Source organism: Pomacea canaliculata, linkage group LG13, assembly GCF_003073045.1.
Source record: "Pomacea canaliculata isolate SZHN2017 linkage group LG13, ASM307304v1, whole genome shotgun sequence".
Taxonomy (NCBI): domain Eukaryota; kingdom Metazoa; phylum Mollusca; class Gastropoda; order Architaenioglossa; family Ampullariidae; genus Pomacea; species Pomacea canaliculata.
In genome coordinates, this window is record NC_037602.1 from 14,880,885 (window position 1) to 14,994,285 (window position 113,401).

Sequence of the window (113,401 nt, forward strand, 5' to 3'; positions counted from 1 at the left end):
TCGTAGCCCTCTACCTTTTGTCTGCCTTTTATCAGGCAGTCATTAATATTCTACCTTCGATTGCAAGTTTTTAGGGAATCAAACCTCAGGTGAAAGACGGGCCTTCTGATGTAAAATCCTCGATGGGCGGCTCTGGTCACGAGCTTGTGAATGTGTTCAGTTTCTGAAAGACTTCGTTCATGCACGAAGTCACCTGATTAATCAAATACATCTAGGATATGATAATATATCTAGGTCTTAAAAATACATAAAAATGTTCATAAAAACCAATTGTTAACAAAGGAGAGAAAGAAAGATTTGCACTTTCAGAATGGCAATTCTATGACCTTTATACACTAGTCATTCCGCTTGCTAAATGCTTTCTTCACTTTGATTATTGGATTAAATGGCATAAAAAATCAACTCCTACATTTCTGCACTTGAGAACAGCATACCTTCTTCCGCGGGGCCGCAGACTTGACTGGTCATTAATGCCACTAATGAAAAGGTCAGACATCAGCTGCCTCGACTCCCATAATTAATGTCGCACTCGGTTCCTGCCGAACTCAGCTTGATGACAGAAATATATTATTAGGTCAGTTGTCAAGGGAAGTTCTTTCGCCTTCCTGTGCCCTATACCGCTTGCACCGAAAGAAAAAAACATGACTTTTGAGGACCACTCCTGTGATATGGAGTTGGAGGCAGGGAGTGGTCACGTGGCTTGTAGTGTTGTAACATCGTGCACTTGCCTACCTACATAAATAAGTCGGCTTTCCCAGTATCCGAGGTCAGCGATGAAAGGTTTGTCTACAGGCAGGCGGCAGGCACCTCGTCTCAACATTTGACCGAGGGTTCATTGGGTTAACTGGTTAAAAGCCAGTTCTGATGCCGTGAATTAATTTCTGCCTTTTGCCAGACTAAACCAGGGTTCATTGGTTAATGTTTAAGGACTTTGGTGTGTATCAGTTCCAGAAATGTTGCAACTTTGATGGAGGACATTTCGAGCATCTCTTTTTATACTCATCAAGAATCATAAAGTTAACGTTTAAGCACCAATTTTGAAGGTGTAACAGTTTTTCTTTATTTCTATTTTAGACGAGGGTTCATTGGGTTTAATGGTTAGCTGCCAGTTTCTACAATCAAAAAGCCTTTAGCAGGATATTAATTTTACTTCTGCAACATTTCTCAGTGTCTTTTACCGATTTGAAATGAATATTTCTGCTGAATTAAAATGTTATCAATCATCGTCTGAATGCAATCATTTGGTCATTAGTGGTACAAAGGTGGTAAATTAATGACCATATCGAACCTCAGCAAACTGGAGAAAGCAGGAAGCTGATTATGTAGAATCGTCAATTAAGAAATGTAATTGTTCAGGCGCAGAGAAACCTGATGGAGAGTGACCGGGTTTTTTTGTTGAATATTCAATCCCACACTCGATTTTTTCCTGAATGATTCATGGTTTTTCCAACGACCTCACTGATGCTGAAGCGAGAATCTCGAGGAAGTCCCTCATCTCCACCGAGCTTTGATGTTTTGTGTTCTCGGACCACTCGGTGTAGTTCAACTCCATTTGAGATGTTTGCCGACACTTACCGAGGTGACAAAGGACTCTAGCCATTGTCCTTCTGTTTGGGTACGGGTGGGAGCCTCAAAGACACTAATTTTCGTGTTTAACGGCGATGCAAACCATTTCAACGAACTTCTTTGTCAACATCGCTGGTGTAAATGACAACCACTCTGTTGTACAAGCATCTCTCGCGAGTGACTCATTAATGTGATGTACATCATACTCGGTGTGACTTCGCACTATCAGCTTACTTTTAGTGGCTGTCCCTCTGTTTTTATAGTATAGAAATAGTGGAAAAAGTGAAACCTATTACTGAAGAAGGTGTTATATCATCATCATCATATCAATACCAATAATTTTTTTATACAGCGGGTCACCTGACCATTAAAAATCATGGAGCCACACTATCCTCTTTGTTAAGTTTGCTTGAAGCTTAGAAAAAACACACAGAGAGGGAAATAGATAGGAGAGAGAGAGGGAAAAAGAAATTATTTCTCCTTTTGAAGCATGAGCGAAAAGCTCGAGCTTAGATGTCTCATGAGTTAAGGGAAAAAACCAAGCAACAATAACATAAACTGTTATAGCGGAAATTCGGTTTATTTCTCGCTGGGCTGACTTTTCTTTTTGCTTTGCACTTTCTGACATTTTTCGACCTCGCCAGCTAGTTCAAGGCCGAGCAAATAAAAAGGATGTGGAGGGCATTAGTGCGAGGAAGAAACTTGCGTTAAGACTTGCGTGACCTCCGTGCAGCCCTTCGCCGGGATGTGAACTCGCGCGTGCTTGCCATGTCGACCTCGGGGGTTACCGTGAGCGATATACATCCCCACCCCAACCCCCACCTCCAGCTTTTGCAAGAGCATGCAATCGGTGTGAAAGAAGCGTGCAGTTTGATATACCATCATGGTCTTGCCTTCAATGAAAGTGTTTGTCTAACTTGAAAGAACACTTTTGACTCGCAGCTACAATCCTTGTTTAAATTACTTTCTCGAGGTCCTCACTTGTACGAATATCTCCAGATTGAGATCCAACTCGTGCAGTTACGATTCGTTATAGATATGACTAATTAACATATATTACCAGCTCTCTCACTGGCTAAAGTCTTGGCAATGTAGATGTACCCGTCTACGATGATGCTTGTAGGCTTTTATCTTGAGAGGGGATTCTCACTCTGACTGCGAGAAATATATATTTTAATCAGCTATGCCCAATCATTAGTGCTCGTCGGAGAGTTTTAAGTCTTATTTTAAGTTTGAGTTTGCTGAGGGGTTAGGACGAACCCACAGAGGTAAAGTTGTGTGCTCACATTTACCAACAGTGAACTCGCTATCATGCATCGACTGTTAAGAGTTAAAGACATAATTTTCAACAGAAATTTAAAGAAGAACTGAAAACCTAAAACAAAGTTAGGTTTTTAAGCTAGATTCGACAAGGTTTTTCACAATTTAGACACAGCGCATGCGCAAACAAACCGGAAATGCTTGCTTTCTCGCGCCGTTGATCAAGTGACCCGCGTCCGCCGTCCATTTGAAACGTGAGTGCGTGGCATTTCCTTTGGGTTCTCAGTCCCAGAGAAAGTCTGGATACCTGGTCGTGGAGAGAGACCCAGGCCAAGCTCGGTGCCATGAATGCTGACTTCATGAAAGATCAGAGAGGTCGCCGACAGGTTATCGTCTGAACCAAAGGTCGTCGGAGCTCGTGGGGATCCACCTGGCGGTTCTCCGCGCGTTTGATGCGGGTCGTCACGTCTGCCCTTTCCTCTGGGTGTCCGTCGTCAGGGGCGATGGGTCACCAGCAGGAAGAAAGTCTTGAAAGTGCAGGACGTGCGAGGTCACACACACACCCTGCTTAGTTACCTGCCCTGGCTACATGTTGCTGACTCATCGCCATCCATCATTTTGAGCAACCGGATGATTTCTAGCTTAGAGAAAAATCAAAACCAAAAACCGTTTTACAAAATTGAGACTTAAGTCCCATTCAACGATCTATCAATCCACAGGTTTGTGACATTTCCGGGAATATTCAACGAAAATATTTACCTGGTGTTTTTTGTGAACCTTTGCAACGTCCTGTCACATCCTTCTTCACCTGTGAGAAAAGGAATGCCCCCGTGGCCTTCGATTTGACAGCTGCCTTCCGTCTATCACATCGCGACCGTTGTTATTCCCCAAAGAAAAGGACATAAAATTTTACACACACATATACGAACACACACACTCACTACTTTTTTCAGACCAGCCTTCAAAAATGAGGAATAAAATCGCCCACAAAATCGAATACACAAATTTCAGAAAACACAACAAATGTGCAGCTAAACCGTTGAAAGCAGTTTGAGAACAGTCCAGACCAGCAGTGAACAGTGGGAAAACCCACAAGTAAACCCATTTCACACACCTGGCTAGAAGACTGCTATTATTAGCTTCTGTTGCAGACAACAAGTGAGCCGTTGCCAGCAGCAACAAAAATACATTTCGTGCATTTGAGTGTTTCAGCGATTAACGGGCAATAAACCGGAAGTGAACAATACCCAACAACCACACAGCCCCAAAGGTTGAATGATAAAGAAGTTCGACTGTTAAAGAAAAAAAGAAAGTTAATAGAGTTGAGGGGAGGTATAATCACCAAGACAGAACTGATACCAAATCAGTTTTGTTATTGTTCGGATGGTGACCTTTCAGGCTGACCTTTAAAGTGCTTGTTCCGGATCTGTGTATACCTTGTCTTTACGGATCACCTACCTGTGTGGTAAGCTGTATTGTTTCTTTGTAAAGTGACCTGTGTGGTTTTGAGTCGACTTGAATCTCTTAATTGAACCCCACAGCCCCGGTACGTGAGTCACCTGTAAAGACATCTCGTCCTGCCACACGCACTTGTCCACCTGGACTGCTGGCTTCACACAGGTGTAAACGGTGTAAACGGACTCCGTGGGACGGGCTGGACCGCCTTGAAAATTGACCCCCCGAGTGAAAAGTGTTTTTTCAGGGGCGTTTGAACGTCAACGAGGGTTTCTAACAGGGTTTTGTGATCTATTATCTACGAAATAGCAAAGCATCGACCTCTGTTATCACTGACTGCGAGGGTCATGTGACTTACTTTCAAAATTTGTTGTTTTAACCTCATCTACTCTACAAGCACAAAACCGCCCTCAACAACAAGGACGGTATTAGACATGTTTCAGTACTTTTCTATAATGTAAAGAAAGAAGCACCTAAGGTAAATAAAATGGACATAAGAAAAGATACCCACATACCCACAAAAAGAAAGAGACTGAAAGAAAAAGTGAATGGGATTTTTTTGGAAAGAAAGAAGGGAAGAAAAAGAGGGACGGATGATGGATTGGTTGATGGCTGCACTACAACGAACAGACTCGGGACATTGTTTAAAAAAAATTGTTCAAAGAACTATTATCTAAAAGAGCAGATGACTCAGGTATGCAAGGAATTAGAGTTTTCTTACCTTGGAGTATGTTTGGTCCTGTGTTGGTGTGAAACATAGACTGGGGAGCCCCGTGGTGGCGGCCATCTGTTTAGGGTTGAACAAATATGGTATAGACAGATATCACACACAATACAGTGTGGTAGCATGTGTGGACTGACGATATCATCTCTTCATTATTGGTATGGCAACTTTATCTTTCTCCCCTTAGGGACTTAAGAGGATTCCAGGATTTATGGTGGGCGTGTACACCACACTGATTCTTACTCACAATCCTGCTATTGTTAAAAAGTGTGCATGTTGCGTATTTGTTCTTTGTTTGTTTGCTTATTTGAGCGAGTACACTCGCTCAAATAAGCAAACAAACAGAGAACAAATTACGGGTGTCTGTTTGTTTGTTTGTATGAGTCAGATTAATTGATTAATTCTTCATTGCTTCAAGACATAGTTCCAGACAGAGCGAGCATCTGGGTAACTATACATCTTAGAACTTCCCTAAATATAATCCACTTATTAACAAGATCAGATTCAATCGACTTCAATCAACAGATTACCAACAATTCTGCAGATAAACATACAAACACAGCATTAGGAATATACCCACTCGTACATACAAGACTCTACACTATTACCCTAACCCTCAGCACCACAGATGAATAATCATCACACCTTCAAGGGATTGTAAAGACAAAATAAGATTGCTCATTCGGTTTCATATCTGCAATAATCCCATATTTTCCTTCTCTGTCGACTGCTAGATCGCTAGTAGTAAAGAACAGAGCAAATCACACAAAAAACAAAGCATCGACTCTTCTTTATTTTTATTTTGAAGCTTCTCACCAGCCAGAGTTCCAATGAGAACATGTTGAACACGCTGGCCACGTGGTATGAGGCCAACATGGCTTCTAAGCAAAGTGTCGAACAGCTGAGCTTCCCCTGATTTGTCTTCTCGTCTCTAGGCACTTCGTCTTCCTCCTTCTTCCATCCTTTCTGTGTGTCGATGCTTGCCAAAACTGCCTCCTGTGACGACAGAGCATTTCTGCCATGTATCCGCGCTGCGTTTAGGATGCAAAATAATTTGTCTTTTTTTCTTGTTGGAGAATTCAGTTCTGGCGAAACACAATCCGAGCGTTTACAAACACGCGTGACGTCACGGCAATACATCAACTGGTCGTGGGTTTTTTTTTTTTCCCCCCTCGCATCTGCTTCGCTCAAACTTTCTGCTGCCCGTTAACGCCGAAATTAGCTCAAGTAAAAAGAAAATGTCTCAAATTTCCAAATATTAGGCGCAGGTTAGCAGAACATGATAAACCTGTCGGTAAGTATTACATGTGAACTGCATCTAGCGAGCTCTTGGGTAAATCTCTAATGTTTGTTTCTGATCATCTTTCTCTCTCTGTGTGTGAGTGTGGGCCCTCATGTAGACAGGAGTAGATGGGACGAATAAAGAAAAGGCACCAGACAGACAGGAAGCCATGCTGTATGTGAGATTGTGAGTAGGTACCCTCATAAACAATGTGCAGTTGTGTAGCTGTTTATGACAGATGTGCGAGATGTCAACATGTTATAAACGATGTAACGGTATTGTCGTCTGCTTCGTTTTTGTCCTGACGTCAAAGCTTGAAGCTCACCGAAGGGTAACATTCGGAATGAGTTCCCGGTTTACATGTTGTTCCTCTCTCCACACACACATATATAATATGCATTTTTTGTAAACATGGCATTTTGATATGCACAAGTCGCTTTACAGTTTAGGCACTATACACCTGAATACCTGACAATCAAATAGCAATCATACTGTTGGTAAGCTTCTAAGACAATGACCATAAGGTGTAAGTGCTTACCACAATTGCTGGTCACAGTTCTTGATTCGAAGGTTATAATTAAAATGAAAATAGGATAAGTTTATGCAAGAGTATCAAAATGTTTGAAAGATGATGTTTGAAACCTGTGTGATTCTCAGACAGGCGATAAGTATTCATGATTGTCCACATCCGCATATGCCACAACCAGAAATTGCACACTTCTTGCATGCATTTATGAATAACCAGCCTCGGACATTTTTGCTTGAAACTAAACTCTTATTATTAGCATCTTGCAAAGAGACTTCTGGAAAAGTGACGAAAGATTGTCTCATGTGACAAAAATAATTATCAATAAATCTCTATAATTTTTTTCGTTCTGTCTCTTCGACATTCAGAGGAGTTCGCCAGCAGTTTGGGAGGCTTCACCTTCACGATTCCTTCACGCGTGGATGCAGACGGTCAGTTTCTGTCTCATCATCTGCACGCCAAGCACGTGGTGGTCCGGCGGAGCGTGCCCAGCTACCAGGGAGACACAGGCGGAAGCGGAAATGCCAGCGGGTCAAGGGTGACAGCGCCGGAAGATGGCCGACGTGCGGAGAGCGTGGAGAGTGACTCTTCCTCTGGCCAGCGAGTCGGTGTGCACTATCGCATTCCCATCGAGCAGGGCAAGGAGGTGGTGGTGCAGGTGTACAAGAACAGCAAGCTGTTGTCGCCAGACGCGGTGGTGGAGAGGAAAGGGAACAAGTTCCGCAACGCCTCCGACTCGGAGTTCTCCCCCCTGCACCGCTGGACGGGGTGTCACTTCTCGGGTACAGTTCTGGGGGACGCTAATTCACGGGTGGCCCTTGCGGCTTGCGATGGGCTGGTGAGTACATAAGTATTTGTTGCTATGGATGCAAGCTCTTGCATGATGACATTTGTATCGATGTGAAAGTTGTACATAATGATGATGAAGTCAAGTAAATGTCACGGCCACTCATACATTTATAAAACAACAAATGATACTAACAAAACAATTACTCATACACTCATTGGACAACAAATAATGAAATAAATAAGTCATTCAGCGATTTACCAGAAAGACTCATCTTGCAGCTGAGAAGACACAATGGTCTACTTTGTTTATAATGAATGGACGAGAAATGATGCTGTTACTACAGTCATCAACATGTTAACCATTTTGGCCTCCTTCCAACAATTTAAATTATATTTTTAAAACTTATTACTGGCAAAGTCACCGGATATAAGTTTTCTTTCTCGAACATGTACTTTAAAAGTAAAGAAGCTGGGGAATTCTTATTTTTATGTGATCTTATATTTTTCTCTTCTTAAATCAGTGCAGACAATTTTTTGGCATTGACTTAGGTGTTACTTAGTCATATAAAAGTATACTTTAAGTATTAGATATCTAAAAAAATGGATTCCTGCATTTTTGTATCTTTGGATAAAATTTTTGTCAACTTAATATCTCAGGACAATGTACACACTTAGGTTTACCAAGTTAAACATACAGACCAGGTTAGCTTAATCTTTTTATTGCCCTCGACTGCTGTAGGTATGTCCGTGTGTTGTTTCAAAGTCAGCTGCCGAACCCCGCCCTCTGGTGTCGGGTCTGCTAAAAACTTCAGTTTTATTATTCGCACCGAGAGTGACTCTGGTGATGACGTCCGCGGTGTTTGGCTGTCTGGCTGACGTTTGGCCTGACACCCGATTCTACCCTCAACTGGGAGCTAAATAGTCCGACAGCTCGGGTACAGGCATGAACATCGAGCATCTCCCACCCCTAATCTCCTCCAGTCGCCTCTGTTTTTGCACTGAGCGGAGGGAAGAGGATTTGCACGCGCGCGTTGAACCGATGCCAGTGCCGACAGGATGTCTGAACAGGAAGGTTGGTGAGTTTAAAGGACTAGAAGGGTGAAAACAATTTTTAAAAAAAAAATTGGATAAGGCTCAGTGCGTGATAGCATTTTCCAAATTATGGCCGAGTACAACTCCTTCCGTTCTCGAGACACAGAAGTCAACAACAGATATGTCAGGGTTGTACTCGCATGTGTTTACTGGCGAGGGCTTCAGACCATGGAACCATATTTTACATTAGCATATTTGTGTACAAACGTGACCTCATGATCTTGTAGGCATGAAGTTATTATGTAGAGCTATTCATTCAGATTCTGGGAATAGCATCTTGAGTGTTAATCCGCAGAAAAAATTGCACCCCACTAGTCCTTTAAAGGCCAACCTGAGTTACACATGAAGCTCAAAATGCGCTGACATCTGAACAGATCATACACCTGGCTTTTTATTTACAAAGATACCTAGTAAAGTTTTAACGAATTCGCAGGTGTGGATTGGTGTAAATTATAACCTAAAGGTCTCGGCCAGCGCCGGAGTTTTCGAGAGTAAGTCGACCAGCGAGGGAGCCTACCTCTGTGGCGGAGCGAGTCTCGTTTGAAGAGCTTGGTGGGAACTGCATCCAGGGATTTCCATGAATTAAAATCATTTGGTTGAAAATACTTTCATTCTCGGGTTAGTCTTTAGTGTGCAACAACGACTTTTCATTCCCGTTGGGGCTGTCTGTCCGGTGGCCCATCGGTTAGCGCCTGTCACCAATACATTGAGGAGTGGCTGCCCTGGGTTCAAATCTCGTCTCGCGTACGCTGTTCTTTCTCTGCATGTGGCATCTGTTTGTTTTCTTTTTGTTCTTGTTTTGAGAAAGACTAAACAAGTGTTTTGAGGTTTATCTTACTCACATCAAAAAACCCGAACAAACAACAAATCTTAATTTTATTCTTGCGCCTGTGATTCTTTTTTTCGTATTCTAACGTTTAGAAATGTCAAGAGTGAATCAGATTGTTCAGAACATCAGGTATGATCTGCTTTATCTATTTTGATATTTTGCGAAGATGTTGATGAACGACTGGGTGAAGACCATGCGTGTTTCGGTCAATTCAAAGATAAAGATTAGAAAAGCAGCATCTGACCAAATGAACCTCATCAGCATGCTGGTTGTGTGACACGCCATCAACCATAATGAGTGGATGTAATAACAATATTTGGCGTCTGCAGCCACGAAATGTTCTTTCATCGGTCAGGTTTATCTCTCTCTTCATGTTCTCTCCATGGTGTTTTTGCCATTGCCTTTCTTCTCCCATCTGGAAGACCGTCCATCTACCAACCTCAGGGGCTGTAAAAGTTCGCGATGCTAATTTACAGAAGTTGCTTGCTTGTTTTCACGGATGTAGTTAGACACGAAGATAATGCATCAGCATTTGCCGAGATCCCGAGCGACCGAGTGAAAACGTTTCATCCCCTCCCACAGCCTAATGGCGGCGGTGTGATCCCCGCACCACAATCAGCTTTGTCGAGCTTCTGCAGGCAGCTTCCGATTAGTTTGTGCACCACATAGCCTTTGCTTATCTCGGCAAGTTGTTACCAGTAATGAGACGAGTTCAGTCTTGTTATTCCTTATCAAACTAAATTGTTCGGATTTCTGCGTCATTGGAAAGTTAACGGACGGTAAGGGATGAAGAGGTGAGGGAAGGAAAACCGGAAATGACGCCATTTTGCAAATACTTTCCACTATTGACTCATCGCTCAACCGCTGAAAGATCAACTTTGTTTCTTCACGGTAAATAACTAAATAAAATTTTTAATTAGTTATTTTGTTGAAAAAAATATTTAGGAGGATTACTCAAATCCAACACAATCACTGGCTTCAGAGAATGTTTAATTAAGTCCACATGGGTGAGGGCTTAATGAATTAATGTTCGCACGGCCCCACTGATACACTTGTCTCCTTTGTCTTCGTTGAACTGCTCTCAGCACTTAAATAGGGGCTGACATCACCCGGGTAGAAAATGATCAAGTGCGCAAGAAGCTTGTCGTAAGAGAGGCGGAAACAGACCTGGGGTCTGAATGCACGTCAGCAGGAGGCGACGGCGATGGAGCACGTGATTTTCTGGTGGTGGTGGTGGTGGTGGTGGAGGTGGTGGTGGTGGAGGTAGGGGGGGCTACACTCCCTGCAGTGCACTATTACATCTCCGATAAAAGAGTGTTGTATCCCTCCGCATCCCCTCCCTAACTCCCTCCCCTCTCCCCTCATCACTAAGCCTGTGAGACGAATGTCGGTGTAGAAGCAGGCTGTGTTCGACAGATAGTCCATCCTGCGAGCAGCTGCCGCGGTGTGATACCGCCTATCGCACCGCCGACTCACTGGAATCAAAGGGCGTGCTGGTCGTCAGCATCCGGGCGTCTGACGTGACCGACCTGACGTCATGCACGTGAGCGTCGCGCCCAGAAATCCCCTCGCTAGACCTGGGCTTCGACTTCTCTGTTCCTCCCAATTTTCGTGCGATGTCCTGACATAGTTCAGCCTGTGTCTCGGCATTCATTTCTCGTTATCTTAATTAGCGTATGAATAACTGATAGAGGGCTGATTACTTTGCATCTCGTGTTTCTTACCCCACTTCCTGTTGTCCGTAATTATTCACGAACGTTTCTGCTTCTTATCAAACCATGTTTCTTCATTATTTGAAATATTTATTTTTTGAAATAATAGGTTGTTTTTGTTTTAGTTTCGGTTTGGTATCGACCTGTCATTTCATTGTAATTCTTCGTCCTTTGGTGTCAGGCTTGAGTGTCATTCCTAGTAGCTATGTCATCTCAGTAGTTACTGTCAGAGAGGACTCTGGGTACAGGCTAAAAATAGCGGGATCAGGGTATGGTTTTTTCCTCTGCATTTTCGGAGTTTGATAAATCATCTTGGAATCAAGCTACAGATGATTGGCTGTCATTTCTGTCATTTAAAGACAATGAAATGTGATGTTGGCAATAAAAGGACAGCAAATGTCAGTGCAGCCATAGAGAGCTGTGGGATGAAACCCTTCGCCAAGCGAATGTTGGGTGGAATGAGGTTAACAGCTAAAGGGTGGGACATTTTTGAAATGCCGCCACTGGTCTCTCACGCAGACAAAACCTCACCTCACAGCAAACACGAGAGCAACACTAAAATACTGGCCATCTGTTTGTTTGGACCTTGTATTTTTATAGCTTGTTCTTTCGCTATAAACGCTCCTCCATTGGCCTATCAGTTGCCTTTTATCAGTCTATGACCAAACATGCTTACATCAGCAATGTTTTCCTTTAAAGAGAAAAAAAAAAGTTTGGATGGTTGAGACAACTTGCGGACAGGAACAAACAAAACACACCCTGTTGAACAGGAGGCTTGACATCTGCAAGGTGATTTATTACTGCAGGTGAGTGTCAGAAGCGTGAAGGCCACCAGCTAACCACTTTATTCCTTGTTCTTCACGTGCTCATAATTAACACAAGACAAAAATGTTTCAATTCTTTGAAAGCACAAGCCAAAACCATTGTTTAAAAACATTTTTTCCAAAAATTCTTGTCTCAGGCTTCCCGTAGTTTTCTTTCCACTACCTGGATTTTCTGTCCACAATGGTGAAGCTTTCAAATAGTTTCGAGGGTGGGGTGGTGATAAGCTTTTTTGGAGTAAATTTACAGATGTTGCAAGATATCAGAAGTCTCGAGTATTAAGGTGACTTTACACGAGATTGCGATATCAGACGGAAGAGCATGTCCTTCAGAATTTTGCAGGAAACTCGAACAATGATCGTGAAGATAGCAAAGGTAGTAAAAAATACAAAACACGAGAAATTAAAATTGTAAAACATGTTTGTGAAACATGTCCAGACATGTGCCATTCAAAAGGCATTCAACATAAGGTGTGAAGCACCCTTTAGAAGCTCCATCATGGCCTCGGCACACCTTGGCAAGGTGCAAAGACAGACTCAGAAGACGCTGCGTCATGTCTGCCTGCTGAGAGCCAGAGTAGCAGCCCCGGGCTGTGAGTTGGCACTGGCCAAACCCTTCACACAAGCTTATTAGACAGACCAAGTGTTCAACCAAGTGTCAGGCACTTGGCCTAGTTGACCTAGGGGTCGCTTATGTCCTTCGCTCCTTCGAAGTTTTCCGAACCGTTTGAGCAGTTTTTGTTTTTAGGGGTAAGAGGACTCGCCATAAACATGACAGTTTGGAATTTAACTCTATAATATCAGCACTCATTCTAAATTATCTGACCTAATCACGGATATCTGGATTAAAGGTAAAAAATACTAGACAAGACAGTCGTCCGATCCTCTGATATCTGTAGCCAGGTATGAAAAGTTTTTGTCCCACTAGCGACTAATTTGCATAAAATATCAACAGCCAAGATATCTATCAGCTTCGTTTATGCATCTGGATTTTTAAAATGCAGAAACTCAAGGAGGGCTTAAAGAAGTGAAATATTGTTCACAGCCGAGATCGTGCTTCTAGCAGCTGCATTAGTGATCCCTGTCGAGATGCACGTTTAAAGACAGCAATACCTGTCAGGTACGCGGTAGGTACAGTGATACCTGCTCAAAAGAGCATGTAGACATCATACAGGTAAAGCAAAGTTTCCACCACTTCTTGAGCATGGAGTACACATTCTCAGATTTAGAAAAACGTGAAGTTGATGAAAGGAAGACTTTAGGACAAAATGATTTATGCATTAGAAATATCAAAGCTGGACAAAACATTATTTAATAACAAAAAATTAATTAAAGACCAAGTAAGTTAGTTATAAGCAGCAAAGAAATTCATTATGTAAAGGCAGAACATTTTTGAGTACTTTAGTTAGTTTCGTCTCCCCGTTTCTCGCAGTGAACGCAAAACCCTGTTCCACCCGCCCTTAGACAGGTATCAGGAGAACAGACTTGTGGTTGCACACTTTCCTCTGGTGATAGGTGTGTGCGACTGGGCGAGTTGGCATATGATGCTTCTACTTTTAGCCCTGCTTCGACTAATTTGAGACTTGGCCGACCTCACCACATCTCTGTGTGTGTGTGTGGGACCGATGCAGTCTCTGTTAACCTTCTGTACATCATCTATGACGACAGCGATGCCTTACTTTTGTTACCAAACTGTATCCGACTACAAAGCCACCCTCATTTTGTAACAGATAAAAAAGCATATCTTAAGAAAACCATCCTGTTTGATACAAAAGAGGGCTGGCCACAAATAGACCCTACTTTTAGAATAGAAGGGAGGTAAGTCTGCGCACTCTGTCTCGCAGGAAGGAAGGAAGGGGCAGAGGGCGGAGGAAGTGATTTTTGACTTGTGTTAACATGTCGCACTGACAATACTACAACATCTCCATTGCCTAAACCCTCAGCATGATAAATGTTACCGGGGGGATTCGTTGTCTGGCAGGGGATCCGAGTGCACGACGCCTGGGTAGCATACCTGGAAAATGTATTTCTTATATGACGTCACGATTGAGTTAATCTGCTTCCAAGCATTCTGGGAAGGAAGCATGGCCGCAGCAGCTGCGGTATCTTTAACTCGTGATGTAGTAATATCTGTTTGAAAACCGTTTTCTTCTCTCCTCCCCCCAAACCACGACGTTTACACCTGTTGATTTCATTTGTGCAGAGCTTGCAGCAAAGGAAGGAAAGAGAGGGGAAGGGGAAAAAGAAAATCAAGAAAGAAAATAACAAGATGGTGAAGATAAAACATCTGTCTGTCAATCGGTGTATGTGTCTGGGTGTGTTTGCGTGTGTATGTATGTGGGTATGCGTGTGTATGGATGTGTGTGCGCATGCGTGTGTAAACAGTTTGCGTTCCTCTGTATCAACAGCTGTCATATGTTGACAATCCCACACAAATTCGATTGTAATCCAGGTGAAAACCCATCAGCTTTGTGTTTCTGTATCGCTGCCTACACCACAGCCAGACGCCATATGGCTCGGAACCTGCCTGGGCAGCGACGAGAAAAGCTCACAAGAAAAGTGCAGATTAAAAATAAGCATAGATGAAAGGAATGAAAACATCACTCAACCACCCTCACCCCCTACAACCTCCATCTTCTGCAAGTGGACGAGTTTGTGGGTAAGAGATTTGTGTATCCAAGCAACAAAGATCCAGAAAAATTACTGACATAACACATTGATAATTTAAACGATGCAAGCTGTGGGGAAAGGGGGGATGGGTCAGAACTCTGTGTTGTTCTTCCTTCCTTCCTTTTTTCCTTTCTGTTCTCCTTCCTAACACGTCGATCCTCGTTCTTTGACAATAGAAAGCAAACTAAAGCCATGAATAACAAGGCAGCTGTCGCCCCGACTATAAAGGAGCTGTAAAAGGAAAAGCAAAGAGTTTCGAAAGCCAAAGCAAACACATTCATCAGTTAGGAAACAGTGAAAGAGAGACGGTTACACTCTAAAAGGATTCCATAAATGCGTTGATGGTGGTGACTGTATGCACCCCCTTACACACACTATCATACTCCTCCACCCCGTATACACAATCTATTATACCCGGACGAGAATCAGTGAAGGGAATATACAAATGATGAGGGTGGTCTACAGACTGGGGTGCGGGAAATGACAGCTGTAATGGAATGACAGTTGTTGGGGATGACAGCCTCCTGCTGACGAGGGCGATCGCGTAGGTATGATTAGCAGCTGCAGACAACACTTTTGAGTTTTGATGACAGGTAGATGTGATCATCTTTGCAGTGAGCAACGCATGAACCGAACACAAAATGATGTGACACCTGCAGTCCGGTATTCCCTTCTAATGCCAGCTTTCCTTGATGTTGACAGTGATGCTTTTATCGCGATGACAAAGCGAGGATCACAGCTATGACCGCTGCTAGTTGCATCTTTCCTCACCCTCTTCCTCCCTCCTCCACCCAAAAAGAAATTCATGAACGACACGTGGCCCCTAGTTGGAGGACAACTGCAGTTGACTCTTAGCGAAATGCTATTTGGAAAACGAAATGGAGTTGACCTCAGAACCGCGCTGGTCACGTGGACTGTTTGCGGTCACAGTCATCAGGTGGGCGAGATTTTTGGGGCCGGTTGACAGGAAACACTTCAAGTCCTGCTTTGTTCACCGAGGGCTTTATACTCACTGAGTCCTGCAGGAGTCACGCGGCAAAGCGACCTCAGGGGCTCGCACAAATCCGCGAGCAAATGTCGCAGAGTGTACCCTGGCCCTTATGCACACATCGGTTTTGAAAGATGGCGCAGTCTTGAAAGGAAGACCGGACATAGAGACCCTGGGTACAAGTCGTTTTAAAGCAGGTTGTGAAAAAAAAAAGCTGATGGAAGGCATCTTATCTTTAGAGGTGTCGTCAACGTTGACATCATCATCGACACTGCTCGAAGAGTTCAAGACTTTGCTGCTTGAATTGACATCGACTTTTTATTTTGGCATTTAAAGTGGATCATGGCATCACTTGTTGACTGATTGATGTACTTTATAAAGCGTCTTCAGAGAGTGTCCCACCCCGATATAACTCTAGCTGAATGACAGTAATGGGACAGTAATGTTCATGGAGTGCTCCATCACGTGTTCGGTGCTGGTGCATTTATCCCCCTTGTACTCGCTGGTGTTTGCAAAGAATGGTGCCAGTCTTCATCCTCTAGGTGTTCCAGCCTGTAAGATTCTCTTTCTTCTACCCCTCACACCCGCTATGAAACGAAAGTTTCACGTCCAGACCCTTTTTTTGAGCCCACATACGAAAGCCCTCTCATGAACACGCTTTTATGGGAAAAAAAGTTCTCTTGCCTCCCCAAGACCCGCGTTTGGGGGCGCTGCTGGCAGATGACGTCAGATGTCGTCAGTTGAGAGCCGTTACCCGGGACCAGCACAACGCGCAGATGTGTCAAAGACACGAGGCCGGGTGTCGTGACGACGAGTGTCATGACTCACGGGCGCACACAACAGGCAGGTAACGAGATGAGGGCTGACATGAGGCTCGCATTATCCTGGGATGTGCCAGCATCCGTCATGCGAGGGCTGAGTGCTCTCCCCTTCCTCTCTCCACGCGCATGTCTGTGCGAACTGTAGACATGTTGCGCATATAGCCTGTCACGTATGGTAATGAACTGTTGGTAACAATATATGTGTGTATGTTATTGTTATGCAATGCATGTGACATAAAGTAAGGACTCAACATGTATGAAGGTGCGGGTACAGAGACACCTGTCATCACGCCCACCCTGTCCGCCATTATGAATGCTGTCAGCGTCAGCTTTGGCAGAGATCTACAAAATATAATAGGGCATTGCACTTGCGAAAGTAAATGTGCCTCGGTGATTTTTTTTAAACAGATAAGAAAAAAAAAAGAAAAAAGCTCTTAACACATTTATCTCAGAAGTGTCTTCTTCACACCACGCGTCGTCCCCCTGCCCCCCATTTTCCCCCTAGGTGCGCGCGCACACAGTGGATTGAAAGCAATCACACGTGCGAAACAACGAGATTGTGCTGACATCGATGATGATGAGTGACTGTCCTGACAGCCAGACCGGGGAAAGGGGGTTATGATACCAAAATTATGGCTTCCGTTGTGCAGGCCAAGGTCTCGCCGTGGGGTCATGCGACAGTCGGGCTTGTTAGCGAGCCTCGTTGTGAGACAGAGGCGGGGAGGGAGAGTGTCTATCGTTATGTAGACAACGGTGTTCGCTGGCAAGGTGTTGAGATTTGTCATACATGTACAATGTAAGACAACCGAAAGGTCAAACTTCTTTTTCGCAGATGTAGTGTATGCTTTTCTCTGGCGAGGTGTAGGTGTGCTGTTCTTTACTCAGGTGTGGGCGTGAGCTGCTCCTTTGCCAGGTGTAGGTGTATGCTGTTCTTTTCCCAGGTATATAAAATATAAAAATATAAAAGCACGTAGAAGTCCCAGAAGCCGTTCTCACCTAAATCAAAGTCTTATTTTATTTATGTTTTACATTTCTCTCTCAAGTGAAAGTTCTGCTTGAAAACGCCTGCCTCAAGGAGAATCAAAATACGTATATAAATAAAAATATGTCATACATCTAGATGGTGACAAACTGCTCAGTAGACGGTTGTTTTTTTTTTAAGGGTGAGGTACAGTTTTGTTGTCTATTTTTGCCACCGGAGGTGGAGAAAGATCAGACAAGTAACAGGTCATAGTGTACCTCCCTTCCCCCTCCACACAGCGTGACCTTGAACTGCAGCACCAATAAACACACCCACTTTATTAACCCCTTTGAAGAGACACCGTACACACGGATGTTTATGTTCGATTTCAGGAAAGTCAGACTGTGATGTCTAATCCTAGCCAATAACAGTAAAGATATAAATTTTCTGTGTCTATACACACTTTTTATTTTTGTATACTTCTGTATTTTGTCTGCTTTTTTTTTTAACCCGTGTCATGCATGTCTTGAATTGTCAAGTTCTACTTATTGCGGCAATTGGTGTGTGTGTGGTCAGTCTAGACCTCTTGCTTGAAAGTATATTATAGGTGGATGCATTTCATGCAAAGCAACAACCAACCAACCCACCCACCCACCAACCAACCTGACTGTTACTTAATATTTGATGAGAATGCTTGAAAGAAAACCTACAAGCCGCCAGGCACGCGCTGTAGATTGAGACGTTCTACCCGACACGTGCACGGAGATAGGCAAGTTCTAGTCGACTCCATTTCAAACTTCGTGCTGACATACTAAATCATAGGTCAGAGTTCACCCTTCCATGTCTGCCTCAAGGTTTCGGATTGCTGTGGCGCCGACGACAAATGTCTTTGGGTTCCGAGGTGAGCGGGAAATATTCACGGTGCTGCCTCCGGTCTCGCAATCACAACATCTCTGTAAGACGAGGAGCCTGCGCCGAGGTGTCGGCTTCATCATTGTAGCTGCTGGACTGCTGATTAAGGGTGGCAATTCCCATGAGGCCATGAATTCACGGAATCCATACAAAACTAATCAGGGGTATGATTAGGGCCTCTTGCACACGCCCATGTGGAAGCCTGGGTATTTGTTCTTCACTGGATCCTGACGGTGGGAATAGAAACATTCTCGAAGTCGGGTGTATGGATGGTGAAGATAAAATCACGGAGACATGTTCTGGTGAACTTTGGCTGTCATTTATGGGTGAAGAGTGTCAAACACACGGAACTCAGTTCAGGAATGCTGACTGGCGATAATATGTTCTTATTGTATGTAGCACAAGTTATCATCCTCACATCGAGAGAAAGATGAACAGATGGGAGGGGTGTGTGTGGGAAGGTAAGGGATGCATGAGAAAAAAAATTCAGAACGATAATATTTTGTTATTGTTGTAAACCTGTTTGGTCCTGCGACTAGTGAATGGTGCTACAGTGTGATAGCTACCGTCTGGTAGTAGTAGCATGGGGACTGACTTCAATACCACGTGACTGGACTTAGAAATGGACAAGAAACCAAACTGTGCGAATACTGTGTTGTTGTCGTTATCATCATCATCATCATCATCATCATCATCATCATCAGCAGCAGCAGCAGCAGCACTTTAATTAATGCGATGCCTAATTTCCCATATTGCATGTCACAGCCAGATCAGTTCTATCAGTTTTTTTGTGTTTTTGTTTTTGTTTTTTCTAATGACAGTGCACATGGGAACCATTTCCACCTCCTCACACTTCATGTTACAATCACAGCATCTCACGCCAACACGAGCAAGTGCGGACATATTTTACCGAAGGGTGGGATGGGGAAAGAGAGGGTTGGAGGAGAAGGAGGGAGAGAGTAACAGATGGAATCAAACCTGCTTCGCCGAGGTCTGCACGATGCTCGCGGACTGGAGGCTGCACCGCGTTTTATTTGTGTCTAAGGTTTCTTGATGGATACCCCGCAAACAGCTTCCGATGTTTGTTTAGATGAAGCGACCCCTGGGCTATGATAGTCTTGAGAAATTCTCGGAGGTGAGAGGCCGGGTGTAGACACGAGCAACACCAATGTCCCCGAGCTTCATTTTTCTTTGCTCTCTTCTTTACCAACAGTTTGGAAACCCATCAACATGTATGTACTAAACAAACAGAAAAACCGTTTTGCCTTTCAACATTATTTTCTCTTGTATGTCCGTTTTCTCTCTACGTATCTGTCTTCTCTTTCTTTGACTTGTTTCTCTCATTCTCTTTTTGGTCTCTTTCTCTCCCTTTCTCTGAGTGCGTGTGTGGTGTGGGTGAGTTCTTGAATAGCGTACCATCTGATAAAAGCCGCTGATTTACCGAGTAAACAACATGACATTTGAAGATGGATATTGTATTTTTTTTTAAAGTGCATCTTCAGTTCAGCAGTTCACTGTTTTTCCCATACACTTTGCCAGAGTTATCTGCGCCTGTCTCAGTTTTGTGTTGTAGTTATTGCAAACAGTTTGAGAAGACACATTTTATGGCTTTGGAAAGAAAAAGATTTTTTGAACAAACAAAGAAAAAATCTTTCTGACTGAGGCTATAACTTAACGACAAAAGTGTCATTCAGTACAGTAAGCAAACCATTAACTTAATTCTCACGCAGTCTTGATGATGATGATAATGATGATGATGATATTGGAAAACACAACAGAGAACATAATCTTGGTTGTAAAGACACAAAAATCACTCCAAAATATAGCATTGTATTGGAAGCTAATAATGTTTTTTAGATACACTTTGGCGGGTAGAAAAAAAGACAGATAAAGTTCCCTCTGACCCAGTAGATGTGAACTGTGAGTGGTTCACAATGGTTTACGACATTGCGTGTGTAACGAGGGCCCAACTCTCTCCTTCCGGATTTTTTTTTTTTACATCACTTGATAAATGAGGGACTGTCATCGGGAGAAGCTTACATACTTGTTAATCGTGTTAAAATTTATGTGTGATGTGATTTGCAGGTCGTGTTAATGTTTTACCAACACGTTGCCTAGAAACGTACGTTTATCAAACGTAAAAGTCTGGAGAAAAAGAAAAATAATATATGACCCCACTGAAAGTCGTTTCCTCCGACCCCATGAGGTTCGAGACTAACACGCCAACTGCGATTTCGACCATTTGAAAACGCTTTCTCACCCCACGAGCGCCTGTGGGTATTATTAACATTGAGGTCTACTTGCGCCAGCAGGTCTTACTTTTCTTTGTGATCTTTGGTGTCAGCACCGGGGCTTGCGCGAGAGAAAGAACCTGCCCCGGAAGTAGTGACCTTGCTGTGCCCGGAAGCAATCATACAATACATTATCGCGGCTTTCCAACACGCGACTCAAGCACATTTATTCTGTATTAGAAGTGGGCAATTTTTGGTACCCTCCTCCCACTACCACCTATCGAGGGCTTGCTGCCCTGAAACATTTGGTGAGCACGAAACGAGGGCCGTGTTCTACGTCACGGTTGTCATATGAGTCATGGAAATCAGCTCAGCAAAGATGGCCACGAAATGTCAGGTGTCGCTCTGTGTGACTGCTTATGTAATGTAAAACATTTTTATTATGTATGCATCACTTCATGTTTTTACTGTTTTCGGCGGACTTTGCCCATGACTTCTCGTCCATCTTTAAAAATTGTTTTTTTTCGGAGAAGCAGCCTTGCTTAACTCGTCGCTAATGAAGTTTGGAAGTAAAAGGCAGAATATCATCGCCATCATCTCGCTAATTTAAAAGCTGCCAGCTTTTTTTATTGTTTCCTTCTAAACATATTAAGACGATAATAACATTCTATGATGTTTTCTCTGCTTTCAATTACTTTATTAGCTGGTAGCGCTAAGTAGCAATTTTCCATCGCCCATTCCCATGATAGGGGCGATAACAAGGTAAGAATCAAGGATGTGTGTACATGCACGTGACCAGTTCACAACTTCCGGTCTTCACGTCTACCCAATCTTTGCAGAAAAAAAAAATAGCAAGAGAGACCGTTTGTTTCATGCATTCTCAAGACAGGCGAAGATAATTCTTCAGCGATCACCCCCCACATGATGGCGCTACCTGCGAAACTTTGTCTCTCTTTGTCTGATCCAACGAACTGTTAATATTGCGATCCTTGTGCGTTTTCACCACCAAAGAATTTACCTTCCTGTTGACCCTCGGAAGAACTCGTTGCGAGGGTAATTTTCTGCACGTGGAGTTATCTGCCCATGGCGTCACCTTGACACATTCTTTGTATTCAAAGCGTTTAATCGCATTGTCATTTTGTTCATTTTTTTCAGGACATACATGCAGAGGAACGTGTGAAGGCAAACATTATGTTAACAGGTGGCCTCTTGCATTTGTTTCTGACCAGCTGAGCGTATATCCGGTTTGGCGTTTTCCTCGTCAGTTTTCTCCCTTGCATTGTTGTCTGGAGGGAGGAAGCGATGCGAATAGAATGTTGGAGGTTGAGTACAGGGTTCGGTTTCTCTTTGCCGCATAGTTTCTTTTGTGCACAAAGGGCTGCTGCTCGGATCATGTCACGTAAGAGACATCACAGATGCAACATGAAGATAGAACAGGGAGGGATGCAGGAGATCGTGCTTGATAATCTCTCCAGGGAAAGGAAGGTTGAAGGAACAAAGCGTCTGAAAGGAGGTATGCAGTTCCGTATACAGTTTATTGTCATGGTGACAGGCTCAACGATGTCTGGATACCCAGAATTTTTGCTCTCCGGCCAAAAACCAAAAAAAATCCCCAAATACTAACTCTAAGCCTATGAAACTCCCATTACTCAGCTTAAACACTCACAAACATCTGTTTGGACGGAGAAAATAGTTCCATTCTTTCGCGGAGTTAACCGACTTTTGGAATTTTTTTTTCCTTCTCGATAGAGCTCTGTTTTCACTTACCACTGCTTTCTGTCTGGCGAAGATGACTGACATTTCAAAGGTTCATTATTGCCACTTTTCGTTTCACGTGTCTTGCGGAGGACCAAAGCAGGTTGTACTGACCTGATAGCCAGGTATGCGATCATTCACGCACTCGCACGACTCCAGTCTCACTTCCGGTCGAAATTAGTTCACAATACTAATGCAATTCAATCAGCAACCCTGGTGTGGCACTGAAGTGGCAGGGACTACATCTCAAACGAGGAAGTCCACAAGAGGGCCGGCTACGTCACAGGCGCCCATCCCGCTGCAGGAACAACAGCTACCCTGGCGACCACGTGCCGACAATAACGGAAACGCCGACGATTCTCGATTCTCTCCGGCGACGATGAGGCTGGTGACCGCTCCTTCATACCGTGCAATGGCGCCGGCTGAACAGGCGGACTTCGCTGGGGGAGCATTGGAGTCAGTGCAGTGGCAGAAAGTTGTGTCAAAACTGAGCAAAGGCAGGAAGAAATGGGAGACAAAGCAGTAAAGATGGAGAAAAAGAAAAGCACCAAACCTTTCACATGAGCTGCAGTCAGGAATTCCAAAGTTGATACTGTGTGAAGACACCTTAATCTTGGAGGACTTAGTTATATGTATGCATGTGGAGTTGTGACCCTGTAGCAGGGATTTATTTATAAGCAGAGATTATATTATTAGACGAGATAACTTTACTCGGGATTAACAATGGGCCGGATGCGTTGCGGGGTCCTATAATTGAAAAAGGTCAAAGCTCAACAGGTGAGCTGAGAATCTCGAGGTCCGCCATCTTAGATATGACTTAGATAGCTTGCACGTGCTGTAGGTATTTAGTGGTGGTAAAGCTAACCCGGATTCGTCTGTGTTCATGACTGCGTCCCACCTTTTGCCGAATTAGTGACTCTCCATGGCTTATGAGTAGAAACCACGAACTTGTTGTATCACTGGACTGCTGGCAGACGATTTTTTCCAGCTAACTACTAAAACGAGGCTGGTGTGTACAAAGCTTCCGGTTTAGTTACATTTATTGTTCAGGCTCGCCGAGACTAACAGCGGAGAACTTCGCAAGAAGCTAAGCGTTGGTCTCGGCAAACAGACAGCAGTTCACTGTCCACCTGTACACGTCCATGGTAGAAACTTTCTCTTGCCCACTCAGTCATGTGAACCCACTTTTATTATTAGAAGTAACAGGAGGTGGAAGGATAGAGTTGAGCCCTGCTTTCTTCAGACTTAGACATGATGAACCACCTACATCTCATTGCCCCGTGGGGACACTAGACTTTACAGGAATTTTGTTTACCACAGCACCACAACGCTTTTCACATAACTTTGTAAACTTATAAAACCCAAAAATAAGATATTTTTTCTTTTACGAACGTGGGCGATAAACGGTGCACCCCCCTGCAATTTTTTCAAAAATTTAGTAGTTGTCTTCTAAAATGCGTTAACTCATTGCTGTTTGCCGAGATATATTCTTGCCAAGATGAGGGTATCAGGGAGCCGACGACAGCATTCTGTAACTGCTAATATCTCGAGTACGAGAGTGCCCCTCGGTAGTACTCCAAACGTGCGATAAAACTGACCGGAGTATTCACATCCTTCTATCTATTAATCTTGACTGCCGCGCTTAAAGCGGATGTGAGTGGCTCGTCTGGTGCAGGCTGCTCCCACTGGCTGCACAAACACTGCGCGGACAATGAGATTCTGTTGAATGTACGGTGAGATACGCGGGTAGGTACCGGGGGTGAGTGAGGGTGGAGAGGGTGGGCTGCTGCTGGGTGGACTCGAGTGCGTTTTGTCGCAGATACTTCACTCCAGCTAACCGTTACACCGAAACACTTCAGCAGATAACGCGTTGAGATAACATCTGTTGGGTGACGTGAGCTGAGCTCATAGGTGTGAAGGGGAGGCAATAAAGTAATGATGATGGGACAGAGTATTCTTCCTTGAGGATGCTGTTGCTGTTGTCCTCTCTCGTCTTCCTAATCCTGTCAAGAAGAAGAAGAAGAAGAAGAAGAAGAAGAAGAAGAAGAAGAAGAACAACAACAACAACAACAACAACAACAACAACAACAACAGCAACAACACAGAAAATATATAAATATTATTGAAAACTACATTTCAGAACTGTTGAAGACTTTTCAAGTTACAGTTCTTGAGTCTGTTAGAAAAAGACGGTTGGTATGATTACTATTTGAAGATAGGATGACTTGGAAGAAACTAATATTATAAGTCATGGTTTCTTGTATGTAAGAATATATTTTAGTTTTGACAGTATTTTCACTTGAATTCCGAAACCGATGTCTTTTGAAATAAGACACGTCCAAGTAATGTTTCCACATCCTGGTGAGTTTTACACCAACAAACAGTTCACTGAAATCATTTCCTGTTCTCCAAGGGATTTCATATGTGAACGAATATTATAATATCCCTGTATGGTTTCGTCAAACAACTGGCGCTTAGTGTTAAGTTCCAAATCGATGGTTAAATAAATCTTGACTGTCGAAAGTGTTGTTCCCGACAGACATATGAGAAAGTAGACAGTCGTCTAATACGATAAGCATGAGACCAGTCGCAGATAAAAAGGGTTAAATCGAGCCGCAAACACCACAGGAGTGCGCACCCTGTCCTGCTGTCCCTACAGGGTCTGCAGCGTGTCCTGGGGGACTTACCTAAGCCCCTATTGGCGCTGCACACACTAGACAGTGTTTGTGTTCAGATTGTTTTAAGTTTACTTTGCAAGAGCTTCGTTTGCTTTTTGAGTAATTCTTTGCACAGAGTGCGAACATTTTTTGAGCTCCATTGAAGACCGTCAGACGCCCCTGCGATCCACGTGTTGACCTCTTTGGCCTACATTTTCATATTGCTTCGCAAACACTATTTTCAAGGCATTTTTCAGTGAACGAATATTTGATGAATCACTGTGTTTTTACTGACATGACGACTCCCTTCAGAGAGTGTATGAATGAAGGAAATTGCCATGTTTGCTTTCTTACTTCACACGTCCTTCTCAAGAGTAATATGCTTTGATTTTACTCCAATACACCATTGACATCCAAAACAGAAAAAAAAATTGCTTTGACATTTGTCTGCCAAGAAATAAATATATTTTGTCCAATTTGCAGTCCAGGATAATCAAAAAAAAACCTATGTCATAAAACATTAATAATAATAAGAATAACAATAAGAAGAAGACAAGAACTCTAGAAACAGTTTTCAGTAGACTGACTCCAAGTATCCTTTAAAGATCGCAATATTTTTATTGTTTCGCACACTAATCATCGTGCATATGCCAGCATCTCCGGGTCATTGACCGCCAGACGAGACTTGGCGTCGCCACAGTTATCAGACCTCCCTTTGCGGTCCACCTCCGACGGTCCCCGGAGGTCACCAGGTCAACACCTAGTGATGGAATGACTAGCGGCTAAAGTGATGGAAGTTCAGGTGACACTACAGTGTGTAATAGGTCATCATGTACAACGATGTTTTGACTGTGACAAGATGACAGCGGATTGAATGATTGATTGTATGATGTTTATTAGCTGACAAGTGTTGGAGGGCTTGACATATCTGAATCAGCTCAAGATGCTTGAAATAAAAAAAAAAAGGAAAGGAGGAGTGAGTCGAGCAAATAAAGATTATCAACCTGGCTATCCACGGGTTGTGGGGACTATTTCTGACTGGTATCATCTAATCTCAACCTCAGCAGCGCTGGGGGCGATGACCCCCAATTAGCAGGGCAGTTTCTGTGAGAGACAGTCTCAGCATCATTTTACAAGCTCACTCATCAGGAGCAAAACTCAGCAATGGATAGTTTTACCTGACAGACCTCCAAAGTCACGCAAATGAAATAAGAATCATCAGTAATAAGGATCAAGGTGTAATGGGGGTCAGAGGTTAATAAGTCTAGCGAGTAGCGGAGGTCAGCAGTAATAAGCATCGCGAGTAATTGGGGTCAAAAGCTCGTTCTGTGCGATCCTTTCCCAGCTTCCACAGAACGGATCTTATCATGGATCATACTGTGGTCCAGCACCTTTCGTTGTCTTATTCCGTTCATTTGATACTTTCAAAATATTTTTATTCCATGGCATATGTCTAGTGACAAACAGAAAGGCGCGCACGTAGCGAGTCAGGAACTAACAAGCATCGGCGAGAAAAATCAAGGCTGTGTAAAAAGGTGCTACCTGAAGACACACAAAAAGTGACCGAGACAAGATCTGAACCCAGGAAAGCTAATTCTCTATTGGTGACAATTGCTAACCGTTGCGCCACCGGACCGTCCAGAGAGAAAGAGAAAGCGCGTGCGAACTACAAATACCTTTTGTGCTGATCTGTCTCTCTCCTCTCCCCCTTTCTTTCTCTTGAACACAGGAAGAACAGAAAGGCACTTGATGCAGCAATTGAGGAGAAGAAAGCTACTCTGATTCTTCCGGTTTGTGAGAGGGTGCTTACAAGCACTTCCCAACACAATGGCCACAATGAACAGCTTTTATTGAAACATGTCGGCCTGGCGCTGCTGCAGCCTCCATCGAGATTTTTGCTGTTTCAGCTTTCAGTCCTCACCTCTTTAGTAATGAGCAAATAGTTATCCTCACCCTGCCTCCCTCCCCTAAAAAACAAAGAAATAATTACTCCACAATCGTTTAGCTACAGGAGAGGCAAGGAAGGGTTTCAATACAGTTTGAAGCTAGGGTCGAGCCTGAGAGGTGTGGAGGGTTGGGACAAATTCAAACACAATCGGAAGAACTGAAGAACGGAATGATAGAACGATCAGTGATAGAACGAGTACCTTAGTGCTGCTTTCAACATCGTCTGGAGTCTCTGAGCGCCACCTGCTGGCAGACCAAACACAACGGCGACGTTCAGATAGGGACTTTGAACACTGGACTTCTTTATTCTTCTGTCGAGGGCTAAATAATTGTTCTTCTGTCACTTTGACAGGAGTTCTTCGACGGAGAAGGCCAACTATCCAAGAAACGTCTTTCACTGGTGCATGTCTTGACGAATTTGTACTTATCTTCGTGCTGAATGGCATGATCGTTTGTTTATTTCTTGGCTGTATGCCTGTGTAAACTGACGGGATGCGTTCCGTTCGACCTCGGATACACAAAGACTGAATAGCTAACCGCCAGCTTCGCCGATCAGTCCTTACTGACAAGATGGTCAGCTATTTCCCTTTGTGGTGGATGTGATGCGTGATAGCAAGTCTAACATTCTAGAGTTAAATAAACAATTTTCCCGAAATACATTTTGCAGGAAGCGATGTATGCTGAAGATTGTATCGAGGATGGGCAGTCAGCCTTGCGCATGCCCAGAAAAAAACCGATACCTTTCACCTTTATTAGGAATAATGCTCAAGGAAGAGGTGTGTGTCGAGTGCACGTTTGATGGTTAAGAATGACCCATAAACTGTAATCATCCTCTCAGACCATGTCTAGAATTTCTGTTTTCCGAATTTTTTTAAACTTTTTAAAAAAAATTAAAATTAAAAAAAAATTTTTTTGGTCCTAACCCTAACTCCTCGTGTGACTATTGTTTTGTGGAAGTCAACTGCAGTTTCTTTCAGTTCCTCAAAAATTGTTCTTGATAAGGTTCCACATGGTTGGTAAATAAAACTAGCGGTCCCACGTGATGGCAAGAGAGTTGCACTCACAGTTCATGATATTTTCACGGGGAAAGCTGGCGAGAACCGTAGCGACACAGAACTACTTTTTCAATCACGACTGCGCGCTTATTCAGCGAAATCCGTGCTGGAAGATAGGCGAAGGTTTATGAGGCAAAGAAACCTCCCTCCAGTCACGTTCACAAAGCCCATGAGATTTCAAACTTCCATTTAAGTTGTTAAATTTGCTCAACGAAAGAGTTTTCAATTACCTCGCTGCAACTTTTTTTTCAGTTAACCTGGGGATTGGGGGTTAGCGACAGCAAGCCGGCCTGTGGGAGGTTTTGTTACGAAATCAGCTTGAAGACGGTTCAAAGAATGCCAAGGATTTACTCCTGTTGGCGGCCGTTGCGTGGGCAATGGTGGTCCTGTCAATAAATTGCTGCAGGGACCAGGAGTTCACAATGGATTCTGTTGGCTGCAAACACACGGCGCGGTGTTTTATCTCGTGACTCATCGGCACTGACAGGTGGCACTGGGGCCGACACCTTCACACACCTACTACCTGTTGATGGTAGCTCCTTCTCTCTTGTCGTCTGTCTGGGACACGAGGCCAGACAGGTAGCAGTTAATTCTGCTTGTAATCTCAAGCTGTTCTTGTTGTGGTGTACAGGTGTTTCCATGAGCAATGGACAAAGTGTAATTTATGTAGTATTGTAAATGCTTCCACAAATGAGGGACGTAGTTTCAGTAGGTTTTTGTCCTTTAAAAAAAAATTAAAAATGTAACCTGTACAAATAAATTTGTTAATAATTGTAGTTCTCTTAAAAAGCGACATGAGGTTGTTTTGGTCAACCTGTTCATTGACGATCGCTTTATGCACACACAATGTTCTCATGTTATCTGGTGCATTGCTGTAATATTAAGCTCATATATATCAGAGATAATATTTTTGTCTCAATGGCTCTTTTTTAAAGGGTCGAAGTAGCGATAGCTTTTAAACTGTTAGCCTCCACCCTGTTCACGCCGTTATGTCCATGGCTTATATTTTTAATATTAAAAATACTAGCAGTTAAACTAGAGAAAGGATAACAGGTACACAATATAGTAAATTCTAGGATTAAATAATAAGCCGACATAATTGTTTCCTAGCGCAGTCATCAGGCCAGGAACGTTAACCACAAGATGTTTCTTTTTTAAATATTGAAAATCTTACTTAAATTTTAAAAGAAACCAGAGAATAATCAGAAGATCACTTTGCTTCTTCTTTTCTGCACTAATTTTCATGCACTGCCAATTCCTCCTCCCCCGCCTTAAGTCTCCAGATCACGTGACTTCATTATTCCAAATAACAACAGATGATCAACACATGGAGACGTGGTTCTGGAGTGGTGGCACTCCAGTGTGGGATTATTTCCCTTAGTTCGACAAAATTTCGATTGAAAATCTCCAACTACCACCTCAATGAATCCTTCGAAAACTCAAACTCCTGCCCCCTATCCACAGCACCAATAAATCCGTTGCAATGTTTAATTTTATGTCTATTGTTTGTTGATGTTTACCTGTGTAATGAAAGTTCTTGTGGTTCTTCAAAAACCTGAGAAAAAAGTCTTCATAAAATTTTATCTGTTGGTGGTGCGATTGTTGTTGGTGGTGCAGCAAAGAAGAAGGACGTGGGGGTGGCGAGGATCGACAAAGAGTTGCATTCAGAGACTCGCAAACAACTCGCAAACAACTCGCAAACAAGTGACAAGCAGTCTGCCGGTACCCCATGTCCCATGTACCCCATGTACCCCACACACCAATCAGACTTGGCGGTACTAAATGAACCCCACGTCCGGCATAAAGGCTGGATTCATACAAGTGGCCTGAAGTACATGCATTTGGTCTAATGGACTTGACCTTCTGCCTTTCGTCATCTGTCGTGACCCTGCTTTGCATACAAATGTCATGGAGACGATACACCTGTATGTCGCTACCTGGTGTTGTTTCTTCAGGTGCTGTGTGGCGAGACCCACGGGTAGTCAGTCAGTCCATTCATCTGTAATTCACTTTTTGCTCAGCAAAGGAAGTGAATAAATGAGATAAACATTTTTTTATAAAGCTATGTTTTGAAAGTCTGCCAGCAAAAGATCAGAATAAGTTAGTCCAGTGTTTGTTAATGTAGATTGTAGAACAGTAACGAGTGTATATCAAACCTGCCTCACCCTCCGTTCACGACCCTCGTTTTTGTCTTGCCTAATCTTTCAGGAGTCACACGCACACACAGTTCATGATGGTTTTGATTAACCCGCGGAGAGGTTAATGGTTTCGTGCTCGCTTTTAATATTTACATTTCCCAGCACCGAGATCCCTGGACATGACTTATCTTCCCACTTGGTCGGCTCGTTGATAAGATCCTCTACCCCCTGTGGTTCCGGCACATGCACCTTGTCCTCTTGTAATACTGCGTGCACCAACATGTTGTCTGATCATCCCTCCCCCCTAGTCTCATCCTCAAATGACCAGAGGACCAGACAACCATCGCCGCGTCCTGTCTCTACTCACTTTTCATCAAGAATATCAGTTATCATCATGAACAAAAAATTATGATTGATTCCACACTCACATGGGAATATTATTTGTAATCGTGGTTCTCACACGCGAACAGGAAGAGCTCTTTAAAAAAGGAGGAAAAATATAATGTCGAGGCGTTTAATTAAAGTTAATTAAAAACAGCGACATTAGCCATAAACGGTTGCTTGTACCTGAAGGCGATGGAACATTAACAGTGTCATTAGAAGAAGATGATGACTTGGCATTTCATTTTCATTTTGCGATTGCTTGCATAGCATGGCTGACCTTTGGCCTCTGCGGAAACTGTGACCGCCACATCATCTTGCGATGCTTATTAGGTCAGACAACTAATTAGTGATGGTCGTTCTTGTCACAAGTACCCTTCTGTTAGTTGTTGTCTTTTTTTTTTGGTCTCCACACGTTTATCAAAACCGAGTAGAACTAACCAGACTATGGTCTACGATATCTATTCGCTTCCTACTCGCATCCTCTACGTTCACGTCGTGCTACGCGGCTCATGGTGGTAAACAAAACCCAGCATCAGACTCAAATCCCATTTGAGTAACAATGGGACAAAAGCAGGCAGAAGGGGGCTGAACGACTGTGTGTGTGTGACCGTGTACCCTACTCCACCCGTTGACAATGTTTACCCTGGTTAGAGCAGTAGGTGGCGCAGTGTACTGTAAGCGTCACCATAGGGCACTGCGCCTATAGGGATGTAGATATAGGATAGGGTGCTGTGCCTACAGGGGATGTAGATATAGGATAGGGCACTGCGCCTATAGAGGATGTAGATATAGGATAGGGCACTGCACCTATAGAGGATGTAGATATAGGATAGGGCACTGCGCCTTAGAGGATGTAGATATAGGGTTAGGGTTAGGATGTAGATATAGGATAGGGAACAGCGCCTATAGAGGATGTAGATATAGGATAGGGCACTGCGCCTTAGAGGATGTAGATATAGGGTTAGGGTTAGGATGTAGATATAGGATAGGGTACTGCGCCTATAGAGGATGTAGATGTAGGATAGGGCACTGCAGATTCCCAGGCAAAGGAGGGAATGGGCTGGTGGGATGGCCGGAGTTTCTACTGGACCCACGTTGAATCACAGGACAACAGATGTACATTAGGTGTGTGAGGAGGGAGGGACAGGGGGGAAGAGGGACTGGTGACATTTGTTCATATCTTTCGGGGACATCGCTCGTTTGCCTGGGGTCATTAGGGGTCATTAGGGGGCGAGGGAAGATGCCTTCAAACCTCGGCGTTTCGCCTATACGTGGATAGCATATTAAACGACTTATCGCTGGGGTCATTTACAGTGACATTTGAGAGTCATCGTCTGTGATCCTGCATTGAAGACAAAGGAAATTTAGTAGGTCTGGCGCCAAGTAATTGCAGTGGATCAGTCTGTCTGTGGATCAGTCTATTGTGCTTTTGTGATGCTCCTGAAGAGACAGACGCATGTGACATTTTATAAATAAAAAGTATATTTATAATTGACCAGTCGCGACCGGTCAGTCTGGAATAACTGAAGCTGTAGTGTGATGAAAATGTGTAATAATCATTATTATTAAAGGTGAAAAGTTAGAGTTGTTCATTTTAGTTTTCAAACGAGGGCGTGGAGCTCATCAAAACATCGTTTTCCTAAACTCTGGATGAAAACATCACTTCATCTTCCCTTCATTCTCGAGTACAGGCACACAAACAGCATCATGCATTAGGGGCACCACGAAATCGAAATCCGCTAAATACTCTTCTGCCTGGTTTTAATTCTGTTGGCCGGTACACCAGCATGAGTCAGCAGGGTTAGGATGGTCCTTGAGAGGATAACAGGGTACCACGTGACTGAAACATCTGCGAACCGCTTCCACCTATCGCTATGCTGGTGTGGCTGGTGTCGACTGACCTCTGACCCCGAGTCGGCGAAACACATGGGTGCGCGTGCCTTCAGACTTGCAGTCTGGGCTTCTGCTGCCAAGTGAGCAGAGTTCACTGCCGCGCTTTTGATGTCGTCAAAGCCAGGCTTTTGATTCGGTTGTAATAACCGTGTCAGTTGGGGGAAAAACACTCCTCGCCGAGGTAACTGAGCGTTTCATGTATACCTTCCTCACTCCCCCATCTCACTCCCCCCACTGCTAGCAAGCTGTGGGTGCCCGAACTCTCCCTCCGTTCGCATCTGCTGAACACATCTGCAGACGATAGACTTCGTCGGGTGTCGAGTAGCGTGTTTATTGACTACCCTTACGGTGGTCGGTGCTAATGTACATGGTGTAACACCATGGAGGTGTCATAACGCGGTGCTTTGATCGTCTGTGAGCAGACCGGCACGCGCTCTGACAGGTAAAGGTAGTGTAAGGTAAAGGTAAAGGTAGTGCCGTGACCCTACCTTCATGCAGATGGCAGTAGAGCTTCATGCTTCTCCGAGTTGTTCACTTACATGTAAACTTTCAAACTAGTGCCAGACTCCTTTGTTTTTAATGGCAATGTGATGTGTCCAGATTATATTATATTTAATAATATTTGTGAAAAGCCAAAATGATTAGACATGGAGAAGTGGAATTGGGTGTAGACATTTTATGTTCTTTCATAGTCTATGACAATGTTTTATGTAAAGAGATATGCTGATATCATTCATATCAGCAGACAAATATTTTCTGGAAAGGATTAATACAGATGTATAAGTAGGTAGGTAAAACTTTTTCTCATATCTCGGCCAGATTTTGTTATGATCTGTTCCGATTTCTCACTCGATGTCTTACCTTCTGCTGAGTCGGGTACTCGCTCAACAGTTTGGTCAAACTGGGTGAAAGAGGACAGCGATGGAGTTCGGTGCATCACGAAGATGTAGAACCGACTTATTTGGATCCTGACGCCGTCGCTGTTAACGCTTTTAACGTTTTTAACTAACCTTTCCGCACGGGTACTGGCGGTTCTGTTGAGCGTAAAACTCGCGACGGGTACTTGATGACGCCTCGGGGGTTGTGGGTGTTGATTTCAACACCTGCCCGACTCGAGTGGGCATGACCCTAAAGGTGACGGCGTCTGTGGTTCATCTCTCACGCCGACACACGTTTTGCCCAGTCAAGCGTGACGCTATGATTAGTAACAGGTTCTCGCGGTGACGTCACTGTAGAGGAAGAAAGTGAAGAAGAGATAAGTGGAGCTGCTGTTATCGTCAGCTGCAACTACATCGGTGAGAGAGGTCGCTGTATGTGACGGGGTGGTGTGAAATGTATGAGTTGTGTGAGCTGTGTGTGACCACCCGTCCCACCCGGAATGTGCGAGCTGCCGCGTCTGTGGACAGTGTGAATCTGTATGTGAACGAAGTGTGATATGGAACCTGAGAGGAGAGAGTGGAGACTTGCATGTAAGGGGGGACATTGCCGAGTGTCTCTTAGCTGCCGGTCGGCAGCACTCTACCTGTCAGTCCCACCATCACCTCCAAACAGAACCTGGAATGCAATAAGCAGACCCCCACCAGGGTAGGCCACCCAGCGTTGTCTCGTGACTGATGACTCACTGCACCCTAGTGCAGCTTTTAATGAATTATACCCCTTGGTGTTAAGACCGACAGGAGCGCAGGATAATTTGTAGCCAGTCTAGGGAGTCACGTGACCAGACCTTGTGAGGCATCCTTGAAAGTTTGGAAGGAATTCACTTATCTCCTTTTTTTGTGACTATTTCATTTCGAAATACCTTTAAAAAAAAGCATGCTGCCATACATACTACAGGCCGGAAAACTTTCGGTTTCACAAGCCCACAACTTAAAAAAAAATAATGGCGACTATGTTACACTGTTATTGCTTTTTTGTGTTGTACCTTGTGTTGGGGAGTCTAACGTTTGAAAGAGTTAAGACCTGAAAAGAAATAAGGGCTGGGGGCGGGGAGGAGGATACAATGGACTGTATCATCGTTTGCAAATTCGTGGCTGTAAAAATCTTGAACAGAAGACAGGAAGCGCGTGGGAACGAGGAGTGCAATGACGGAGGACAGTAAAGGCCGCCGCACACGGCGAAACTAAAGTCGGGTGCGAACGTTGAATGAAAATTATTTTGGAGGTTGAGGTGGGGTGGTTTTCACGTTGATAGATGGATTTACAGATTTATAAACAGTTTGCTTGGAAGCCCTAAACTGTCGACAACCGTACCCGTTTACTTAGGAAGACAGACGATAAACAAATTGTTGTTATAGACATACACAGACATACATAGAGACTGTATTATGACATTTATAAGACATTTGTGTGTGTTCGTTTCGAGCGATTGTTTTGAATGTGTGTATATATTTCTTTGATTGTGTATCGCGCAAATCCACACTGTTAGTCCAATCAGAAGCACTCCTGTTGCCTACAGTAGGATCGTAGCCTATGTTTCTAATATTTACCTCCAGCAAAGCATGAATTTTATTAATTTTAGAATTTTATTATTATTATTTTGTCCATCATTATACGTGACTTGTGGTCTGGAACTTAAATACAATCTGCTGCTCAGTGTAAATGGTTCACAACAACCTCACATAGTAGTTTGTGAGAGAGTGAGAAGGGAGGACAAGTGCGGGGAGGTAACTGCATCACACCCTGTGGGTGACGTCCCGTTTCCTTCTCCCTCAGCCTTTGATCTGAGCAGCGCGCGCACTAAGCACTAACAGCCTGTCAGGGGAAGAGAAATTACCTGGGCAACACCGAGCGCCCTCACAGTGACTTACACACGCGTTTCCGAGGCATTCGAGGGCGGGGTAGTTTTTTAAATTTAGTTTTGTGGCAGCACTTGTGTCCTTGTACCCGACAATATTCAGGTCTTTGTGACATTCCGTGTTTTACTACATTTTGCTCTGTTGGGGGCTTGGGTTTGGATTTGTTTTATTTCGACCTTTCGGTTTGGGAAAAAGCTTTTTTGGGGGATTTTTTTTACGGTTGGACCCTCACAGTGATGTCCGACCGTCTTTGATTGAAGGATGTGGTACATGACATTTGTTGTAACTCTCAGTGACATTTGTCGTATCACTTGTTGATGTTATAAATATAAATTACATTTGTTGTATGTCTAACTGACTTTTCCTGATTTAATAATATTTTTCTGCTGTATGTGTGAATGTTGTGTATGGTAGGGTTACTCATCATTTGCATGACTGCAATACGATATCTAAATAATGTTTTTTCTGAATGAAAGAGCCGTTCATGGATTTTCTTTCCCCGCTTTAGTTATTTCTTTAATGAATGAATATATAAATGAAGTGGGTTGGCTGTGTGACTGAGGGGTTCTGTGTGTTGAAGTTTGTCGCCGTCTGTATGACTGAGCGATTGTAAAAAATCTGGTTTATAATGCGGCGCACAACCGGAAAACGGACTTAATCAAACGTTTGCAGTTTATGTGCCAGACTTTTTTTAATTTGTTATTTTTAATCAAACACTGGGCGATTCTGTTGGAGATCAGTTACTGAAAGTGATTCCTTGCTTACACACATCACGATTCAGTGAAGAATGTTATGTTTTGTTTTATAAAGTCTAATTGCGTCAAGATGTTTGGAACGCCAGAAAGATAAATCCCTGAATAATCATTTTTGTTTTGAATTGGAGTGCAAGGGATGTAGGGATGTCTATTTAATAACGGTTAGAAAGCTGGGGCAGTCACACTACCATAGCGAACGGTTTTGAATGGCGGTGTTTGAGTTAGCCTCCCCATTCCTCCTCATCCCTGCCCCTCCCCGTGACTAAATCTTTAGATGAAGAAGTACTTTATGTCAGGCCCGAACCCCGCACGATGTGGCTAAAATAAAAATAAACTATCCCAGCATCACACAGACGTCAGCCTCAGTCGACTGATGCAGGGTCGAGTAATCTCTTCACCAAAGAACTTCCTGCTGGTGCCATCCACCCACCACTGCCAGTGACTGAGACATTTTATGGACAAGAACTGGGGCGTGACCGAGTTTTAAAATAAATAGTGAGGATGCTCGTCATCAAGACAGGCAGAGGGTATGAAATTAATTGATTAACAAAATTCAAACGAGTGCTATGTCTGGATTTTTGCAAATCGGCGAAGGAGAGGAAATTGTGTGGGTGTTGTGTGGGTATGTGTCTGTCCTGTGTGTGAGAGAGAGATAGAGAGAGAAGGAGGGAAATAGAATGACGGAATAAGTAAAAAAAAGTAGAGAAAGATATATATAGAGAGAGAAAGAGGACTTAAGGCTTGCATGTATTGATAATACCTATACAAATTCTCGTCTAAATGTTCTTTTACCGAAAATACGTGTACACACTATGTAGTCAAAATATCTAGACAGAACTGAGAGTATGATCGAAGAATCTCGTCAGAACCGATTGCATTATTGTTCTGACAGAACCTTATTCTTGATTTGTCTCGAAAAATCGACTTGACGATGAGAATGTTGAGATAAAACCGACTCAGAGTGTCTTGACAAAGCGACTGTACCACATGTCTTGACAACACACACGCACAGAGAGAGTTTTTACAGTTCTACCGACTGTATTATGTAGGTGTCTCAACAGGATCCGCTTTATGACCTACACAAGTACGTTAGGCATCTCGAGAAATTCCTTTGTTACAAGAACAAATGCAGAAGTTTTTTTTTTTTGCCCTCGCAAATGTCACGAGCAAAAGGAAGATTTGGCAACACCCTCACACACAAAAGAATTAAAAAAAAACTGCATTAAAAAAATTTTGAGGAGAATGAATGTTTTCTTTTTACAAAGCGGCTTAGCAAAACTTTAAAAAAGAAAAAAAAAAAGAATGGCAAGGTTGGAGGACATGTTATCTGATGGGCTTTTAAAACATGGCCGCATCGTGTTTCGCAGCTATCTCCAGTCTTTTCTTTGGACGAATAGATTGGGAGGACGAAAAATCACGTGACTTTTGCTGACACGTGGATCTTCGTGTCATCGCCTGGTGCTGACGACAGCAGATCAGATCGCGATCACGTCAGAGCTGCCAACGATCGTGACGCAGTAACGTCTTGACGTCAACTGTGTGCATCATCAGGACCCACCTTCCCGACCACCCTCGTGGACTGGATAATGGATAATGGATGCCCCGTTGTTCACATTCACACCTGACTACAGACAACGACTGTAACTGATACGTGAACACTTTCTTAATTCTTACTTTTCTTCTTTTTCTTCTAGATTTTATTTTTCCTTCGTAAGTTTTTCTTTCTTTCATTAAAGGAATGTAACAAGCTACAGCTACTAGAAAGACCATCAAACTCATAATATCAAAAGGACAAAGATTTCATTATGAACTTCTCGTTATCGACGGTTATTACAAGAACCATTCACTGGTCTGAGAAATTTATTTTACCTTTCCTTCATCTCTTCGTCGAGTTCAAATGTTTCCTTTATGGCCAAAAGGTTCAGAATCAAGCTTTTGGAGCTTATCTCTTCTCGATTTCCAGATTAAATTCTCTCCAGGATTTTTGGGATGATCAACGGTCGGAGGTTCTAAAGAGAATGTTTTTCTTGTGCTATCTGGTGCGACCGTCAGACGGAGTCTCATTTATAGTGTTGCCCGTATGTAAACTGTTCTCGACAGGGACGGTACTGTTGCGGACATGAGAGAAGCGATTACCACTTGGGTGGCACAGTCTGGCCACCCGGTTATGAGAAAACGAACATTTTAAGTAGGGTACTTGCATGCACAGATTTAGGTTTCGTGTTAGGTTATTTTTTAAAGTGAAGAGGTTAGAGTTCATGTGTGTGTGTGAGAAAGTGAGCGAGCTGAAATATATATACTCATATATCTTGGTCATATTTTGGAATAGGTGATAAAATCTGATCTACTTACTTTCAGGAATGTGCATCAAACTTTGTTTATATAATCTTTCATAACACAAGCTACAGCAAATTCACTTAATAGTGTTTCTGTGGATCTGTCATTTTGTTTCTTTTTGTTTGTTTGACACATCCGAAAATTGAAAGATGTTGTATCAGATTTCGCCAGGTCGTATTTGTAAATGTGAATTTCGCAGCAAAAAGTTTTTATGATTGAGGCTAGATGTTGCCACGCTCTTCGAAAATACTGATAGTGTAAATACATCCAGGCATTTTTATTTTTACCAAATGGCTTGGCAGCTTTGTCAGACATCTAGCACATGCACGCACATCCTAACGCACCAAAACGTTCATATTAGCATGCACACACACACACACACAGACACATAGACAACATGTATTCTACTTGCACTAAGACATGCACGATCTCTCTCTCTCACACACACTCACACGCACACAAACACACAAATTTTAGGAAACGCCCAGTTTTAAAACGAGCTTGTGATATTATCAATTCAGTTTACGTCCGTAGGACGAACTGTCAGCGGTTCATATCTCTTACAGGATATTACCAGCGAGTCTGGCTCCAAAAGCTTTTATGTTAGGAAACGTAATCTTAAACTGTAGGCGCCAACGTTGTTTTGCGGTTGATGTCGATCACGGCGTTGGGGTAGGGATGAGGGTGGTCGAAGTCGTTGCCCTCCTCCCTTCTCCTCCCTCTTCTCCCTTCTCCTCTCCCCAGAGGTCTCATTGGGAGACGACAGCTCCTGCACAAAGTGCAGAAAAAATTGTTTGAAAGTTTATTGCAGACATTGACCGCAAGCACTTTACGTTTTATTTGTGTCAGGAACTCGTGGATGTCTTATAAATTGTCAAAGATATTTTAACTATTCAACAAACTTGTTGTGTGTGTGGGTGAGAGAAAGAGAGAGAGAAAGAAAGAAAGATTAGTGTTTTACATCAAACGAACATCGAAGGCTGATATCAGGGGGAAGGGGCCGGGATTGTTTACATCCGCCACATGGTGTGTGGGAACAGCTCGAGATGTCAACAAAAACCACGTGATGACCAGCGGCTTTACCTTAGTTCCAATCCCCAAAAGGGAGGAAGAGAGAGATAAAGTGAAAGAGAGGGATTCCTGTACAATGGTCACTGAAATTTTACTCAATCGGTCTTTCGACAATAGGTGTACAGGTAGTCAAGTCGTCAGTAGGTGAGATGTGACGCTCAGCGCTGAAGCTCGCACGTAACAACCGTGTGCAACATGCACCTGCACATTCCGTGCGTAGCGCTGCGCCAGCGGCGATGACTGACGATGATAGGCAGGGAGCGACGACAGGTATATAGCGACCCCCAGCGTCAGCAACATCAACGTGCACCGCTACAGTACAGTGGTAGCTCTTAGTTACCACACAGACCCTATCACTCCTGTCCTGCTGTAGCTCTGTTGTGTTACGTCACAGAGTTACATGCACTTTCCTGTCCTGTTGTGTTATGTCACAAAGCGATGTGAAATTCGACTACCGATGCTTACCTGCAAGTTTTGAAAGGTTCAGAGCTCGATGTGTTTCTGAGCGCACGTGGAAGTGAGCCAGCGTATTGCTGTTGTTTTGTTGTTTTTTAAACTCTCGACGTTTCCTTCAGTTATCGCAAACCCTCGACTTCAGTGCCAAACTGAATATTGGTCCCCCCTATATCTTTAGAAAAGAGTTTACCTATTAATTTTTTTTTAAAGACGAAAACCGAGAGAAAACCATTTTTGAATAAAGGGAACTATGGCAGTTTGTCAAACATCGACGTCGATAATTTGACGTTTCCGGAAACATCAGTCCGCTCTTCCTCGCAAAATAAAGGCTTCCTTGAGTTTCACAGACACATTGTTTGGCTTTTTCTGAAAGAGAAAGTACCTCACAGTGGACAAGTCATTTAACAGGAGCTTTCTACAAGTGTACATATTTTAGTCCTCCGCTCTCTCCGTTCTTTTAAACGGTTGCCATGAGCAGGCCTGAGAAAGAAAAAAACAAACTAGGATGGAGAAAAGACAGAGATTGAGAGACGGAAAAAGAGCAAGTCGGAGAGAAAAAAAGAGAAAGTGAGATGAAAGAAAAATAAGAGCGAGGGTGAGAGAGAGGTGAAAAAAATTAGTAAGCAGTAAAGAGAGTGAGCAGGAAAATGAGAGAAAGAAAGAAAAAGAAGAGAAAGAAGGAGACATTACAAGCTGCACTAGCAGCAGAGAGAAACACATGGCGTTTATTGAAAAGGCAGTCGGGTAATAATGGAAAGACTACCCGTACCCCTTATGACGCAAGTGGCAAAAAGTTGTGAAATGCAGACCAACATTTGCAGGCGCCGGCTGCCGGCAAGGAATGCGCATGCGCATTGTAATGACTGCGTTATGGCGGAGAGCGAAAGCATACTTGAGATCGCAGCACCACGAGTAGACCTTACTTATTTTCTTCTCTTTTTGTTGATTTGGATTTTTTTTTTTTTTTATTTTTGTCGTTTTGTTTTTATTTGACCTACTGCTTTCGAGGCACAGTGCTCTCCTGTTTTCTTCAAGGCCGCAGGTTTGTCGGTCGCAGTGCCACTCGGTAACAACAGATCATCATGCTAACCCCTCCACTGCCAGCACTTGCCTTCATCCCCTGTCAGAGGGTCTGATGATGTCAGGTCACTTGCCTTCATCCCCTGTCAGGGGGGTCTGATGATGTCAGGTCATTTGCCTTCATCCCCTGTCAGGGGATCTGATGATGTCAGGTCATTTGAACGGCGGCTGCCAGTCCATGGGGTAGTTCTGGGCATTTGAAGTATTAGAATCAGATAGAGAATTGTTGAAAAACATGTTCGTACATTTTTAAGGCCGTTTTTAGTTAACCTGGTGACCTTTCTTGTGTAGATCGTGAGGATAGAAGATTCCTGAGGCGGTTTAAATTAGCCGTCAGCTTCGATCCCAGGATCGCCGAACTAGGTTCTGCGGGCAAAGAGTTCTTGTTTGCCGAATGCTCCGGTTACCATAACTTTGACATATATATGATGTGAGACTAGTGATAAAACTAATGTAATGAATAACAGAAATAGTGAAGCAAAGAAGGGAAAATTAACGACGATATGGCGCCGGGAACTTATCAAGTTGGTTGAGATCATATGCGAGAATCATTATTGTGTATTTTTGTCCAAAGTATCAAGGGTGAATACATTGTGTATTGTCTTTAGACTATTCCACACTTCATAAACACGTAGAACTTTAATTGCGAGTAAGCTTGTCGTCTCCTTCCCTCACTCTTTCTCTCTCTCATCTGTTTTCCTTTTTTTTTTTAAATTTCCTTTTTTTATTTAGCGCGAACGTGCTCAGCACAATGCCCGTTACAAAAACATGGAAGACAGGAGCTGACACAACCTCTATGATGTGAAATCCAAAGAATGTAAGAACCAATCATGCAGATGTCTTTCTCGAAAGTAAAGAAGAAGATTACAGGGATACGCCTCCCACTATGCTGATAAAAATCCACCAAGATATTATTCCACCAGGGTGTGACAAATGGCTTTTTATATTTTACATGCCACGTGTCATGCCTGTCTCTAGGATGTCCTGGACTGAGCAGTTTTACAAGCACACCTTGTTTGTTCTTAAATAGGTAACTGGCGCAGGTAAGCAATTAGCAAAGTTAATGAGAGTGCAGATTGTCCTATAAGAGGGCGCTATTTGACCTTGAAAAAAATCGTTTCTGTTGTCCTTTACAAGCTTGCTTGTACTCAGTCTGAGCTCTATACCCTCGTTGTAAACCAACACCACAAGATTCTGATGCCATCGAGAAAAAAAGTGAAAGTCGCAATAGAGATTGCTATGAAATGTTTGGCATGTCGCCACTGGGGGTCATATCTTTTGGCAAAAGGAGGAGGAGAAGTTATTTCAGGGTTCAAACCTGTGTAATCTCACAGTTCTCGACTACTTTCGCGTGCTGCTGCGAGTTGAGAGTTTGCCTCCCTATATAATCATGCGCAAGCTGTGCTTAGTGACACCAAACTAACAAACCTCCAGCTTAGATATTTTACTTTGGAGGTCAAGGATGGAGGGAAGGGAGGTGTAGAGCCCTGGGGAGCAGCACGGGTGGCTTTTCTTTTTGTGGGGTTGTGGGGGTAAAAAAACACAGCAATAAAAAGAGAGGAAAACACGCAAAGAATAAAGAAACGAAAGTAGTATGCACAATCGCTTAAAGGTCTGGTAGAGAGCAAATTTTCTAAGAGAAGCTTGTGCAAGATGCTGACTGCCCAAAGTTTGAGTGAATCCTTACATTGTCAAGAGATAGGCCTACAAACATTACAAAGGTCTGTAACACAGATCCCGCGACTGTACATGGATGCGTGATGTTGTTCAGACTACGTCCGATGGAGAGCTAGTATCATATGTTAATTAGGTGTGCTTTGTGTTTACAAATGTAACTTGCTAGAATGATCTTTTGAAGTGTTTGAAGATTTTCGTAGCTTGTTTATAGAAAATGGAATGAAGGGTTGATATTTACCAGATATCTTCTGCACTGGGTTCTTCTCAGTCATAAAATATTGCGCCTCACTACACCTTTAAAACTCTTTCCTGAATATTCTGAATGGAATGAGGGTAAATCTTGTATGATAAATGCTGTTCATATTATTTATTGTATTCATCAAGTCTTCCCAAGATAGCATAATTCTTTTTTTTTGTAAAAACATAGAACTTTTAAAAATTTCAAATCGTAGCGACCTCAGACAAGGCCCGCAACAGCGAAGACGAACGAGACTCATTTGTACATCGTATCGTTGTCTCCCTTTCATTAAAATGCATGGCATTGCTCCTGGCGTCGGAATGAAAAGCTTCTGGTGAGCTGTCAGATAAATTAGTTCTTGCCAGTGACCGAGAGAGTATAGCCATCTCCAAGATGCTCAGAGGAAGCATCAGGAAGGAGAGAACACCGGCTTTGCGATGGTGAGAACGCGGTGATCCCCAACCTGTTAGCAGGCGCCGCCATCTCCTGGCACAGGCGGCATTGACTTCCAGACCTGCCGAGACAAATTGCATGAGATGCTGCGAGGACAGGTCTAGAGATAGCTTCAGGAACTCTGAGGGCAATCGCGTTTAGATAGCTGAGTAAGCGAGTTTTTGCAAGGAGACAGAACAAGCAGATTAAGAGAAGAGAACCCGTAACGGTTGTGAAAAAAAGAAGTAAAAATGTTATCAGAACAGGTGAGACTTTTAAAAGACAGAACAGGTAAAAATGTTTTAGACAAAAGAATGGTTGAAAGTTTTGCAGAACAAAACAGGTGAAGATTTAAGATATGAGAATAAATGCATCTTTTAGATATCAGAACAGTCGAAAGGTAGTGATGACAGGAATAGAGAAATTTTTATAAAATAGAAGTGGAAGTTGTAGATGACCATATCACGTGATTAGAATTCTTTTAAATCTTAAAAAATTATATTGAAAAATAAAGACTTCCAGACGTCCTTGACATAGCGGAGCTTTAGTTTTTAGAGACTATGTCGGATTAGAAAACAATAAACACAACATTGCAGGTGAACTAGGTGATCAACATCTCGATCTTTGCTCCTGTTTATTCTTGAGGATAAATTTGAAAATAAGCTTCTTGATTAAACAAGTTTTGTCTAGCTTTGAACCACCTTCGTGTCGGATACATTCCTTTCAAGCTAGCGACCAGACTGGGGTTCTTGTCTTTCTACTCATCATTGTGTGTCCCTAACCTCTCCGCTAAACACAGTTGAGTGAAATATGTTTGTTTTTTGTTTTTAGACTGGCTTTTTCCACACGGGTGGTCAGCAGTACCTGATCGAGCCGGTCAAAGGTCACCAGCGAGGCGAGGACGACGTGCACCCGCATATCGTGTACAAGCGCTCCGCTCTACCCGCACACCTCCACCCGAGAAGCACCCGACTGCAAAGGACGATTTCTGCGGTGTTAATGGTAAAGCATTGCAGCTAGAGTAAAAGTATTAAAAGTATTAATTCATTATGTTGTATTCTTGTGTCGAGGCTTTCCTTTCAGTTCCTCCATTTCAGACATCGTGAGTCAATACATTTTCAACCCATAGACTACTTCATTATTTCAAATTTAAAGAGGATAGACTCAAAGGAACATGAAATAAGGTTTCCCCTGTCAGCCTGCTCAGTCGTAGCGCCTCTCTACTAATTGCTGTTTGCTGATGTGGTGTGTGCTTCCGTAAAGAACAGCCATGTGTGGGTGGGGGAGAAGGGGGAACGACCGACTAACAGCTGGATGCGGACTTGCACTTCACTGTGGCTGAAGCCGTCAAAACTTGTGCAGGTGTAGAGTATCTAGTTTCTCACCTGCACAAAGTGACGTGCAGCTTCAATATTGCCGACATGCTCCCCAACCAGTGTTGACTCAGGTGATGCTAAGATGGTTTTTTTCCCCATTGAATCTCTTCTGATCTATCGTGCTCTTACCTGCCCCTACCCCTACCCCCAAGCTCAGGAAGTTTTGCTATTCCCTCCCGCCTCCACCCCAGGGCAGCAAACCCTGCTTTCATGTAGAGTCCCCGCCCTCCCACCCCACCCCTAACCCCGACCTCCGGGGTTATCGGTTGTACGCTGTAACGATGTGCATACATTTGAACTTCAAATGAATAAGCGTGAGTCTAGAGGAATAACAGGGTTGAAATGGATTCAGTTTTCACACAATCTGCACACCCTGTACAAACATGAACTGAAATCTCCTGCCTGTATGTCTTTTGTTGGTTTGCTGGTGTCACAGACCGCTAAGCTCAGGTTCTTTTCGTCACTTTGAAGTCAAAGCTAGTTTATTTCCATTTTTTTAAAAATTTTAAAAACTTTTTCATTAGTGGGAAGATTTTCGTCATTTGGGGAGGTACAGACGACCTGATCGTTTCCAGGATAGCGTGACACAGCTGAAATGAGCAGAAAAATAGTTCACTGCTTTCACCCAGCACCTGGAAACGCACTGTGCACGTGAACCCAGTAAACTCTGTGCAACGTGTCGTCGCTTTGTGATTGGCATGTTCGACTTGTAAACAGAAGCTTACAAGTTCGATGCCTATCCTGATTTCTGTGACTTGAAAAGTCCGCCATCCCTTTGTGCCTGTCATGAAGATGATGCTTGATATCTTAGGAACGATAAGCGCGAAGGAGAAGGTTGTTATTTGCCTTCCACGTGTTATTTTTTAGACACAATGAACTACTTATAGTTCATTGACCCTTTGAGCAATCAGACTTTGAGGCCGTTTACCTCTACTTTTATGCTCACTACGCAGTTCCCCTCACTGGCCTTCTTTTCAAGTGGGTTTTTAGAAGTGGGCACCGTCCCAACAGCAATCACTGAAAGCAGCAGATGTCGTTCCCCACCTCCAGTTCCACTCCCCGCCACGCCACTTTGTTTCTGATGATCCCTTTCAGGTGTACAGTCGTCATTTATTATATTTTCTCCACTCAGGTTTCATACAGTTCCGGTGTTCATCTCACGCAGGACATCTTCTAACGGCGAAAACGATAATCAGTGGGGTGGCTGGCAAAGGTTAATCAGTGGGCCGGCTGGCCAAAGGACAGGGGAGGCAATCGTGTGTCGGGACGAGGAAGGGGAGATTAGCCGTTCGCTGTGCAAGCGCAACAGGACGTGACTTGCGCCCCGCGGTGGGGCCTGGCGCGGTGTAAGAACCCACAGACGCCTTCCTATCATGGGAACGACTGTCTTCCTGATGTTCCCATACACTGTCTTCCGGTATGAGTCGACAGGACCAGTGCCAGTCCAGTCAAAAGGTCGGATCGCGAGAGGACGAGTATGCAGAATTATTATCTCTCGCTCTTTAAAACAGATGTTCCGTGCCACGTAGCACGTAGTACGGCAAGCAGCTGTTTACCCAGTTCGCTGATGAGCTGCTCGTGAAGCCCACCAGTTACGTAATTCGGAAACGGTTGTGCTCAGACCTACCCCGGGTGGGACTTATAGAGCTCGGTCATTGATTCCGATTTTGACTGAGAAAGTGTAGTGTTTGTTTTTGGTGCAGGTGTAATCGCTATGCAGCTTATGTTTATTTGACATAGTGGGGAAATGGCATGTGGTCATCGTTACGTTTATACAAAACCATCAAGTTAAAAAGTTTATTATCGGGCAGATGTTAAGATTGCTTCTAAAAAAGAGTAGGATACGTTTATGTTATGCAAGTCCGACGCAAATAAGAGAAAGTTTATTTGGATTCAAAGATGATAAGGTTTGATTTAGGTTGTAAGGTTTATTCCAGAGGAAAGAGGATTAAGTTCATTCTGAAACCAAAAAGAACAATGACTAATTTAGTAAAAAGAGGATAAGGGTTATTCTGAGGTAAAGTTGTTGTAAAGCCCAGTGCTTACTGTTTAATCTGAAACAAAAATTATTTGTAAATAAATGACACAAGGTTTCTTAACAGGCAAAGAAAGTATAATATTTCATTCAAAGCAAAAAGGGATAGGATTTATCATGAAGAAGAGTATATGCTTTAGGTTTCATCTGGAGCAAAGATGGCAAAATTTATCATGAAGCAGAATATGCTTGCAGTCTTTAAACATCCAGGGCAGCGCCTCAACTCCTTTCAGTTTTAGAGTATCGTGTGATCAGTCAGAGGCTTGCAGATGAATTAGTTAAAAGCAATCGGACGATCTGAAAGTTCAATTAGTCCTTCAATCGACAGGTGAGGGAGCGTTGACCTTCAGGTGCTGTATAGTCGCAAGGGGACGCCACCCTCTCAGGCAGGTTGCAGTTCCGGCCACCCGAAGGGCCCCGGGAAGATTAACCAACGCTGTTCAGACAGAACGCAGACAGCAACAGACTCATTACTCATGCCACTTCTGTCTGGTATGCCAGACAAAGTGCAGTTGTTAAAGGGCAGCAGGTATCAAGTTCGCTTCCCCTTGTCGCTCCATCGCCCACGCGCGGTTCACGCGAACGAACGTGCAGTCAGGCTCGCACTTTTCTTGTCGGACAAGGGCTGGTGTGCATAATGCCAGTCAGCAGTATTTACCGGCGCTTTTACAGATTCTGCTAAGTAAAAAAATGGAAGGTAGTTCAATTGCCCTAAAACCACGTGCGGCAAGAAAAGGTCACTGAGCATCACTTATGCACCCGGTGGCAGTTATCTCACAGGGATAGCATCTAAAGGTTACTTGAGAGAGGAAGGGAAGGTGGGAGGTAGAAAAATATGTGCACGTTTCTTTAAACTAAATATATGACTGTCACTGCGTCCTGAGGGACTATCCTGTGTGTTTTTGTTATAAAGGGAGTGGTTTTAAATGGTATCTCAAGCTGTGTCTAAACGAAAATTATTCACAGGAAAGAAAAATCTGCCTTTCCTCCTAGTCCTACTCCTCCACCACGCTAAAATATTTTAACTGTCATGATTATTTACGTAGTTTTAATCAGCAGTTAAACACCATCGCAGTTTCCCCTAAAAAAAAAAATTGATTGGACATCGTCAGCCCACTGACTGCAAGGAAGCAAGCACTCGTAGAGAGCAGTAAGTAGGGAGGTTGCTCCCCAGCCCTCAGCCCACAGCAACAGAGTACGATTTCCTATCTCCCTCGGTTGTGCTTTATCGCCTCAATCTACGTGCCTGCAAGTGGAGCAAAACCTAAAACCGATGTCTACAGGCACGAAGTTCGCGTCATCAGCAGGGAGATAACTCTGGGGGTGCGAGATGAGCACGTGTTCCCACCAGCAGGGAGATCACTCTGTATTATTACTTGTGTCATTGAATCCAGCATATATACAGCGAAACCTTTGTCGCGATTTTAGCGCTTGGTGCTATTGGGAATCTGGTGACCGGTCTCAGAAGTATTCATTGCGGTGTTTTTAAAGTACAACCCTCCCTCCGCCAAGTTCCATAAATAGTAAGAATGGAGTAGATGCACAGAAGGAAGGGGAGGGTTTAAAGTGAGAGCTTATGGATCACCATCAGTGATGCTCCCTGCAAACCTAGTGTATGACATCCCTACCGTACCTACATCCCCAGCACCAAGGGCAACACGTGGACTGAGGTTATCTGCGGACCAGGAAATGTACTTGATTGCAGGTAGAAGTCCTGGTTGCCGGTCAGTACAACTCCTTTAGGGGCTTGACACGCATTCCTATGACTTCAGGATGTTTGCGGGGGAGGGAGATAAGCGGGGAGGGCAAGAAAGGATTTTTTTTGTGTGTGTATGTGCTTTCCTTCCTTTCCTTGACTGTCACTGATACAATGCGGTGGAAGACCTTTTACAGAAAACAAAGACGAACACAATAAAAAGCAAGATGATAGAATCTACAACACAGGATATTACAGATACAACATCAGTACAGAGTACACAGTACTGTAATCATTTATACTACCCTGTCACCTTCCTGAACCTACAACTTCATGTTTTTGCAGACAACCTCGAACACGTCATCAGAAAGAGAGAACGCTGGGAAAAACACCGACAGAGCCAGGAAAGAAAGAAACGGATGGCTAGCGAAGCAGAGGAAGGAGGGGAGGCAATAGGCGCAAGAAACGCTCCATTTCGAGCGAGAAGAACGTGGAAACGCTTGTAGTTGTCGATCCTGACATGATGCGCTACTACCAGAACGAGGACATCGAGAACTACGTCTGACTGTCATGAACATGGTCAGTCACTCCTCCTTCAGCTCCGACATTCATCCAGTTATACTCCAGTAGCAACGAATAGTGTTAAGTCACACTCCTCACCACAGATGCACGTACCCGAACGCGCGCGCACACACACACACGAATGTACGCAAACATATATCAGTACATGTATATGCATAAACACTTGCACGCAAGTATGTATGTAAAATAGTCTGTGTGTGTGTGTGTGTGTTGGTGTGTGAATGTGTGTGCGGGCAGGCATAATTTTAACCCTAGACAAAATAACTATCTACGCGTGAAAGGTGTATGCAAAAGTGAGAGGGTAACAGTCCGCTGGAGTTTCGTGTATAAGGGAAGCTACTTCGTTATTTGCTGTATAAAAAGTTAAAGAGTACACTCCCTTGGAAAGATCTGTCTGTCCTCAGTCGAGCCCTGCTTTTCATTACTTTTATTCGATTTTTTTTGCAGGTTGCCACGCTTTTTCATGATGCGTCCATTGGAAATGCAGTCAACATCGTTATCGTTCAGACTGCTGCTGCTGAAAGATCTCGATGTCAGTTGTTTCACTTGTCGCTCCATTTACTGTGTTTGATGATTTATTATCTGCCTTGTCTGCTTTGTCTATGCATCGAGATGCGTGTTGTCAGCTACAAACACTGGACAGTTTGTCATTTGTACAAAGACAATAGAAGGACTCCGGATGTCCCATCATGGATAACTCTAATCACGATAGTCTACGTGTGTCTTATTTGTACACATATATTATCTCTGTATCTAGGAAATGCTGTATTGCACTCGGTCAGAAAGAAATGTACCCTAGTAGCCTTTAAAATATGTGATGTTTAGTTTGGGTATACCCTGTTTTTAAGATGACTAAAAATTAAGTCAAACCTTAGTTTCGAGAACGTTTATAAAGAAAGAAAAAGATTGAGGAAAGTTTTATGACAGTGCTTCATTGACAGTAAGGAGTACGATGAAATATAACTAAGGATATTGGCGTGTGTGCTACTTCGTGACTTGTTTACCACTTGCAGGAAAAATATGGTGGATGTAAACGTCAGTCTGTAACATCTAATGATGTTATATTTCCTTTCAGGAGGATCTGGAGATCACACATCACGCTGACAACACCCTCCACAGCTTCTGTAAGTGGCAGAAGTCCGTCAACTTCCGCGACGACGATCACCCCAACCACCATGACGTCGCTCTCCTCCTCACCAGGTGACGTCCGTTAATATAACCACTAGCAGGTTATTACTTCGACAGTTGTCGATGTGCATAATCCGCTACTCAAAAAATGGGAAGCAACTATGGCAGCCTCACTTGGCACAGAGTTGTCTGGATTTATGTGGCCATAGCATCATGACTATGAGGAGACATCCTACAGGACAGCTAGGAGAAACTTTAAATAGTACTTTCCTAAAATAAAAAAAAAAATCTTTACAGGAATTATGTGCACTTCCTTTAGAGTGCGCTGCCTTAGAAGCCCCAATACTCACGTAAAGGAGTCACAAAGATAAATGTCTTTCATACTCTCAGTCCCTTAATCTCACACTATGAGTCTGTTTCTCCCTATCTTATCACCTCTTCCTTCTGTAACGTATGCCTTTTGTTATTCTAGTTAGTTTGGTCCTTGTTACTCATCGAGGAGCATAGGGCCGCAATTTGTTATTCTAATACCTGTACATAATTTTTCCCGATGGGTGTGTTCTAGAAGAAAAAGAACACCGATCTTGTTTATGTGACAGTTACTGTCGCTCTCCAGCAGGTTCCAGAGGTTTAGTGCTTTACTGTGTGTGCAGGCGCAACATCTGCAACCGTATGAATCAGCCATGCGGCACACTGGGTCTCGCACAGGTGTCTGGGATGTGCCAGCCGCATCGCTCGTGTAGCATCAACGAGGACACAGGGCTGTCGCTAGCCTGGACGGTCACGCACGAGCTTGGACACAAGTAAGTCATCAGCCGCCAGTGAAGAGCAAGGACACTAGCAAGTCACTCAACCATGCCGTCCATCGAGCTAAAACATTCGGTCAGCTGCGACCCTGCGAGCGCTAAGAAAATATAGTTAACATTACTTAGTTGTTACCATTAACTCACCAATTAGCAAGTGTGTCGAGATCAGTGGATGTGTTTGAGGGGTGTGGGATATGCTGACGTCATTGCGATTACGTTTTCGTTGTACGTTGGCGTCATCAGTTGCATGTTTGAGGGGATATGGTGATGTCATCGCGTCCATGTTTGTCACAGTTTTGACATGAAGCACGACAACAACTACAGCTGTAAGAGTGCCCCGAACGACACCTACGTGATGGCCGCCCAGCTGTCTTGGGACAAGAGCCCCACCACTGGTCAGACTGCAGCAGAGCCTCCATCACAAAATTCCTGGAGTAAGTCTCTCTGTCTCTCCCTGCACCTACCTCGCTCAACTCTGTTGTGCTGTGTTGTGATGGGATGAGATGAGTTCGCAGGGCAGACAGTCCGGAGGGTTTCTCCAGTTTCCTCCATTATAGTGCGAAACGACATCTAAATAGAAGCACTTTCCCACCAAGCAACCAACCAGCCACAAAGGGACGAGAGGACACCTGTTTGCAGGAAGTATTCTCCGAGTACTTCAGTTTCCTCCCTTTCCCTCTCCCCTCATAGTGCAGGAAGCCACCTCAAGGTGAAAGTACTTTCCCACACAACTAACGGAAGGAGAGTGGCGCCCGAACAAAAATTATAGTCACGGGACACTGTATGTGACACCGTGTCGCAGGTCTACATATGAGGGTACTCCGGTTTCCGTCCATCATCCCTCTCCCCTATAGCTCGAGATCACGGAATTAAGCAAGGAGAGGAGACGTGCTGGAGATAAGGTCGGCGACACACAGACCGACACGACCCTTTGTCGCCGCTCGCGACACGACGCGGAAACATGTTGCCAAGGGAACCCTGCCCTGACATTTGTTCCCACCGATACGATAAAGGGCAGTATATGTGCTGACTCTTCCTGCATCTAGTCAAGTGCGTGGGAGAATGTTTACTCCAATCCCCACAACTCAGTTACATTAGTCACACCCGAAAAGGCAAAAGGTAGCACTGAAAAGGAAAAGTTCCGAAGTAAAGGGAGAAAGCGCTTATGTCTCGGCAAAGGGACAGGTTTAGATGAAAGCTGCGAGTGAGTGTTCTCATTCTCCAAATTAGGATGGGAAAATAGCGAAAGAACATGTTGGGAAATGAACCATAGACACACTGACGTAATTGTTGCTGCTGGAGTGGTGTTAATGATCAAACCCTTGAAGAAAGCAAACATTAAATCGACGCTATTCATGACGAACTCCCCAAACACCTGGTAACCGTCTAATCAAGGGTGTGGTGGTGTCTTGCTGTTCAGGGTAAAAAAAAAAAAATACAAACAAACAACATCTATAAACAAGATGTGTGGATGTGTGTAGGCGGGAATACTTGCCTGAGGGTTTTCTTTGCGTGTGTACGCATGCCTATGAGTGTGTACGCGCGTGTGCGTGTGTGGGTTCATGCATGCGTGTGTGTGTGTGAGTGAGTGAGAGGCAGAAGAGAGAAGAAAGAAAATTTCTAAGATTTTTAAACGAATTTACACGATTGCGACTAAAACGTTGACAGAAGAGTTAGCACTGTTAGTTTGCTCGTCGACTGACTTGTTATTTACCCTGATGTCGCTGTGGCAGTCGTGACTGGGGGTTCTGTCTGGACGACGAACCGGGTCACCACGACTTCAAGTACCCTGTCCTGCCTGCAGGCACCATGTATGATGCCGACCACCAGTGTCGGATCCTGTACGGACAAGATGCCGCCCTGTGCAACGGAATAGAGGTGTTGGAGGTGAGAACTCAGCTGTCTGTGCTCCCCTGTTTAGTTCTCGTGTAGTGCATAGACAACACTCTTGTCTTTTGGTGTCTTTTAAAAGTTTGTGTTTTGTGTTTTTTTGTTTTTTTTTTTAAGAGCAGAGAGACACACACACACAAAACAGAAGTAAACAGCGAAAGAAATAATGAAAAAAAAAAAAGAAACAACAACAAAAAAACCCAAAAAGCAAAATAAATAAGAAAAAATAGAATGAACGCAAGAAAAAAGTGAAACAGAAGTTAAGGAGATTAAAAAATTAAAAAAAAACGAACCTCCACTTGAGGAACAAATAAACTATGTAAGGAAGTAAGTGAGGCCATCAACAAGCCAAAAAAAAAAAGTCAAAAACAAATTTCAATTATACTAAAAATATTTTTTTTCACTTCGGTCTCGGGATTTTTCTGAACACATATAACTCAAAATATAAAAGCACGAGGGGCACTTTTGGAATCTGGAAAACACCAGAGGCCCTCAAACTTATATATTAAGTTATAAGTATGAAGGAAGACCCCAAGACCTAATGAAAATTGTCCGTTTGAAATAAAAGTGTGCTTATAAAAGCATTTTTTACTTGCTTTTATTATAAACGTTTTTAGTCTTTTTAAATTTGTCGTTTTACTTTGTGACGTTATTCCCTTCTTATTGGGCAGTTTAAGGGAGATAACCTTTACGTGACTAGTCCTAGGTCAGCAATTACCTACCTCCCCTAATCCCCAGAGGTTTTCATACAAAATAAGTAGAAAAAAAATTATTTTACTACTTGTGGACTGCTGATAATGATTTAATATTGCATTGTCGCTAGAAGTAATTGGTGAAATGACACTGAACTAAATCGATTACAAAATCTGAAACAGACAACAAATAGTGAGCTAAGTAAAAGAGTCTGATATGGTCGTCCACTATCCTTTTTTTGGACTCTTTTGGGGAGTGAGGTGTGAGGGACCTCACTTTTCTTGGGACCATCCTTTTGTGAGGGCGGTGCACATCTCCTTTTCCTCGCTGCATTAACTTTGCCATCCCTCCATGGACTTCAATCCCCTTTCCCTACAGCTGAATCGACTAACACGCCTTAGACTTCGGACACCACTCGGCTATCCCAGACTAACAAACAAACCTCAAAAAGAAAATTCCAATAACCCCCCTTCCCTTCCCCCCAAAAAAAAATGAACACAAAAGGACAAACATTTCAATCGTGAGAGATAGGCATTTCTATCACAAGCAACAAGTCTATGTAGGTCCATATTTGTTAATTTAAAGATTTCCTTTGTCGGCAGAATATCTGCTCGACACTCTGGTGTCGGGTGAACAACAAGTGTTCGACTAAGCTGCAGCCAGCCGCGGAGGGAACCATTTGCGGCACCAACAGGGTAGGTGACCTCTTCTACCGACTGGGAAACTAAACCCACTTTAATGAGCTAGAAACAAAAGGGTGGGGTGATGGTGGTTTGGGGTGGCTTAGAAGTTGTGTAAATCATGCTTAAGAACCTATTTGCGAAAATGCAAAAGTCAAATGCGCACACACATAAACACGGCAAATATTTCTTTTACTGATAGCGTCTGAGGAACACTCTAAACTTTTTCAAGAATAGTAAAATCTGATTGCTCAATTTCTTTTTTTTTTTTTTCGGGATTGTTGTATGCTACACATTCTTCCAACTGGACCTTCAGGTTTTTCGACTCCATTCTTAATATTTCCGACAACATTGTAATGACCGACCTTTGACGAATGACTGCTTCCTTACCTGGTGTTATTTTCTGTCTGCTGCGCATGGGCAGTGGTGCTTCGCCGGAAATTGCGTTGAGATCGGTGACCGGCCTCATGCCATCAACGGTGAGTGGGGGGAGTGGGCGGAGTGGACCTCCTGCTCACGGACCTGTGGTGCCGGCGTCTCCCATTCGGAACGGCACTGCAACCACCCACCGTGAGTACTGCTGACAACACGATCCATTGCCAGGATCTGATGATAACACAGATGGGTAGCCAACTGTACCGTTATTTGATCCTTCCCTAACTATCCCCCGTATATTTGGAGTAGTTTTATTCGGGCATAATCTCTGGTCAGTCTTGTTGATTATACAACAAAATTGTGCTTGTAAATAAGAATTTTCCCACAAGAAAATAAAACTTCAGGACCTCAAGAAGTTTTTAATGTGTTATGATGCCAAAAATTATCAAAATACAAAAAGTTACCAAGTTAATTATTTTGTGTGCTGCAGACCATCTAACGGAGGAAAATATTGCATTGGAGAGCGAAAGCGGTACAGAATATGTAACACAGACGTAAGCACTTAATCTTCCTTTTTGCAACAGTTGTCTGTCTAGACTCTAGAGAAAAGAGTTTCGACATTAGACTGATGTAAAGAGTTTCTCTGCCTGTTAGTAGACTTATGAAAACTATAGGGCTGAATCGAGTGTTGATATCGCGGAAAACATTTTGCTTTTATGGCTATAAGATTTCTTTCAAAACTGAACAGTCATCAAAAAAGGTAATAATATATTCTGTGGCCATCTTCGTTGCAATATTCCTTTTTTAAATTTTGTTAGGAATGCCCGGATGATGGCCTTAGCTTTCGTCATGCCCAGTGCTTGGAGTTCAACGAAATTCCTTACAAGGGCAACAAGTACGATTGGATTCCTGTGCACACCCCTGGTATGTGAATGAAAACATTACAATCAAGATAATGAAAGTTTTATAAAACAATAAAACTATGTAAAAGACAGAAATAAACCAGAGATACTTTGGTCTATCGTGAAAAACATAACGTGAGTGGATGCACAAAAAATTTTCTCAAAATTACTTTTAAATGTTAATAAAAGAAGATGACAGAGCCCAAGAGAATGAAGATTGGTGTGTTTCTGTCCTCAAGATACGCCGTGCCAGCTGCACTGCAAGCCAAAGGACATGTTCTTCTCGGTGCTCATGAAGGACATCGCAACGGACGGCACCTCGTGTGTCTCTGGCTCCCGACACATGTGCATCAGCGGCCGCTGTAGGGTAACTGAAAGCAAGTCACTGCCACGTAGCAAGTGTCAGCGTCACTTAAACCTACTCAGCATTACCAAGTGTCCATCAACTTTGTTTTGGGAGTGTTGATTATTCATTGTCATGGATTGCTTCGGACGCCATGACATGCAACCCCCTCAAAAAAAGAGAAAAAAAATTAGAAAGAAGAGGAGGTGAACTAACACTAATCCTTACACGAACCTAACCTAACCACTGAATCTAATCCTAACTTTAGTCTTTTTCCGGTTTTCAAATATTTCCATGGGATCCTCATCCCTACCAAAACAAAGTTGTGGCCAGGAGTCGAGGTCTCTGAGTAACTGTCAGTGTCATTCAGCAAGTGGCAGTGCCACTTAACAAAATTCAACATCACTTTCCCTTTTACTGACTTTCTTACCCACATGGCTGAAGTTGGTGCCACTTTTTGCACGTGCAGCACGTGGGGTGTGACTGGGAGATCGACTCGAGTGCCACAGAAGATCGGTGCGGCGTGTGTTACGGCGACGGGTCCACGTGCACGACAGTCAAGAAACAGTTCAACGAGACAAAGGCACAAGGTCAGTGACTTCTCCTGGTGCTCTCCATAAAGTCCCTTCCTAACCAATCGAACACTTAACAGTTCGGCAAAGGTTTTATTCGCGATTGTATTAACTTTGAGGAACCTGAAACTTTGGTCCAAATTGGTGTAATTGAGAAGGGGCCTCAACTCTGTCACCAACGCTATAAAAATAAGGTCAAAAGGTGAACAGCAAAGGTGTGCAGAGAACAGGTAACTAGACAGGTAACTAGTCTAACTTACGGGAGTGAGATGTTAGAACCCTCGGAATCAGTTACCCACCCCAAGGCTAAGTCCTCTTGGTGGAAGTTAACTGCATCATATGGTTGTAGTTTAGTGCCTGCGGACTATCCGCTCCATAAGGCGAAGGTAAAATTCGTCTTCAAACCCTTTTCTGAGGTTGCTTGGGAATGACGTGTTAAGAGACCCCAGTTTTTCTGGGATAGCTTTATTGTGAATGCAGTGCTCATCTTTTCTTCCTTAATGCCTTGCCTTTCACAAGTCAGGTACTCATTTCCAACATCTAGGGTAGACTGGGGGAAGATTGTTGCGCCATACCCGGGTATCGCCCCCTACCTAACATGAAAGAAGGAGACAGGTGTACATGAGTGTAAATGTAAGATAAAGGTATTGAAAAAGAAAAATGTTCATATCAATATTGCTCTTAAGAAATGAAACGTGCAGTCGGAAAGAGGAGGATACTGTACCTAACATGTTCTCGTCTTCGGACACATTTAGAGATTCACCAATGGCTTAGAATATTCTCGTTTCACGTGTTACAGGCTATGTCAGGCGACTGTCATCCCGAAGGACGCCCGTAACATTCGCGTTGAGGAGATCGCAGATGCCAGCAACTTCTTGGCTCTCCGCAATGAGAAGGGCGAGTACTACCTCAACGGCCACTGGTTCATCCAGTGGAGCGGCGACTACGAGATCGCTGGCACTGTGGTCAGGTACCATCGACAGGGCAACAAAGGAAAGCTTTCAGGCTCAAGGACCTCTAAAGGAGCCCCTGCACATAATGGTAATAGTCGTGTCTTGGTTCGTTGTAACCCTTGTGATTAATAATTTCATTGGAGTGTAGTCTGTGTGCCGAGGAGGACATCTGTGTGTTGAAAGATGATGGCCATGTATGGGAAGAAACATGAGGCGTTAATTACCCAAGTTCAGTATGCATCAGTACCTGCAGAATACAGATGCTGGTGTCTGTTGCAGTTGCTGATGCAGGCGCACAATCCGGGTGTGGAGTACGAGTACACTGTACCCAAGCAAAACGCCACAGATTCTCGTCAGCCGGAGTTCCGCTGGGAGTACACCGACTGGTCGCACTGCACTCTTCCTGTGGCGGAGGTACTTCTGATTGTTTATAATTAATGAATTAATGATTCAGTTTAGTCATCACCACCACTTCTTCTTCCCACTTCTCTTCAGTCTCATCGTCTGTCTGCATCAAACTCCTACAGTTTATGAATCAGCATCAAAGAGTTATTAATAAAAATCTTCGCTGATATTTCATGTGTAAGGGAAAATATTTTCATTTGCATAATAATTAATGTGGGAGAGAAAGGTTAAAAGTCCAGAGTCTTATGACAGCAAAGTATCCGAGAATGTAACGTGATGTATTGGTGATTTCTGACCCTGCAGGGTACCAGCTGTCCGAGGTGATTTGTGTCGAGAAAGAGGCTGGCCAGGTGGATGAAAAGTACTGCGACTCCTCCACTAAGCCGGATGACAAACAGCGAAGCTGCAACGAGCACATTTGTCCTGCCAGGTGAGCTGCACTCTGAACACTGAACATTTAGAGTTCGACCTTCCTTTCCACATATGGACTTGAACTGTTGACGCCTAACAAACACTTTGTGGGAGAGTGAAGGCTGGTATGATGGAAACCAAACATTTGTGAAGTGTTCCTGTGCAGGTGGTGGACGGGGCCCTGGCAGCACTGCTCGGTTACGTGCGGGGAGGACGGGACCCACAAGAGGACAGTCATCTGCGTGCGCAGCCTGGGGCAGGACGAGCAGATCGCACTGGAGGACTCGGCCTGCCAAGGGATGAAGCGCCCCATGGGCGTGGAGCCATGTCGGAGCAAAGACCCATGTCCTGGCTCTGTACCCGAGTGGGTTGTGGGCAACTGGTCCTCGGTGGGTCACAGTTTAGTAGGGAATTCACCTCGTACACACTAACACTAAAACTACCCCATAACGGACATGTTTTTGACAAAGAAAGAAAATCGATAAAATTTTAATGAATTGCCAGATTTAGGTTGAGGATTCTTTCAAAAAAACATTTTTCGTTATCAAACAATAAAACTGCGTTATACAAAATTCGTGTGCTTCCCACATTCTCTTAGTTTTGTCCGGTATAACTGCTATCAAATTCTTTTTAACTACTCATGAGTGCGAGTAGTAGTAATTTTCCTGATTTTGAACCTAAATTGTCGTTTGCTGTGACAGTGCAACGGCAATCCGTGCGCCAAGCAGACGAGGGCTGTTCTGTGTAGTGACGTCACGCTAGGGTGCAGTCCCTTTACCCGCCCTGCGTCCTCCCAGCCGTGCAGTAACGTTACCTGTGGGACATGGCGGACAGAGGAATGGTCTGGGGTAAGTTGGGTAACGACTCCCCTCGGCTTGTAACAACCTGATGTTGATTTTGACAGGTTACCTGTAGATTGGTTTCACTGTTCTCTCTATTTTGTGCTGGTGTTGCTGAAAGCCCGGATGTTTTATGTTTACCTTTACCGCTGCTGTTGTTGTTTATGCTGTTGCCTTGCTGTTTCATCAATCAACCGTTTCCTTATTGCAGTGCACGCGAACTTGCAATGGTGGGGTGCAGTACAGAAAGTATCTTGCACTGCAGAAGTTTGCGATCTCAAACTAAAACCACCCGACCAGCAACCGTGCGGGGTCGCTGCCTGTCCCGAAGGAATCGCAGGTAACACTTCCGGTCACGGCGTTGACCCCAGGATCACCTGTCACCTCCCAAGGCCCCAATCGGACCATGCAGCCACTTCCGGAAGACCTTCAGACCGTGCTTCTGTCCGACACCAACATCCATCTGAACCTAGGGCCGGTCAAAGAGGGTGGAGCCACTGACCTCACGCTGAGTAACTCGACATCAGTCAGCCAAGAGAACAACGAGATCGGCCTGATTCAGAACGACCACGCCAACGCCGACCCCTCCCCCGCCAACCCCTCCGACGGTGAAGAGAAAACCCAGCGCGACCAGCGCAACCGCAGCCAGTCCAAGAGTAAGCCCGAGAAAGATAAGACCGAGGTAGAAGGGGTTAATAAAGCAGAAAGTATACAAGGAGCAGGCAACGAGGGGCTAGGCCACGTGAAAGCCGAAGAGATGCTTAACGGACTTTTAAACCCGGTAGAGGGCGGAGCGGAGGAAGGTAACTCTGTGAATGCCAGGCAGCGACTAGGCGCCGGAAGGAGGACAAGAGGACGAGGATCAGGAAGAGTTGGGAAGAGAATCTTTGGAGTCCGATGTGTTTCAATGGTACGCAGGCGAGTGGAGACCGGTGAGCATGTTTACTTTCTATTCATCAAAACGTTTCTCACATTCTGTCTTACGCTGACAGTAGTTCCTAGGTAACGCCCCTGTCGCACATCCTTTCGTCAGTAGATAACATTATCTAAGACATTTATTGCATCACACATCAATATTTTTTAGGTGATGACATCACTGAGGGCTTTAAAAAGTAAAAGTATTTTTTTTTGTTTTCTGGTAAAAATATTAAAATATTGTTATGTGATGTCACAATCTCTTACTTTGTGTTTACTAACTGCGCGTGCAGTGCTCGAGCCCCTGTGGCGGTGGCGTGCAGACCAGACGGTGTCCTGTCTGAGGGTCTCCACAGGAGCGCGCATGGACAGCGACTTCTGCAGCATCATGGGCAAGCCCAACGCCATCCAGGAGTGCAGCCCGCACAACTGCAGCGACTGGGAGGTCACGGAGTGGAGCCAGGTGAGTTCTGCCACCTCGGCCACTGGAACATGATGAGGGTTTAAAAGTCAATAGCTTGACAGAAGCACAGAGTAGTTGATAGGCTAGACATTTAAATAGTGAGCAACCATCGTAAAGGAGGTCTGATTATTTGGAAGGTGCGAACGATCATCATCATCATCATCATCATCATGTCATTTAGTTCACCGCAACTGGTTTTCTTTCCCTATTTCTTGACCCAGCCTCAAACTGTTCCTATGAACGTGCAAGAAATGTACCTTTATTATAAATCGAAGCTGTATAATATGATGAGGTTGTACGGATGATTGTTTCAGTGTTCTGCGCTGTGTGGGTACGCAACCAGAGTGCGTAACGTGACGTGTCCCGAGAAAGATCTGTGTGACCCCAGGGTCAAACCCCAGGAAGTGGATATATGTCAGCTGGAACCATGCACCGCATGGGTCACTGGAGGCTGGAGCAAGGTAAGGGAATTGTGAGAAAAAGCAACTTCCCACGAGAGCTGTGAACGCGCATGTGGATGTATGCCAATGTGTGAATATGTTTTGAACATGTGTTCGGCTTTTTCTACTTCAGTAAGTACCGCCGGCAAGGAGAGTGTTGTTTGTTTTGTACGCATATTTCTGAATATTTTTTCACGTGACTGTTTTTTGAGTTATGCACACCCTTTATGTTTTAAGTCAGGTGCGAACTTTTCCGCTTCTAGTTATCTCTTCTCGCAAATGTAAAAATTTTTTTCGTAGCACCTCGCACTTTTCTTCACTGAGAGGCATCATGGAAACAATATCAAGTTCATTTCCATGATTAGATGACCTCCATGTGTGATTTTACCAGCGAGTAATTATCACTGGATGTTTTCTATTTCAAGTGCTCGAAGACATGCGATGGCGGGAGTCAAGAACGGTTAGTGCAGTGTGTGAACATGACGTCACAGCAGGCGTCCATGGAGTGTGACGAGAAGGTGAAACCAGAGGAACGACAGGGCTGCAACATGGACGAGTGTCCAAAACTGGATAATGGTAAGACTCGCTGACCTTTGACCTTTTCTATGTGGTGTTTATGATTTTGGATGAAATAGAACGAAATAACAGAAGTTTTTTTTTTAAAAAGTATTTTATTTACTTACGAACAGTTTTGAAATTAATGTCAGGTTTGACTGTTTTCGAAGGTGCAAACCATTTCATTCAATTAAGGTACAGATACAGTAAATTGTTATTACCAAATATATTCGTAAAAAGATGAAAAGAGAAAAACATTGAAGATAATGACTGCAAAGACTATGACAATAAGGACAGGATATATATATAATAATCAGTGAGTGTTGCTGACTAGTTTCACAACAACTTATTTACTTTCTCTACCCACAGCGTTTTCAGTCACCTGCGAGTCCAACGAGATGAGCTTCAAAGTGTGCCGGATGTTACGCAAGCTGGGTCTCTGTCAAAAGGATTACGTGCAAGCCAAGTGTTGTCGCACATGCGCAGACCACAGCCGCCAGGCACCGGAAATACGTAAGGCCAGTCGCAGATGACGCTACTTCCGCTGAAGTGACAAATGCAGTGTTTCTCTCCCCTTGTGATATTTGTGCTCAATGAGGTATTAGAGTGAAGACTGGCGAGGGTCAGGAGTGAGCGCAGTTCAGTGAGAAACAGCTTACAGTCAGTCATGCGTCATGCAACGACTAATACATAGAAAATAATTTTAAAAAAAAATCACCGTGGGGGAGTTTCACAGATTGGTGCAAGGGTGTTATCGTGCTTTTGCACATAATGGCGGGATTCATTTTTATTCCAGGAACATTCACATACTTTCTTGCAAGAAATAAAGACCAGCTACCAGGCGGGAACAGAAGTGCAATTGAAAGTGACAAAAATACCGTTAGGAGACGTCACACTCTTATGTAAACGAGATATTTCAGTATGTTATACGTGTGTATGTGTGTGTGTGAGCATTGGTATGTGTATACTTGAGATTTCCGAACATGATGATAGACAACACAGGAAGAAAGTTAAACTTGTTTTCAAATGAGATTGCAGACACTGGCGATGTGGAAAAACAACCATCAAAAGATGATGAAGACCATAATCTTTTCATCTGGACAGATAAAAAAAGAAAACATTTCTATCTCCAGCAACGTCGATGTGTGTGTTTTGTCCTTCCTTCGTACTTCCACACTGACCCTTGCACTCTGAGAACACGAGCGCCTACAGTTGTGCCTGACTGGTTTGTTTGTCTGTCGCCATTGGCAGACTTCACGAACTCGGACTTTACAAACAAGAAGTAGAGACGCTTCACTCCGCTAACACTTGGTAACATTGGGCGAGCTGGCTGATGGAAGCAAGCTGGCTTAACAAGCTGACCATTGGCTCGCCACAGACATTAACCCCAAGAGTACTTAGTAGTAACTGGTTTGCGGTTAATTAAGATTTTGCAGAGTTTGTGGGAGACGACGCAACAGTTTGCTCATTGGCTTAATGCCTTTGTTTTTTTTTTTTTTCAAACCTTCACACTGTTAACTTAAAAGTATTGTTTCCAGGCAGTGTGAACTGGATTTTTTTCATTCAAACCACCCGCAGATGAGCTAGTCTTCAGGTGGCAGTCACAAAGCTGGCCACGTGACCCTGCGAGTGTAATAACTTTGACCCGTTTGTGCATAATGAGGCTTGTAGTTGTGTTTTCACGTCTGCGTGCTCAGGTGTATGTTCCCCTACCCCATGTGTGGTGTGGGCATGGCCAGGTCAGTGGCGACATGGAAAGCAAACACACTTTGGTGCCTTAGACATCAACGAGCAAGTTGTATCGAGAGCATCGGGATAGTTTCTAAAGTTTGCCATGGCCATGATCGTCCTGCAGGTGTCCATCGTCTTCCCGTGGTGACAAGAAGCTGGGTGTCAGACTCGGATACCTTGCGGTGGATTCTGCACCCGTCTTGGAGGAAGGGTGGATGAAGTATCGACTGATGGAAACCGCTGCCTTTGTGACTTGCTAACGTACATAATTTTGGCTGGGGAATTGTTGCGAACATTCGTTTTAATGAGACCAAAATAAACTGAGGTTAGTTATTTTAGACGACTGCAAGTTTGGAGAAGCAGTTTTTTTTATTTCTGAGAAGTCTTCTTTGAGCTTCTCTTACCCCACCCCTGCCTGTCTTTCTTACCTCTCCTTCCTCCCCTACGTCTATTCTCATGTTGTTGTTTTTCTTTTTTGTTTTGGCAACCTTCAAACGAAACATGTCCAGAGCTGTATGTATTCTTCAACCGTCTACCGCTCAGCCGTAACCAGCAGACGTTTGCTGTATGTACCTGGAGTCTGATGATATTTGTATATATGTATGCGTTTCACCTAAAGTTTTATTTGTTTATGGCACTCATATATATATAACTTAGAGCAGTGTGCATGTATTGACATAAACTGTAATCTTTGTGGCTGTTTCCTTTACTTGGTTTGAATGTCGATATAGGCGTGACATGGACTATATTAGACACTCTCAAAGGTCATTTTGACTTTGTACCAGTCGCTGACACTGCGTAAGAATACAGGATAATATGAAAGCAAAAAGAAAAAAATCTTTGAGACATTCAACGTTGAAAATATTCTTCAGAGCTGTATTCTAGTTGTTAGAAGGTGAGTAGAACACGAAGCAAGCTGTACTAGACGCTAGGAAAAGCTGCTTTATTGTCACTACCACTAAGCACCTGCACATGTAAATATGAGAGTACAGACATATGTGGCAGCAAAATGCAGATTTTTCATGAAAGTATTCATTGTAGAAGATATTCGTCAAATCTTCAGCTTGAAACTCGTATTTTGTATATTGCGTTTCTTTGGCGTAAAGCGTGGACTTGTACACCTACAGTTGGTTGATCTGCCCCTGCAGGTGCGAAATCCACAATTCTCTAGTTTAACAGCAATCGAAGAAAAACGAGTGGGGTGGGAGCAAAACTGTAATAACTCCTGAATTCTTCACGACACTGATGCCAGGATGAAAGCTGTGTAGACAAGTCACAATGGCGACAGGATGAAGACAAGACACAGGACCACAGAGGACGTGTCATGGCGCCAGGGTGAGGACAAGACACACCACAGGGGACAACACTCAACACTAGGATGTAACACACAGGACTCCAGTGTGAGGATCAACAGACCATCAGACAAATGATAATGTGAAAGTATCAGAACGAAACATATTCAACAAGAGACAGGCATGCACGTAAAGGTTACGAAGGACACGAAGGATGCCATCTGTACTGTCGTTATTACAATTATTGTTATTAATTAATCGTACGCTTGTAAACGCCGACCGACCCACCTATGCACTCCCACCCACACAACAGATATACACACACAGAGAAGCAGTGTTAGGATTTGTTTTGTAGCCCTATAACACCGGGTGTACGCTGCGTATTCACAGGATTGTCGTCGTGATGGCTCGAGTTACCTCCCTAGGTCGCCACAACCTTCTAATAGTTTTTTTATATGCATTTTTGTGAACAGACCCTGTTCGTAGGCAAGTAATTGCTTGTGACAATACAAAAAATAGATTATCTTAGAAGATAATCTTCTTCTTTGAAGAGTCTTCACTAAAAGAGACAGATGAAGTCGTGAATAAGGTAATGTAAGACAGAGAGTTTTTTTACGAAAAAAAATTCTATTTTCTAATTGACAATTTTGACTTTGTTGTTGAATGCAAAGACACGTGCAGCAACCAAGCTACGAGAAGAGACAGGTTCGAGTTAAGCTAATTTGTTATTTAATTAGTGACACAACAGAGTTCCACTTAGCATAGAGCAGTAAGTGAACTAAATTTCTGTTTCATACGCATGAACGAGCGCATGCACACACACACACACAAACACACGCGCGCGCTGACCCATCTGGCCTCCCGTACACTCGCTACTTCATGACACGTAGACGATGCACCTTGTAGCTGTAACCCAACGGCTTGTTTGGTAAACTCACAAACAATTTTGTTGTGAACACACAATGTGTATATCATATACATAGACAAGTCTGCATGTTTTGTGTCACATCAGTCATTTATTGTGACTTTAATCTGTATTATTCATGTTTACAACTTTTCGTAAGGGCAAAAATAACAGGTTGATTTGATTTTATGTGGATCATATGTTTACAAGTTTGTTAGAGTTGTTTACAACAGAAGCGTGTTCAGCACGTATACCTGTTGTGAAACTTGAAACCCTGGGATGCTCTGCTTACATCTCGGGTGTATAAAAGTTTAGGCTTTCTAGTGATCTTTCAGACGAAATAAAAAGTTTGGCTATGAAACCTGGAATTTATTTTGCTGAGTGGCTTTGTGTTTGTGTGCTTGTCCGTGTGTGAAGGAAAGAAAGAGAAAGAAGGAAGTGAGAGAGAAATGCGTATTTTTGTTAGTATTTCTTTCAGTTAAACGAAGAAGGTTTTTAAAGGTAGTCCTGGTTTCCATGGCAGCAGCGGTGCACTGGCAAGAGAAGTGGAGAACATCACAGCTGTTGTCAGCTGCAAGACTTTGCTGTTCACTTCAATAAGCAGCTGTGACGTATCAAAGGTCAAAGAGTTCAGCACGAGGACTCACTGTCCTTGTGATCGACAGTTTTAGCCGAGACTACTGCTGCCAAACGGGTCTCGTGCAGAATTGGATGCCGTCTTGCTCATGCGCGGTCGAACTTTACTCACGCCGGACCACAACATCGGAGGACGTTGGCGAGGTCCATGAGGACGACGAAGATCGCGGCAGTGACGACGAAGCTGATGCCCACCCACCCGAGCCGTTGAGCGGAGGGGCGTGAGTCGATGGCCGACATTCTCTTCCTCCGCGTGGCGGAGAGTGACTCCTTCCGCACGGCCAGAGACCGCTGGGTGGCGCCAGCTGATTGCAGCAATGACGTCACGTCGACATGAGGGCATCCCGGGCGAAGCACCTGCACGAGCATAACGGATGGTGGACGGAGAGTTTTATCGCTGACCCCATGCGCAGGCGTCCTTGCTGGACCACAGCAGCGGTGGTGGTGATGTTGTTAATGGTGGTAGTAGTGGTGGTGGCGGCGGTGGTGGTGGTGGTTCTGGTGGTAGTGGTAGTGGTGGTGTGGGTGCTCGAGTCGGTCGTCGGGTTTTCAGTTTCCTGAGTGGTTACTTTGGGGGTGGAGTCTAGTTTGGGCGCAGCGTTGTGGCGGACTGTTGTCTCCCCTACGTCCATGGATGAGGTGATCTCCCCTGGAGAGTGTGACGACGTAGCTGGTTCTTTCGGTTTCGTGAAGCTGTTCGCTGTCGTCGGACTGGTTGCAGCTGAAGACTTGCCCACGTGATATCCTGCTGGTCAATGGAGTGAAAACAGACAATAAAATAAAAATATAAATGAAAGAACAAGAGTAAATACTTCGGGAACTGTTTTTTTAACGTTCTCTCCACGGCTGCGAGCTGTCCACTTCAGTGAGATAAATGCAAATCACCAAGCATCAAATTTGATGTGCCTTTGTTTTTGTTTGAAGAAGTTAAATTTGCTGAATGACGAATACTAACTTCTTTTGGGCAAATGAAATCGGTCTTTTTTTTAAAAAAAAAACGCTTCTAGCTACCAGTATCTATTTTACAGACAGCTAGCCCTCGGCTACCTCCGGCTTGTGTTGTGAGGCCACAAAGCGAGTCCGCTGTGCGTCCACTGGTAGGGAAGTCCTTGGCGGATCCATGGATATAGAAGGCTGGCCAGGAGAGAAACGGAAGACAAATATCATTGTGATGTAGTATAACATCCCTCATTGTGCACAATAAAATAACAAACATTACAGATAAACAAACATTGCGGGAAAGGTAGGCTGTATGCTCCAGCCAACTTCACGAAAAAGAGGAGAGAATCTTGTTGTTGTTGGCGTGTATCTCGAGAATGGAAATGATGGGGTGTATTCTCCCAAATTTTGAGAATATCAGTATCTTGAATTGAGCTTTACCAGTCATTAGAAAAATAACTTCTGTAAAAGCTGTCAAAAGTTACTCTACCTTCTGGTATTAAACTGAAAAACTAAAGTGTATAGAATTGTATGTATTAACCCAGAAAAATACATGCAACTTTCGCTTAAACCTGCTAATCACCATCATGAGAGGTAATCACCCTGAAAACAGTTTTGAAGTACATGCTGGAGGGCCCGGACACGTTGCACTGCGGCTGGAAGTCGTCGTAGTAGAGAAGACACTGGGATGTGGTGCGTTCGAACCCCAGCAGGACAGTCCGTCCAGCACGAGGCCCTCGCACAGCTCCATGCACTCGTCGTCGCTCGCCACCGTGAAAACCTTCGGAGGCTTCTTGAAGGCGGATGCGCAGGCCTTGAAGTCCGTTTGGTTGAAGAAGCAAAAATCTGGGAAAGAGAGGATCGACTGCAGACGATGGTGTTTAGAAGGTTGGTAATGGTAATTAGGAAGGTGATGATAATTAGGAGTGTGATCGTAATTAAGAGGATGGTCTTAATAAGGAAGGTACTCGTTAGGATAAGCAAGGAAGGAAATAGTACACAATGTGCTAAATATTACAGAAATAAAGAGAAGCGGTCGTAACGAGGGTTGCAGAACTTCATCAAACAACATTAAAAACTGTAGATATGAAGGACAGGTGAGACGATAAGGTGAGACGATCTCACCTGTTTGTCGCTCACAGATGAAGGAGTGCGAGGTGTTGCAGAAGTCTGTGCGCCACTTCATCGTCTCGTTCCTGGCGTACACACACATCCTCGTGCTGCCGGCCCCAGGAGGCTCCTGCTGGTCCCAGGCAGCTTCCGAAGTCAGGGGCGCACAGCTTCCAGTCCATCGGTAACGAGGCTCAGCAGTCAACGCAGTGCTTAGGCCACTTTCATGCAAGCCAATCCAGAAATGCTCCTTACTGCCGGGCAACGGAGAATTAGAATTACTAACGCGATTGTTTACAGGAGGCAATCATTTATATCGAAATTATTCACGAAATATTTTATAATCAGGCTAATTATAACGGTAAATAATATTCTATTCTTCAGAAAACAAAACAAGGATTACATTGTAAAAAGGGCCACCAAAGAATCAAACTGGTTTTAAAGAGACTGATATACAATAAACACGACTCGATGATATTGACGATAAATATTTTATTTCCACTTGTGACCAGTAATGTTTCTGCATCCCTCATAAAATAATTCTTCGGATATTTATAGGATGTAAAAATGGACAGATCTGTGCTTACACGTTTTTCTTGAAGGGATTGAGTAGAGGTGAGCGACCTGAGGAACTGATTGGCTTGCGTGTCCAGCGTGGCGAGGGTCATGTTGATCTCGTGACACAGCTGTCGCGCGCTGTCCCACGTCTTGAACATGTCCACGAAGAGAGAGAACTTTCGTGGCCGCACGGAGCTCTCTACTTTAGATGCCAACCAACCAACCAACCAACCAAACCAACCAACCAACCAACAAACCAACCAACCAAACAAACAAACAACCAACCAACCAACCAACCAACCAACCAACCAACCAACCAACCAACCAACCAACCAAACAAAAGAGCACTGTCATAGGTACAATAGCAAGAACGTTTATAGACGAGGACATGATAATTAAAAACCACACACACAAAACCAGATACAATGACATAGGTATACCGAACAACATATTCATTCACGAAAACGTTCATAAGTATGTGCACTTCATATAACTCTCTCTCTCTCTCACAAACACACAAACTCTGAAAAACGAAGAGCACTAAAACAAATAAAGAGAGCCAGACATCGTATTTTTTAACCGTTACATCCTTCTGACAAATCTCGGTCGTACTGACATTCTGGGATTTATGATGGATTAATACATTCAATGTCCGGCCCAATTTTTTTTAATTATTCGCCTGAAGTGAAATGCGAACCTCGCGCATCACGTCAACACAATAAACTCGCAGTAAACATGAAAATTAAATGTATTAAAACTTGATTAGTGTCTCTGACAACAGATTCGGCCCTAGAATGTAGGTGTCATCAAAACAAGTTGACGGTGACGACTATGTTTATAAGGCGTTGTCAAATTAACCGAATAGTTCTGCGCTCCATCAGTAATTTCTTGCGACTGAGGGCTTGTCTGTCAGACCCTCAGGGCACAAAGCGGGTGTAAATCGTGGAATTCCCATGGACAGAGCATACGTGAAGATGTTAGAATACTTTTAATATTGTGAGATAATTAAGGACATTTACTTTGTGTGTAGGAATGAAAATAATTCATATTACGAGGATAATCATCAAAATATTTCCTGCGCTCTATGGACTGAGCAGTCATCAGTCATCAGTCGACACACCGATTGGTCTGACGACAGACTGCCATGTATCAGCGATGAAAATGTGTGGAATGTGGATGGGGTTAAGTGGGAATGACGACTGGCCTGACGGATGGGTGGCTAGGCGGACGCTAGGCCTGCTGGGAAACACTGATGCGCGTGCTGGCATCAACAGGATGACTGCAGTAACCCAACGCAATCGCTGACAGTTACCCGAGATGTGCACGTGTCGATATAACCAGCGAACACCTCGATAGATATTACAAATAAAACAATAAACACAAACAAACACCAATTACCAACCAATCCCCCACTAAAAATGGCGTATGTTACAAGGATCGAGAGATCATCAAAAAATCATCCTTCATGACACTGATGTAGTGAGAAAATACTTAATTAAATATCGTGTAGTTTTAGGTAAGTACAATGGATGTATTTTTGAAGACATTTATCACAGGAGCAAACTTTTCAAATGTACAAAGGTGTTTGAACCCACCTTAACGGAACTTACCCGAGGAAGAGAAGAAAGCCATCAGCAGCACCACAACAACAGGCAGCTCCATCTCCTGAATGACTGGACTTCTGGTCTGACCCTTGCTTGGCCTCTGGCAAGTGTCGTCTGCTACAAGGCAGCTGGCAGACGGTTAATTAAACATGGCAGACGATTGTCGCGCACCCGTGTGTTATTCGTGGGATCAGAGGAATTTGGGAATCGCCGGCCGCATGTTGAGTGGAAATAACACAATTAAAAGTGCAACAATAAATCATCTTGGTGTCTCTTCCATGAGCTTCAGAACCTGAACGCATGTCAGCGGTGTTTTCTCCACCCAGACGGAATTATTCATCCAGTTTTTTTTTTTCTAAAGTAAGGATTAAAGGTAAGAAACCAATCATCTACCTGCAGTCCTCCTTTGTTTGATTTTTTTAGCTCGTTCTCGTCTTTAGTTTTATAAGTAGTATGGAAATAACAATGATAATGCTTGTATAGTTTAAGACTGTAAAATCAAAACGTGACAAGTTTTATGGTTGACGATTGTGTTCTGTTTGATGTGCTGCAGGTTGTCTTCTTTTTGTGTAAAGGACTTTGCTGAAAGCTCTGTAGTTGGAGGACACAGTGAGCTGATGGCTATCTGTCTTTTACATTTTTGGGGCTGATTAAATCCCGATTTTTGATAGAATATTAATATCCCGACATTACTGTTCAAAACATTTATGTTTCAGGCGAAAGGTGTTTCCATTTGTAGCCGGATTGATTACTGAAGATCAACAGAATTGTACTAGACAACACGAAAAGGAAAAACGAAGGACAAAGAAGTATTGTTAAAAAAAAAATAATGATCTATAAATGTCAACAGCCAACGACTTGTCAGGCACGAGAGGGAATAGACATCGGTTTACACAGCAGTAAAATGTGTCAGGATTTATTTCTTCCACTGGTAGGTTTTCCTTGTGTTCATGCAACTCTTGCACTTTGCTTATTTCAGTGCTTTTGTGGATGTTTGATTATTTTAGTGTAATTCCACACAATGTAGTCCTTCTTCACTCCCTCTTCTCTACTCGTCTTCCTTTGCAAAATCACGATACTTGTTACTTGAATCCTCTTTGCTTTTTATGTATTTGATTTTTTTTATATTTCTGATCAGTTCTGTTATTTGTTGTTTGTTTGTTCTTCTATCCCTCGTCTGTTGTGCAGGTTCCGTTTTTGTTGTTAAGCGATACGAGTATGCTGCTTACGAATATGAGTATGTGCTGTACAAATCTTTTATTGTTATTATTAGTGCTCTTGTCACTCTAGTCCGTAGGGATACAGTGTCGCATATTGAAAAGTGTCATTGTGTATCATCGGTTTTGGGGAGTTGTATCTGCATCGCGATTATGGACTAGTCATTGACTGGTGAAAAATGAATCATCATCATCATCATATTCATCATCATCATCGTCGTCGTCGCCGCCGCCCGTTCTTTAGACTCTAGTGGTATCTGGACCGAAGTCTGGAGCACAAACGCCCATTGAGGGAAGAGCTCTTCTGTTGACAAGTACATAAAGGCCGATGTCTTCATGGCGGCCTCTGAGTCTCCAGCAGTGTGCTCTGTGCTGACTCTGGTCGTCGGTTACGACTTCGGCGACAAGATGTTTCCGTGACAATCACTCAGCACATCCGGTGTCGGAAGAGAGAGACATCACTAACAATAGTCAAGTATGGCCACCCTCCTCTTCCGCCGTCACCATGCCTGTCTAACAACTCTTGCTCGTGCTTGGCCTCGTGTAGTCCCCGGATTGAATTTTGAATTGACAAAGTCAACGGAAATTAGCAGAAACGAGTAGGTGTGTCGGGGCGGAAATCGAGGGTGGATGGGCTGTTGATAGTTCAGGTCTGGATTTCAATCGCCATGTTTGCCAGCTCGTCTGTCAACGTCCTGTCATTGTTTTGATTCATTATCGTTGTTGCTAGTACTTGTTGTCGGAGTATTGTGTGTCCTGCAATTGTCCCTGTTCTGTGTGACCCTCAGTGTTTGGTGACTGTCCTTGAGTCATGTCCTCCTCGTTTCCTGGCATTGTGATTGGCTGGTATCGCAGGTGATTGTCGGCGATTGATGACAGCATCAGTCTCTGTCTACAGTTGATCGCCAGCGTCCAACGACTGCATTTTCCACTCTGATGATGATGCCAAAAATTACAGAAACCAATAAACAGCAATAGAAGATCAGTTAGAGTGGAGGAAACAAAATAACGTGACCTGTAACTGTTTGAAAGCTATCTCAGTTATTTGTTACAGGGTGAGTGACAGATCCTGCCACATCCTGACGGCTCAAGCACCACTTTTACAGCATCGTGCCTGTAACAGCTTTATCAGAAAATTAAATTCTGCAAACGCCCTTCAAAGCTGACAGCCAAAGCTCGGAATGATTGCTGGTTGATTAGCTGATTGATTTGTAAGATTGACTGATCGATTCATTGATTGATGGAAGGAAAAAGTTTATAGTTTTATACCTGCTTTAACTCGGTTTAAAGAGCGATAAAGCTGAGCAAAGTGTCTATGTGTTAAATTGTAAATGTCACCGTAACATGACCTGCGCACCACGGACGGAAGTAGACCAATGATCGCATATACCATGATGGACGCTGACCTCTGACCTGGCGTAGCTTTAACCTGGAGGGAAGTCCCTTGGCTTCTACCGACTAATCTTTCTCTGTGAGTGAGTGATGAGGAATGTGTTGTGCCAAGGTGTTGAAAATAACATTGTTCTGTGTGCTATATATGACACACACACACACCCATTTTGTTTACTATTATCCCCCAGTTGCAAAGAATATTTTTAGATAAAAGCATGCATCCGTCTTCCCGTGTTAAATAATTGTTGTGCTTATAATAACAACCGTTGTACAGTGGTTTTACCGACCTACCAGTGGACCAGGAAGTTGTAGCTACGTCACTACATCCACTAAAACACTTTGGTCATGGTCTTTGGTGGGGTCTATTGTTGGAATTACTTACCCCGGGTGCGTAGGTGTGACAACCAGATAGGGAGCCACCTGGGGTAAGTGGAGAAAATAGACTTTATAAACAAATGAATTTTTTTTTATAGAAATTTCTAGCTGCTACATCAAGCACAATTTATTTATTTCATATTATGTAAAACGAGGTAGCCGTGTGTTAGTAAAGTGAAATGTCTAAATTAGTAATTTATAGGTCTGACTGGTCAAATGTTGTGGGGTCCTGTATGGGATGAATTCCTCTTTTTTGCACCCCTTGCAGCGAAGAAAGGGAGGTCACTTGTTTCTTTTCCACCCGGACTCCACCCATCTACACAAGCACGCGGGATGCCCCACCCGGATAAACACAGGTTGGAATCCACTCATCCCTCGGGTGCACGCTTCTCCCCTTTCGTCAAGGAGGGAACTCGACGAGAGCAAACAAGGGTGTCTAGCCTTTTCGGGTGTCACACACCCCTTATTAAATTTATGACTTCCTCGTCGCATCTACGAAAGCGGGAATCTTCAGAAACTGTATGATTTCGGAAAAATACCCAGATCCGATAAGCACATAAAGATTATCGAGCTCCGAACTTTGACCTTTGCCTTTCCCCAATATTCTATTTTTATCCACTAAAGAAGAACTCTCTAAAGAGGAAGAAAGGCTTCTTTTCAGTTTTATTTTGGCTACATTCAAGCTGTTCCTAAAGGCTTCTACCACCGAACTGGTGGTATATTGCAAACACAGGTAAATGTAAGCCAGGTAAATGTCGCAACTTGATCTGCGAGCGTTTGAATGAAATGAATGTAGCATGGCGACAGATTTTTTCTAAGGGGACCCTTGCTGGGAAAATCTGTGAACTGGCTGACAGACATTTCATTTGCTCACCTCTTGACCTCCCAACCTCTTGAGTCGATGGCAATCATTCAGCAGGATGTGTTAGCAGTCTTCACATGATGTTCAATAGAGCAAACTTTCAACACTTGCTCTGAAGGCCAATGAAACACCGATTGTAGTTTGAACTTCCGGTTTGCTACACATGAGAGCTTTGTGTGGGCATGCGAGACTTCGTGTGTGTGAGTGTGTGTGCACGCGCGATGACTTCAGTGATTGCATCCAGTCTGTTGTAAAAATGACTTGCTGGACATTAAATTATATTATATTAGATGTTAGGAAATTATTATACTTTACAGTACTTTATAATATATCCATTTTTGTCACAGTCAGCAGACCTACTTCTCTGATAGATTGACTGATCGAATGATACATTAATTAAGTGATTAAAGGTGGATATTGAGTAGATAAAGCTAACCAACCAACCAACCAGCCAACGGTTTTGTGTCGAGCAGTCAGGGCAATGAAGCAATGATCAAGCCACTACACCAAGTCCCAACTTGTGACTGAATGCACTGACCATTCAAATGCCTGTGTCATGAGCTTTGGCGCTTGAACTTTTTTGACCTTTAAAAAACTGCCTGATGGTTTATAATCAAGCGTGAATAAGCCTCCCGATAGATGACACCCACTGTCCTGAAACAGGACCCCCAGAACAATTTATAAAAGTGGCGAAAAAAACTGTTTCATAAGTAGTAGACTCATGTTACACTCCTTACAAGGCGAGGGCTTGGCGACCCTGAGTGGTGTGCAGAGAGTCTGTGTAACTGATGTACGAACTGTGTATTGAGGTGTGTGTGTGTGTGCTATTGTGCGTGTGTGAGTGTGTGTGTGTGCGCTTGTGTGTGTGTTAGTGTGGGAGCTGACACATGCAGTATGTGTTTTTACACGCGCATAATGAAGAGATCGCTATAAAGCCAAACTAGAAGTGTTTAGAGTCCGTTCGTAACATGTATGAAGGAACCCTCGCCTCTCTATTATCCAAACTCAGGCATTGTGAGATTTATGCAGTGAATAGCACAGCAAAGCTCGTCTACAGGTCACAATTTTCAAGAGACCAGCGAACAATCCGACTACAGGGCCCTGCACACAATTACTGTACAAACATACTTGAATAGGTTCCTTATTGTTGTATCCATTGTGAAGTTGTTATAGTGAGCGGCTTAACAAACTGTGAACAGTGTCTTGACAGTTTACTCAGGTCTACAACAAGAAATTGGATATGCTTTAAATTTACAAGTTTAAGTGACTGCCAGGCAGTTTGATGATACTGTTAAAAAAACTAACCCTGCATTGGAAAAGGTTTACACAACAGCTACACACAGTCATCACCCACACATATACACACATATACACACCACACACATATATACACATGTACACACATATACATATACACACATTAACACACATTACACACATACACACATATACACACACACACATGTACACACATATACACACCATATACACACATACACACATATATACAACATGTACACACATGACACACATATACACATATACACATGTACACACATATACACACATATACACACATGTACACACATGTTATATACACATACACACATACACACATAATACACATATATACACACATGTACACACATATACACACATATACACACATGCACACACACATATACACACATACACACATACACACATATACACATATAACACAACACATTAACACATACACACATATACACACATGTAACACATATACACACATATACACACATAACACATGTCACATATACACACATATACACACATATACACACATATACACACATATACACACATGTACACACATACACATATAACACATATACACATATACACATGTACACACATATACACACATATACATACACATATACACACATATACACATGTACACACATATACACACATATACACACATATACACACATATACACACATGTACACACATGAACACATATACACACATATACACACATGTACACACACGTAAACACATATACACACATATACACACATGTACACACATACACACATATACACACATATACACACATGTACACATATATACACATATACACACATATACACACATACACACATATACACACATATACACACATGTACACACATACACACATATACACACATATACACACATGTACACACATATACACACATGTACACACATATACACTTATACATACTTTCACTGCTAATCTCTCTCTCTTGCGCAAGCAGTCGTCGCAACCAAACACTTAAAAGTACATGCACATGTTCACACACACACACATACACCCACACTTTAACTTGCTATTGGGTGTGTTTGTGTGTGTGGGTGTGTGTGGATGGGAGGCGATTGTGTATGTTTGTGTGTATGTTAGTGTGTTGGGGGGAGGTAAGGAGGGAACAGAGCATGAGTGTTGGTGTGTCTGTGGGGTAAAGTGTGTGGGGATAGCGGGTGTATAAAATTGTATTAAAGACCTGCCTGTCTGTCTACCTGATTACCCGTATACATGTCTACCTCTCTGCCTAATTGTCGATTTACCTGTCTATGCATTTACCTGTCTGTACACCTTGTTGGTGACTGGTCTACCTTTGTGCGTACTCGTATACCGGTCTGTTTGTCTGCCTACCTGCCTATTTATCTACATCTCTGCCTACCTACTACCTACCTGTCTGTCTATTGTTTTCTTTTGTCTATCTACCTGCCTGCTCGTCTGTTTATCCTTTCTCTTCACGACCCACTAAGTTTTAGCGGGTTAGGGTGCTCGTGCCCCTCTTGACCTAAAACCAATACTTATCTTCTTGATGCACAAATACTTGTCATTAAGAAGCTTGGCAGAGAGTTTGCTAGAAAGATGAAAATAAACCTTGCTGCTGTCCCATTGTGTGCACGGAGGGCGGCGGGGGAGAGAGAACGACAATGGAAGTCTGAGTGGACACGAGTCAAGTGCGGACGGTTCCTGGTTCAAACCTCTTTATCTGGAGAGGACAACGAGGGGATTTTTCCCCTCTCTCACGTTTAGTTGTCCCCACCAAACTTGGCAACAGCTTCTAAACTCGGAGACACGGAAACACGTGACACGTTTCTAACCTTTGACATCGGAGGCCGTAAAACATTGCAGTTCAAGCATCGTACGTTCGCTTTTAACGACTTTGAAGGAGCGATAATTTCGATAATTTATCTTTAGACTGCTTGGTGCCTTTTTGTTCTGACACAATCTTCTCAAACCACTTCAGCACAGCTAAACTTTTTATCTTTTTCCCTAAAGGTTCTTGTTTAATGAACTGGACGATAACCTGTCTTGTATTTTAATCTTTATTTTATTTTTTTTAGGTAGGAAGTAGATGATTGTCTCAGTAGCAATAACATTTATTTTGCGAACTGCTTCTTAAATCATTCTGGTGTAGTCTTTAAAAGGCAAACAGAAATCCGAGAGCTATTGCGATGCCCATTGTTCTGTCTAATGTAATAAGAATAACCTAATTGTATTCAAAGTATACCTACATTCTATTCACTCACTCACTCCCACTCACCCCATGACACACGCCCTGTGTACCATCCGCAACATGTTGCTGCACACGATGCAGTCCCGATCTCACAGAAGCAAAGGCAGAGGCGGATGCTACCAGAAGGAATCCGGAACTTGGCGAGGTCAGAGGTCAGCATTATCAAGCAGAAGCTCCAGGCAGCGAAAGCTCCTCGCATCTGACAGGAAGTCGGCCCTCACGCGAACGAGGCTGATCTGATTTCCTGTTCTCGAGAAAGAGACTGCGGGGACGAGTTCTGTCTGATGCGACATCAGGACATGGCAGCGGTGTCAGGGATGTGACACAGAATGGCAATGACACCGAGGACTCGTCTCCATGGTGACAAACTCTTTCAGGGCTGACAGTGTTGGTGAAGAAAGTTCGGGTATTGTCAGTCCCATCGATGACAGTCTTGTTGACGAGGATCACAGTGATTTGCATGAGTGCTCTCGTCTCTAATTCCGGATATAAAGTAACGATGAGAGTCGTCCTTCTTTTGACGTTTTTGGCGATAATATCCCCCGTGTAGGGGATACCCTTCATGTCAGCTGAACAAGTCTTATGGTAAACACCGCTCTCGCACAAAAGCTCTTCTCAATCCGACTGTTCTCGGCAAACAGTTCATGTTACAGTCACATAAACCTTCTGTCATAGTTTGACGGTCGACAATATGGTTTCTATTCCAAACAGCCTTGAATGCTTCTCATCGTGTACATGGAACAGCCGTCCAACTGTATAGCTCCCAGATATGGTTACAAAAGACTTGTTTATGTTTAAGGTGCTTGTTGGAGGTAAAACAAACCCTGGGATATGAATGTATGGAGCGTGGGTAAGTCACTGTTCCGAGGGTAAGCATCCTGTCTTCATCGTTATGTAACGGAGTCTAGGCTCCCCTACCATGGACCCTAGTGATGAGGCAAAGATTTCCCAGGAAAGTGAAGACTAACCATGAAGTGTTTTCCCTTGAATTCTCTATTTTGCCCTTAGGTAACGACTTGCTTTTCCTTCATGAATACGGTCTCTACTTTATAAGTATAATCCTTGGGTAGCCATGAAGAGACCACCGATTAACTAGCTTTTTTACCCCTAAATTTATTTCTTTCCTTTCCAAATAGGTGAAACAGGAGGTTCAAAATGAATATCAAGGTGTTGAAAGTAAGGGTGACTGTGAGAAGTCACACACACACCTGCTCCCGCATGCGCACGACGAATTACAAACAACACCTTGACGACCCCCCCGGAGGCTAAAGGAGAAGAGGGTGGAGACGATTGACATTTAGCTGTAGTCAAGATAAACAAAGGAGGCGGTTAATAGTTAACAACAGTTAGAAAGTTTAAGTCAGGAGAAAGCAAACTGTTTAAGAACTGCGCGAACGGGACAATGGCAAAGCTCATTTGGTAGACACAGAATTATTCTTCAGGTATCCACAGGATTGCCCACTGGTCTCTTTCCCCTGCAGCTCCACCCGGACATCTCCAACTGCCATTCTGTGACGTCGTCCCAATGACACAAACAGTGAAAGATGTGACAATAGAAATATAAACAATAAATATACAATATAAATATTACATACCAAACAGCATAAGACCTACTACAACTCATCACAATGATTATTAAGCACAGGGAGATGGTGGCGTACCAGAGCCTGGACGCGAAAGGGGAAAACAATAAACAGACGAAAACGTAAACAAAGGAGGGACAGAGATGGTTGAGCACGTTGTCAGATGTCAATCACATGAGAACTGGAGCACACACTGCCCCTGGCGAGTAGTCATCAGAAGACAAGTCAGAAGGGCAAGAACAAGAATGCTTCTCTTTTCACGTATTTATTTTTTTCTTTCTTATTCTCTCTCTCTCTCCCTCTCAAATCTTCATCTTGTTTGCTCCGTCTTTATCATACATAATCAAACTTATTTTACCGAACCTCGTGACAGTCATACATACTATGTCTGCAACATGTCAAATAGGACAGCGGACTTCCTGGTTCAAAACCTTCACTCATCCATCCATCCACTCCAGGAAAATATGGAGAGTGGCTGAGCATTCACTTACAACCCCCTTTCCTTTTAATTCTCTCTCTCTCAGTCACTCATGTTAAAATTCACATTTTTAGGTGAGTATAAAACCACCAACTGACATGAACAAACAGTTTAGTATAATCAACAAAGTTGTCTCTATGAGTGTGCACTTGGTATGTGGTGTGCAGAGACACGAGTCTGAGTTAGCACTTAGCTACAAATAGTTCTGATATCCCATCAGACCTTAGTTTAGTTCACAAACTCACACAAGACGGAAGCAAAAGAACGTCCATTTCTTAAACTCGTTATCCAGAGTTACATATCCTACCTTGATTGTTGGGAAAGAAAAACAACTGCAAGAAAAAAACTTTTTTATCAATTAAAATTAAAATTTTAAACAATTGAAACCAAGACTATTATTTGTAACATCCTGATAACCGAACTGACAAATAAAAAAATAAAACACGACAAGGACTTCTAGACTGCACGATCTTATCCACCCAACAATATTTTTTTCAGTTGGCGTAAGTCCCTGGAATTCCCACGAGCGACTGTCTTCGTCACATTTTCTTACCTCCAACCCACACTGAGGGGAACACCCTCAGCCCCCACCACATCCCAGTCCAACCCCACAACCGCTGGTCGACTGGCGCACGATTTTTACTGTCGAAATATGTAACCACGTGGGTAGGCCTTCCCTGGGAACACTCAGCCCCAAACTAATTTTCTTCCTGGTTTGAGAGTTCTGGCTGAATGCGAACACAACTCCAGACACACTTCACGTCCCGCCGCGGGACAATACCGCACGAGTTCAAATCCATGGTCTCTGGCTTTTGTTTTTTTTTTAGAGACTAAGATCGAATATCGTATTTACTTTCTTTAAGGAGGAAGGAAATCGCCAAATATTGTGAGAGGTGTTTATTAAGGTCTGGAGGAAGAAAGACGATCGGTTGTGTTGTTCATCTTGTCTGCAGGACAGACAGCAGCAGACAAACAATGAGGAAAAACATGGAAGTGTAGTCGTGCCCTGCAAATTGTTGTTGTAGTTGTTTGTAGTATTCTTCAGGTGATTGTGTTACAGCAGGAAAATCTGTTCACTTGTACTTGGTGAGAGGACGCATCGGCGATCAAAAGTGTGAAAACTTTGCGGTCACACGGACATCAGTTGCACTTCTGTGAAAATTTCTTAGACACACTAAAAAAAAAAATGGATGCACGGGTCTGGGTGTGCATGATGGTGCTGCTGGCTGGACTTGCAGGTAAGTGTGATGATCAGATAATGTTGTAAGCTTCCTTTTAAACTCACAGACTATACTTTCTGTTTACATTACCAAGCAGATTTTATAGTCTTTTTATTCATGTTCAAGTCTTTTATACAAGTGTCTGTCTGGGTTCGTTTTTGGCCTGTGATGTTGAGATTTTTACTATTTCAAGCCAATATCTTTCTGCTTGGAAAATTTATTTCCTTCCAGTTTTAACCGCTTTTTAAATTTATTTTTTATAGCATTCAGTATTTCAGCCATGCACTAAATAACTAAGTCTGAAAACCCGTTTTCCCGTTTTGAAGCGATTCATCGAGATAAAGCTTTGGGATTCGGTCTCTAAATCCTATTTAAACATTGAGAAGGAAATCATTCAGCGTGGCTTGGTATGTGATGTTAGCAGTGAAAGCAAATTCTTGGACACCAACCTACATAATAAAACATTCTTCCGTGTTTAGCTTGCCATTGCAGTCAGGAATCGTTTCTTATCTTATATATTTTTTAAATGTTCAGTCACATGAGGACTATGTGATTATATGGTGGCTTGTTATTACCAGTCTACTAGAGTCAAAGAGGAAGTTCTTGAGCCAGTCACCTGGCGGTTTTCTTAGTAAAGGTGGAGAGGGTAAGACCTTACCCCCATAAACAGGTGTGGCAAAGAAGTGTTTTGCCAACTCATTCTTCAAACAGGAAGTAGAGAACAGTAGCAACACTGGAAAGCAATATCGTCCAACAGCCCCCAGGACCGAACGTGTTGATACAAAAGAAGGTTCGGTTCTCACTGTTGGTCGCGCAAACTTTGTCCTAAAATAAACTTAGAGCACCAGGAGCTAGTGTCAACATTCAAAGCTATTCTCCTGAGTATGGTTCATTAGTTTATATAGTTTTTATATATCTCATTTCTTTCTTTTCTTCCGTCTTATTGTCTTTTTTTTGTGTTCTTTGATTCACAGGAACGCCTCACTCGCGCACTAATGCTTAGTGACCTCTTTGTCCTTCCCCTCCCCCACCCAACTGACAGTAAAAAAATAACAGAAACGACATCTTTGGGATGTCCGGGAAGATAAACAAATCAACGTCTTTGTCAAGTGTTTAATCGGTGATGATAAAGACCTTTAGATATTTAACAATTGTGTGCACGAACATCCAAAATGGCGGCATCATGGTGCAAGTGCTGAGCTCTTGCTTACGTTAATACTTTCCACACGCATGCGCATTGTACAGCGAGATAAACCAGGATGTAAGTTCATGGCACGCCTGCCTTGTGTTGAAAGAGCTCCAAGCCGCTGACCTTTATGACCGAACCAAGCAACCCTCGCGCCCCTTTGTTATTGCACAATATGGCGACTGTACCTCCGTCGACTGACACGTCCTACTTCTTCACGACAGACGCCACAGCTCGTCGATCATTCAAGATGTCGTGTCGATCAAAATCACTTCAAGGCCTCGGCAAGGTTCTGGTGTAAAATAACCCGTGAAGTCGTATGTGTCGATTTGTTCGTGGCGGGGCGAATTGTCTGCCATAGGCTTGCATGGCAAGGTTTAACTTAATGTCAACAGCGGACGGTGGGGGAGGGAAGATCTGGGACAGGGGAGAGATAAAGCCCGAGAGAGGAGTGGTACAAGAGATAAAATGAGTAGAAAAAAAAATTGGACAAGAAAGCGATCAGAAAGAGAATGAAAAAGAGGTGAGGAGACCAGGCGTTTTTTTTTCTACTCAAAAATTGTACACCAGCGTGAGATAGTTATTCCTGCTCGTTTTTGCTGAGTGTTTTAGGCATCTTTATTCATTTTTGTTGCTTAACATACAAAACTTTAAAAAGAAAAACTCGTTTGACGCTCGTGAAAATACACAAAGTTCGGTGGGCTGTTCGGGGTGAGAGAGTGCACACACACACACAGCCTTGGCTGTACAGGGTCTTTTGTGTCAGTGAAAAAACACCGTTCATGAAAGGGGCTGGGAGAGCACAGACTTACCTTTTGAAGTCCCCCCGCCCCTTTTCCCCCCTGCTGTTTACCTCTGGCATAGGGTATCCCATGACATCTAGCGGCAGGCCTGTAGTTCAGACAAGTTGGTGTGACTAGCGAAATATACTCAGTTTGGGAATAGTTGAGCCTTTCCACATCCTTGCTTGCCATTTTGAAATATGTGGCTGCATACTTTCTTCTCGGACTAGTTTTGTTGGCTGAACTACTCTCACTCCATCAGGCTCTCCGTTTATCATTTGTACAAGGATGACGCGCGCGCCTTTTCTCGTTTATCTGCTTCGTCCCAGTCTCAAGTGCCCGAACTTTAGGTAAACAGAACACAATGTCCTTTGTCGTGTCGCAAACATTTACACACTCAGAGCAAGTTTAATATTTCCAGGTAAATATCCTGAAAGTTATGAACATAAAAGATTTATTTCACCTCCGATGTACCGCAAATTTCGGCCTATTGAGATCACCTGTATATAAGCCTCACCCACCAAATTAAAAAAAAAACTCTATTCACAAATAAGCCGCACTGGTTTATAAGTCGCAAATATTTACAAATTTACAAAGGGTGTGTGTTTGAGTAAATGATCTGAATGTTTCTGATGTATGCAGCTTTGATTTAAAAATGTGAACAGTTAGTATTGTAACAGCGTGAACATTAGCACTGTAATATGGAGTTCATGGAAAAATTAATACGAATCTGAAAAATAAGCTAAGAAGCCTCATCGGTGTTTAAGCAGGGTTTAAAACTGTGGCTTATAATCCGAAATTTACAGTAAATAATTTTACCAACCCTGCAAACTAGTGTCTAATAAAGAGAATGTCCCGAGAAGAGATCTGAACCCCGGGCCTCGGACTGCAGTGGTGACAAGCGAGTGTTTTTAAACCACTACACTACAAGGTGTGCACCCTCATATTTTATATGAATGGAACGAATTATGTTAACTTATGTTAAGTTTATGATACCTGTAAAGATTACGGATCCTATGAAACAGTTCAAGTTGACGGGAGAGTTTGAAAGATATTTTAAAGATGAGTTTGAAATAATCGCTTGAGAAGGCGGAGAAGCAAAGGTGATTCAAGCAGAGGGACTAGCGTATGCAAAAGCTCTCTGGACAGCAAATGTGTAGTCAGAGTATATCAATGAAGACTCAATAATGGCAGCATCCAGATAACACACACATACACATACACCCACACCCTAACACACACCCACACATGCGCACTCACACACACAAATAATCTTTCTAAAGTCAGAAGATACACAAAGCTAGTCGACAAAAATTGAGGGCGACAACAAGATGAAGTAGAAAGGGTCATCCTGTGTGACAGGCTGATCAATGGAGTGGTTGTTATCAGCAGTCCCGAGCCAACAGATCCTGTTTCGGGAAACAGCCCTCCGCAGTGTCGAGCTCGCTAGCCGGAAGGTCAAGACAGGTCACGCACGCTGCTCCAATCAGAAGAGGATTTTTACCACTTAAACCGACAGTAAATCGTCTTTAAGCGACAAAATCAGTAAATCTTAAAAGAGATAAATATGTTTTTGTACAAGGCCATATATTTTCACACATTCACCCTCAGTTTACAAACTCCAGGCAAAATAACTCCTTCTTGTGAGGTCGTGACCTGGGAGGGATTTGACAGTTGATGCGCAATGCTGTACACATGCACTTGCTGTGTTACAAATAATCTGAGGTTGAGGTCGTAGTTTGCGCAGATAACTCTTGTCGCACACAGAAAGAACTTGTTGGTGCGACAACGAGATTCTATAGAGAACCTGACATACTTGGCTGAGGGTGAAGAAAGACTTCCCTCGCGTGATTGGATGATTATTTTTTTTATCATTGACAAAAATAGCAGTGAGAAACAAGTCATGCATGGCAGCTTCCTGTTGGTCCCGGTACAAAAGATTTAATTGTAGGTGTTTTGGAGTCTCCCCAATCTCCAATTTCTTCTAGCTGAGTTGTTTTGATTCTTTGTCCCATGTTTTTCCAGCGATGTCCTATCCACATGCCTTCCATACTGTCATGTCCTTCTTGCTGCGGCTAAAAAAATATTCAGACTAAAGTTTGACACCAAAAATATTTATTCAGCTCATAATTTCCTTTTTTATTTGATCGTGCACAATCGTGAAAAATCAAACACATTTTATTTCATGTCCTATTTACATTAAACAAAATAATAATTTTATAACCGGAGCAAAGAAAACTTGAGGATTGAGACATGCCGAGGACACATTTTAGAAAAAACTTTTTTCTTCTTAAGCCTCTAGTTGAAACAGAGGGCTAACACTGAAAACAATGACATTCATGACATTTTTTTTTCTGTCTGTAACATCCCACAGCCCCTGGCTGGTGACTAGCGAGTATTTTGTGGTTTACAGATAAAGTACTTCTGTCACGTGTGCCCTATCAAAGTTTTCTTTGAGAACATCACTGCTTTTATTAATTTGGTGTGTTTTATCGCAGTCTTTGAACTCTGTGTGGTAAGACTAGGAACAAAAATTATTTTGGCGTTTACACAAGATTAGCACGCGCCGTCGCGCCCGCATGCGTGATAAACACTCGTTTTATTGTCTTCAAGTAGCTATTGGTGGCGAGGTCGAGCGAGGGGTAAATACTCGTACCCGACACTTGACACTGGTTTGTCTGCCCTCAGCGATCAGGTAGCGCTCTTGGCAGGGTTTCAAAGAAAACGAATGTAATACTGAACGTGAGCAGTTATTTGTATTATCCATTACTACTTTAGACATGGACACGCCTTTGTGCATTGTGTGTGTGCACGCGCGTGCGAGCTTTTGCTTTATTGTTTGCATACGCCCATGCGTGTTTGTGAGTTAATGTATTTTTTCGTACGTGTGTTCATTCTATTTTGTGGATGTGTGAATATGTTAATGTATACATGTGTGCGTACGCCTGTTCGTGTACAACTTGCGTGTTTTCATGTGCTCGTGTATCGCTGAGTGAATGTGAGTAAGTGTGTGTGTCTCCTGTTCAACTTTAAATGTCAAATCGAAGTATTTTTTGCTTTTTTGGTACACAGAGCTCACAGTACAGCAGTCCGAGAAACCCTTTGAACGGCACCCGGAAGACGGGTGGTTCAACAACCTTCTGCACCCGGATTGGGGAGCTATAGGTGAGCGATCACGTTTCTGCCATGAAATGCTTTAAATAGATATTCTCGCCTCAGTGAAAATTAATTTATCCACAAAGAGCTAAAAAGTGTTTAGGGATAAGAAGTGTAAATGAGATAAAAGTTTTCTTTTTGTATTTGTTGTTAACGAATGCCCCGAAATAAGATTTGAACCATGGCTTGCAGACGGAGAGCTGCTGCGCCGGACCCCAGCAGCCTACAGCGATGGTGTGTACGAACCTTCCGGGGTCAACCGTCCGAACCCATTCGACATCAGTGACCGAGCGCACAAAGGCGATTCTGGTCAAGGGTCTGAGAAGAACCGCACCACCCTCATGGTCTTCTTCGGTCAGTGACATGATGCTCAGTTGTCACTTGTACAAATGTCTATAGTTCTTCATGGCTTTTTCTAACAGGAGTACGACAGTATGAAATCATTTTACAAAATTAATGAGATTACGAAAAATGAGACAGGACAACATTTAAGTGATGTACATGTAAGGTCAGAACACTGCAATGATCAGTAATGGAGTCATTGATGACAACCTCTTGGAGAAGCAATAAACACATCTGTATTTAAGTAAACATCTCCGAAATATAACTTTTTGTCTCGACAGGTCAACAGCTGGTGGAGGAGATCATGGACTCTCAAGGTGCTAGTTGTCCCCGAGAGTTTCTGAACATCAAAGTTCCTCTGGGCCACCCGTACAACCCTAACAACCTGACAGACCTGTCCATGCCCTTCTTGAGGACGCGTTACAATGGCCGCACGGGCTACTCGCCAAACAACCCTCGTCAGCAGGTATCACTCAGTTTGCTCTATTTTAGCGGTCTTTACTGCTGGGATTCATAAATTTAAATTTATTCAGTAAAACTTAAAAAAATTATAACCTTTCCTAATAGATTTGTTATAGACATAGTTGTCCATGTTTGGTGCACACGTGACTGTCATGGAGGTGGCATTAACACAATGGCAGTGAAGAGGCAGGATGCTAGACAAGAGGTCAGAGGGTCAAGATCTCCCTTGTCTCGCGTAAATACACAACCTAAAGCAGCGGGAAATGAGTCACATGTCATCGTGCCAGCCCCAAAGTTTTAAAAGTATCAGTATTCATAAGACAGAAGTATTGAAAGATCACCTGTCAGTGTCATGTGTCCTCATGTCACAGCTGAATGAGATCACGCCTTACCTGGACGGAAACCTGGTGTACGGGGCTGGCAAAGCCGTTGGAGACGCCGTCAGAGCCTTCAAGGACGGGATGCTGGCCGCCCAGGGCGACCCCGCGGACATCAAGAACAGCCTCCCCATCCGCAACAACATCCGCCTGCCCATGGCCAACCCGCCCTCGCCCCGTGATCACGAGATGAGACCCGTCAGTCGCTTTTACAGTGAGTGGGCGAGCTGGTAACAGAACCCTGGCAATAGAATTAAACCATATGTACCATAACCTATATTTAAACATCCTCATCTAATCCTATAAAAGTATAAATGATATCCGAGAAGTGAACAATTTAACTGAGGTCTTAATGATCAGCTTAATTATTATCAAAAATGTGACATAGAAGTGAACATGGGTGAAAATTTGTATCTAGTGAAATCTTTGTTTCAGGGCTTGGCAACCCGAGAGGTAATGAAAACCCTTTCCTGCTGACCTTTGGGGTCCTGTGGTTTCGCTATCACAACTACTTGGCCAAAGAGATCAAACGAAATCATAGTGAGTGGGACGACGAGCACGTGTTCAATGCAGCACGAAAGCGCCTGATAGGACAATACCAGGTAATGAACAGTACAGTAGCTTTTGTGGCAAATTACACAGTAATTATACAGTTAAAAATACAGTAGGGTAACTACAAAAATAGAAATTCCATATCGTCTGTTACTATTGTGTTATAATTATAGGTAACATCAAGTGATAACGGAAGACATTGTAGCTCAGACCTGGGCAAAGCCCGGCCCGTGGGCCGGATCCGGCCCGCTTCCTGTCTCTGACCGGCCCGCTCGCCAGTATATATACTATATATACAGTATTGGGTAAAACTGAGTTAACTAGATTAGTCCGGCCCTCTGAAACAATCCCAATTTCTCATGCGGCCCCTTGGGAAAATTAATTGCCCACCCCTGTTGTAGCTCTATGACTGAATATATTCTAAGATAATAACTGAGGGTAGTATTAATGCTGCTATAACTCTGTTATACTGGGTGGCGTCGGTGTAGACTGGCCTCAACATTGCAACCATCATACACCATGCTTGATTCTCTACTCCAGGGGTGTCAAACTCAATTACCCAGCGGGCCAAATCTCACATCGCACACAAGGTGGCGGGCCGAAGGTTATTATTTAAGTCCGATAACTTTTTATTGAACACTAAAAAGATGCACTTTTTGTTATTAATTTTGTGTAAACAAACTCATACAAACCAAAGCTTAGCAGTTTTTCTTTTTTAATTTATTTTGTCAGAAGTGGCGTTTGACATTTTTTCTTGGCAACAAGTGCGTTTATGTTTAGAGTAAGTTTCTGTGTTGTTGAGATTCTCAGGATGGACTGCAAGTGTACATCAGTAAGACGACTCCTGTGTGATGTTTGTTGATCTTCATCACAGAGAAAAGTTGCTCACACAAATATGTGCTGCCAAACATGCTCAAGATTCGTTATTTACTCTTGACGACTCAGGACTGGACAGTTAGTATTCCACAGTTGGCACTTGTCATCCACAGTCCACGTTTATAATTCACAGTTCACAGTTATCATGCACAGTTTGCACATATAATTCTAGTTGGTAGGTATATATATATAATCCCCTGTCCTTGGAGAAGCTATACTCCCACCAACTTGATCTCCACAAGTTTGCTTCTCACAACGTCTCATCGAGACGACTTCCGCTCGCCAGCCCGCAGTCAGAAATGATGAGTTTCTACTAGTCTGAGGATGAGCTGCCTTATCTTACACGTGGGTTTGCCCTAGTCACCCTTTGATCTCGGACCGATTCAGGGAAGTTAACAGGTACTAAAAAAATCTTCGACCCGCGGCCCGTGTTCAGGACAGGGTGTCTCGTGTCAAAGATCAGATTTATGGGCCCCGCCTTGACCATCCCTTCAGGTCATTAACAGGAGCGGTGGTAACTTGACCAGTACACTGTTGGTGGTCTGTACAAACTTCACTAAACTCACCCCATCTCTTGCTGTCCTCGACGGGAACTTTTCTGTTGTTTGCCTTCTACTTGTCGCCGGGCCATTAACAATGATTTAATTAAACTTCTTTCGCGGGCCAGGTAAAATTTCATGGCGGGCCGGATGTGGCCCGCGGGCCGGGTGTTTGACACCCCTGCTCTACTCCATTATGAGGGGGAGGGGAAGACAAGGGGGAGTGGGAAGAGGGTTTGAGGGAGTAAGGTAAATGTCAATAAAGGTCTCACTTAAAGTTTGTTAGGCCGTTGAGGGTGTTATAGCTCACACTTTTTCTCGCGGTTAGCTCTACCCGAGGGTGGTGTCCATCCACGCTCCCCCTGTGGAGTCAGGTTGTCATTACCAACAGATGGGTCGACTAGGGCAACAGATGGGTCGACTCGGGAAGTCTGTTGACCCTACTCGGCTAATCTCTTTCCCATAAAAGGGAGAGAAGTGGAGAGAGAAAGAGAGAAAAGAGCAGGAAGATGTTATGGCAATTAAAGCTCCAAGAAAGGATGATGACTGGAACTAGAGTCCTAACTAAGTGTTGAGATAGCACTAACACTATACTATGGCGGATAAATTAACTTTATCAGGCGTGATGAGATGAAGATTTTATAATTACCTTCGACTGCTCATTGACATGATGTTTGCAGAAAATCGTTTTCAAGGACTGGCTCCCTGTCTGGCTGGGAAACTTCACGCAAGAAGACTACCCGTACACCTACAACGAATCCACCAGAAGCGCTTCCAAGAATCCTTACAATGGTGTGTCCTGCTCCACATGTAGCTACTAATAGCAACCAGTCAGATTGTTCTTGAATAAAATTCTCGTGATGCTCACTTCACGCCCTATCAGTGTCACTAATCAACAATCTTACTTAAGTATTAATTTTGTTTAAACCTTGTACATCGTGTCTTAAGCAATAGATACATAATCCTCACAAAATGTAAACCAAAGAAATGGCAATTATGTCTTTGGGAGAAAGGAAGATTGTGTAGAATTATGTGTAACATGAGGATTTCCATCTGTCCAGGTTATCAGCCGAATGTGCACCCAGGCATCAGCCAGGAGTTCCAGACCGCTGCACTTCGGTTTGGTCACACACTAGTTCCATCCGGGGTCTTTATACGGTAGGTGAAGATTGTGACTTCATTTCACATCGAGTTAAAATACCTGTAAAATGAGCCTTGAGTGATCTTTATTTCTGAAGTAATTTTATAAAACGACGACTATCAGGATTTATAAAAAATTATATGAGTGAATTAAACAAATAATTAAAATAAACGAGGCTTAAATTGAGACATATGACAGGACAAGCAAGACATATAAAATATTTTTGTATGATGTACTAATTTTGTACATATGTAACATGCAACCATAGGCTATGAGCTGAGGTGAGTGTTTCTCCTCTTTTTCTCCGTCTAAAAAGGAATAACGATTCAGCCTGCGGAATGACTCAGATGGAATTGAAAAGGGCAGGCAACCACAAAGTTACTGGGGTTAGACTGTGTAACGCTTTCTGGGTTTCACAGGTAAGTCACACAACGGTCGTATCTGAAGTTGTTAGTATTTTACAGTATTATAGTTTGTATTATCGCATGCCTCAGAATATTGTAAGATTTTGGTATATTTTAAGTTGTAATCATCCATAGTGTGATCTCAAAGACTGCGATGTGAATGTTAACAGGAGACAGTGGAGAGCGCCCAAATAGGAGTGGATCGCATCCTGCTTGGACTGGCTTTCACTAAGGCAGAGAAAGAGGACCGCATCATTGTCAGCGATCTCAGACGTGAGTGAGAGATAAAAACAATCATTTTCTTCGAGGACTGTGGTGACAGATGGATGAATTGTATGAATATAGTGTTACCTGTACATAACGCACATGAACGAAATAAGGAGTAACATGTTCGTGCATGTATATTTATTTATTATTTTACTAAACATTGAGCTTGTTTTAAAGTTTTGAACTTTCCCCCTCAATCATTCGCCTTCTAAAGAGGAACAATGCTGGTTGTTGTTATCAGAGGAAGTGTTTGGCTCCCTGGACTGGTCACGCCGTGACCTTGCAGCCCTGAATATTCAGCGAGCACGTGACCACGGGATACCCGGCTACAATGAGGTCAGGCGCGCCTACGGGTTGCCTCCCCTAAACTCATGGGAAGATATCATCAAGGAGCTGCATGAAGAACCAGATAAGGATTTCAAAGATGACCTGAACAACGTAGGTCACCACATTCTTGGGTTTCGTAGCAGGATTTTCAAAATTGTTTCTTGTAACACGAGATAGTAAATGGTTACTTCGGTGGGATAAGGTTGGCAGTAGTTTATATTGTAGTATATATAGTATATACTGGCTAGGTGCAAGCATAACAACACTGTTCAGTGAAAATAGACATAGTTTTATACAACCTTCATGCTGAATCAGTAAATAAAATTATTAATTGCTTCGGAAAAAAGTTATTAGTAAAAGATTGGTTTTCGAATAGAAAGCTAATATACCAGTGTACGACCTTGCACTGATCCTTTAACAGGTGATGCTTTGAACATGAAGTGTAGAGTACATAACATTTAGTACATGCTTGACACTATCATAGACGGTTAAAGGGGGTTGAAAATGAAAGAAGACCTTCTATTCGTTTCTATTGTCCTTTACGTTGGTCTCCAGAGCATCCAGAGCCTGAAGCAGTTGTACGGCTCAGACAAGCCCGACGAGTTGGACATCTTCGTGGGCGGCCTGCTGGAGACCAGCCCCCAAGGGCCCGGGCCCCTCTTCCGGGCCATCACCCTGGACCAGTTCTTGAGGATCAGACACGGCGACCGCTTCTGGTACGAGAACAGGGACAACGGGTAAGACCTCAACTACAGTCCAGCCACCTTCTAACCATGAATTTCGATTTCATTCGTGTTCTGTCACATCTGTCTATCTAATCTGTCTATCTAATCACATAACATACATAATACCTAAGGTTAGAGAATGAAGAATCCTTGCTATAGTAAGTAAGGGAATATATCAGGACGTAGGAACGATTAAAGCAAATAAGTATGACACACATATGAGCATGTATATACTTCACAATTTAACTGAATTGTTGATTGTGTAAGCGACTGTAAGGAATTATCTTTCTTGAATGCTCTTAATCTAGTGAGTTCAAAATATTATCAGCGCTTTGCATTTCAAAGAAATGCTTACACTATGAGACAAGAAAACGATTATGGAGTTAATATGTTGCATAAAGTATATTTATAGTTTTTGGGAAACAGTTTTATAAAAATAAATAGCTTATAATTACTTAATGAGACTTTACTATTGAAAATTTGACTGACCTCTTGGCTAGTCTTGTAAGGTTAATAATTTAAAGAGAGAAGAGTAGATTTCACTAGACTATCTCACATTATATTGCAAGATAAGAATGTTCGTGTACACAAACTTTACTCAGACATTTTTTTGATGCAGACGTGTCAGTCCCGTAGATACTTGCTAGGTCAGTGTGTTTCAACTTATTTTTCATTTCCTCACAGACTTTTCAGTGAGGAAGAAATACAGGAGATTGAGAACACTACACTTGCTGACATTATAACACAAGTGACTTACATCCGAAAGGAACAACTTCCTGACAACGTCTTCACATGCAGTACGTGGATGACCATCTTGATTCCACCACCTTAGACACTAGTCCACCACAGCTACTTCCCACCTTCTTCAGCATCTACTTGCTTGTCTTCTACTATCTTACATGTCTATTTAAATTCCGACCTTCTACCTGCAAATTATCTGATTGTTGATAGACTTACCGCAGTACCTAGACACAAACATACACATTTGCCTTAATAAAAAAAAAAAGAAATAAAATTCAGAGCGACAGAGAGGAATCGACAGGAAGACAGACAAATACAAAAATATTTTTTAAAAATCCACACACACACATCGACATTTCGATGATAAAGCTTAGTGTGCTGTGAAATGTTCCTCCAAGACTAAAAAATTCAAGGTTATATTCATTTATTTGGAGTTTTTCTTATGCAGGCAATACATTGAATTGCGACTGTGTGGACCCCTTCAAACTGTCTGACGCACCAGACCAGACTGAGAACTGCACGACCCTGCAGCACTACGATTATTTCTCCGGCAGCGAGGTCTCCTTCGCTCTGTCCTTCCTCGTCCTCTTCCTCTGCATTCCAGGTGAGTCTTGGTAAGGGTTGACTGGCTGATAAACTGTCTTGACTGATGGGCAGACTGTTCATCTGTCTTGTTCAGCCTACTGTAAACATCTTCTATGAGCTACACCATTGCAGCTTCATTGAAACAGATAAAGAGAGATTTGATTCAAAGAGAAGCTGGTGCTCACCGCTGCTGTCCTTTTGCATAGAAGCCATACACCACGCACCCCGATCCACCCAATCATCCCTCCCACACACAGCACAGCATACACTATACGTGTATACACATCTCCACAATCTTATTTATTTAGAAAAATCATTTTATCCTCTACCTATGTGCAGTGACGTTCGGAATCATGCTTTTGATGGCAAAACAACGAGAGAACCATCTTCGCAACGCAGCCAGGATGGCGGCACCCCGGGTAGCAGTAGATGCGCAAACGTCATTCCCAGGTGAGGTGACATGTGAAGCCTAGAAGAACAAACTCTCGCACACCCGAGTTAAAAAATATGCCCACACGTAGGCGCGCATGCGCAGACACGCTAACTTAATTCCACTCCAAGAGTTTCTTTTGTCTTTTGTGCCTCAGTCGTGGAGTGGATGGGCAATGAGTCAGGTGAGCGCCATGTCATCGTGGAGCTGATGGCCAGTCGCAAGAAGATCGTGGTGCACAACGCCTCCCACACCAAGACACTGCGCCTCATTGACCTCCGGAACCAGAAAGATATAACCTTTTACCTCGGGCAGGACCGCAACATGAGCGTCATGGCCATCAGGGTGCCGGGCGAGACTGACCTGGTAGGTAGCTGTACAGAGAAATGAGCTTGCCAATGTTTGTTTGCTTTAGATGATAGACGACTGGTCCATCAGTTCCATTCCATCAGAATCCGCCATTCAATGCTCAGATAATGATGTTGATTGTGTAACCTAGAGAGTAAATGATTTCAAATTTCAAAGTACAAAAGAGAGGTAAGCTGGAGGATTCAGGATTGTTTACTTTTCTCTTCATACGCAGGTGCTTCGGTTCGACACAGGGGCGGAAAGAGCATCAGCCGTTCCCAAGATGGAGAACTTCCTGCGTGAGATCCGCGTGCAGCGAAACCTACAGGAAGTGCCCACTGCGCACATCTACCGCGACGCCTCCACCCACGACGACCGCAAGAAGATTCTGGAACAGTTCTTCCGCACAGTCACCATGCAGGTGAGGCAGTTCTGTGGGCTCAGTGTTTGTCCCCAGCATCTTAAAGATCGAGCTTTTTTGTTTCCTACTAATAATACTAGTGACCACCATTATAAACCTTAATCATATTAATTTCTGCCCCTGTCAGGTGTTTCAAACATCCGGCGGTCGAGATGAGGGCTTGGGCGACCTCGACCCGGAGACGATGCAAAAGATTCGCAACATCCGTTTGACGAGGTCAGAGTTCGCAGACTCCATGGGCCTCCAACCGACCTCCTTGTTCGTCCGAAACATGTTTCTGCTTGTGGACCGCTCAAGGGATGGTTTCGTCTCCTTCGACGAATTCATGAATATGTTCGTCACACTCTCTAAAGGTGAGTCGATGAAGACAAGCCCAGTCATTTGTTTTAGGGCAAAACCTTTGCGAGGTAAAGTGAAGCTTAGTATGGTCCTCAGAAATGAGTCTGCTGGTGATATGAAGCCTTCAAAGTCTAAAGGAAGGAAGGCGCCGAAGAAGGTTCTCGAAGGCATAAGTTAAAAAAAACCAAACCAAGACTGATAGTATGCACTCTTTCAAAGAGACTGAAAAGAAATGAAGCAACAGATAACTAAGAGAAACAAAGGTTTAGACATCACTTTCTAATGATGACTTGTTAATTTTTGCTTTGTTATGGGATGTAAGAGACGGTAATTCATTGACACCATGCAAATGTTTTGCTTTGTCAGGTAGCGCCCGCGATAAAGCTCAGATGCTGTTCAACATGTACGACTTGAAGAGACAAGGTAAACTGTCCAGAGCCGACTTCGCTAAGATGATCAGGTGAGGAAATGCTAACATTGTTTTGACAACTCTACAAAAGTGTGCATTTAGCGAACTAAAGTCGGAATTACCACAAACTTAGAGCTATTTCAATGACCTTTAACCTGCTGATGCGATTTATAAACAAGATAATTAATTGGTGGACTGTTATGTCTAATATTTAGAAAATACTCAGTAAGATGAACCTCACATTATTGGTGTACTCTAACATTCAGACTTACCTTATAAGATGGACCTTGACATTTGGAGTTATTGCAATGCACTACCTTCACCTTGCAGATCCATGCTGGACCTGGCCGAGGCCACCGTTGACAACGAGGAGCGAGTGGATCAGCTGATTCAGTCCATGTTTGAGCAGGCGGGCATCAGCGACAAGTCCACCATGACATTCGACGATTTCTGCAAGATCTTCGCTTCCAACGAACATGGCGAAATCCTCAAGAACGCCACCATCGGCCTGGAAGGTCAGTCTTCGACACCATCGTCATCAGCACCTCCACCACCTCACACCTGATAAACACACTATAAATCCACCATGAACACATTTTAAATTCATTCTAGTGTGGAACATGTGAACTTGTTGTATGTACCACCTGACCTTTTGATCTCTTGTGTGTCAGTGGGCGGCAATGTCATCAGCCAACCGAAAAGCAGCGGAAAGTCACTGAGGGAACGGCGAGAGACCGTGATCCGTCGCTACAAAGCGTAAGTAAACAATAAATAGTAAACACTGGGTCAGTAGAAGTAACAGATGGAAACTGTGTCGGTAGAGATAAAAACAAGCAGTCAGAAGAATGTCAGTAGGAATGAGAACAGTTAGCATGCAGGATGTCCATAAGAACAGGAAGACTTCCACCTTTTCACCTAACGGTTTCTACATCCGACGAATACTTCCATCCACAAATGAGTTTCTAATAAATGCGACTAATAAATATGTTTATGGTCATAATAATTGTGTTTTGGGTTAATAAATGAGTTTCCGTCTTATGAACGGACATTTTTTGTTTAATCAAACCTTTTTTCACATCGTTGAGTGGTCTCGGACAGAGAAGTGGATGATCATGGAAGACCGATTACAGTTGTTTCGATGGTATTGCACAGGACATGAAGGTACTGCCGCAACCATCCGAGCTCTGGGGTGTGGTGGCTTGTGGGGTGGGCAGCAGGGTAGGTGTCGGGGTGTGACCATGCGAGCAGTGTTCCTGTGTATGACACGTGTTTTATGATTGGTCAAACAGGGCTATGGACAAAGACCAGCGCAGGTAACACTTTACACGAACGACCCTCTGATTTGTTTGCCCTGTCGCTCCAGTTTGAGAAAGTGTTCGGGTGGATGGTCCAGAGAGCTTGCGCATGCGTGGGTGCTCGTGCTTTTCGCCGTGTGAGCTGCTTGCGAACAGATGAACATAGACGAGCGATTGCTTTTTAAAGATACTCCTTACAAAAATGTTTGCCAGTTTTCAAATTAATAATAAAGCTAGAGGATGTTTAATAATGTTTAATAATAATATTAATATAATGTAATAATAATCAACAATATTTATTAGGTGATTTCGGTAGTTAACTTGTGTTTACATGTACATTTGATGGTATGAACGGAGCCTAATATGAGCGAAGGACGGTAGAAAGAGAGAATATGACAACAGCTACTGCCGAAAGTGATCAACTTTAAATGATAAAGAGACAAATTAATGAGATTCAATAATGACATTAATTATAAATATTAAAGTATTGAAAGCCATTTTAAGTTGTAACTGATTCACTGGTCTTATTAAAAGACAGAAGTAATTTTTTATATAAAAGTTAAGAAAGCAGACATTTCTGTTTCACTTAGCAGTTAATCAATTACAAAAACAAATTATTTTATCAATAGCTTAGTCTATAGCCATTATACTTTTGTTTCAGTTAACACGAGTTTCTTGTAAAAAGTCAGGCATGCATACAAGCACGCAAAGATATACACGCACAGACGCATACACAAAGTTTGAGAAAAAAGAGTAAAGAGAGATTGCTTTCCGCCTTTTGTGTTGGCTTCAACAATCCTTTAAGCTTTTTCCTTTTATTTAGAAATCATATTTATTTATTTATCTATCTAGTGCAATCCTGCCATCAGCAGTCCTTTGGACAGCATCATTCATCCTTAAACAATGTTCTTCCTCACTTTCTATTTTTGACTCCACCCTTTCATTTCTTCTGCCCCTTTCCCTGCTAACTAGAACCAGGTGCTGATTAGCCCACGTGATGTTTAAGGCCCACAACACATGTCGATCGAGTAGAAAGAGCAAGTAGTCAAGAAATTTAATGTTCATCTTTCTGTCTACCTGCAACGACCTCCCTCCTCCAAATCCTACGCCGATTCCCGCGATGTAAATCCGACTCCATCCCAAAATTAAACAAATGAATCCAGTCCGCTTCCAAATCATCTTTATAATTACATTTCTGGTCAAACAGTGTGAATTGCGCTTAAAGATTTCTACCTTCTTCGAGGCTGTTTACCTATTTACTTTTGCTGCATTCATGAAGTATTACCTGTTCTCACCTGGACAGGGCCAAGACCAGTGGCAATGTCCGTAACTCCCGGGTGTCGGTGAGGGCTGAGACCATAGAGTACCCGAAGACAGTCAATGCCCTCCGCTGGTACATGCTCCTGAGATACGTGGAAACCTACCGCCTGCAGATCTTCTGGGTGATCCTCTACACACTCGTCACCTTCGGCATCTTCATCGAGAGAGCTTACTGTGAGCTCACCCTTTAGTTGTCCCCCTTTAGCTTTCACAATCCTGGTGTGTATGCGTGTGTGAACTTATCTAGTTTGTGTCCAAGTGTGACAGATGCTATAAAAAATTATCATGTTGCATCTCTGCTGTTCAAGCAATCGTCTTCAATACCCGTTTAGACCCACCCCACAACAATTTTGTAATTTTATTTTGAAATTCTAGATTACTCGGTGGAGAGGGAGCACGCCGGCTTGAGGAGGTTGGCCGGGTATGGAGTTTCGGTTACCCGGGGTGCAGCCTCTGGCATGATGTTCACTTACGCCAGCCTCGTTATCACCATGAGCCGCAACACCTTGACCTTCTTCCGTGAAACCTTCCTGCACCGCTTCATCCCCTTCGACTCCTTCCACGCCATGCACAAGTACATCGCCTTCATCGCCCTTCTCTTCACAGGTGTGTGCACAGAGGTCCAGGAACCTCACTTAATCTCGAGTTTGACACACATGCGCGTGCAGACACACACCCTAGAGAGAGAGAGATGGGGAGGGAAGAAGGTGGACTTGCTGCTTTTTGTGCATATATATATATTCAAACAAATGTATGGCCGCCTGACAAACGGTTCCAACACTCATAGTCGCCCCTGTATGAATTCTCTGTGACAGCAATGCACTGCATCGGACACGGGATCAACCTCTACCACATCTGCACACAGGCGTCCTCCGACCTCAACTGCTACTTCACCGAGTACTTCCGGGCGTGAGTGTCACGTGACTCTTTCAAACATCAACAACGCACGACGGTTTATTTGTCAGAGCATAGCAGGCACCTCAAAACAAGAAAGGGGAGACAAATATAGCAGAAATATGGAAGAAGGGAGCGAGGGACTGATAGAGGGAAGGGTTATGCAAATCAGAAGGTCAGTAGTTCAAGACTGGCCCGTGACTGTAACTGAGCACGCTTCCTGTCTGCCCGCTCAGTAAGTAACAGATTTAGAAGGGGAGGTAACTGGGTCGGCGTCTACTTTTCTTTAGACACGATGAACCACTTACAATTTGTTGCCTTTGATATCCTTTATTTTTAGTTGAGTATAACTCCATTATATATATCTATGTGCATGTTGCAGAACCCATGTTCTGGCCAGTTTTCACTACTGGGCGTGGACAACAATCACAGGTAGACTACGACTTTGATATGTCACGCACGCACACACACCCCTAGTCACACACACACACCCATAGCTATAGGTTTGCTACACATAAAATCCCATGGTACAAATGAAACAGCTGTGACCCAACAATACATTTTACAACCATAATTGTACTAATTAGTAGATATAATGAACTATAAATATTAGGTAACTAAGATATTTAATAAATTATACTTATCCTGATGATTATCCCGACAGGCCTTACTGGCATTATCCTCACCGTCATCATCATCGTCATGTATGTCTTCGCCCTGGAGTACAGCCGCCGTCACGTGTTCAAGGCTTTCTGGTTTACACACAACCTCTACATCCCCCTCTACTTCTTCCTCTTCCTCCATGGATTTGGTAAGCGCGCGCGCGTGTGTCTGAGCCTGTGTGTGTGTGTTTGTGTGAGTGTGTGCGAGTGCTTTAATTACTTTTAAGGAGGTCATAATAACACTTGAATTTATAAAGTGCATGTCAAGGTGTGGAGGAGAGTCCATCGCACTCAATATTCTGACATTTGTTTCCAAACATTGCTAAGTCAGAGATGTAGTGCATTGTAAGGTGGTTTCTGTTCTGTTCTGTTACTAAACAGTCCTCTGTGTGCTGATGTCTTTTTACCAACGCATTATGTGTGTGTGTGTGCGCTTGTTCTCACAGGTCGCCTTGTTCAAGACCCGCTGTGGGGCTACTACTTTATCGGTCCTGTGGTCATCTTCACTCTGGACAAACTGGTATCCCTCAGTCGCCAGAAAGTAGAAATCTCAGTCATGAAGGCTCTGACCCTTCCCTCTGGTGAGTGGGACTTGACCCTTCTACTTGTTGTCTAGCTGAATCTGGCATCTTTTTGCCAAACGCAAATTAAAAATATCCACCCTTTAGTTGTCAAATTTTGATCATAATATTGTCAAACATTAAGTGTTTAACTTTATTGCCAGTCACAGAATCAAAGTACTTCCGTTTGTTTTCAAGTATAACCTGATCTTGTCAAACAAGAAAAGCTGCATCCTTGTACGATAGAAAGGTAGCAGCAGATATTTATACATTTCTGTTTGAGTTCCAGTCATTTATCATCAAACATATGAGCAACCACATATCCAGGTTTTTTTTATCAGCAACATATCAACTCAAGCTGTTTGCTTTTTTGTTAAACCCAGGCGTGACTCAGCTTATTTTTAAGAAACCAATCAACTTCGAATACAAGTCGGGGCAGTGGGTACGAGTGGCCTGTCTCAAACTGGCCAAAAACGAATACAACCCGTTTACCTTGACCTCTGCCCCGCACGAAGAGACCCTCTCCCTCCACATCCGCGCCGTGGGGCCCTGGACCAACAACATCCGCCGCATCTACGATCAGCCTTCTGGAGGCAAACTACCGAAGGTGAGATAATACATGGATTCCAAAACATTCGCAAACTTTTGTTTCTAATAGATGCACCAGCAACTTCCTCTTTCGTTTGCGCATGCGTATAGCTGATTTGTCCAACGTTAATAGAGTACTGGGTAAAGATAATGGCATTTTTACTTAGCTGAAATTTTCTGGTGGGTCTAAATTAATACTTAAAATAAACTGCATAGTTAAATATAAAATTCGATGAATGTCGGGTAGATTTACTACTGCGCATGCTCATGCCAGTCACGTGATCACGCGCCAAGCACTCATGATATTTCCAGATGTTGCATGACACTCAAGACTGTTTCATATTCAAAGTGTTGGTTGACAATCAAGACAATCTGTGGTTTGATTTCTAGCTGTACCTGGACGGCCCCTTCGGAGAGGGTCACCAGGACTGGTATCGGTTTCCTGTGTCGGTACTCGTCGGGGGAGGGATAGGTGTCACACCCTTCGCCTCCATCCTCAAGGATCTGGTGCACAAGTCTCGTCTCAAAATGCGCTTCCCGTGCCAAAAGGTGAGCTTCGCACCCGTCACAGCCTGGATACACCGGTAATAGGGCTAGAGGTTGGACAGAAAGCTCGTACAGACGCTACTGGGATAAATCATTTATAACTATGTACATAATGTAATACTATATCAATATACATTATATACCTAATGTACTTCCTGTGGATGGTAGAATGTTAATCAGTTTTAACCAAATACATTTGGGAGACTTCCGAGAGAAGTTATTACGTATTCTGTTAATTCTTACTAAATAGACAAGATCTACTTCATGTGTTCACTGTAGTGTTAATTTTCTCTACCTGCACACACCAGGTGTACTTCCTGTGGGTCACGCGGACTCAGAAGAGCTTCGAGTGGCTGACGGACATCATTCGTGAGGTGGAGGCAGGTGATGAGAAGCAGCTGGTGGAGGTGCACATCTTCATCACACAGTTTCCAGCAGAAGTTTGACCTGCGTACACTATGCTGGTAAGTATCCTACACCAAAAGTGGTAGAGGCGGCACCTACATCACACGAGAGCGCGAGACTGTGTGCTAGACGAGGTCTGAGACAAAGGGGAAATACTGAAGGTGGGGAGAGACATTACCACCAAAGGAGATTACTGCCGCAGGTTGAGACTGCACTCGGTGGGGTTGGTGGTAGGGTAGAGATGCCCTGACACTAAGAAAACGATTTCTTAAGAAATATTATAGGGGTGGAAATATTATGCACACGGCAAACACCTCACTCCAACGTATTTAAAAAAAAAAATCAAAACACGTTTGATGTTTACAAATAAAGCCAGTTTCAAAACAACCAAAGCTGGGTTTACGTGACATCTTTAGGCATATTCACTTATATGTTAGAGGTAGGAAAGAATACAGCACCCTAGGCTGGTAACATGTTGACACCTTGGGTTGTTTGTTTGTGATTCCAGTACATCTGCGAACGTCACTTCCAACGGTGGAGGGCCAGAGCTTGTTCACAGGGCTGAGGGCCCAATCACTTCGGTCGACCGAAATTCCATGACTTCCTCTTCTCCTTACAGTTCGAACATCCGGAGGTGAGTGATTTTTGTCTTACATATTTTCTGTTTAGTGTAACCATCAAAAAGAAAACAGTTAGAAATTACTAATTATAGCTTGAGGTTGATGAAGTGATCTTAACTTGCTTGAACCTCGTAATCTTAACATTACCAGCCACATGTACTTTCATCGAAGATCATCATCAATCAGATAATCAAAATAATCTTGCTTGGTTTGTCTGTTTGTGTTTCTGTACACTTATGTTTTTATGTGTACGTATTCACTATAAAAACTTCGTGAAGATCACACTATCCGCTCCATGTATACGCAGGCCAAACAAATTGGAGTCTTCAGCTGTGGACCGCCGCCCATGACCCACTCAGTGGAGTCCGCCTGCTCCAGTCTCAACCGTATAGACGGACCCACCTTCTCGCACCACTACGAGAACTTCTAGAGAAGTCGCACTCAGCATCACGACAAGCACTGCAGCCATTCTTTCAACAGATCCACAAACATGTCAAGGTTCGCGAACCCCAGGGGACCTAGCGGGGTCAGAGTCTGGGGCAAGGGTCGGACAGCTGTTTATTTACTTCACCAGCTAGTCGACGACGCCACCAGCAGACGCGTAAACCTCACTATGCTAACGATGTGCGATGGGATGGAACCACACATACAGTGCTGACAGGGACGACATTGACCTCTCAACATCGAGTACAACATGGAAATACCAGAGTCGATGAGAAGGAACAGGATGCCGTTAAGGTGTGTCCTCGACTATTAAAAAACTGTTAAAACCTTGAAGCACACCCGACGACCATGAGTCAAAAGGACTCAAGTGATGAAGGGTGGGGCTTTCTTTGGTCATTAGTTCTGAGTATCACATTAGCTTCATTTGCTTCGGATGAACTCGCTATCTCACGTCAACTCTATATAACGTACCTCAGTTTTATATATCTATATATATATGTGTGTGTACCTTAGTGTATAAGTACATGAGAGAGCGTGCGCACATCCTAACGTTCTCTCGCAACTGTTTCTCTAAAACACATCCACACTCGCTCGCTTACACACACATACACACAGGTGAACACATATGTAGAGATTGACAATCACTCTCCCTCCCTCTCTCTCTCACACACACAATCACCAATAATAAATAGAAGTAAATAATAAATAAATAATTTATTTATTATTTACACACACTCACAATCCTCATTTGCCTGATGAGTGTCTGATCATGGTACTTTGTTGTACAACGTGTAGTTTTCACATGTTCACATGTTCACCGAACCTGATTACCGCCACAGGACTTGCTCAATTTTTTGTCTAAACATAATTATTTCTTCGAAATTTGTATCTAAAAATGTGTACTCCTAAGTATATTTTATATACTACCAAAGCTTATTATGTACTGTCCTACCACTGGCAGCTTCAGTAATGTATGGATGTAAGCTGTGTCTGGGGATTAAATGATGATTTCTGAATAAGTGAGGGTCAAAGTTCGGTGAACTCTGATAGTCCAGTTATAAGTATGTAAGAATGAGACTGGGTGATCGGTCTATTGTCTTAACACATTTAATGTAACCTAGCCATGTGTAAATAACTTTAACATAACTCGTAAATAAAGTAACCTGAATACACAACAGCAGTAAAGCAGTAAAGATGAACATTCGCTGCCTGTACTCGTAGGTTTACATGAAGGAGACGCGTGGTGTGTAAACATGTAATCGCACGGCGATCGTAAACACACCCACTTCACTGACATTGCATTAAACACACACACACCGAACATCACACACACACACATAGAACATCATATACAGACACACACACAGAACTTCATACACACACGCACAAAACATCATACACATATATAAACTCGTGCATGTAAATAAAAACACGCACACACACACACACGCGGGGGTGTAAAGTAAAGTGTCGGGTGCGCATTTTGTATGTAGAGATGAAGATTCCAGTCTTTAACTCGCTGCCATCAGCGCACAACCCTCGGTTGAGGTCACCTGACCTGCCAGAGTATGAGAGATGCGCCCCGCAGAGCAACTTTAACTGCCTCCCTATCTTCTGTCATCAGAACCATTGCAGACATAATTCCTTCAGTCTTTTCAAGAACACACATGAGATAACAGGATGAAGCCGATGGTACGAGTCTGTACGACTGTGTGTACATGCAGCAGATTGTAACAAATGTATATTGTCTTTATGTACCAAGCTATAAAATAAACTGTGTGTGAGACTGCATTTATTTGCGCCTTTGTGTCTGTGAGTCTGTAATGTCTATGTGAAAGTGTGTGCGTGTGTTAATAACAATAACAACAATAATAGCAACTAAAGTATTTCATAGCGAATTTCTCAACGAGCTTGACATAAGCAATAGTCTTATATGTCCGTCAATATGTGTATACACAGTACACACCGTACACACATACACAGTGACGTACACACAGGCACACAGTTTACGTGTATACACACACAGTACACGCTTACACATAGTATACACGTACACACACAATAACACATACGCAAAAACGGACATGCATATACATATACAAGGAGTGGAAGATATGAGAAAAGAGAGAAGACAGCCACCAGCAACTTCCGCTACTATCGGGGGAAGAAGGACTTGTACAGACTTGTACACAGATTTGTACACAAACTTTATACACTCGACTAAATCGTGTGGGTGCACAGTGCCTTCCATGTCAGTAAAAGAAATTCTTTATTGAACAAATATGGATACACGCGTGACTACTTGGTTTCGGCAGTTTTTAGGTGACAGTTATATCAAAACATTGCCACACTGGGACAAGTGTCCGTTCATATTTGTCCGTTTAGAAGAGTGATCCCTCTGCAGTTTGGCATTTCATTTTGTCTTTCCTTCTCTCTCTTTGCACTTCTGTTGGTGCATACATGTACATATGTCTTGTCTGTCCGAAGGTTAGCCTCTCCTTCTCTCTGTCCTGTTTGTCTGTACGATGACCTGTCTTTCTGTCCTTTTGTCTGGCTGTGAGTTCTTCTACCATTATCTGTCTCATGTTCACCTGTGTGTTCGTAAATCTTTCTCTCTCGCTTCTTGTCTGTCTGCGTGTATAGCTTTTTCACTTGGTTCTGGTTTGTCTGCCTGTGGTAGTCATGTAAAATATGGCTGAAATACTTTGTGGCTTCTCTTGTTGTTTGCCAACCTGTATTTTATGGGGTTGCTTAATTGCCGTTCTGTTTGCATGTACACGCAGACATATAAAAAGACGATACAGATAAATGCGATAAGCAAACTACTCAACAAGGGAGGTTATAATCAAGTGTTTTTTTATTTTAAAGGGAGGTAGTCTTTGTAAGCATGTATTGTGCATCTACTGGGTGTTGTGTTTCTTGGTAAAGATTTTCTCGTACTTGACGGCAAAACAAAGATTCCTTTGGTCCAACCATGCAACTGAAGCCTCATTACAGTCCATTGACTTGAAGCTGGCTGCTCCACCCCACTCCAACCACTCTACACACCCGGATGTTGTCATACTGTCCGACATTAGATAACAATATCCGTCAGCAAAGTAACATGACCTCAAGCTGTTGCACAGTGCAGCAATCCCCTTCGTACTGTAGCCTAAAACTCGAGCACACCTGTTGCCATAGAAACCATTTGTAAATGTGCCACATACACCATGTCGGCGCATTTCTCCAACGTGTATTTTTTTCTTCCCCTCTTCCTCTAATAGTTTTCTCTGGCTGGCACCTACGGAAAGTACGGTGGATTATCCCTCCTTGCGCTCGTGCCAGAGCGACACCATGCGGCAGGCTTTGAAGCTAGAGACGTTGGAGGTCAAAGGTCGCGTGTTTGCAGCAAGATGGAGGCGAAAGGCGAGCGAGGTGAGGAAGGATCGGACGTGGCGATGACGCTGTTGCCAAGAGTTGAAGAAGCTCCTGTTGTCCACCAGGACAGCCAGCAGGTGAGTGGTTGTGCGTGCAAGTGCTTGGTGTCGTCCTCTGTGGCGAGAAAATAATTATGTTGTTAGACTGTGTGACTGTCGCCACTGTGTCGTCTGCTGCTGCTGCATTTCGGTGTCACCCCGGGAACGTGTGTGTGTGTGCACGCGCGAGCATGCGTGTGTGCATATATTATTTCACTGTGGTATGTGTGTGTGTGTGTCTGTCTGTATGCGAGTGTATGTCTGAGCTGTTGTTTCTCCATGTGTGTCTCTGTGTGTATATCTTTCTATGAAGCATCTTGTTGGTTGCTGATATCGTGCTGAAGAACACGCACATGAAGCAAGATATCATCATTTTAAACAAGAACTCCTTATGTTTCCTCACACATTCACACATTGTGTACACATGAAGGTAATGATGCAGGCCTAATAATTCTCGCATTCTTCCTCTGGCGAGCGGCAAAGTTAACCAGTGAGCGAGGTTTTCATTACAGCTGTCGAGTTAACCCCGAGTTAGCCTGGTCATGTCGTCCTCAACGGTCTTCTCGACCAGCTCAGGTTCAGTTTCCTCAGTCCCACATCAATGGGACCTGTTTTTTTTTTTTTTTTTTAAGTTTGGAAGAAAGAGAACTTTATGATCGTTCTAGGGAACCCCACAATGGGTTCTCATCACGCATCAAAGTAAATGATAGCGTAAGGTGAGACAATTCACGTGACCTCCATCAAGCGTTAGGTAAGCGAAGTCACGTGACGCGCACCTGCCTGGTCCTTGCGTGCACTTAGCGTTTTGTCGTGTTGGTGCAACTAAGGGTGGCTGCTTCAATGTGTCATCAACCGAATAATAATTCCATTAATAGTCTTCTTATCTCTCGCACGTATGAGTGTGTGTGTGTGTTGGGAACGACGAGCAAATAGAGTAGAAAGAAATGTTAGTAGTAAATATGTTAGTAACTATATGACTAACTATGATATAGTCATAAACATGACAAAAGAGGTGAGGGATGTATCCATGAACCGAGGGTAAGTCGAAGTTCCGGGTAAATCAAGGGCAAGCGTCTTCTCTTTCTAACCAAGAATCAGTGTCCACACCTCGTTGATATTGTTTTATCGCGAAGTTATTAAAAAACGTTTCACTAGGGTAAAATAATATAATTCAACATTCACGGAGTCTAGTCAGTCCTTCGTACCCATAAAGACGAGAAGTTTTTCTTTCATTTTCCTATTTTTTCCCCTTCGCGGCTACGGCCTTGGTTCGTTTGAACACGGATGTGTACAGGTGGACTGCTGTCTGTCTGCCGAGACCAACACTTAGCCTCTTGCGAAGTTCTCCGCTGTTAGTCTCGGTGAGCCTTAACAATGAATGTGACAAAACCGGAAGCTTTGTACACACCAGCCTCGTTTTAGTAGTTAGCTGGAAAAAAATCGACTGTCAGCAGTTCAGTAATACAAGTTCGTGGTTTGAGGAACACGGCTCCAGGTCCCTCAACAAGCAGCCAGAGATAATTTATCAGACAATGTAACTAACTCTACGTGTGACCTGACCTCCAGCACTTTTGTCTGCAGCAGTTGTGGTTTCCAGGGTCAAGTACACTTCATACTACCCTAGCACCCAGATACCGGTACACTGCAACCTAGCCTATACATCATCACTTGAATAACCGTCTTTATCTGTAGCTCAACAATGAGTTTTTGCTTGTTGCTATTCTGCCTGTGTGTGTGCATCAACAGACAAAACAAAAAAAGAAAAACTTTTTGGCTGCAGGCTCTCTTCCTTCTGAATCGTCTAGTCTTGTTTTGTTTTAGTTTTGAAATCTTCTACACCATATTTTCCGGAATCAGTTCCACCATTGCTCTGTAATTTAAGTTTGACTGTGCTTGTGTTGTAACATTCATGTTGATATTTTTTTGGTTCTCAGTTTATCAGGTCGGACTTTTTTTTAACCCTGTAGCTTTTCTGGACTTAGTTTTTGTTTGTTTTTGGTGTTTGTTTGTTTTTGTTTTTCTTATCGGGGGAGTTAAAACTGCTGTGTAATTATACTGTGATAACATTCAAATTACACACAGCATGTCAAGCCTTCATCTCAACTGTCATGAGACACATGGCCATTTCTTGTAGGGTTTTATCAGAGGTTGCTAGCTCGTGAGTGTGTGCGTTTGTGTGTGCGCGCACGCGCACTTGCAAGAAGTTAAGGAGGAAAATGCATTTGCGTCCGACACAGCATAACTTTTCCCAACCATCCGCCTTCCTCCAACATCTCTGTCTTGAGCAGACATTAACTTCTTTGGCAGAGACCCAGAGATTGTTGCAGGGTCTAGTCAGAGGTTAACCTAGGTCTGGCAGTGTGGCACACATGGTGTGGGAAACAGCACCAGAAGATATTTTAGGCTTTTGCTAGTAACATGAAGAGAGAAGCTCAGTCACATGGATACGGGGCTTGAAATAGTGAGAGAGAGAGAGAAAGTAAACGAAAGAACATCCATGCTTCTGAATGAATGTTCCGCATTTGCTTTCCACACCAACATCAGATGTCAAGACCTCCTACCCCACCAACCCACCAAGTGGCAACAGCTGGCACCCAGAGTGAGGCGTTTAAGGTGTTTGTGGTGTCAGAACCACTCACTGAATCAAGACAGAGAATCGAACACAGGCACTGACACGCGTTTTCACTCAACAGAAAACAAACATCTGTGGTGGGCGTCCCATTAGTATTACTGAATGTTGTCCAATAAAAATTTCTGACTGGATTTGACTCTTTTTTTCTCGTTTTTTAAAGCCAGTGCTGTGTTGTTCATTACCAGTAATAGACATCACAGATAGATGCAACTATAAGGTATCTTGGGGTTTTATAAATTTATATATATATATTTCCCCAATTCTCATTATCATCACTTGAATTATGCTCTCACGCTTTCATCAACCTCACAGTACTCTCAATACTCACAGTCTATCGGGTTATATACTACAAAGTTCAATATTTCCTTGAACTGAATATTCAACTTCCGATCACGGATCCGGGTCTAGTAAATGTTTTTCAAATATTTCAAACAACTTACTTTAGAACTCGTCATTTACAATTGAGAGGAATTTTCCTTGTCTCCCGGGGTACAGTCTACACTGTAAGAGTCGAATATTCGAAGCAATGGCAGTAAAACCATTCATAGACGTAAAATTTTACTTTTTAAAAATATTAAAATTTTACTTTTTAAAAATATTAAAATTTTACTTTTTAAAAATATTACAAATATTTTTTAATCTTTTGAAAGATTTAAAATATTTTTTCTTTCTAAAGAATTGTGCTGGCGACAATGTCGTGCATGTTGAGGAGCCGTGTTTGGAAGGGAACTCACGGAACAGCAACTCTTCCTCGAGTAAATGTCGCAACGACATCGTTTGCTTCCCTTTGATCGCCTTACGTGAATGTTCGGCGGAGCGTGCGCGGCGCGTGCGTGGGGCGGTGCTGTGCGTCCTCAAGTGTGCTCTCCTTCTCCTCTTCATCGTCTAACATCGCCTTCGCCTTCTACTACGAGTTCGGCAGCGAGGCGTCGGTGCGGCTGTTGGTGTGTACGATCCGTCGTGTGGTGGTGTGGTGGTGCGGCTGGCCTGAGTCGCTGCAGAGGTGCAAAGAGCGCTTGTGATAAGGCTAGAGCATGTGTGCAGCCCTGCAACCACTTCTACCAGCGGCACTCCACGTGGTTCACCAGGTAGAAAGTGTTTGGTCTATAGGGGAAATTTATATTACCAGCTTTGAGTTTAGGAGAAATGTTTCTGAAATATTTTGTCAAAGCCAAACAACAACAACAACAACAACAACAACAACAACAACAACAACAACAACAACAACAAAAGGACGAGCATAAAATGTCAGGAAGAGATTGACTGATTGATGTCTGCTATCGTTGTGTGAAGAGATTGAGAAACGAGGTGGGATTTTAAAATAAAGATGCTATAAAAATGTTAAAAATGGATAAAAAGGTAAGGAAAAAGGGATGGAAACCCGAAAAAGAAACAAACAAGGTTAAATGTAACTTAAGAGCCCTACACAAACAGAACAAAAATTAACAGAAAGAAAAAAAAAACAGAAAGAAAGAGGAACGGCGAAAAAGAGAAGGAAATAAAGAATGAAACAGAAAGAAACTAACAAAGAAAAATTGAATTAGAATAAAAGAAAGGGGAAAAGAAGGAGAGAAGAAAGAAATCTGGTGTCGCGGTGGGAGATAAAGAATCAAAAGAAAGAGTCAGACCAGACTCAGTAATTTTTGTTTGTGGGTTTGACAGGTTCCTGATAGCAGCAGTTTGTGTCGCCATCATCGCCTTCCTCATATTCGATGTGGCGCTGCGGCAGCCCTCCAGACTTGTCTCTGTCCTCGGCGTTGTCGTCTTCGTGGCCTTCATGTTCTTCTTCTCTCACTCCCCTAGACAGGTACCCCGTTATCGCTATGACAACTCGATCATCATTCATAGTAACACGGTCATCTATCATAGCAATCCGATCGTTAATAACGGTGACGTGATTAAAAGGATGACTAACATTACCGACATCGCTGCCATTGTTGCTAATGCCAACAAATATATGATTAATGATGACAATGAAGTATAAATAATAGCAGAAGCTGTTAGTAATGGCTGTACGGTAGCATCTCCTTGGAGAATATTTGTATGTGTTGTGTGTAGGTGCGATGGCGCCCCGTCTTGTGGGTCTGCTGCTGCAGCTTGTGTTCGCCCTGCTGGTGCCTGAGGACGATGCGGGCAAACAGGTGTTCAGGTGGCTGTCCCTGCGCTTCACCGACTACCTCAGCTTCACAGAACAACGGGGCTGAGTTCGTCTTCGGCACCAACTTCCGTGATCACTTTATGGCTTTCAGGGTAAAGACCATCTGTATTTTGTTGAACATTTACAATCTATGCGTTCTCTAACGGAAAATATTTCGCTGAATTTTAACTCGACATGGCCCTGACCAGAAGTACGACAGAGCTTGATTTTCTTCCACACAATACCTACTGGAGCATTGCTGTGTGAACTAAAAAGTCAGTTGACAGAGTCTGTAATGAGGGGCTATGAGATGTGGTGCGAAAATTCCTTTTTCTATAAAAAGATTTACATAAATTAAAATAAACTCTTGGTGAACTGCTTTGTAAGAAACTTCGTCTCCAAGATGGCAGACTGCCCAAATCGAGGGCGCACTGTCATGCGCTCCCAACTCTCTATCACTCGCAGCATGTATTACTCTCGCCCTCCACTCGAGTATCACCACGCCTTGTCTCCTGTCGCTAGAGCGAGCGTCCTTGCCTCTTAGATCCTAGCTTCACCTCTCTACTCATGTCATCATGAAACCCCTCGCAGCCAGCTCCCGCTCCCGCTCTGATCATTTCATTCGCTGCATCTCGTATGTGACGCCACGTCGATCAAGGCTGGCCGTTCGGAAAGTTTTCTCCGAGGTGCTCCAAATTCCTCTGCTTTCTCTTCCTCTCGTGCCTCTCCATACGTTCGAAAATCCCTTTCAAGGTAGAACCCGCACGCCTTTCCTACTCCCCGCTACCACCCTAACATCAAAACCCGTCCCAACCCAACCAACCAAGCATAAAGACAATCTCAAAGTCCCTTGTTACCTGCAGTCGCTAACACAGTCAACATTTTCAGGTCATGCCGACGATCATCTTCTTCAGTGCAACGATATCCATCCTGTACTACCTCGCCGGTCATGCAGGTCCTCATAAGGCCATGCGCCGGGTCTCTATTTGCAAGTTACATTTGACACCGCTACCCATGGAAACCGCTGCACTCGGCTGTTAACATTTTTTGTGGATGGGTTGGTCCTGTACTGTTATTTCATATGTGTGGTGAGTGCCCGCGCGCTCCATGTAATAACAACAATAATACGATTTTACTCAGTAAAGCGTGAATGAGATTTAGAACACAAACACAATATAAAGATACTATAAAATTGACTCAAAAATGATACGTAAAACACACACATAGACCAACACATGTTACCAAATATACGTACAGAAAATAAACAGTACAGGGGCAATATCTCGCAGTCAAGGCGAGGTTGAGATGTGTATAAACATATAACAACAGTACATTAGGTTGCTTCGTTCCAGGCGGAGAGCATCGTGCTCGTCCGACCGTTTCTGGAGGATATGAGTCTTGCTGAGCTGCATGCAATCATGACCAACGGATTTGCAACTGTGGCAGGAAGCACTCTTGCAGCGTACATTCTGTATGGTGTGAGTTGTACATGAACATTTGAGCTTATTTCTTTGTCACTGAACATCCCCATCCCCCTCTATCTTTCTCTCTGTCAGTCGCAACGGAGTAAATAGTAAACCTATTCGAGCCTTATCCACTTACTCATCAAAACAAATTTTCATCTCCTCATCCTGACAAACCGCCCAAGTTGTTCAAATACAATCACGAAACAAGCTTTTGATGTCTGTTCCAACAGGTCGTCTGCACCACTGGATCACAGCGGTCTTTCATGCAGCTCCTGCCCTGCTCCTGGCCATGTCCAACCTCTTACTACCCGAGGGACAAAGGGCAAGTCCGCGTCCGTCATCCAAAAATGTGGGCAGGTAGCCCCGTCTTTTCTTGTCCTGATAGAGATGAAACAAGTACTTCACTCTCGTTTTTTCACCTTCCCATCATCGTCTCCAACCCCTCGGGCTTCATTCACTCTTCTTTCCTTGTTCATCCTACCGTTCTTTTTGCTGTCTTCTGTGGTGATATGGATGACTCTGTTGATCTATTATCTGTTTGGGTTGTTGTTGTTTGGTATGATGATTGCGAAAATCATATTTACATGTGGGTTTTTTTTCAACTTCCAGCTGTCACGGAACGGCGCATTGTGCATGCCCAGCCTCCTGTTGGGATGCTTCTCCACGCCCTACTTCTGCATGTTGGTCCTCTACATCCTGTCAATGTCATCGCTCTCATCTGCCTCCTGCGGTTTCATCAACGGTACGTTCGCCGTGCTTGGCGAACGCATCGGCCTGATCCCGTTGTCCTGTCGCCTACTCCCCGAGCCTTCATTCCAGTGGGTGATGAGGTCACATGACCGCAAGTCTGATTCAGGACAGTCACTCATGCCTAATGGTTGCCCAGCTGATGGCTGACTTACTTCACTTGACTGCTTTATTTCTATTAAATGTCATGTGACGACTCTGTTCCCTACATTTGCAGTCTGGAATTTGTTTCCTACTTATTATGACTTGTAATATTTTCTATTGCTCAAACGCATGCGACTGTCTGACATACGTATGTATGTAAATTTCCACATTATATTACCTGCGTCTTTCCTTACCTTAGTTTCAACGCTGAACCTGTCTCTACCTTACCACTGACGTATATTCTTGTT

General features: G+C 43.3%; 4 protein-coding genes across 4 annotated transcripts; 3 read left to right on the forward strand and 1 right to left on the reverse strand.

Moving 5' to 3' along the window:
- Window positions 1-16,787: 16,787 nt before the first annotated feature.
- Window positions 16,788-59,346, forward strand: LOC112554466 (A disintegrin and metalloproteinase with thrombospondin motifs 7-like). Its single transcript, XM_025222247.1, is given in 24 exon segments — window positions 16,788-16,859; window positions 48,843-48,972; window positions 48,975-48,994; window positions 49,445-49,501; window positions 49,503-49,529; window positions 50,073-50,197; window positions 50,779-50,928; window positions 51,226-51,320; window positions 51,323-51,365; window positions 52,665-52,818; window positions 54,117-54,209; window positions 54,619-54,764; window positions 55,060-55,123; window positions 55,388-55,493; window positions 55,711-55,838; window positions 56,284-56,411; window positions 57,186-57,375; window positions 57,377-57,427; window positions 57,619-57,753; window positions 57,835-57,841; window positions 58,048-58,174; window positions 58,322-58,544; window positions 58,857-59,003; window positions 59,206-59,346. Coding segments are annotated over 24 exon segments (2,493 nt in total). The 3' UTR covers window positions 59,281-59,346.
- Window positions 59,347-59,361: 15 nt separating this feature from the next.
- Window positions 59,362-63,794, forward strand: LOC112553556 (A disintegrin and metalloproteinase with thrombospondin motifs 7-like). The gene is made up of 5 exons (XM_025220846.1): window positions 59,362-59,926; window positions 60,203-60,372; window positions 60,687-60,833; window positions 61,238-61,388; window positions 61,737-63,794. Exons 1-5 carry the CDS (start codon window positions 59,401-59,403, stop codon window positions 61,898-61,900), a joined length of 1,158 nt encoding a protein of 385 aa, XP_025076631.1. The 5' UTR covers window positions 59,362-59,400; the 3' UTR covers window positions 61,901-63,794.
- Window positions 63,795-66,308: 2,514 nt separating this feature from the next.
- On the reverse strand, window positions 66,309-68,695 carry LOC112554467. Its single transcript, XM_025222248.1, has 5 exons — window positions 68,604-68,695; window positions 67,995-68,233; window positions 67,472-67,715; window positions 66,978-67,064; window positions 66,309-66,678 (listed from the first exon to the last, which is right to left on the reverse strand). Exons 1-5 carry the CDS (start codon window positions 68,693-68,695, stop codon window positions 66,480-66,482), a joined length of 861 nt encoding a protein of 286 aa, XP_025078033.1. The 3' UTR covers window positions 66,309-66,479.
- Window positions 68,696-80,342: 11,647 nt separating this feature from the next.
- On the forward strand, window positions 80,343-104,363 carry LOC112553786 (dual oxidase 1-like). The gene is made up of 33 exons (XM_025221232.1): window positions 80,343-80,847; window positions 85,870-85,962; window positions 86,146-86,307; window positions 86,577-86,761; window positions 87,129-87,348; window positions 87,570-87,736; window positions 89,782-89,893; window positions 90,163-90,259; window positions 90,559-90,661; window positions 90,817-90,919; window positions 91,155-91,351; window positions 91,796-91,977; window positions 92,650-92,762; window positions 93,155-93,310; window positions 93,631-93,741; window positions 93,879-94,087; window positions 94,305-94,490; window positions 94,618-94,843; window positions 95,196-95,289; window positions 95,569-95,753; window positions 95,910-95,994; window positions 96,528-96,551; window positions 97,837-98,027; window positions 98,229-98,459; window positions 98,669-98,762; window positions 99,130-99,179; window positions 99,412-99,558; window positions 99,856-99,990; window positions 100,353-100,576; window positions 100,948-101,106; window positions 101,412-101,567; window positions 102,017-102,142; window positions 102,436-104,363. Exons 1-31 carry the CDS (start codon window positions 80,796-80,798, stop codon window positions 101,547-101,549), a joined length of 4,431 nt encoding a protein of 1,476 aa, XP_025077017.1. The 5' UTR covers window positions 80,343-80,795; the 3' UTR covers window positions 101,550-101,567; window positions 102,017-102,142; window positions 102,436-104,363.
- The last annotated feature ends 9,038 nt before the right edge of the window (window positions 104,364-113,401 follow it).

Bases quoted from the DNA above. Each gene is read 5' to 3' on its own strand.
- LOC112553556 (XM_025220846.1), top strand. From the start codon at position 59,401: ATGCAGCCACTTCCGGAAGACCTTCAGACCGTGCTTCTGTCCGACACC. The intron at 60,373-60,686 runs GTGAGTTCTGCC...TGATTGTTTCAG, and splicing joins AGGTCACGGAGTGGAGCCAG to TGTTCTGCGCTGTGTGGGTA. The intron at 60,834-61,237 runs GTAAGGGAATTG...TTCTATTTCAAG, and splicing joins TCACTGGAGGCTGGAGCAAG to TGCTCGAAGACATGCGATGG.
- LOC112554467 (XM_025222248.1), bottom strand. From the start codon at position 68,695: ATGTTCAAGACGTGGGACAGCGCGCGACAGCTGTGTCACGAGATCAAC. The intron at 68,234-68,603 runs GTCGCTCACCTC...GTTGCCCGGCAG, and splicing joins CAAGCCAATCAGTTCCTCAG to TAAGGAGCATTTCTGGATTG. The intron at 67,065-67,471 runs GTGATTACCTCT...TCTCCTGGCCAG, and splicing joins ACTTCAAAACTGTTTTCAGG to CCTTCTATATCCATGGATCC.
- LOC112553786 (XM_025221232.1), top strand. From the start codon at position 80,796: ATGGATGCACGGGTCTGGGTGTGCATGATGGTGCTGCTGGCTGGACTT. The intron at 90,920-91,154 runs GTGAGTGAGAGA...TGTTGTTATCAG, and splicing joins CATTGTCAGCGATCTCAGAC to AGGAAGTGTTTGGCTCCCTG. The intron at 93,311-93,630 runs GTGAGTCTTGGT...ACCTATGTGCAG, and splicing joins CCTCTTCCTCTGCATTCCAG to TGACGTTCGGAATCATGCTT.